The 109419-nt window shown below is 39.3% G+C and overlaps 7 protein-coding genes across 9 annotated transcripts; 6 read left to right on the forward strand and 1 right to left on the reverse strand.

The window, feature by feature from the left end:
• The first annotated feature begins 17847 nt into the window (after nucleotides 1-17847).
• Nucleotides 17848-19420, forward strand: cunh11orf96 (chromosome unknown C11orf96 homolog). The gene has a single exon (XM_038705641.1). It carries the CDS (start codon nucleotides 18241-18243, stop codon nucleotides 18619-18621), a length of 381 nt encoding a protein of 126 aa, XP_038561569.1. The 5' UTR covers nucleotides 17848-18240; the 3' UTR covers nucleotides 18622-19420.
• Nucleotides 19421-25395: 5975 nt separating this feature from the next.
• On the forward strand, nucleotides 25396-41547 carry ticrr (TopBP1-interacting, checkpoint, and replication regulator). Its single transcript, XM_038705642.1, has 21 exons — nucleotides 25396-26469; nucleotides 27425-27662; nucleotides 27836-28068; nucleotides 28853-29087; nucleotides 29521-29659; nucleotides 29812-29939; nucleotides 30174-30377; nucleotides 30526-30671; nucleotides 30952-31052; nucleotides 31332-31425; nucleotides 31530-31612; nucleotides 33209-33439; nucleotides 33599-33686; nucleotides 33957-34029; nucleotides 34424-34555; nucleotides 35466-35556; nucleotides 35688-35746; nucleotides 36074-36351; nucleotides 36827-39017; nucleotides 39242-39370; nucleotides 40844-41547. The coding sequence occupies exons 1-21, from the start codon at nucleotides 25789-25791 to the stop codon at nucleotides 40960-40962; spliced, it is 5673 nt and encodes a 1890-aa protein (XP_038561570.1). The 5' UTR covers nucleotides 25396-25788; the 3' UTR covers nucleotides 40963-41547.
• A 3377-nt stretch (nucleotides 41548-44924) lies between these two features.
• On the forward strand, nucleotides 44925-61426 carry LOC119893713 (creatine kinase U-type, mitochondrial-like). Its single transcript, XM_038706039.1, has 9 exons — nucleotides 44925-45180; nucleotides 48475-48673; nucleotides 49819-49914; nucleotides 50991-51212; nucleotides 52719-52804; nucleotides 56729-56852; nucleotides 57683-57817; nucleotides 58760-58885; nucleotides 60500-61426. Exons 1-9 carry the CDS (start codon nucleotides 45035-45037, stop codon nucleotides 60611-60613), a joined length of 1248 nt encoding a protein of 415 aa, XP_038561967.1. The 5' UTR covers nucleotides 44925-45034; the 3' UTR covers nucleotides 60614-61426.
• A 6497-nt stretch (nucleotides 61427-67923) lies between these two features.
• Nucleotides 67924-77330, forward strand: pdia3 (protein disulfide isomerase family A, member 3). Its single transcript, XM_038706040.1, has 13 exons — nucleotides 67924-68221; nucleotides 69371-69449; nucleotides 69557-69674; nucleotides 69846-69953; nucleotides 70138-70267; nucleotides 70429-70545; nucleotides 71994-72119; nucleotides 72318-72500; nucleotides 74656-74764; nucleotides 75376-75504; nucleotides 75940-76019; nucleotides 76604-76661; nucleotides 76747-77330. The coding sequence occupies exons 1-13, from the start codon at nucleotides 68088-68090 to the stop codon at nucleotides 76867-76869; spliced, it is 1494 nt and encodes a 497-aa protein (XP_038561968.1). The 5' UTR covers nucleotides 67924-68087; the 3' UTR covers nucleotides 76870-77330.
• Nucleotides 77331-78192: 862 nt separating this feature from the next.
• On the forward strand, nucleotides 78193-83353 carry isg20 (interferon stimulated exonuclease gene). Its single transcript, XM_038706042.1, has 4 exons — nucleotides 78193-78292; nucleotides 79411-80091; nucleotides 80574-80774; nucleotides 82337-83353. Exons 2-4 carry the CDS (start codon nucleotides 79441-79443, stop codon nucleotides 82535-82537), a joined length of 1053 nt encoding a protein of 350 aa, XP_038561970.1. The 5' UTR covers nucleotides 78193-78292; nucleotides 79411-79440; the 3' UTR covers nucleotides 82538-83353.
• Nucleotides 83354-83411: 58 nt separating this feature from the next.
• rlbp1b (retinaldehyde binding protein 1b) lies at nucleotides 83412-96014 on the forward strand. 3 transcript variants are annotated; one of them, XM_038706045.1, is made up of 9 exons: nucleotides 83412-84252; nucleotides 88510-88575; nucleotides 89610-89649; nucleotides 91494-91622; nucleotides 92306-92510; nucleotides 92914-93092; nucleotides 93301-93459; nucleotides 93999-94109; nucleotides 94641-96014. In XM_038706045.1, the coding sequence occupies exons 3-9, from the start codon at nucleotides 89638-89640 to the stop codon at nucleotides 94767-94769; spliced, it is 924 nt and encodes a 307-aa protein (XP_038561973.1). In that variant the 5' UTR covers nucleotides 83412-84252; nucleotides 88510-88575; nucleotides 89610-89637; the 3' UTR covers nucleotides 94770-96014. The 3 variants fall into 3 exon arrangements, with proteins under 3 accessions (XP_038561973.1, XP_038561972.1, XP_038561971.1); XM_038706044.1 differs by lacking the exon at nucleotides 83412-84252 and having other exon boundaries at nucleotides 86185-88575; XM_038706043.1 differs by lacking the exon at nucleotides 83412-84252 and having other exon boundaries at nucleotides 86185-89649.
• An 862-nt stretch (nucleotides 96015-96876) lies between these two features.
• On the reverse strand, nucleotides 96877-107977 carry LOC119893871 (monoacylglycerol lipase ABHD2-like). The gene is made up of 11 exons (XM_038706249.1): nucleotides 107822-107977; nucleotides 107330-107411; nucleotides 106232-106462; nucleotides 104465-104640; nucleotides 103946-104113; nucleotides 103282-103465; nucleotides 102943-103035; nucleotides 102500-102601; nucleotides 102325-102394; nucleotides 101036-101120; nucleotides 96877-99059 (listed from the first exon to the last, which is right to left on the reverse strand). Exons 3-11 carry the CDS (start codon nucleotides 106441-106443, stop codon nucleotides 98833-98835), a joined length of 1317 nt encoding a protein of 438 aa, XP_038562177.1. The 5' UTR covers nucleotides 106444-106462; nucleotides 107330-107411; nucleotides 107822-107977; the 3' UTR covers nucleotides 96877-98832.
• Between the last annotated feature and the right edge of the window lie 1442 nt (nucleotides 107978-109419).

Raw genomic sequence — 109419 nt, forward strand, 5'->3', positions numbered from 1 at the left:
ATTATGATATTGCAATTTCTGTATAATTAAGGTCTCAATTCCTCCCAGTTCCATGTTGATTTTGTGTAACACATGGGACAACAGTACTCGCATTATTGACATTCTGGCAGATTACCAGAGCAACTTTTTATGGGAAAACAACTTTCGGTTGTATTCCAACATGACATTGACATCTAAAATATCATGAATTGATGAAGGTCTTAAGGGGGATACATACTACTTTTACTACCCACATGATGGGATATTCTCTTTACTTTGTACACTAGAGAGGTACAGAGGTGTTGTGATTTCTGTGGTTCTGAAATAAACCTGAAAGTTCCCCCGATCTCTCTTTTATTGTGTCCTATGTTCCAAAAACACAGATTTTTGTCAGTTAAACACATTTAACCTTATTTGATGGAATGCAAAATATTGATTTTTAGCAGCACTGTTTAAGGGGTGGCGTTGAACATTTTAAATAGGGGAGGCAAACTAAACAAAATACCATGTTGTGATTGGAAGTTTCTTATGGAAATATACTGCATTCTGTGCATGTGCTGTGCAAAAATAGGGAACATTGAAATGTTCTCTTCAGGATCTCAGAGACAAGAAAGATTATGCAACCTTTGTTGCAATCATACCCATAAGATGTGATAAGGTTGTTTAATGGAAACAGTTCTTAATCATTGCATATTGTGTTTTTTTTTTTATCATGTGCTACAGTGCAGTCAGAAAGTATGAGGACAGTTATGTTGGGTTTTTTTTAAAAATCACTTTGGTTCTATCCAGCACATTGGATTTAAATTGAGTGTAAGGTTAAATTGCTGACTCTTAGCTTTAAGGTTGTTTTATATCCTTCTGTCTATTATCCTTTTTGTGAATAGTCCCTACACACAAGGCGACCAAGGATGAGTTTTTTATGTTATTAAGTGGCCAAATCAGTCACCACCTTAATCCAACTGATTTTATTTGCTAAAGACCAAACTGAAGGCAAAAGAAATCCTAAAATGGATAAAAAGTGTGGATAGCTGCAATGCAGACCTAGCACAGCATCACCAGTAGGATAGAGCCATCATTACAAAAAATATGTCACTGTGCAAATGCTTCCTATCATGCCATCTACAGGATTCATTTTTGTATAGTTTAGTCACAAAGTAACAAAAGTGTTGACACTCATTCACATACACAAATTTAAACTCCACAGCACAAGCATACAGACTCTCTTAAAAGCCAACCCATGATGTCAAAACAGTCATGGGATATTTGTACCATTGGCAGAAATTCAGTAAAGCTATTAAGCAGTGTGAGAAAGTACCCAGCTTTCAGTGACAAGTCCCAGTAGACATGACTGAAATACCCAGGATCAATATAGATAATAATAATTTCACATGTTTTGATTGTTTGCATTGAACAATTTTGTTGCGTAAACGGAGGATCACACATTCAGTCAAGTGTCCAGACACTGGACTCACTCCAAGAGTGATTCCTGTTGATATGTTATATCTTATTTATATTTAGACATTATGTAGCTGGCCATGTAACATCAGCTTGCTACTGCAAGTGCACTCATACCAATAGTTTATTAATAGTTGCATGTGGCGAATGGATTGCTCCAGTCTGAGGGTTCTTCATGGCAAAACGATCTTGAGCCTGACTCACCCGCTGGGAGATATTGAAGCTTCATGTTACAGATAAATATTACTATCCCTCAGAAGATAAGAGCTGGCTGGAACAAGCTGTCCTACAATTCCAATAAAGGTGGAGTACATGGGAGTTTTAACACCCAGCACTGTTGCAAAAAGCTTTCCAAGAGCCAGAAAGAAGTCAAATGGATTAAAGACTGAAGATCGTTCCATGATGATATAATCAGTTTGCCACACACAGAATAGTGTATCACTCCCCTAACAGTCAGCTGAACTGATGAAGCCTCTTGGATCACTACAGTTTAGTGCCCAGAATGAGTTTTATGTACCGTACCTGCCCGATCATAAGATGGTGTTTTTCTGGAAATTACATTGGTGTTAGGGCGTCACAGGAGTCAGTCTAAGATAACAGGAGTCAATCTAACCATTCTGCAAAACTGTGTTTTGCAGAATGGTTCAAACATAACAAAAGCTGTCTCTCTTTATAAAACTACACCATGCACTTGAATGACTCAAAGCGTCTTTTTTTACCGGCCAACATGGAAAGCTGTGACGGTGAATTCAGTCTCCACTTTCAATGATGGGCAACACAGTGGTTGAGAGCTGTATTGTTTTGATCTGCTATCTTAGCTTAGCGATGCTTCAGCAGATGCAGCAGAGACGATGGAGAGTGACAGAGTAGGTGATGTGAATGAGTGGTAGGGAGGACGTACATTTGCCCTAACACTGATTAATACTGTAAACCTGTAGCTGACAAGTACTACTACTGTTCTTTTTTTTTTGGTCTGCAGGGCAGTATCTATAGAAAAAGACAAATTATTACTGTTGCAATGAACACTGTGGACTGGGACCAGGATCAGTTGATAGTATAATAAAGTGACAGCACACACAGTATGATTTACAAATTTAGTGTTATAATACTCTATGAAGGTGTGCTGTTTAAACTTAACACCAGTTGAGACTGACAGGACACTGTAAACTTGCTGTAACCTTTGCTTAACTCAATTTTCCATGTATTTCCATCAGTACTGCAGTCACTGTAACCATGACAACTTCTTTGCCTACCCATCTGACTCTTGCCTTACTTTGGTCTGCTGATGTGCAGTCTTACATGCTAGCAATAATTTACAACAACAATAAGAATCATAAACCTGAAAGCTCTTTTCTTTACTCCTCATACTCCTTCACTATTACTGAGCAAACAGCGTTGGTAACACGTGACAGAAAAATAGACTGCAGGATATATTTCAGTATATACAAGGGGATTTATGGACTCATACTGTGTAATAAGTTCAGCAGACACCCTTTGCGAGTATGTGTGTGTGTGTGTGTGTGTATGTGTGTGTGAAGGGGGTGAGTTAATGAGGAATACCCACAGTGAGTGCAGAAGGTTGTGTAATAGGTCCTAGGCCTTTTGCTGGTGCAGTGCAGGTGAGAAATGCGTTGCATGCTGTGCCCAACTTTTACTGGCTCCTTGATGTTGGGCCTCCAGGGTCCCAGATTGGGACATTTTGTACTGGAAGACAACATCACACTGTTGAACATGAAACAGGTCTGGGCTGAACATCTGATTTAGTTTTTGCCTTATGTTCAAAATATTTGGGCTAGTGTGTTTGTATATTGTAAATGTCATGTACCAAATATTGCACCTGCTTACTTATTACAGTTTAATACATTTAAGCCTTCGGTATATCCTCAATGCACAGTAATGTTTCACAATTTTGCTATTGCACTGTACTGTTTATGGCAAAATGTTTAATGCTGCACTAATTAAAATGTTCAACAAAGCATGAAATATTATGTGTAATATAAGGTGTTATTAAAATGAACCCACGGATAATTATCAACCTTGCAGTGTTGTTTTAACGTCTTCAGGCTCGGGTCTCATCAAGCAGGCAGCTGTTGTTAGTGAAAAATCTCAAATAAACATATAGAGCTGTACGCTGTAGCTTATTCATCTTAATTCCCACTGCACATTCAGAATTAGACATTGTCTTCCTAAATCTGCATCTCTTTTCCCAGCTCTTGTTATTGTTGACATTTTCCACTCTGCCTGGAAAGGAACTCAGAATGAGACATGATAGCTAAGTTACAAGCTGCCCGGCATTCCTGTGTCAGCCACTGTTTGCCTGTTCCAGATCCCGACACCTGTTGCGCAGAGCAGGAGACATTTGGGTTTACGGGAGCAGCATCAGAACTGTGGTTGCTGCTAACCCCTTTTAGCCCTCTCTTTAGCCATTAGAGCCACTGTATGGATCACACACAATTAGGCCTCAGTCCAACAATGTTCACCATTCATGGCGGTTACTGTGGCCACCTGATTTCCTGCCACCAGTCTCTGCAGTCTCACATTAACAGACAGTGAGCCGTAAACTACTGGAACGTGTTTGATTACAGAGCTTTAGATTAGGTTGCATGGCGTTATGAAGTCCTGATCCACAATATATTTATAATTAATCCAGTGGAGAATATATATCCATGTATATTAAGTACAGAGGCAACAGTGTTACATAATGTTAGTATTAAGTAACAAACTGACTTGCATAATGAAACTTTCAGTGCAAGCCTATTTTTGATACGGCACAATGTTGAATATGCTGTAGATTAATCAGTGTCTGAACTTGTTAAACTGGTAAAAGATGTTGAAGCAAGTTACTTGTTTTTTTTTCAACTGGCACTTAAAAGCTCTATATGATCACTTTTTGATAGTATCAAAGTAAATTTTTTACCAGTGAATAAAACATTTAACTTGACTTGTGATTTTAGCCACACTAGCGTCGCTCTAGGGATGTTTGTCCGTCTGCTGGTCCACCACTTCGGTCCAGACTGAAATATTTAAACAAATATTACTTTCCATGAAGTTTTTTACAACTATTCACGATTCCCGGATTGATGACGATCTCCTGAGTTTTCTTTGTTTTTTTATCTCAGTTTTTTTTTTATCTCAGTGCATTAGAAAAAGTAAAAACATACAGTACACAACTTCACATATCATACAGTTAGACTGACTTTTGTGTATTTGTCAACTTTACAACTTTGGGGGAGAAACTCTTGTTAAGGCGTTCTGTCCTGCCTCCTAGTGACCTGTACTTTCTGCCAGAGGGGAGATGCTGAAAACATGGTGAGATGGGTGGAGAGGGTCATCATGATCTTGATTGCTTGTGATATGGTACAGTTTGTGTCTATGGAGTCCAGTGTGGGGAGTTTGCAGCCTAAAATCTTGTTCTGGTGATTATTATTACGGCTGTGTAAAATTATGACTAAATACGTAAACCAAGACGGTGAGCATACTAAATATTACCTGCTTAACATTAGCATGTTGACATTGTTATTGTGAGCATGGTGTATTGTGCATTTAGCTACAGCCTCACTGAGCTGCTTGTGTAGCTGTAGACAATGAAGTACAATGATAAAATCATTGTTACCATTCAGCATGCATTTCTCGATCCCCAGTGATCTTTGATGTCAAAAATGCATCATGTTGGGAGTTGTGAATTTTGACTTGTTGTCCAGGATGCCTGTAACAGTGGACAGTGATGGGAAACTACTGCATTAAAAGAGCAGAAACTACATATATCAAAGGTCACCACACAATTACTGAATTTGCTACACATTGTCATAGTTTGTCTTAGTTTGTTTTGCTGGAAAGATGGGTGATGCTACAAATCACTGTTCAGTAGGAGAAACAACTGGCAGTTACAGGAAAATGTTCATAACTATGCTGTGAGTGCCAGTCTTGACCTCACCATCATGTGTGGGAAAGCTGCAGGTGTGTTGTACTGTAATGTACATATTATCAACAACATTAGCAGAGTGTTCATTTAGGCGGGAGACTCATGTCACTAATGCTGTTTATTGGGAAACCTAAACTGATCTGCCTCTTCCATTTATTGAAGTGATTTAGTGAGATATTTTACTTATACATATCTTCAAATGTACACACCCATCTGTATACTGTATGAATAAAGTTTGGTGTGTGTGTGTGTGTGTGTGTGTGTTTAATATAGTCGTAAGTGCAGGCTGAAGTCATGCCGTGATTTGCTGGGAAGCTGGGAACGAGCTGACCGATTCACTTTACCCTCCCAGCACCACTCCGCTTCCCTCCCCCGGGCTTCATGACTTCAGTTCACTCTTCTTTACTGTGCCTCCTCTCCCTGTTCCTCTCCTTCCCCTTCCTTCACCTATTAGCCTCTTCAACTTCACCTCTCCATCTCTGTTGTCTATCACCTTTGTTCTATGTCTTTTGGAAATATGCATGTTTTAATGGATTGTCGGACAAAATAATATTTGTTTGTATTTACATTATAGCTTTTGTCTACCATGTAAAGATGATGAGCTAAATCAACTATAATCAGAAAATATATATCTTCTGATTGTCTTTTTATCAATATAGTGTCATGAGTTGTAGTTTTTCCCTGTGAGTTTGAGTTTTTGCCATTTATTTCTGGTGTCCTTCTGTTTACCTGTTCTTCTCATTTCCTTGTCCTTAGTGTTTTTGTCTTGTCTGGTGTTCTAGCTCGTAGTCCTGTGTTGATTTGATATTGCTTTGGTTTGGTAGTCTAGTTGTTATATTGTTTCTTAGTCACTGCCTTAACTCTTGTTCCTGCGTTTTAGTTCTTTGTCCTTGTTCCCAGTCCTGTACCTTAGTTCATGTTAAGTGTTCACTCTGGTCTGTTTTGTGTTCAGTAACCTGTGTTCTGTCTGTTCCCCCGGTTGTCACTCTGCCTGCATGTCAGTCTCTCTGTTTCCCTCTGCTCACTGTCTCTCTCTGCCTGCCTCGTTAGTCTCATGTCCTTCACCTGTGTTGCTCCCGCCTGCTCGTTAGTCCCTGTGTGTGTGTATATATGCCTGGTGTTTCTATCTTGTCTTTGTCAGGTCATTGTATGCTGTCTCCTGGAGTTGCTGTGAGGTCGCCTGTGTCTCCCGGTCGCGTTACACTGCTCCCTTTGGATCTCTGTTTGGACTACCTTAGTTTTTGGACTCTGTATTCAGCCACTCACCTGTAAGTGTGCTCGCTTTTGGTTCGCTCATTAAAACCTCTTTGTACTGTACCTCTTCCTGCCTCACTTCCTGCGTTTGGGTCCTCCAACCTGCCTCACCCACACCAAACCGTGACATATAGTGCACAAATATTTGTGTGTGCATGCATTTCCATATGTGATTAGTGTGACAACATTGGGATGACAAGTGGGGGCAGTACAGGGGGGCTGGATGGAGGTAGATGATGTATGGAAACAAAACTAACAAGCTTTACAACAATCTTCAACAGTAAAAGCCATTTCCTCCTTTTGGTTAAAAGCAGCAGCATTCCACGTGTCAATCATTCATATTTTCATTTTAATGCCTTATTCTACTTTTGGGCTAATGGAAAACATGACCTCAGCTGGTCTCAATGCATCTCTCCCACTGTTTTCAATATCCGCCCCCTGCCCTGAGAAGTCACGTCTTTCCTGTGTGAGTTTTAGCAGCTGTCACTGATCTCATGTTAACAGACACATCATTAGTGGCATCTTGAGGACATAAGTGATTGTAACGCACCACCAATGTGGTAACACTTCTCAAATAGATTCAGGAGGAATACATTTTAATTGCGCTATGACTACTATAACTGGGGTGAGCATTACAAGAGACAATCTAGATCCAGAGGGTCACAAACAGCACGGTCTTATCAACAGATCAGGTCTTATGAAGACATGTACACTCATATTCATCCTTTAAGATGTGTTTTTCTTACAGTTATATTGGTATTGCAGAGACATGGACAGGAACTCTAACCCGACTTCCCACCTCCAAACAAGGCAAATAATATTTTGTTGGAATACATTGCAAAGATGGATTTACAGCTACCAGGAATCAAATCCTTTGTCATTGCGGTGGTAGATGGAAATTTTAACTCTTCACCACCCGTGTGCCTCTGACAATGCTGTTTTGACCTGAATCCTGATCTTATGTTATTACCCTCTGTCTTTTTATTGTTATGAAGTAAGATGGATTGTGCAACCTCAAACTGCAACTAATACAGTGCCAGCCAAAAAGCTTTAAGTCATTGACATACATATGTGTAGTAAATAAGATCTGACACATCTAGATTCTTCATGAGTTAAATTTTATGAAGAAAAAGTGATTTGATTTTTTTTTTTTTTTTTTTTTTTATCTGCGAGACTAAAAACGTCATGCTTCTCTGGATGGACATGACCGTGCAGCATAAACAGACACAGTGTTCCTGGATGGGAATACTTCCCAGTCTCCAAGTCTCAGTCTATAAATAACCTTGTTGTGCCGATGGTGTCTTACTGACTCAGTCTCAAGAGAGGGAGGGTAGGGGAACAAGGCCGACCCCTTGAGAATGATGTGTTTATTGATTTACACTAACATTGCTTCCGCTGCTGTCTCATGTATTTTCAAACATAACAAAAGCTGTCTCTTTATAAAACTACACCATCGAGTTTGCTATCGAGTGTCATCAGTATAATATTAACTGCACTGAACATTGCTGCATAAATGTAAACTACTGTAACTATGACTACTGTACTGAAATGTGTGAGTAAGTTTGGTTTTTAGTAAGTTAATGCTAACCAAGTTAGCCGGCTAACGGTAATTAGCCGTTGACAGGCACATTATACTGCTTATACTATAGTGTTAATTTAATAACGTTACCGGTGCCACAATACTTAATTAATTAATGTAAAGCAACACAACTAATGGCGCTGCAACAAATAAAACCTTATTAAGCATAAAATATTGTGTTTTTGTCAATATATTTTACAATATAAAAAAGCATTAGATATAACTTATAATATAACTTAATGCAACAACAGTGAATCAGCCTCAAACATTCAGTCAAATCAACAAAAAAAACTTAAACTATTAGAAACTGCACTGCTGTAACTTATAAAGTTACAAGATCAGGATTGCCTAATACAGTTGGTGAGCACATATTTTGGTTTTGGTCTCTGTACAGGTAAAATGGTATCAAATCTGTCAACCTTACTGTGACAGCTGCGCAAAGACACTGCACCAAGTTGTTGTCCACCAAGAAATTCTTCCAGTACATAACTTCTCCTAATTACTTGTCTTATAGTATTTTAAATGTGCACACTCATAGTACTTTATGAGGTAGAGAAGACATACAGTACCTGAGCTGTTATGTGAGTTCCCAACTTTGCTCCCACTCCTCTCTGCAGTCCCCTGACATTTAGGTTGCTATCGTAACAGTGGCGTCCCACCTCAGCGAGCACGCGGTGATTTGCAGGTGCGGGAATGTGGCCTGTGGCGTTTACATCACCTTTTGAGCACGTGGACCTGGATAATGGATTTTCTTCACCTCTCTCGTTCTTTTTCTTGTTTACTTTGAGTGGAAGAAGAAGCTGAAAGAAATTTTTTTTGGACGTGCTTACTTTTTATGTCAATATATACATACTATATATATGAATTAGTGTAAATGTGTTGCATATATTCTTTTTTAAATATTCAAGCATTCAATTCTTAACAAAATAAACCAAAACAATAAACAGACAAAGCTTCAGACCTTCCCCAGTGTAATCCGCCTGCCCAAAGATAACCAAAAACTCTAAAAACACACCACTCACATTCACACAATGAGTTTTAAACTCATAAAGAAAAGACACTGAAAATAGATCTACATTATTTAGACAGTGGTGATTCCATTTCTACCACCAACATCAGCAACATGTTAATGTAATTCTGATACAGCTGCCAAGGTAGTATAGTAATACATATTAGGAGTATCATTTATTACATTTATATTTTCAAGGGGTACACATCTGTTCATTTTTAAGAATGATCGAGGAAGAGGGGTATCAGACTTTTACATCATTCCTATAAACTCCACATATCCACACAAAACCATTTTCAAAATTCCCAAATAAACAAAGTTCTGCCTCCAGTGGGAGATATTTTCCCAGTAATTTTTGTGAGTGTTTCACAGATATGATGTCAGATGTGCAATGACGAAAAGAGCGTGCAGCTGTTGAAGAAGGCTGTTGTTTATCTGTCTGCACATGGCATTGATAGTAGCTGACACTGTCTTTAAACAAGTCTGACTACAGTTCTCCATGATTTGTGCTGGCCCATATTTGCTCAAGATAATGTTAATTATTGCTTGTTTTTATTGTCTAGAACTAAACATGTGCACCTAATAGAGTTCAACTTTTAAACCCTATTAATTTAAACCATATTGTAAGCCTAAAACATGAAATTGTGTGTATGAGAATCCATTAGTCGGCGTAAGAAGAGCAGTGTGTTGTAGTCTCTGACGGTGTATGCATTTGTGTGCTCTAATTAGTATGTGTTTTAAAAGGGTACTCAGCACAAACAATCTAACTTGTATCAGTGACAAAGTGGCACAGTTTTTGTGGTTCTCATTAGCATACATTTTTCATTGAGCTTCCTATGCTAGCTAAGTTAAACGTATTTGGTTTAGGTCTTGGCAGGTTGCACAGTTGGTTTATCAGAGCAGTGAGACTGAACCAAACAGTAAATGTGCAGTAAAAACAAAACAATAAGCAAAACAAGGCAAAAGATACATTGACAAGCTGCAGAGCTGGGCAATAATTCTCTGTAAGTTCATCACTGCCCAGCACTGCAACTTGTCAGTGTATTTTTTGCCTGTGTATTATTTGTTATAATAACAAATATTTATTATAATAACAAATAATAAACAAGAACAAAGAAATGTACCAAGTTTCCCAGTTAAGCCAAAAATATATTACACTTTGACTGTCAATTTCAAACCAAATTTAATAGGTGTGTGTGTTTAGGGTGAGATGAGGGTGGTGAAAATAATCAGAGTATTGGAGGGGATTATTTCTCAGCTGCCTCTGCCCATGCTCCCTGCTGGAAGTATTGTCCTCGAAATGCCATCAGCTGTTGGATACAGGATACAGGATGGGGTTGAGCAATACAGCACCAAGGACGGTCAGTGGGTTTTTTTTTTTGTTTGTTTTGTTTTTAAAAGCGGTCATAGCTGTAGTATGGTATTATCATGGTTTTAGTTAGCACTAAGAGCTGTATATGTGAAACCTAGTAAATACCTACATTTTATGGTCTAGAAACAAAGAATCCAAGATAAACTAAGAAATTATTCTTCTTTTGAGTACATTAGTTTATTCAGATGATGTTTCTTTCAATTCCCACCAAATCACACCCTCCAACCTCGCATTTGGACATAGGAAGGATGGCAGGTAGTAGTGATGCACTGATCAACTCCAACAAGTGTAAAGTGCCAAATAACGTGATTTCCATCCAATAAGAATTTTAGACTATGAATGAACACTAGAGTTTTGTAGCACTTTTTTCAAAGCCGCCATGTGTAGGATTTATCTTAGCTTTATTTTGATAGGACAACTGAAGAGAAAGAAAGGAAATGTGGGAGAGAGAGAGGGGATGGAATGCGGAGCCGCAAGCTGGAATCGAACCCTGGCTGCTGCCGCAAGGAGCCTATCCTTGTAGCCTATCCGGTGCCCGGATTTAACGTTTCTGACTTTGGCGGCACATAAGGTAACATCAAAAAAGAAACTGTGACAGGCAGCAACACACCTCAGGATTTTAACCAGGATTTCCTAAATTTTGTGCAAACACAAAGCTACGTCAACAGAATAATTTGAAAAATTCTCAATAATTGAATAATAACTGACACATAACTGCTTTACTTTTCAAAACAAGTAAAAAAAAGTGAACAATTGGCTAATGTTCCAATGTGCACTGTGATATTTTTAGGACGGTTGTTTTACTTTCACCTCCATTTTAAATGAAACTTTTTAAACTTGACTGACAGATGCAGTGCAAATGTTTTTCTGGGCATTGTTTTTGCCAAATGCTGTCCTTGTGTACAACACATGCAGCTTTGGCAGGGTCTTTTTTAAGGAAAACAAGGCATCCCCAAGGACACACAAAGCTCTTGGCCTACTAAGTTCCTGCTCAATGAACTTCTCATTCCCTGAAAATGTATCACAAAACACATACGCTTAATGAGATAGGTGATATGAAATTAAAAATCAAGCATGCACATGCATGAACACCCCCATGCCAGCCACGCACACGCGCGCGCACACACACACACACACACACACACGTATACGGTTAAAAAGGAGTCAAAAATATCATAGGATGTCACTTGACTGGCAGCTGCTGGCTTGATCATCGGTGACCTTAGATCTGCTCAAAATAGAGCAAGGGGATATTTACAAGTTCACATCCATAGCTTAAAACCCTGCTGAACGGTTGCGTGCTTGTGAGACAAGAAACAGGACCTCATCTCTGTCCAACCCTCCTGAGGTGTTGTCCAAGGAATGCATGACGAAACGGTTATGCCATAACGTCACTTCTGAAAACTCAGGAAAGCCCATGAGGTCAACCCTTGAAATGCAAGAAAGTTGTCACACAGTGATTTACATGCCACTGTTCGTGATACTACAACTTAAGAATAGTAGCTATGGATGACAGTCCATGAGTTTCTGGTGTTTTCATACATATTGCCTTACCCACTGTGAAGTTGACTGCAACAATGGATTATGATACGATTTGTTGGTGTGTGTCACTGACTTATCTACCACCATGCTTTCATGGAATGTGTATTGTAAGTGCATTTGAAAAGTCCATTTAATGAAGCTGCATATAGTATGCATAATGAGATAAACACAATACTTTTTGCCCTGATATACAGATGATTACATCCACCTCAGTTGTAACTTTTAAGTAATACTGTAAACGCATTCACCAACTTCTAATAAAACATTGTCCATTTTCTACATTGAATTTGTTGTCTGAGCTGGACATTTGCTTTGGCAATGTTTACACTATAGGTCTGTTGTGGGACATGACATTTCTCAGTTCCCAATATTAACTTACAAACACTAAAGTCAAGTCACCAGGCATTCGGAACATAAACAGCCCTTCATTAAATGAAAAAAAAATGCAAGAGGCTGCATTGGTCGGGGCCTGTAACAACATTTTTTTTATCCCCAACCATTTCACTGAACCATGGCTCATACACTGTAAGTAACAAAAGTTATTTTGTCAGACTTGTTTGACAGTGAACTATCCTATCACTCTTTCCTCAGTCTTTGATGTTGCCCGTGACATTACTGTATGTGGCGTCAATAGTTGTTACCTCTGTCCAGAGATTGTTTAAAGAATCTTTGGAGGATGCTTGGTAATCTAGTCCAGATCTGACCAGTCCAAAGTGTAGTGGTTTTTGATCTGATGTGATGTAGATGTATAAAAAGCAGTGAAATCTAACCACATGTGTTTTGTTGTAACAATTGTCTCATGAGTTGCATATTTTGATGGCAGCAGTAAAAATTTCTGCCTCCAGCGTTGAAAACACAAGTGTGTCACAATGGTTCAGGAAGTGTTTATATATCAAAATCCAGATTAGAATTGAGAAAATGTGACTGCACAGATCTATAAAAATTCCCAACTGTGTCACATGTGAAAGAAGAAATCAGCTTTGGGATGCTGTCAGCTGCAGTGTGAATGTAACTGACCCAGCCTATATACACCGACCCTGAGATGCCGCCATCACCAGTGACACTGATAAATTTAGTAATCAGAATCAGCTTTATTGCCAGGTATGTGTACACATACGAGGAATTTGACTCAGGATTGTACATTGCTCATGATGTGCTTACTCATACAAAAATACCATAACACAATAATAAAATAATAACAAAATATAATCACACACAAACTACAGTATAGACTAATATACACACTATGAACAAAACGATATAGACATATTGACAAATAGTGCAGTGATCAGAGTGCAAAGGATGCAAGAGTAAACTATTATTCTCATTATGTACATGTTGAAGGTGGATATGATATACAGGTACACATAAACATACACTCACCTAAAGGATTATTAGGAACACCATACTAATACTGTGTGCGCCTTCAGAACTGCCTTAATTCTACGTGGCATTGATTCAACAAGGTGCTGAAAGCATTCTTTAGAAATGTTGGCCCATATTGATGGATAGCATCTTGCAGTTGATGGAGATTTGTGGGATGCACATCCAGGGCACGAAGCTTCCGTTCCTCCACATCTTAAAAATGCTCTATTGGGTTGAGATCTGGTGACTGTGGGGGCCATTTTAGTACAGTGAACTCATTGTCATGTTCAAGAAACCAATTTGAAATTATTCGAGCTTTGTGACATGGTGCATTATCCTGCTGGAAGTAGCCATCAGAGGATGGGTACATGGTGGCCATAAAGGGATGGACATGGTCAGAAACAATGCTCAGGTAGGCCGTGGCATTTAAACCATGCCCAATTGGCACTAAGGGGCCTAAAGTGTGCCAAGAAAACATCCCCCACACCATTACACCACCACCACCAGCCTGCACAGTGGTAACAAGGCATGATGGATCCATGTTCTCATTCTGTTTACGCCAAATTCTGACTCTACCATCTGAATGTCTCAACAGAAATCGAGACTCATCAGACCAGGCAACATTTTTCCAGTCTTCAACTGTCCAATTTTGGTGAGCTCTTGCAAATTGTAGCCTCTTTTTCCTATTTGTAGTGGAGATGAGTGGTACCCGGTGGGGTCTTCTGCTGTTGTAGCCCATCCGCCTCAAGGTTGTGCGTGTTGTGGCTTCACAAATGCTTTGCCGCATACCTCGGTTGTAACGAGTGGTTATTTCAGTCAAAGTTGCTCTTCTATCAGCTTGAATCAGTCAGCCTATTCTCCTCTGACCTCTAGCATCAACAAGACATTTTAGCCCACAGGACTGCCGCATACTGGATGTTTTTCCCTTTTCACACCATTCTTTGTAAACCCTAGAAATGGTTGTGCGTGAAAATCCCAGTAACTGAGCAGATTGTGAAATACTCAGACCGGCCCGTCTGGCACCAACAACCATGCCACGCTCAAAATTGCTTAAATCACCTTTCTTTCCCATTCTGACATTCAGTTTGGAGTTCAGGAGATTGTCTTGACCAGGACCACACCCCTAAATCCATTGAAGCAACTGCCATGTGATTGGTTGATTAGATAATTGCATTAATGCGAAATTGAACAGGTGTTCCTAATAATCCTTTAGGTGAGTGTACATGCATACATGTACACATGTACACAGTGTGATGGAGCATAGTGGAAAGGATGCTGGAAAAAATAAATAAGACCTATGACCTTATGACCTGAGGTAGGTGTATTGGTATACAGTATATACAACATGAGATAGTATGAACAGCACTGAATGAGAGAATGGTGAATAGATAAATAATAAGTGGTAACCAGTAATAAGTGGAAACCTGTTTGAAGGTGGTGTTGGAGTGTCGGAGAGGTGTGACTCTGGGCTTTTCAAACCTACTGTAGAAACCATTCAGCTTGTCTGCCAGTTGTTGAGTACCAGCAGTGTTGGGGGATGGTCTCTTGTAGTTTGTGAGTGTCCGCAAGCCACTCCACACTGACGCAGGGTCGTTGGCTGCAAAGCTGTTATTTAGCTTTTCAGCATAGCACCTCTTTGCAGCTTTGATCTCTTTAGTCAGCATGTCCCTGGCCTGGACTCTGTCCCCACTTCTGAAGGCCTTCTCTTTGGTCTGACGAAGCTGCCTGAGTTTCGCTGTGAACCAGGGTTTTTGGTTATTGTATGTGCAGAAGGTTTTAGTTGGCACACACATCCTCACAAAAACTGATGTAAGATGTCACAGTGTCAATTACTTCGTCCAGGTCAGTGGCAGCAACCTCAAAAACACTCCAGTCAGTACAGTCAAAGCAGGCCTGTAACTCCAGCTTTGACTCGTTGGTCCATCTTTTCACAGTCTTTACAACAGTGATCAGTGATGAGACAGTGATCAGAGAGTCCCAAGGACTCAACTTTCATGAATATAGCCTTCAAAATGCTACTTTTAAGGTAAAAAAAATAGTAATGTAAATAATCTTAAATATCTGGTTTTACTCTTTTTCAGATAATGGAGGTTTAAATCAGGACCAGACACATTCATTTAGTAACCTCCCTATATTTGCTCTCAACACATTGATGCTGTGTTGAAATAAACTGACAGTGTGCAACAAATATCCATTTTACATTGTACACTGTATTTTATTACAGCTGGGGAAGGCAATTTATTTCATAAGCATTTGTGTTATATTTGTTGAAATTCTCTTTACCTACCTACCTACCTGCACACAAACTGCCTATGCACTCACTGCACATGAAAAATATGTTTTGGGGGAGTTGTGTATGTAGGGCTGATTCTAGGACAGGACTCTCAGCTCACCTGCACGCTGTGTGTGTGTGTCTGTGTGTGTGTGTTTAAACTTGTGACTCAGACAGATGTGCAGTGGCCTCTGAGGGAGCACCATTTTTAGTTCACATTAGTTGCTCTTCATAAAATGGTTTCCTGTGACTAGCTTGATTAGGAATAGATTTAACTATAAAAAACTGGCCCAAATATAGCTTGTGTAACATTTGATTGAATTAATTAAGATGCTATGATTTAACATCAATTTATAATTTTAAAAGTAATTGTGAGTACCACAAACAAATAGGCCATACTGACGATGATTCATCACCTTTACAATCCCGATGGATTTCATTTGAACCAACAAACATTGCCACTCCCTCCACGGCATTGCTCAAGTTATTGTGAAAAACTTGTCACTAATTTATTTTCCTTGTAGTCATTTGGACTTTAGTGTTAGAAAATATAATAACCCAGCCCATCAGAAAAATGCTAGTAAACATAATTTATTAATAGACTTAATTTGGTACACAAACACTGAGATACTTCCACAACATTGCAACCTAGGTAGTGGCTGTCTGTGAATGTGATGGATGCCAAATGTCTCATGGGAATGCTGTGTAACACCAGCTCTGAAGCCTCTTAAAGGCTTTAGATTCGATTATGCTCGAAGAACAATATCCTCTTTTTGTTTTGTGCCATAAAGAAATCTCAATTTTCTGCTACAGCTGACCTAGTAGCTCACATTGGCAAAGGCTGATAAAGTCTTGGTGATAGTCTTTGTGTGCATTATTTATACTAATTAAAGTGACATTGATTAATTGATGTTAACTGATGTCAGCACAACTGCCTTAAAGCCCTTTCACCTTTTGTTGCATGTTCTTTCTGTATATACAGTGTCTGGGTTTCCTCAGGGCGCTCCAGTTTCTTTTGTCCCACAGTCCAAAGCGATCCAGTCCAGGTGGATTTGTCTACTTGTCATTGAACATTCAGCTTATGACTGGTCTATGTGTGCAAATATGCATGTGTGTCTGCCATATCCACATTGTAAGAGATGAGGTGGTTGTACCAACACAACTCCCTGACATTGTTTATCCCTTACGCAGTCATGTTTACATATATACAGCAGTAACACTGTATTAAAAACAGCTTGTTAATTTTGGACTGCAACAGTGACTATGGCCTGCAAATAAAAATAGTGGTTTCTGGCTCCAATATGTCAGTAATGGTGCAAAAATGAAGAAAAGGAAATTAATTGTAAACAGTGGATATATAGTGCTCCACATAACGGTAACTACACCCATGGTTGCATATTGAAATGCTTTACTTTTTAAACTCTTTAATTGATAGAGATTTACCTTCATTTGGCTGGATGCTGTTTCTCACTCAAATCCTCAATCTTCAGGCAATCTGTTCCTTAATCATTGAATCATTTATGTGGTAATACATAAGTCAGACAGTAAAATGGACATGCAATGTGAAAAAAAAACACCACAAAGAACATACATGAGGAGTTAAATCAACACCTCTGTAAATGTCTCATATTATAAGCATGACAAAGATAGCTATTTCTTTCTTTCTAACCCCGGTCTGTCCAAAGGACCCTGTCCTGCATTTTGTAATAAAAATGTTTGTGTTTCTCTGCCTTGACTTTGGTTTGGTCCACTTTTCTCCCTGCTCTAATTCTCTTCTTTGTTGTCTCTGTTCTGCCCAACTTACTCTGAATGTGTCACTCCATTTTACATCTCCATTTCTGTCTCAACTGTCTTTCTGTCTCTAAATCTATCTACCCTCTCTCAAATCCATCAAAGGCCTTACATCCAAGCCCACACAACACACAGATATTCTCTCCTCATATGTTTATTTTGGTGGGGTGACTGACTGACTGACTGCTCTGAAGGCCGGAACCATGACGGAGAGAGATGAAGTGGGAGGGACCTGGCAAACATGGGGAGAGGGGAAAGAGAGAGAGACTGAGTGGGTAGTGAGCTGCTATAAAAGAGAGTGCTGGAGCTGTCTGTGGCATTAGCCTCAGCTGACTGAGATTCTCACAGACAAAACGAGAAACAGCCAGAGAGAAAAGAGACACCAGCAGAGTTGAAACAGAAGCATTAGCAGAGGCTGACCAGAGCAGAGGCTGACCAGAGCAGCTTAAAGGTAGTGGTAATCGTCAATGAGCCTGGATTCGGAGGTTTGACAGGTGTTTGTTTGGCTTGACTTTGGAAGAACTCTTGCTTTGTTGCTCCTGAGACAGACTCCACTTCGAATAGGACAAGGTACCAGAAAGAGCAAGAGAAGACAAGTTTGAGACGAGCAGCTGTGTTCTTCCAGCTGTGTTAACACTTGGTGTTACATTTGATTTAAACTAGATTTAATTTAGTTCCCATTTGGGCTTCTGTTTTACCAATGGCTGCTGTGCGTCAGATGGTTATGGAGGCCTCTGGCTTCCATGTCCTGCCAGCTCACCTTATGGCCTCAGCCATGGAGGAGTTTCCCCAACAGCTGCCTGTCCCCAAGGGCCCAGCAAGAGGCAAGAGCCGCACCCGCCGATCTCGCGAGGCTCGCTTCAAAACACAGCCTGTCACTTTTGCTGAGATCGCAGAGGTAGAAGAAGAGGGTTCCTCACCCCTGGAGGAGGAGAGGGCACGTCGTTCCTTCCTGCAGTCCCTGGAGAATCTGCGGCGGAGCACACAGACCCTCCATTGTCCACCGGCTGCCCATCACAGCTGCACCCCCACACAAACACAGGCCAGCCTGGACTCCAGTGACTCCGACTCAACCCAGTGAGGAGTGGGACATGCCCATCTCCTGGCACCCATGTTCCCCGCTTCGCCTTGACGCCGCTTCGAATGGAGTCCAACTGAACTGAATCAAACTGGCCTGTCTGCCAGCCTGCCTGTGTGTGTAAGCTACTGCTGCCATACAAAAGTCTGCATTTAATATATACTAACATATCAACATACAGTATATAGCTCGGAGATGCACTTGACGCATATCTGCAAAGAAGCCACAGGCTGGTTATACTGCTGTTTAGGTAATGATGAGTATAAAAGTAGCAGATGACACAGTGTTGAACACACCACTCTTCATATTCCTTTTCTACTGTAGATTTCTTTGAGGGAAAAAATGAGTGAGCAAAGAGGGTTGATATTTTTCCATTTTAAAGTTGTATAGGTATTTTTGTTTCAATCTAGATTTTTCTACTTGACCAGTCACCATGAAAATGTTCGTATTGTGACTTACCATGCTGTACATACTTTGACTAAGCAATGTACTGAGCATTGAAAGTGACCTGGCTGTCACTGAAGCAGTAGAGTATCATTACAAAGCTTTGTCAGGAGTTCAAGCTCTTGTTTTCCAGCTTCACGGTGAATTCTTGAGCAAAAAAAGCCTTTTTAAATGTATTTATTTATTCTTTTATTTTGGTCATAACCAAGTGGAGTTGTAGATGTGATATTTTATTCCCCTTTCTGACTTTTAAAGTCAATTTGACTTCAAAAAATCATAACATTTATACTGTATATTTCACTTTATACATATATATTACAATATTTGTTATATGTACTTTAATAAATATTTTCAAGTATTTTGAGTCATTTTCTATTTTAATTTCTTTATAGGAAGCGCTGAAATTTAATTATTTTTTTGACATTAATTGAGCTGGCTACTACAACAATCCAACCTGATTTTTAAGTAAACAATGACAAGAGGTGCAAAGCTCAATAAGTCTCCGCCCCAAGACAATGGATCTGAAAACACATACCCTGAAAGGTTGACGTACGGCAGAGACATCATAGGTCAAGACATAAAATCCTTTCAGAAAGGTTTATGACAAAATCAGGAATACATAAAGGAAGAAGTTACAAGACAGTGGGAAGTGATATTTAGCCTTTCCTGGCTGTCCATCTCCAATGTTATTGTTAAGATAAACTGATGTCTGACCCATATGTAAACATTAAATACTTAAACTGCGCCTACTGCGTGCTTGCTTTGCTGGTGACGCACTTTCAGTTATGTCAGGTTTTCATCAGCAAACTCAGCCACAACAACTACCAGTCTGCAGAGAGAAGTGCCCTCCGGGGTCTCACAGAGAGACGATACAGCCATCCCTGCTGTTCCTAATAACCCTACTTTCCTAATCCACTTGGTGTCAAGTGAAACGTGATGCATGACTTCTATCTGAGTACGAGTCAGCAGCGTGTTGCAGATGGAGACAATGCTGCAGGGGCTTTAATTGAGAACCTGCATGGGTTGCATGTGACTTGACTAAAAATAGACTCTGATTAAGTAAATTTAGTTTAGTTTTTAATAGTTTTTGCACCAGCAATGAAAGTCTATGGCACTGAGGAATACACTATATCAGACTATGTAGGTGATAGTTGTTTGAATCAGTTCATTGTTGGTTTAGGTCTTTTCATGGTATTTGTTGACAATAAGAAAAATACAGAATATTACATCCTTCCTTTCAACTAACATACATATTAATGTGTGCACACACTTCTCATATTTGTATATTTTGTTGGCCTTCTATTAACAACAGCCACTTCCTGCCTCCCAACCAACAGGGGGGATGGACAAAGACTAGATGATAGCACATGAAAGGTCTCCATACCTCTGTGTCATCTCTCCATAACATTTTAAAGTTGTAAATACAGCTCAACAGCTCTATATTCCTAAAAAAGAATCTTGGAAAATAAAGTTTGTCAAATAAAGGTGGTCATGTTTGGTGTTTTAAAACATTTATCTTAACACCTGCACCTCAAAAAAATTTATTGCATTACATTAAAAATGTAACAGAATGAGCAGATTAGGTATGCATGCTAATCGCTTGCTTGTTTGACAGGTGTTGGGGTGGCTAGTCACAGTATGGCGACATAAGTTTAAGTCATGGTGGTGATGGCTCCCATTGGGGCCAGTAGAGCAATATCAATGTAAAATATAACATTAACATATACTACTTCATTTACTTATCAAACAGTGTTAACGTTTAGACCCAGGTCAAAAGCAGGTCCCGTTTCGCTGCAGTCAGTGGAGTGCTTTCATGAAGACTCTCCTTGCTTCAGCCTATAGGTGTGTGTACGCAGTGGGGGCGGGCTGACATGAACACTTCAAGTGTAAAAGCCAGGAGTTACGAGTAAGAAGTTCAGAGTTAATATTTATACAATTACACTTTGATTTAGTGACACTTGGTTTTTACACTCAGTTTTGACACCAACTACTTATCAACTGAGAGTCAAATATAATGGATTTGAATCTAGCCAGGGTATAATTTACTCTGCTGTGACTCAAATTTCACTAACACCAAGAATTTAACTCTTCTCAATTTGCTGTGTAGTTTTTATGTTGCACAGGAGATTAGGGTGTGTGCAAGAGCATCACAAATTAATCTAACATTATTTCTCCCCCACCAAATCTTATTTATGAGGATACTCCCTTCCTAATTAGTTTCTCTGTCTGATTCTAACTGCATAACAGAAACAAATACATGGTATAAAGAGTGATTATACTCCACATTTGCACACAGAATGACTGATTTTTACAATTGTGAAGATTAACTGTAAATTTACCTCAAAATGAAAAGTTGTGAATTTAAAGCCCAGTGCCTAGACACCAAAGGCTTCATCACATTTCTTTTTTTCTTAGAGTACGGAGATTGCACTCCAATTCCTTAAAGGTTAAACCTTCACTCCTGGCAAGATCTGAGGTAGGAACCAGACCTAGCAAAGGCCTAAAAGCAGTCTGTTAAATTTTATAATCAACAGGAAACCAGTATAAAAGTGTTCCAAGAGGGGTCATGCAACTCTGTCACGTGCATAATGTCTTTGTGAACAAGCTGGCAGCAGATAAAATAGCATAAAACGGCAATCATCTGTTAAATAGAACCTGTAGGACATGGAACAAACTGTACAGACACAATATTTGGCCAGCAAACAACCACAAAGCATCAAAATGACTAAGGGTCATCTGAAACTGAAAGTACATAATCTTGTAAAAGTGCCAATGTTTTTTTCCTTATTGTAGGTGCAATGCCAAGATGTTTTAAAGGAATCACAACTGCTCACAAGTGTACTACTGTAATGACAGTGTGTTAGCTAGAGTCTGACTAGCCAGACAGGATTAGACAGAGCCGACTGCAAACAGACACAAATGCACACTCTCAAGTGTATACATTTCTTATCTTCTACACGGGATCAGCAGTAGTTAAAATAAAAAGTAAATAACACAAACCTCAGTATAACCACTCTAGTGCTAGTCAACAGGAAAATAATTTTATATTAAATGATCCAGTGTGATTACAGTAAGAACAGCTCAGCTTCATGAAAACTATAAGTCATCGCTCAGTACTAGAGAATGAGTCAGGCAGTTAAACTGTTTGTGAAAGAGGAACTTACAGCTTTGTAACATAACAACAGACATTATATAAACAATATCATCACTCCCCAAGATGGGTTAACGTCCCACACTTTGTTTAAGCCTAAAACAGTGAGTGTAGTATTGGCTTTTATTATGAATCACAGACCACTAAGATAAACTGGGCTTCAAGATAGAGACAGCTGATGCATTTAAGAAAAAAAACATATAAGCATAAAACAAACACTGTAATTGTTGCTTGCTTTATGTGAAAAGGATATTCTGGTCTCTCAAAAGCAATTTATTTTAACTCTGTTAATGAACTTATTTTATTTTGTAATGCTTCTCTAGTTTGCCCTGACTGTGTATCTGGCACAGGGCTTTTGTATAGTAAAATAAACCTTTTATATGCTTTTTTTTATTACGTGTTCAACATATTTTTTATTTTCTCATCATTCTTAAGTAAGTACACCAGATTTAATTTATTTGGTAAGTACTCTAAGTGCCACATTATTACAAAATGTACCAAAACAAGCCAGTTCTCTTCCTTGTTTACAATACAAACTCAAGCCAGTAGAAGGATTTATTTTTGGGTCAGTAGGATCAGAAAAAGGTTATCAAGATGGCACTGAATGAAGTCTGTACCACTTCAGTGACGTAAAGAAGACTTCATTTACATCTTGGCAAGGCTTTAATGATGCACTCATCCACAGGTCACCATGAATAATATCTGGTACAATATTTGCTTTGGAACAAGTGTCCTCACTGCCGAGTAGAAAGCATCTGCTCAGTGATTCCACCCACAGCCTGTAGAACACTATAGTGAGCAGCCTGTTTTTTCAATTGTTATGTTTGTTGCTGTTTCTGTCTGAGATCTCACATCCACACACTCACCCTAATTGCATTTTAATGAATCTATTGACATTTATAGCAATGGATGTATGATGACCACATGCCTGGTTGGTGTCAATTAAAAGGATAGTTTGGAATATTTGAAGTGGGGCTGTATGAGGTACTTATCCATAGTCACTACCGTCAGACCTGAAGTAGATGCGGTTGGTGCTTCCCCAATTTGGAGAAGCAGAGTTGTACCGGCACAGAAGCAGTGTATACTTCTGTGGAAAGGGTCAGCAGCAAAACTTATTTTAACCACCTAGCAGAAGGCCCACTGAAAAAGTTCAAGTGTACTCTATATTTTGAATATTTTCAGCTCTTTACGTTGCCATCCGACAGCCATTTCCTTTTCCATAGAACTTCTGTATTCCTACGCACAACTTGGTCGTCCGACTTTGCCAAGTTAATCAGGATTCACCCTCTGGGGAGCAAGAAAGTACAACCTTTTTATGCAGTCCATCCAATAGTTGTGGAGACATTTCACTCTGGACCACTGTGCTGTAGTAACTATATGATAACCCTGTGAGTGAGACCATAAAATGTGTTTCACTCCCAAGGGAATATTTACAATGACTGCTTACTCCAGCAATGTTACACATGACATTTGACCCATAACCAGAGATAACCAACAGTGGAGTGCATGAATGTACACTTTTACGTGTGTATCAACATGCACACGGTAGTTGTGCACCCATATGTGTATGCAAGTGTGTATGTTGCAGCGGCATGCTCCCTCAGTTGTCCATGACCTACATCCTGGTCTCATGACTTAGGGGGTGTCTGGTGGAACACAGAAAGTAGAGTATGGAACATTCGGGCTTCTTTCATCTCTCCCCTCTCTCTATTTCAAAGCATTTCCAAGCTCTTCATCTCCCCCTGGTGCTGCAGAAAAGAGGTAATTTCGGATGCAAAACAGAAGGTGACCCACATACCTCCTCCAACAGTGTTCTATTTCCTTAAATCTTTCTTTTTCTGGTTTTCCCTCAAGCCCTAGGGAGAAGCAGAACGATGATACACTTAGCCCAACCACGTACTCTGACTAATTATCTGAGATATACTGGGTCTCTGTCGGTCTGTATACTTAAAGATGATCTTGCCTGATTCGAGGATTTTGGTCATAGCTGTTTCTAGGTTTTAAGGGGAAAAAAACAATAGTAATACATGTTATGTTGTGATTTTTATTAAAAAACTCATAAGATAAATGTTGCTGAATAAAGTTGAAACTTTATTTAATCTTGGAAGGTTTATTATTGATTTTATACAAATGGAAAACCAACTGTAGGCCACACTCATTGCATCCTATTTTGCTTAAAACTTGAGGGAACATGGAATTACTAGTGAGAAGACCCAGACCTCCAGATCAAAGCCAAATACTGCTCTGACTGACAGTTTTTCCACTTTAGGTAGTGAGAGAGAGAATGGTTGAGGATGCCAAGCTCTCATTCTCACTGCTTTATTTGGATAGTAGATAGTCATCAGTGGACAAACACGATAAAAAAAATCTGTCCTTTGCCCATTTTTATTTGGTATCATTCTTTTAAACACGCACACAGCGGGCTGGGTATACAAAGGCTTTAGTTGAAATACCAAATATGTTCAACATTTCAAACATGTCAAATGCCATATGCATAAATGCCAAAGAATAGTGCCCTCACCTCAAGATTAGTTTGACTTGATTTTCCCAGTCCTAAAATATCTGTGGTACAGCAGTGTGCATTGTATCCCCCAGTGTCCAATGTGGAAGTTCAAACTTTTCAAAATAATTTCAAGAAAATATTTAATCAAATCAACCCTTATCTTATTATATTAACATATTTTTATAATGTATCCATGTGGCTTTTTTACTTAAGTTCACTTGTTGTGGCTGGGGCAAATATTTACTTGAACCATTTGAAAGTGAAAATTCATTTACGTACTTATGCAAAAGTTGTAAAGTAAGGATCATGAGTTAAGTTAAACAAAATGACACTGTTGCTAACTCAAAGACTAACAGGTCGACGTATGTCTTTGATTTTCAAGTTGATGTTACCCGATACGTCAAGATATACATAACGCATTACCAACGAGTAGCTTTTAAAAGTTAAATACAAGTGCTACCTGCCAATCAACTGTTCCTGCCTGTTCTTGTGTCACGTGGTACAATTCAGTCCAGTTTGATTAATGGTGCATTAGCCCAATGAAAAGTTAACAAGAGAGTTCTGGCGAATCGCCGGCTAGCTTACGCCTTATTCTTGGCCAATTAGGTTGTTGTTGTTACAGGATGTAACCAATCACAGCGAACGGGTGGGCTCTCGTTGAAGGAGCGCGAACCGTTGAGGACTAACAGCGACGAGAAAATGGCGAATGTGGAAGCGTTTAGGTAACAGTGTTATATGGAAACTTTAAGCAGTCTGAAAGCTTTTATTCCGGAGCAAAGTTATTGTAAACATCAGCGAGCGCTAAACCACTGTCACACTAGCCGAAGCTAATTTGTCATTACGTTAATTTGAGTCTTGGTAGCTACGATAGCTAGCTGGCGGGCTAGCGAGGAAACATGAAGTGTCCTTATGTTGGCAGCTATAAATGGCGTCCCTGCTCCCATAACGTCACACAATGAACAACCCTTAGGAGCAAATTTGTTAAATAGTGACTGACCTGTTTTCATGGCTTATCGTTGAGTTAAGGGCTCCGGAGCCACTCACTGTCTTTGATGATACTGCTGTTGACGGTATGGCTTTACACAACTTGGTTTTTGTTATCGATGTGGATTATGGAGATCACGATTCAGGCGATCAGGTGGGTGCCCGGAATAATCTAACGTTAGTGAAACGAGGAATATTACAAATTCTTCTGCATTTTAGCTGCAAGTATGGATTTGACAAAGTGCGCTGGGGTTATAAATTCTTTCAATCTAAGACTGGTCGTAATGCCAGCCTCATATCAAGGGGATCAGACTTCAAGGAGCTTCGCCACAAACTTTTTGAGGACTTCGAAATGGAGTTTGAAGCCAAGTTTGACGTGAAGGATAAACCGTGCCCTCCTCAGCTGAAGCAGCAATCCAGTCAATCTGCTTCACTTCAAAACGCACTCAAAGAAACCCTGCTGGACTTCCAGTGGGACAGACCAGACATCACCTCTCCCACTAAACTGTCCCTGAGGCCCAGGAAGTCGAGCCGAGCTGGAAAGCCCAGTGTTTCACAGGAGGATGATATTTCAAACAACGGGAGGAATGTGGTGTTTATTGTCTCGAAGTGCCCGCGTACCAGGACACAACTTGTGGACTATCTTTCTTTGGGAAGTCATGACCTGACAACAGATGTGGCAGATCACATTATGTCCAGGGGTCTTCACGACATGCTGGTTCAGCGACAGGTTGTAGTGCACTGGATCGACAGTAGATCACATGTCCAGGTCAGTACAGCACAGTAGTGTAGCAAATTTAGAATATTACCATTAGGCACCAACAAGAGTAATTTTTGAAAAATAAATAATCACAATATTTATACATCTGTAACTTCATAACAAATCATTTGCTTTTAAACATTGCTCATTTTTGTACTATTTGTGTAACCATACTGGTTGTTGTTGTTATGGCATTTGAGAACAAAATCACTAGTATCATGAATAATCATGTTAAGTAGGTTAGTGTCACACAGGTAATTAATGTAGTCATAGAAGTTTATTTAACTGTAAAGCAGCCTCTAGGACCAGGAATGACAACATGTAAGTTACTGTGTGTGACACTTTTTCGCGTATTGAGCTAGAGAAGGGTGACAATATAAAGCGAAAAATTAATAAGAGTGGTGAAAGAAAACGCACACAGGGTAACTGAATTATGTGAGTATGTGCTTTGGCCTTTGCAGTCATCAGATCTTAACCCAGTTGAGCCCCTAGGGTAAATTTTGGAATGATGTGTTGGACAGCACCTTTCACAATTATCATCAAATGCAGAAATATCATATGGAACAATGCCTTTCATCCCTCCAGCAGAGTTCCAGAGACTTGTAGAAACTATGCAGAGATGCATTTATAATTTTCTGACACTTTATTTTGGCATTTCCCTTTCCTTGTTACTCACCACTTGTATGACCCAGTTGTTGTTTTTGCAAATCAACTTTAAATAGGATCTAAAGTTTACTACTTATGTAGCCAAAACAGGACCAGCATTGCAACATTTGTAGATGTTTTTAAACATGCATGGTTAACCCAAACTAACCTTATGTTCTTTACAGTTTAACCAGTCAGTGTGACATTTTCAATGGCTAAAATGGCTAAACATCCACTTCCAGATATTTACCTGCCAAGTGGCTGTTAAAACAAATTCCCCCTTTCACTGATGTAAGCATCTTCTTTTGTCTTATTACAGGTCATGAGGTGTGAGGATCACCTCGGCTTTGATAAGCTGTCCGAGGTCCTAGCTCAGGTTGGTGGCAGAGTGATCCCCGTGGTTGTACTGCTGAACCTCTGCTGCACTCAAAAGACAGACTCAGGCTTCATGGGAGAGGCCTTTCCATTCAGGTCCAGTATTGGATACCTGCTGTCTTCTGAAAGGCTCTATCGCCTTGCTTTTCCTGTCATAGGAGGTGTTCTGCGGTGGGAGCAAGGTTGGTTTACATGATGGAAGGGAACTCCTTTTAGACGGCTAAATCTGAACATGAACCTAACACAACAGTGGGAATTATGTAATGCATAAATAATGAAATTAAGCACATTAAACATAAAGTTGAGAGAGAACTTCCATTATTCATGTGTGTTGTGTTATTCTTCACCCAACCAGGTGATGTGACGCAGAGCTGTGGCATCATGATTGAGCCTGTGTCTCGCAGACAGAGGCTTCTCCCAGAGTCGGTGGAAGTGTGTCTGAAAGGAGTGCTGCAGGGTTGGCATGCCTCTTCACTGACACAGACCTCCACAGAGTCATGGGTGCTTCAGTGCTCCAGCAGCACTGACCAGGAAGCTGCTGCCTTCCAGCATCTCCTGATGGAACTGTCCTCTCATGCTCTGCATATGGTGAGACATCCAAACACAACAGTGCTGTTTTACACAAGGTGCTAATGCGCAGATTGTGCCCAATTCCCATCATATGTCACTTCAGTCTGGTTAGATGCAGGTGTAGTCCGTACTCTTCATTGCCAGTAACAACGCTTTGTCTGCCCATGACATTTAGGCCATAGCACATGTTTGTTGACAGCTGCTGTCAATCAGACAAGACATTGACATGCTCCAATTGGCCAAAAAGACAAAAAAGCATTTCTGATATCTGATCTGGACCCTATTTCTCCCCCTTTTAATAATATAAAACTATAAACAATACATTTTAGACTGCAAAAAAGGGGATGAATTAATGTGATTTAAGTTGTACTCCTTTTGAAAAAATCTACAAAATAACAACATCAGCAGTTGTTTGTGATCTGCTTTCCATTTCCATAAACATTTTGTTTTGGTATGCTACAATGTAGTTTAATAGTATAAAGGTGTTCATGCTAGTCATTCAGAACAAAGGACCAAATGTTGTTGTTTGTTTATTTTTTATGTCAATTGGAAGAATGCAAGGCACTCAAACACAAGTATACAAGACAAGTTGAAGGACAGACAGTACACCAAAAAATTGCATTTCAAAACTTCTTTCCACAATAACTGTTAATGAACTGGATGTTGTTACATACTGTCTGGACATCAGTATATTGGCATGCCAATCACCCCGTGGAATAGAGGGTCAGTTGGAGCCATTAGATCACTGCATCATTTACTGATTCACTTCTCTCATGTCTCCATCTTTTGCTTTTTCCTGCAGCTTTCTGAGGTGAATGACAGTGGCCTGGTGTACACGGCTGTCCTCTCCGCCTTATCACACTCTACAGCTCTGCTCACCATTCTCCAGTCTGGAATAACTCAGCATGACCAGTTTCTGACTATGGAAACCATTGCCCCTGCCACAGCAGAAAGCTCAGCTGAACTGCCAGATGTTGTGAGCAGTGTTCTGGGAGTAGTTTATGACATCATGGAGGAGGATGGTGACAGTGTTGATGGTGAGGACAGAATAGTAACATTCAGGCCTCAAAACATCAAACTCATATCTTGGGGAAAATTTCTGCCTGAATTTATAAGTAATTCTGGCAAACACACATATAAATATAAAAGTATATGTTACAAGGAGGTTTTGGGTTGATTTGTAGCTGGTATATGTACACAGTTCATTGGTTACATTCAGTATACTTGAATAGAATGGTATTCTGTTTAAATATATATATTTTTTGTATGTAATGGTTGATCATTCACTGCCTGTCTTTTGGCGTTTTTATGTTCCTAGTCCATAAAATCTGAAATTGCATATATTAGATGTAGCGAAACTTGAGTGATGTGATGGTAGCAGTATAGTTTTATTTTTACGTTACATGTTGTATTGCTAGCTGTTTGTTTCAGGGTTTATTTATTTATTTATTTATTTTTTTTATTCTTCAGTCCAGTCAAATGATCATCAAGTTCCTGAGTGGGCTCAGCAGGAGGTCAGCCATTGCCTGCTGACAACAGGTGTGTTGGAAAGTTGGTTCCCTCAGTCAGACCAGGCAGGAGTGAGCCCCCATTTAATGGAGTCAATGAGGTAAGATTATGGTTTCAAAATGTATGTAGTGCGTTTGAAGTAAGAATTTAAGATTTAAACACTAAAAATAATCAAAGGCAACCTAAAACAAACTCAATCTTGGCATAGAAAGTGACATGTGGTCCTGATGTTTTGCTTGCTTTGTTGGACAGGTTGCTGCATGCAGTGCCAGAGCAGAGAGAAGAGGAGGAGTTGTCTGCCCTACAGCAGGAACTGATTGGTGGTCTGGCTGAATTGTATGAAACATCCCGGGGCGCAGATGCCAAGAGGGGAAAGAAATGTGAGAAAGCCTCATCTTTATGCATATTCCTGGGTAGTGGTCGAGCGATATGGGTTTTTCAATGGCCCATGCCGATCCTTAGAGAGCAGGGTGGCCGATGGCCAATATACAGGTGCATCTTTACAATATTGTAGAAAAGTTCAGTTTTGCTCAGGTTTATTTTGTTGTCGCAAATTTATCTCTTTAGAAGGGGACATTCAATGTCAAAAAATACTTCCAATCTTTGATCTACAGGTGGCGCCCATCGCACACCAGTGAAACAGAAAATGAAGACCATGAGCCGCTCCCTGCAGATGCTGAATGTGGCCCGGCTGAATGTGAAAGCCCAAAAGAACCAGGTCGAGGCTGAGCAACTGGGGGCCGAGGGCAGGGGCCCAGACAGACCAGGGAAGAGACGGTCAAGTGACAGGAACAAATCTGCTGGAGCAAACACTATCAGTGAGTGTCGCTGTTTAAAACGTTACAACACTCAACAGTCTATCTCTAAAAGAAAGCGAGTAAGCCTATTTCCCACAGTGTCGAACTCTACCTTTTGGTATAATAACAAATCAAGTTAAGTAGTCAAATCATGTTTCTCCTTTCCCAGGTTTCACTAGTGAGGCAGAGCTGCTGTCCCATCTGAAGTCCAGTTATGAGAAGACTGTGGCAGAGAGAGACTCGTCCCTCCTCACTGGTGTCCAGCAGCTCCTGTCTGCTGTGAAAACCTTCCTCGTGGCAGAATCAGACATGGAGGTGAGACACATTGTGGCTAAAATGTATTTCAAGATTGTGACCTGACCCATTTTCATCTTTTCAGCAGACTGGTTATTATTATTTGATCGTGGATGAACTGATAGAAAAAATGAAAATGTTGATATAATTTGCAGAAACGTTTCTTATCAGGATAACAAAAGCATTCAGTACATCACATAAAGAACACTGAAATCCAATTTGACAGATTCATCCATCTTCACCCGCTTATCCGGGGTCGGGTCGCGGGGGACATTCATTTGTATCTACAATTTTTTTGTAGGTAAAGACCTTTCTGTTGGTCCAGCAGCACCTCTTCAAGACAAGTAAATCAATCAGGCAGCTCTATGGCACAGCTGCTGATGTTAATGACAAAGTCAGAGAGTGAGTACTTTCTACCTTTTGTGTGTTGTCTTGTTTTTAGAGTCCCTAAAACTCAGCTAATTGAACAGCTTTTTAAATGCCTGGCTGTGGTTATACTGGCTCTCTGCCAGGTGTGCAAAGTGTACTTGTTTGTGTATGTCTGTTTGTGGCTGGTCATTGCAGATATAAACGTGTGCAAATTTTCCTTGATAAATAAAGGTTAAGGACGTAATTTTATTCTTTCTATTCCAAAGTCATGTCAGTTATATTTCGGTGTCAGTAACACAGGTTATCTCTTAGGTGCCAGCTTCAGGCATTTCTGAGGCTGGAGCTGTGCAGACTTTTCTCTTCGAAGCAGTCTGACTCTCTGGATGTTGATCAGATGGCAGAGGAGGTGAGATGCTCGCTTTTGAGTCCTTGGTACAGTTGAGGGAAAAAGGTAAAAAATTTCAAAGAGCTAGCATAAACAATTAATTTCTAACCTCTCCTGTTCATCAGGTGGCTGAAATGCTCCGGATAATCTCACTTACAAAAGACCCAGTTTGCCTAGCAAGGTTCCTTCAAGATGAGATCCTCCCACGGTAAGTGTGTGGGGCTGCAGTGACGACTTTGCTGCTCTCCCCTTACTGCACTCACTGCGCTTAAACACAGCATGCATCGGACTTCTCTGTCTTTATACTGCAGCGCTGCATCATGATGTAACATTATATATTTATTAATTTAAAACTTTTTCTTATACTGTGATGGTTAAACTTTGCAATCAATCCAGAGCATGTATGCCGAACTGTACGGAGGGAGGTGGGTAGGGATGGGTATCGCTACTCGGTACCTTTTATGGTACCTACCGAAACAGCCTGGTATCGAGTAGAACCGAAACGTCTCCAGTCAAACCAGTACTTCAATCTTCAACACACAAGCAACACACTGAAAGAAAGAGAAGAGCACGTCTTTTTTTTTTTTTTTCCCTTATTTGCCTGCATCATAAACTGTATAAAAAAATAAAAATAAAAAAAAAAGGTGTACACGCGTGGAGTCAAAGCGTGATTTTAACAGCCACTCACCTTCGGCTCCGGTCGCATGTTTGTCACTGTTGCAAGTTTATCACCACAAGCTTAGCTGGGGATTGAAATACAGCGCGGGTGGCTCAGCCTGAGTGGGCGAAGAGAGGGAGGGAAAGAGGTGTGTGAGTAGCCACTTCCTGTGAGCTAACTATTAATAATAACGTCTTTAATTTTTAAATGAAATTAGCATAGGAAAGGTCCCTTTTGATGTGAACTGAAGCGTTAAATTCACTGTGTGTGTGTGTGTGTGTGTGTGTGTGTGTGTGTGTGTATAAATAAATAAAATAAAATTTTTACATACAATGAACTAAGATATTCGGGTTCAGCCCTACCTGTTTCTATGTCTGTCTTCCTGCCCGGTTTGATCTGCTCTGCACAGCTTAACGCAGCTCCCATCAAAAATAGAGTACCTGCATATTCGCCGCATCACAGCTGAAATGTGATACAATAGTCCCCAGTGAAATAAAGCTTTTCAGTGAAATAAGGTTCTACAATATTTATAAAATCGTAGGATCTTGTTTCTGGGGAAAAAACATTGCCAGTGAACATGACCTAATCATTAATCAGGTTTCTCCACTTAACTGGAAAAATAAGTTAGAAGTATATAGACATAATCTCTGTGAGGAAAAGGAGTTTTAGGGCATCCTATATAATAACAAAATACTGATGTGCAATGAAAGAGAAATTGTGACAACCTGTAGTCATCACCAGGGTTCACCATGGTGTAAAACCCCAGAAACGCCCATTTTGATTCGACACACACTGATTAGTTACCAGATGGCGCCACAATTAAACTGACTGCCTGTAAAATGTCGGAAGGAGAACGAGGGAGAGGAGCAGTGAGACAATCATCCGGAGCAACATGCTCAATTGACAGTCAGCAATTGAGCGTAGTTATGTAGTTAATGTTATGGTCATTCAGTGAGAGGGTGTACATTCTTTTAAGATGTACATCCATGTGAAATTTGATTTAAACAACCAGTAACTTATAACTTACTGCCAGGAGAGGCACCCCAAATAAAAAGAATATTTAAACTGTAAACCAAACTGTCATAGATTGTGTAATATTTCATCTATAGTTGTTCGAATCTAACAAGTCTTTCTGTGTCATGGCAGGTTCCTGACCTCCATCCCCAGAGTGCTTGCAGACATCTACCACAGTCTGGGCACCCAACTCCCCGACGCATTGGTGGCTGTTCTACCTGCTGACTTCTTCAGCGACGAGTCAGTTGCCAAGGACAGTGTTTCTCCTTCAGCATCCTCACCTCCCCTCTCCACACACAGCCTGGTTTCGGATGGCAAAGATTGCCTGCAGGACCTGCGAAATCGCTCAGCCAAAAAGAGGAGGTGAGGAGAGGCTGTATGTTTGCTGGATGTCACTTGGAGGAAATCATTTTTACTAATTAGTAGAATTTTTAGTTGTATGATGAAGCCATAACATGATGTAAGGTATGTTTTTATTTGTTTTTGTTTTTTTTCTTCATGTTTTTGTCTATTTTTCTTTAGGACCGGTATGCTGACTCGTCATCGCAGTATGACTGAATCATCACAGAGTCTTCGCCAAATAGAAATGCCCAAAAAGACGAAAAGAGCTGTAAGATGTCCATAGATAATTAATCACTTTTTTTATTATGAAACTCTAATCAACTAATATTTCCATACTGTCTAATTGTTGTTTCAACCTGCTTAGACTCATTCAACAGCATAACGGCTTTTAAATGTGTTACTTTCTCATTTCTCAAATGCTTACTGTGTTGACCTGTGTAAAGACCATCACCTAGCTAAGAGACCTGAAATTTATGTGTATACAGTATGTTTCATGGTTATTTTAGCTGTCTAATCTAGATTCTTTACCTGTCATTAGTCCAAATCAAAGGTCTGTGTTGCTTTGGAGAAACTTGCTGCAGAACCACCACCTCAGAAACAAGAAACACAAGGTCTGTTCTGTTTTACATCTAACTTCATCATTACATCGAGTGCCACTTTCCTGCCCAACCCCAAATCTATGTTTTGAATATAAAATTTAATCTCTGTAAGTTTGAATTATACTGTAAAATGTTTGCTCCTTAATGAAGAACAGTAGACTGTGGACAGCTCAAATTAATTTGGTTCAAATCATGTCAAAACATCCTCAAGCTTACCCATGCCATTTTCACAAAGATGAAGTCAACTACAAACTCTTTACACCCTCCTCGCAAGCTAACAGGGGGAGATTGTTTCATATTCTAAAGATAGATTTTGGAGGCAGTATCACCTTTGCCATTTATCAGTAGGCATTACCATGTTTGCATGAGAGTCCTAAATACAGACCCGTGTTCTGATTGTCCACAGAGGTGACGAAGGTAAGAAGAAATCTGTTCAACCAAGAGATTGTTTCCCCTTCAAAGAAAGCCAAGCTTCCGAGGAGCAAGTCTGTGTCTGCTGTGGAAGGATTAAAACGCAAGCGATGCAGTGAATCTGAAGGTAAACTTATTTTAAATGATGAAATGAAAGCTGACTTTTTATGTGCAGGAGAGGAGAAGCCTTTACCTTCAGTACTCAGCCAAGCAACCTTGATGTTCAGATATTCACTGCTAAAGCTAAAGTTAGAAAGTTGAGTGTATTTTTCAGTGATAGGAGTACGGCTGTACATATCGATTATTTTTCAAGTCGATTAATCTAACGACTAATTTTGTTTATTCTAAAGAAAGAAAAGTTGTTTATCCAAAATAAATATCAAAAACATGTCTAATCAATAAATCTTAAAATGAATCAAATTTCCACGTTACTGATGTGTTGTGATAGTAACAATAACAGACATTAATTAGGCTACTTTACTTAAAACTTTAAATGTTTCTGACATGGATTCATTTCAACATTAAGTAATGCAGTATGATAATAAAATGTATTTCTGCATCAGTGAACACCTGAAAGGACTCAGACTGTACAGACAGTCACAGATCGTCTGTATTGTTAGTTTCAGCTGTTTTCTCGCCCATACGTGGCTTTTAAATAATCAGAAAATATGAAACAGCCGATCGTTACATGACTTGCGGTGTTACGTTGGGGCAGAAATTACTTGAAGGCAATAAACATTTTAACGGACTACGTGTCCTTGTGCTGATTATGTGCCGTGTGTGGCGACAGAAAGTAAACAAATACTCCAAACTTTAGACGGTCGAAGGTGCGGTCTTGTAGCTGGAGCTTGTCCGGGATAATCCCACACCGGATGCAGCGATGCGTCGACGCACCTAATGCATGTAATCCGTATTTACGTAATCGATTACGTCGACGAATTGCCCCAGCCCTAGATAGGAGTTTCTTCCACCATGCATCTATTTCAATAAACTTGATATTTATAGCAATTAGTTATAAGGAGATTCTTTCTTTTCAGAGAAGCACAAACTTCTAACAAAGAAAGTGTGTGAAACGCCCCTCCATAAGCAAGTGTCCAGTCGCCTCCTATACCAGCAGAAAATGGGACGGTATGTTTGTTAACAGTTTGCCTTGTTGACATATATTAAGGATTTTGTTTTTGTTGTATGACTCAGAAATCATTTACAGTTGATAATTATTGTGAACAACCCTTAAGTGTTGTGTTTTTGACCTTTTTCAGGAGGTCTGTCCCATCTGAGGAGTGCATTGTGGAAGAGTCACCAGTAAAACCTGCAGAAGGTATTTTAGTGATATTTTGTTTTTTCACCCACACAAAATTTATAAACAAAATTATATTTATATAAATGTAAGAATTATAATCTGTATTAGTCTTGTTTTAAGTACGCAACAAAAATATGTCTTTTGAAATGAAAAAAGAATAGAGAGGGGCTTATTTTTTTAAAACTGATATTTATTTAATTAGTTTTCAAAGCTATTAAATCCTCATTTGTTTGACATTGTTATGTTGTAATTAGTATTATTGGGCATTTGACAATGAAGGGCAATTTTACACAATTCATGCACCACGCATAACTTAGCCCTTTGTGTGCTTTGGTTTTGTATCAGACTTAAGAAGGAGCCCAAGGATAAAGAAGTTTGCTAGAAGACACTCAAACACCTTCTACTCTAGTTCTCAACCACGCTCCCGTAACCTGGAGAGGGCGCTCTCTGCATCCCAGCTTACACTCAGCGATGGCAAAATCACTGGGCTTAATGTAAAAACAGTTCGGTCTCCCATGCGTCTTCTTTTTGGGGCTGCCGATTCCCCCAGTCGTCCTTCTGACCAGTCTTCTGCAACCAGGGCCACCAGGTCACGGCTGTCCACAGACTCTACTGTCTTTGAGGTAATAACATGGTTCACCAAACACATCTCATGCAGCTGTACTGCCTAAAGAGTTTTGATGTCTGCAAATACATGCTGCTAAAGGTAATTTGTTGTACAAGCAGATTTAAAACAATTAGTGGATGCAATGAAAATATAGCACACTGACAGATTTCTTCAATTTTGTGAGTGTAAAAGTACTAAGCATCTTTTCATTTTATAGTGTGTTTCAGAAATATATTTTCATATAAATGTTGTATAGCACTGCTTGTACAATATATAAAGAAATCCATATAATTACAGTATCTATGCATTCATAATAAAATGCTTTTAGGAGCGGTCCTGCTCACAACATAACTGTTCTGCTTCATTGTCATCACTCCCATGTCATTTTTAGCCACAGTAGGCAGCTGTTTTCAGCAAAAAGTGCTATGCTGTGTTCAATACAAAATCAGTTCTCGCAGGTTTAATGCCTGTTTTGTTTGTGTTTGTTTTAGAGTCCAAATAAAACGCCAACAAAGTCACCTGGCAAACGTGGGAGGGCCAACCATGAGATCAGGACACCCAAGACCCCTCGAACCCCAGCGAGCCCCAAAACCCCACCTCTTTCCAGCAAGCGTGTTTTCTCAGTTGCAGAGAGCCCTGTAGCAGGCAGCTCTTGTGAGCTTGGTATGGCTCTTAGGGGCAGTCCTTTCAGATCTCCAGCAAGAAAGAGTCTTGTAGTAGAGACGCCTACTAAGCGAAGCCCTGTGATGAGCCCACTGAAGGGTATTCTCAGGACTCCAGTCAAAGCCTTGCTTGACTGCCGCGCCTCTTCTGGATTACATTTGCGCAATAGCCCAGTTTCCAGGACTCCCAAGAAGAGCGTCACGTGGTCTCCATCCCCTCGAAAATATAGAGTGGCAGAAAACAGCACTACTTTCAAGGTGCCAGAGTCTCCTCGTATTGCATCCCGGACTTCTCCGAGACTGGTGAAAACGCCCAACACGTTCAGCAGTCCTGTCAAAAGCACAAACACTAAAAGAGACATTTTCAAGACCCTAGAAAAGGCATGTCAAGTGTGCCCAGTAAGGGATTCTGAAAATGCAAATAACATTATTTTGACAAAGGAAAGAAATCTGAGGTCCTCTGAAAAACTTCACAATAGGATGAAAACACCTGGAAAAAGTGACACTGATAGTCAACTGGAAACGCCTCTGCCACAATCCACACTGCCCCTAGACCACTACACCTCACCTAAACTGAACTCTGGAACTCAAACCAGGACCCCCAGTCCTACTTGCCAAATGATTACTCGTTCTGGACGAACTCCAGGCAAAAGTTCAAACATTGCATCCCCATGTAAGCCAGTATTTACACCAGTAAGAGGTACCGCTGTTTCAAACGGATCAGATACTTCAGTAAAGTCTCCAACAAAGTCCCTGACAAGAACGAGGTCTGGTGAAGGTGCTAGAACCAGATCCCAGTCTAGTGAAAATGTTGCCTCCAAACTGAACACAGAATCTGCTGACAACTGTGACCTTGTGGAAAGGAACATGCAGTCAAATACAGGGGTATCGGCTGAACGTGCACAAACATCTGAAACGGACTCTAGTTCACATACAGATTCACAGCAACTTGACACGTCACAATTAAACTCTGAATCCACAGAAGATGATAGTATGGACATTGTAGATGCAGCAGTCGTAAAGACCCAGTTTAGTGGAGGTCTCAAGATGAACATTAGCTTTTCACGGAAGCATTCAAAGTCCAGTGAAGACTTTTTGTCCGTTGCAGTGTCTCCTAAACCATGTGTGCCACCCCAAGGCACACCTGCTAGGAGCTACGGCTTCCGGCAGACCCCGGACCGCCAACAGAGGGAGGCTGCTGCTCGTTTGGGGTACGGAAATGATTCCCCCCGATTCTCAACCCCTAGGGGCCCAGCAAGACCCAGTCGAGAAAAGGGCATGGGTACTCCGAACCCTCTGACCTACCAAGTAGAAATGGAAATGCAAACATCAGGACTTCCCAAGCTCAAAATCAAACGCACAGATTCCATGAATGCGGTTGATTTGACCTCAGGAGCTCAGAGCCCTTTGGTTGTTGTGAAACCTTCTCAGCTGGAAAGCCCCTTGGTTTTGTTCTCTAAGCACCGAGATCCTGGATGTGTCTCACCATCTGTCTGTACTCATGTCACCCCGGCTAAGAGCACACCTAGAAAAGGTGGAAGCGTCCAAACTTACATCTGCCAATCCTACACGCCTACACGCCATCGTACAGGAACAGTGTCTCCGGTGGCAACTGCAGACATCATTCCCCTGACTCCTTCACCTCAAAGTGTAGGTAAGGCGACCCCGGACAACCTCAACAACTGGCCTCGCAGGAAGAGGGCTCAGATCGAAGTGGTTGGAGGCAGGGATCGTGGCCTGAAGGGGGAGCCTTTACTGGTGGAGTTGCTGGAGGAAGCTGAGCTTGGAGTTAGCAGATTGCAGGACGCTGAGGACATTGACGAACCCTCAAACAACAAAGCTGCAATATTAACTTTGACTTCCAAACGGTCACCCTCATATGGAGCAGATGCATCTCCTCTTTCTCCAATGGAAGACTTGTACTGGATAGAGAAGCTGGCTCAGCAGAACGACTGTGCCGATCCCCAGAGAGCAGAAGAAGAAATCATCTGGGCCGCTGCAAACGGAGATGGGGAGTCATGTAAGCCATGGTTGACACACTCTGTAACAGTGCTTTTATTGTTTAAGAAGATTTTTATGCCATAACATAACTGACTGAAATTAAATATTAATTCAAACATTTGAATAATTTAACTTTGTGGCAATTGACTTATCAAATATTGGACTTGTTTTTTTAGAGGTTTGATTGAATGAAGTTACAGAATAAAGCCTTAATTCTGTCACTACTTTTTTGCATTTTGACAGTAGCTACTCCTCCCAGCTCAAAGGTGAGGAAGCCGGTGACGGCGAGTGGGATTCTGGCCCTCACTCACTCTCCATTGTTGTTCAAGGGCAAAACGGGCTCTGCTAGTAAGAGAAAGACACATTTTAAAGGTAAGGATGTACATGTACAGTGTTTATCTTTCCCAGTTAATTAAAGGCACTATTTATGAGCCATGTACTATAAAATGGAGGTTTTGAGCCTCCCAAATTGATTTACGTATCTTTTTATAAATGGGATATTATTAGACAACTGCATTATTTTCTGTTAATGTAATATCTTGGCCAAATATCAGTGATACTACTAAATATTACAGTAAAACAAGTCTACTGTAATGCATACTGCAGTTTAAATCAACCTCTGATTTATACTTTATAAATTAGATGTATATTCACATAAAGTCAGGTGTTTTCTTTGGGTTTCTCAGTAGCCTTTATATTACCAGGGCAGGAAACTGATGGATGGTAAAACCTGATTGGCTGCTTGCCAACCTGGCAGAGTTTATGGCCAAAAGTATGTGAACACAATACTGTCCACATACTAGTACTTTTGGTCTCTGGTCATTGTTTCCAATAAAGGGAAATATTAAAGGGTGTGCTCAATTTTATCTTAAATTAATATACCGTAAAAGTCACTTTACACTATTAGTCACTGGAGTTGTTCCTTATGTCTATACTGCCCACTAAGAAATCCCTTCTTTAAGCAATTTTAAGAAATTGGGGACAATATACATAGTACTTGTTGTGTCAAAAAAATAATAATAATAGAGAATAAGGTGCAGTCACATATAGAACTGCGACAATTGGGCAATCAACAGAAACAGCAGCATTTGGGATAATCAAATCATTTTTTTCCAACTAAATGCTGGTTGCAGCTTCTCAGAATTTGCTGCTTTTCTTTGTGGTATCTGAATATCTTTGGTTTTTGGATGATTGGTGGACTAAAACATGCTATTTTAATACATGTGTAATACATGTTTTCCACAATTTACTGACATTTTATAGACAAAACAATTAATTGAGAAAATAATACAGATTAATTGACAGTGAAAATACTTTTTAATTGCAGAACTATTTTAATTTATTGGTGTATAGCCCCTTGAGATGCAGCATCTCATTTTAAAAAAAACATACCTAGTACAGAGAATACAAATACACAAAACAAATGCTCAAAACAATTGAGTTACTAGGCAGCTTACACCCTCACCCCAGACCAAAGATGCATCATGGTTCAGACATGTTATAGCTAGCACAATAAGTATATCTCATTTACCTCGTTACACAATCAGGACCCATAACACATTTGAGATTCATTGTGAAAAAGTATCACATAAGAAAGACAGAGGTCAAATCCATAGGAGGTAAATCAGTTAGACTAGTCACACATTGGTGTTTGACTGCCCACATACTCTTGAGCATGCTGTGTATTTTCTACTTGTCCAGGTGAGACAATAGGATAGAGTTCTAGCATTCTTTCACTGGCTTAATAGCCAATGTGAACAAACAGCCTGATAAATGCACTTACCTAAACATTCCCCCTGCACTGTAAGTTAACTCACAATCCTCATTCTTTCCTAAACCTTGTAGATGAGGCTGCATCGGGGAGGAGGATAGAAGTTGATGCAGTGGACCTCTCTCCCTTCAGCCAGCCGATCACACGCTCAAACACGGAGAAGACTTATAGCAGGAAGAGACTGCTTCACTGAACCACAAATCCGCCTGCAAAAAGCAAACAGATGGTCCGTTCTGTGCGTTACTGTGAAGTTGCGAGCATTTTTTAGCCATATTTTGTCAGGAGTGCTTTTTATGGCAGATCTGAAAGATGCCTTTCAAGCACCACTTGATGAATGAATGTCCCTTTCAGTCGCCTCCACCAACACTGTTGACCATCACATTTCTGTTGTAACGTGCGGCTTTTGTTTTAATCAGGACATTTTAAGATTAATAGGTAGGTTTAGCATGGAGTTGAAAAGCTATGCAGTTCTACTGTGATGTTTAAAATTGTTTGTATTAATGACTTTATCATTCAAAGTGTGCCATGTTTTCTTCATGGGTTCTTTGAAACGGTGACTTTATATGTCATTGTTTTTAAAAATTGTGATCAGCCATTTTACAATCAAGTCTAAAGCCTACATTTGTTGATATAAATACTATTCATGTTTATTTATTAGTTTGTTTGTTCTTGTCATAACTTGCTTTTACACCGAAAGGAAGGCCTAATGATTGCATCATATTGTAAATAGCTCATGTTTCCAAAGTTTATGTAAATAAATATCAGTTTTCAGAATGAAGTTATTAAAAATGTTTTTTCCGGTACTCGCCCTACTTATGTTTGAATATTTGGCAAAGCAGGGAAAGACAAGAAAATCCATACACTAACGTAATCTAAAACCATTCAACTTTATCAACTGCCAGTGACTGATAGGAAACCTGAAACATTTTTCCTGTAATCACCTACATGTTCGAAGGTCAGTGCTCTAAGAGTATAAAACTTTTCATGTGTTTTCAGTAGATGGGACATTAAAGAGTGTAGGAATATGAAATGACATGTTGTTGGCTGACAATCAGGTTCCCGCATTTTATAATCCTGATCTGTTCAGGAAGTTAATTTTATTTGTTTCATCAGAACTGCTAGTTGATTTGGGCATGAATGTATTGTTCATTATTTGTAATTCTCCTTTGCTATCAGTTGTTTGCCTTAAAGTCAGATAAGGTGATACAATGGTGTGCTGGGTTTGTATGACAGTTTAGTCAGAGGACATGCTCTGCACCGTGTTGCTCCTGAAGTAGGAGTTTTTCAGTTTTGTATGCGCAGTGCTGCTAACTATTCCACCCAGTGGACAACATAGGTATTAAGGACAAGAATGACATTTTGATATGTCACAGTAAAAAATAAAATTAGATAAATACATGATGGCTGAATTAGATTTAGCTGCTTTTGTTTCATGTTCCTAGTATTGTGCATGCTGGCTCACTGCAACATGAATTTTCATACTATGACAAGTCACAATGTCTGTTGTGAAAAGGCCTGTTGACAGCCTTTTAGTTACTGGATTAGTACATATGAAATTGTTTAAGCTGTGTGATGTTGAATGGCGGTTTCAGCAGCTTTCATTTGCTGCCACAAATGATGGATTGTATTGCGGTCTGTACTCTGACATGGCTTCTCCACATCATTAGCATTGTTATACTTTACTTCAGTGGACTTTCAGGCGGATGTACTACATTGTTTTCCTTTATTGAATTAGTTTCTATTTGTGTTGTAAACTAATTCCATGTCCTGGAGAAAAGCAATGCGAACTTTGATCCCAGTACGCACTATTTCCTCTAATCCACAGATTACTTAATGATCCTCCATAAGGAGCTCATGCCTGAATATAAAACAGTATGGCCTCTGTCTAGACTTGTGACTGACTGAAGGGGACACTTGAAAGTGGGCAGATCTGATCACCGACTAAGAAGTTTTTCAGTTTTTTTGTTTTATAAGCATTGACAAAAATATGGCACATTAAATATTAATATTACATTGCAGCTGGGAAGGTGTACAGAGTTATGTACAGGCATCAACACCATCTACCAAATGTTATAGAAAAGTCTGGTTAAGTGAGGTTACAGTCTATAAATTGAAAACTGATCTATGTATGCCAAACTTTAAATTTAATGTTTTCTTGAGCTAGGTATAGCTTAATTCCTCTCAGAAGTTTTTTTTTTTTTTATCATTAAGAATCAGAAAAGTTGAGATCAGTGTGGACTATAAATCCAAATAAATAAATATAGGCTACCAGAGTGATAAATAGAGGGATTAAAATACTGATGGTTGCTAAAGGTTGCTGGAAGTTCATATATGACCTATTTTGTGTTATTAGTGGTAGGCCTGTGCAATTGCGTCATTGGACAAAGGAACCTGAGTGCTAACTTTCCCAAAAGCCTAAAGTAAAGTCAAATCAGCCGTGGAGCATCGCTATGAGGAAGTAGCAGTAGTTTCAATGGTATAAATGACTGGATTGCCCTTGTGATGCGTTTTTACACAGAAAAAGCCCACTTATCCTGTCTGTCTGTGTGAAAAAGGAAAGAACGAGTGACAGCATTGTTGTTTGTTTTGGGGTTTTGTAAGTCAGTGTTGTTGGTCAGCTTTATGTGACATGTTGCAGTGCTGCAGCTCTGCCCGCTGATGTCCTTCAATAGTCACATCACGCACTCCTCCACCGCTGTCAAGGTCGCCACAATAAGGTATGTGAGTTCCGGAGATTTCACAATAAAACCCGTAGTGATCGCCCTCGTTTGGAGTTCAGTGAAAGTGAAAATTGCATAAAAAGGAATAACTTTCAAATGTAATTTTGACCACGAACTCTTTGTATGCGATTAGTTTTTTCTAGGCAGAATATTAAAACAGATTGTAATCTAGTGCTTTCTCACCCCCGCCTGTAAGGAAAATTAGTCTACGTACCACAGTGATTCATCTCACTTAAAGGTGACGGAACTGGGGCGTCCTGATGGCCTCAGATTAATTTCAATGTTCCTGGTTTGAATCAGACCGTTTTTGCATATCTCTTCGTCTCATTCCCCACGTTTCCTGTTCTCTCTACTGTTTACGGTCAAGTAAAACCACTATAACAACTTTGGCTATGTAATGCCTATGCTATGAAGTGGTATATTGTTCTTTCTTTGTTTGGTTTATTCAAATTCCTTTTTGGCCTATGACCCAAATCAGAGTTGTCACCATTATAGGGATATATAAAGATAACAGGCAAGTGAGCCTTACGGATTATGTATTTTTCACTTTTTCACAAGTGGCAATAGCACAATGAAAAAATAGTCCATTACATATACAAATCCTGTATTGAATGTATTCAACATGTAGTAAGTATTATATATAGTTTTGTTAGTATATATAATTATATTATATTAATGTTGGACCAAATTTAATCTACATCAATGTATCATATTTTATAAGATGATCATAGGTTTTGTGAATAAAATATGAATCTGTAAATTGTCTCTCATTGTTTTTGTTGGACTGCTGGATAAATTATATCTTTTGTTATATTGTATATGTTGATAATATTGTGTTATATATTATATTAGACTTTTTACTTATTATACTGTACTGTATCATTCTAGACTATATCCATGCAATACAATATTATATTTGATATTCTATTCCATATTGCTGACTATATACTACACTATATTATGTCATACTAGGTTATATTACTAGATTTTACCTTAAGCTTTTATCTCTCATATCCCATACTATATTATACTGTACTATATTATATTATGTTATATTATGTTCCCTGGACTTTTGCTCTTTCGACTATTACTATTACAATTAGATTTCTATTAGATTTTCTTTATTAATACAGTCTATTTTATTATTTTTTACTTATTGCTTTCCTTGTGCAACAACCAAATTTCCCCGTTGGAGATCAATAAAGGTTCAACTTAAAAACCCTCTGAAATATAATAAAGCAGTAGAAGAACGAAAATAAAGTACAAGTAGGCGCATATCAAACGGATAGCCTATTTATGTAGCCTGTAGTAGTAGATGTACTTTTCACCACTGTTTAAGCAAAGCTTGTGCTTTTATTTTGAAGCTAGACTTAATTGTCCGGTCTCGTGCTGTGTGTATCCGTCCACCTTGACGTCGCTCGTGTAAAATCGTTCACCCAGTTATCATTCCCTCAGTGGCGCTTCACTACCGACTCTCCCACCCACCTGTCCATCCCTACCTGGAAACACTACGTTTTTTTCAAAACACCTCTAAAGAAAACGAAAATGGCAAGCAGCTTCTCGAGAATCCTGTCCTCCAAACGGAGCATCGGGATCCTGTCGGTGGTGGGGGGCTCAGTAACGGCTGGGTTTCTGCTGCACCGGGAGCATGTCAGCGCCGGAGTGCCTGTACGGAGGAGGTACCCCGCCAGGTAACGTCACCCCGCCGGCCTGTGAGCTTCATTATGTTCCTGAGTTAAAACATCCATCTAGGCTGTCACGTCATCGACGCACATCTTATAATTATGTTATTCACTATTCAAAATGTGGGTTTAAATGTTAACCAACCCCGACAGCCTAAATAACCTTGATCTTCATAGGCCTAATTATTAAATTAAATAGGCTACAAATTAAATAGGCTATCATATCACAGCAATTTACAGAGTAGGATTATTAGTATTAGATTAGTTAAAGCACCTTTACTGACACAGGTCTCTTGCTGTAGCCTAAATTGTAGGTTATAGGCTAATAATTTTTGTGTGTGATTTTTGGGCGGGAGCAACCTTGGGAAATATGTTTTTTTTGTTCATCATAGTGACAAAAATTAAGGCACAGGAGGAAACGAAGCATATGCCTACTATACAAACCTTCTCGGGAAAATACATAGGCCTATTTAACCTAACATAGGTCTATCCCGTTATGGAAATTTGTGAAGCATATAGGTTCAATTTCACATACTAGTCAAACTTGAGCCATGTTTGCTCAAATGTACATTTTTCTTGCAGAATGAAGCAGATTTGTGTCTCCTGCGCCTGATCTCAGAGGACAATAAAGAATAAACGGGTGTGAATAAAAGACAAGGCGAGGCTTCGTGGGGGGTTGGGGGGTTGTGCGTACGTGGCCCACGACACGCCGCATCAAAAAGCTGTGCATTTATATCGATTTATTAAACGTTATCTGCCGCTCAGACATAAATCTCAGACCAGAGTGTTTAATGCGGCCATGCACCGGGCACACAGAGCAGAGAGCCTTTAGGTTAGACATAATCGATTACTCGCCAAGTGTTACCATAAAGGCATTTTGGTCAGAGAAACCAAACGTTGGTGATTTTTCTTATTAAGTCTTATTGACACCATTAACATTATCTGATAGGGAAACATCATAATCTGAATCCTGCCAGTGGGATACGCCCAACATTTAATCATTAAAACGAGTATAATGTTTGGCCAAAGATAAAGTAGACCAGCTGTATATGTGGACTTTATGCTGGTGAGGTTTCCCTTATCTAAATCAGGAGTCTCAGACAGAGGGTGTCACATGCTGTACAGATTGTAAAGCCCCTTGAGAGGCAGATTTGTGATATTGGCCTATGTAAATCTAAAGATATGGTCAAGATATGGGGAGAATAGCCCATAATTTTAAATCACAATATCATTACGTTATCCTACATAGGGTTAGAGCATAGGGGAGACCTGGGGCAATTGTAACACACTCAATTATATAAAAAGGAGCAGGATAATTTCTCCACAGCAGACGTTTTCAACAAAATACTGATTTCAAAGAATCAAAGTAACTTTTTGGATGTATGGTATTTTTCTTCTGCTGTATAAAGTTTAGATGACTGCAAATTTAACCTTACATGCATTTTATCACTAAGTTATTGAATAAAAATTAACATAAACAACTTATCCTAATATAGGTGTGGCTAGTGGGCATGTAAGATTTTATTATGGCTGCAACATCAGGGGCAATTGTAACAGTCTGACTTCTTGCATTTAATTCAATATTATAGTCATGTCCTGATTAGTGAAAATATATCAGTTGTATTATTAATTAGTGCACATATGTATGTTTCTTGTGTCAAAAGATGACTAGTCTATCTCAAATAGTCTGTGAGTTATGAAGGTTAATGTAAAATTTGTTACAATTGCCAATGGTCTCAGCAGGTTTCATTTTGATTGATAGTTCTGCAGCAATATTGGTTAAAATAATCTATTTTTCATTTTAGACAAAAAAAGACAAAAATGCACAATGACCCTGAACAAGCAGCATTATTAAATCCTGTGATGAAAACAGACACCAATGCATGTTGCACAATGTTTGAGCACATTCAGTGTGATCTTACTCGTCTGAATCTGACTGGCACACCTTGAAAACATTCTGTTTTCCTAAGCGTTACTTACGTGGCTTAGAAGTTGGGACACCAACCACCAGCTGCTCCCTTTATTGCATTTCTCACCCTCATTTCATATCTCTTCTGGTGCCATGCAAGAAAGTCACATATAATACTAATAATTAAAGAAAAGAAAACATTGTTATAGCAGACAGTGTGCTTACACTGATAATAGTCCAGATAGTCCGGATGAATAGCTCAGTTGGTTGAGCTGCAGTCTCCGAGGCAGTACTTCTTCCTAACCTTTAACATGCACTTCCTGTGCTCTTCTTCTTCTATCCCCTTACAATTCTCTTGTATTGATTGCACTTTTTTGTTAACTCTTACTTCCTGTCCTAGGTATTTACCTCATTGATGCCACATGTGCTATTAGCTCTTACTAAGTATTTATTGCTGCCCTTACTAGTATGTGTGTCAGTTGTAGATCTCGTGCTATATTGATGCTCGTATCTTGTTCCTCAAATGTCAGTCGCTTTGGATAAAAGGGTCTGCCAAATGAGTAAATGTAAATGATAAACATCTTCAGAGATTGTGCCTTTGGTTACTAGATTCAAGAAGCCAAGTCTCTTCCTGCCATTAAGGGAAACAGATAATGTATAGCCTAAACATATAAACCAAGCAAAACAGACTTTTGTCAGGGTCCATCCATGAAAAATATCTTTATGTACACCCATCCTGTCATCAGTAATGCTTTTTTTAAAATTGGGAACAATTATAATTCCACAGTTCTTGTATTATTTTAAATTTAAATGTCTTGGTCTTCCTTATATTTTGGCAGTTGACATGAAACAGGAAGCCATAAGCTACTTAGTCTGTTCTGCTTCTGCAGTTTCAGTCTTTGTCATGCCAAACCCAATTGAATTCCATCTTTGGCCTTAAGAAGGTATTTTGTTGGGATAAAAGCCAGGCTTTCACAGCAGGTTCTTTTCATTTTGTTTTACAATATAAACATTCATCTAAAGGCTTATCAAAACAATGACACTTTTAACATCTCAATGATTTCATTGGAGTTTTCATTTTTCAGCTTAGCCACTTCAATGTATGTCACGTTATTTTTTTCAATGCCTATATGACTCATGGTACCATCCTCATGTCCCCATATGTCCTAAAACATCTATGTCTAAACTAGCAGACGTCTTTCACAGCAAGGTGTCTTATAGCTAGAAGGTCACAAGTTTACTTGTGTACGTGCCATGTGAAAGGGATTTTGTGTGAGTCACTCACTCCGCACCTGCACCAACGGCATAGCTCCATGGTTAACCTGTGATCACACTGCTAATCTCTCTCAAAGATCAATGCAGCAACACCTTATCTTGCATTTGTATTTGTGCAGTGCGGAGTACCCTGACCTGCGCAAACACAACAACTGCATGGCAAGTAACCTGACACCTGCCATCTATGCCAAGCTGTGTGATAAGGCCACTCCCAACGGTTACACGCTGGACCAGGCCATCCAGACAGGCGTGGACAACCCTGGGCACCCCTTCATCAAGACTGTTGGCATGGTGGCAGGAGACGAGGAGTCCTACGAGGTCAGACATCACTGTGCCTTTTCAAACACACACGTGCACGATCCTCACTGTTGGGTGAAATGAAGGTGCTGACACATACTCCGTGTTTATTGTACAATAGTCATGGCTGACCACAGCCTCCCCAGGTCAGCAGTTGAATGTCCTATGATTTTCAAGACAATTTCAACATAGTTATCAGAAATGGTTGGGAAATTTGCCTTTTAGCAACTACACCCATCCTCCCTCCCTTGCTTCAGAGGAAGGAGTATTACAGGACAGGAGAGTGAGAGTTTTAGGCTAGGACACCTCTTTTGGGATGTCTAAGTATCTATCTATAGTGAGGGTCTAACTAGATTTCGGTTTTAATCGTGCACTTCCTTTGGAGACCACAAAAATATCCAGGACTTCTTACAGTAGTCAGTATATTTTTTTTATCTGATCAATGGGAGGTCAGACGCAGGTCAGAGCTCAATAAAGGATAGGTCACTCCTAAACGCATCCAAGTGCATTACAGGACATTTTTAATCAAATAAAAGTTTGTGACCATGTTAAGTGTTTTTTTGACTGCTATCTCATTTATTTTGTTTGAAAAATTCTAGCTAATGTTGCCAAACAATGTAAATGGAAAATGTTATGCAATATATGATTCACCGTTACTCCCTTCTTTATACATGTGTGGGTGTTTTTATAATGTCATATGGGTGTGGTATTACTACAGCTGTAAGTAGGCAGAAGTGGAGGAGGTACTGGCCTATATTCTATTGACTATGATATTCTATATCCATGTAAAGGTCTTTATTCATTGCTTAATAGTTCTATTTATAGTTCTTCTATCTATCCAATCAACCACATGTAGATAAAGAGATGAACAGATTTGATATGTATGTATGTATGTATGTATGAGATGTAGCCTGTTAAAGCTATAACGAAGCAGTGTCATGAGATTTAAGTCATACAGTCTGTTTTTACTGGCACCCTGCTGAAATGCCAGTAAAAACAGACGGCCTCTGCTTGATTAATCGCATATCACCAAAAAACCTGTGCCTTCTGTCAAGCATCTGTTTTGAACTGAGATCGAAGTGTACAAATGAATGCAAACAAAGTGTTATTTTTTTACATTATTATATAATAAATATTATATTTTTATATTCTGGGGTCTGTTTCAGGTATTTGGAGAACTGCTCAACCCTATAATCAAAGAGAGGCACAACGGCTATGACCCTGACACCATGAAACACCCCACAGACCTGGACTCTAGCAAGGTAACACTCTCACTGACAACACAGAGCTGCTTCTTGTCAGATAGATTGTTTCACTCTGCAGGCTGGTGAATTGCTGAAAATTAAGAGCTATTATACTTAGTATACGTAGTGGTCGACCCATATGGGTTTTTCAATGGCAATGACGATGCTGATATTTAGAGAGCAAGGTGTCCAATAGCAGATTTATAACGCAGATCTCAAAACAAAGAAAGTCATTATTCCACGTAGAGTAAAATCTAATATACATTCTTGTAATGTGTTGTTTTAATGGAATTTTTATACATGCATTATTCTCTACAGTATATAGTTTTTAGATTAGATTTGCTGTCATTTAGGATGGGAAAAACGTGTTAGCATTTTGAAAAGACGTGACTGAGAATTTAGGGCTCGGAACTAAATTTTTCACCAGCTTCCCAAAACCCTTAAGGGGGAGCGCTAACATCGTTCCACAGCATCCACACTGACAGGGCTGCACGCAGATGTCAGCCTTATAAGTGCAGGCGTCAGCCAATGCTGATTATCTCTATTTACAATATTGATTCGAGTTGAACAAATACTACCTTTCCTCACTATAACTTGGGAACAGCAAAGCTACAAAATTGGTGGGTGACAATGCAGAAATATGTATACTTTTCTGACATGTATAAATATGGCACACACAGTTTTACGCTATAGCTTGTACTGACACACACAGGAATAACACATCATTACACACACACACTTGCAATAGACAAAGGATGTAATGCTAGCAGGCAAGTTGACTGGCTACCTTGGTAGCTGCATCTATGCAAGCAGGGCCTCAGCCAGGTTTCTAGAAATAATGAGGTCCCAGCCCCATCGGTGGCTTCCTGGGGAATGGAAAAGTGTGCCTGGCATAACAACATCTTCTTCCTCTTTCCTTTATCCCATGTCTTTTTCACCAGGCTTTTTTTCAATGGCTCTCAGCAGGAAACATCTGACATTTAACTCAAGTAAAAGTGAAATCAGAGATATAATTATACATTGAATGTAGAACACTTACTGTGTAATATAATGTGCAAAACATATGTAGAAATATTTCCCTACCTTTGTTTCAGATCCATTCGGGTCAATTTGACGAGCGTTATGTGCTGTCGTCCAGAGTGAGAACAGGCCGCAGTATCCGAGGGCTGAGCCTGCCCCCCGCCTGCACTCGGGCAGAGCGCAGGGAGGTGGAGAGGGTGGTGGTGGACGCCCTCGCCGGTCTGAAGGATGACCTGACTGGGAGGTACTACAGTCTCACCCAAATGACAGAAGCGGAACAGCAACAGCTCATTGATGTGAGTAATGCAGAAATGCTGCATGTTTGCATATGAAGATGTTGTACATTATTGATGGACACTTTGAAGCACTTTTTATTGTTTTTTACATGTCACAAGAAAGTACCGTATTTCCTGCAGTTTAAAAAAAGAAAAGACAGAGGTTCTGTTTATTAAAGCGGCTCACTAAATTCATACAGTGTAAATGATTAAAAAAAAAAGATAAATTCAGGCCAAAGCATCATATCCATAATGGCTATATTGGTATATGGGTATTTAGCCTTGGATGATCAAGAGCTTGGTTTGTGTTTTTGTAGAAACAGAATATTTTCACAAAGGTCGATTGTCTTAAAGGGAAACTGTATTTTTCAAATTAGACCTTATTTTCCCATGTTTTTGTGTCTATGTGACTAATTGGGACAACATTTTTGAAACTGGTACAGTACTGAGCGAGTGCATGAGAAAGGGGAAATTGCGTCCCGTCAAAGTAAGTCCACTAAAGTGCTTGTTTTTGCCACTGTAAGGCTCAGATTGTTATTATAAGTGTTTGACAACATTGTGGAAAGGATCCCTGTAGACACATGCCTTTTTAAAGAGTAAGCCACCAGACTCCATTGATAAAAACAGCAATTTACCTCGCAGAACAAGAGAGTTGCTGGTCTACCCCTGCCTCAGTCTGTTTGTTTGTATTATTGTATCACTTTGTTGATTTTGTTTGTTTGTGTTACTAGTGTTTTAAAGGGTTAAAAACACCAAAGTCAAACAAAATCACAAACTAACCAACTGAGGAAGTGGCAGACCAGAGAGGTAAAAAAAAATTGTCAAGGGAGTCTGGTGGCTTTGATGAGAGTGGTTAAACAAAAAGGATCTTACTCTTTAAAAAGGGCCTATTTATGTAGGGAGCCTTTCAATAATGTTGTCAGACACTTATAATAACTATGAGCATGTCAGTGGCAAAACAAGCTCTTTAGTGGACGTACTTGTGGACGCACTCACTAAATACTGGACCAATTTCAGAACTAAATTTCTAGTAAAATATAAGACCAGATCAGAACTATTTCATGTCACTAAACTCTGTTGTATAACAATTGTATAAATTACACATATCCATCTTATAATCAGTCACTTAAACACAGTCATTGGATCTGCTAGAATACTTTGGTGTCTACACAACAGCAATCTGCAACGTCATAGTAATGCCTAGTGTATGGATCTGATTCCCAATGTGATAGAACATATATTCACTCAAGGTAAAGATGTTTAGCCTACTGTGGATGTGGTTTCAACTTGCTGCAAGGAGCAGAAAACTTCATCATATGTAATCAGAAGTGGGTGTAGGCCGCGACTGCCGTGGCATTTTTTTCCTACCCACAATGAGCAAGATTGACCAGATTATTGAATTCTCACATCTACACCCTTGTTTCTGCCTCACTGTGACAATACTGTCCAATCTAAGTTTCCCCTGCTTCAGTCATAGCCATTGTTCTACTTTGAGTATAAAATGTCTGTTCTCTGTATTAACACTAGGACCACTTCCTGTTTGATAAGCCTGTGTCACCCCTCCTGACCTGTGCAGGCATGGCTCGTGACTGGCCAGATGCCCGTGGGATCTGGTAAGTGATGATACAAGTTGATTATTGACTAAAATTCTTTATTCATGGCACAACACAAGTCAGGGCGAAATACAGCTCTGGAAAAAATTAAGAGTCCATATTTGTCTTAAATCAGTATCTCTACATGTATGGTAGCCATTCATTCCAGTGGCTGTTAAATTCCAACACAGGCACACCTCATTCTACATAATGAGGTACTGATTAAGTGATCACCTGAGCCAAATTCTATTTCACAAGAAAAAGTATAAAAACCACAGCTGTGGTCATCACTATCCTCTTGCAATAGGACGAGCTGGATGGCAAAAACAGTGCTAGTAGTACCTCAAAGATAATCTGAACAAAAAAAGTAACAATTGAACATGCGAAAAGAGTTGAAAGCAGTTCATAAGAAAAAGATCAAGCAACAAACATTGAGGACAACAAAACTACAGACTGGCAGAGGGCGAAAACGATTATCCACTGATTGCCAACTCATTCCAATGTCACTCAAAAACCATAGGATGACATCAAGTGATTTACAAAAAGGATGGCAAACATCAGCTGGGTGAAGTCACGGCAAGGACTGTTCGAAACAGGCTCTTAGGGGCTCGTCTGAAGTCATGCAAAGCTAGAAAAAAGCCCTTCATCAATGAGAAGCAAAGACAAGACAGGCTAAAGTTTGCAAAAGACCTTAAGGATTGGTCCGTAGAGGACTGGAGTAATGTCATCTTCTCTGATGAGTCCAATTTTCAGCTTTGCCCAACACCTGGTCATCTAATGGTTAGACGGAAACCTGGAGAAGCCTACAAGCCACAGTGTCTGCCACCCACTGTTAAATGTGGTGGAGGATTGGTGATGATCGGAGCGTGCTTCAGCAAGGCTGGAATTGGGCAGATTTGTCTTTGTGAAGAACAGATGAATCAAGCATTGTACAAGGTTATCCTGGAAGAAAACCTGATTTCTTTTGCTCTGACAATATTCCCCAACTCTGAGGATTGGTTTTTCCAGCAGGACAATGCTCCTTACCACACAGCCAGGTCAATCAAGGTGTGGATGGACGACCACCAGATCAAGACCCTGTCATGGCCAGCCCAATCTCCAGCCCAAAATCCCATTGAAAACCTTTGGAATTTGATCAAGAGGAGGATGGATGGTCACAAGCCATCCAACAAAGCTGAGCTACTTGAAGTTTTGCGCCAGGAGTGGCATAACGTCACCCAACAGCCATGTAAAACACTGGTGGAGAGCGTGCCAAGATGCATGAAAGCTGTTATTAAAAATCAGGGTTATTCCACCAAATATTAATTTCAAACTTGTTTGTTTGCATTTTTTGAGGTCTGAAAACAATGCATCTTTATTTTCTTCAAATAAATAATCTAAATGACAACATTTTTATTTGGAATTCGGAAGAAATTTCAGAATGTTTGTAGAATAAAACAAAACTGTTTATTTTAATCAAACACATATCTATAAATAGTAAAACCAGAGAAACTGATCATTTTGCAGTGGTCTCTTTTTTTATTCCAGAGCTGTATATTTTGCATTTAGTAGTGCATTTTATTACAAATAAACACAATTGACTTTAAGCATACAGTTTAAAATACAGTGATTTTTATTGTCAATGCATTTCCTGTCTGTTTTTTACGACCTACTAAATTATCTGTACATTTTTAAAGCTGGACCTCTAGTAATTGATGTTGTCAGTACAGTAATTAAATGTCCCAGGATTTACCTTGGACATTTCAGATGTAAAATTTCGAATGGAAACATATCTCCTATCCTGTAAGAAAAAACAGACCAACTGAATCTTGAAGCCTTTGAATTCAAAGATGAACAGCAGTGTCAAACAAAACAAAAATTGGAATTCTTTTTGAACCAGCATTCAACTTAAGGTCAGATCATTCTCTCTGAATCATGACTAGTACCCATCCTACATTTTGTGGATCAATGCCAATGTGTTTTTCCATGTCAAACTTGGGATTGTCATTTGAGGTGGTCAGTCTTCAAGGAGATGTCAAAAAACTAGGAAGGATTCATAATTTTAGTGGTCCACTAAAATGAATAGATGAGCAATTACACAGTGAAATCCTGTAGTGCATTGATGTAAAGTTGAGGACAAACCTGAGACGTTCTTGTAAAGAAATTGTAATGTAGCATCCTCATTTTCTCCAAGGGGCTGTTTGTCGTCTATATAGCTCTTGTGTATTTACAGGAGCAACATGTTCAGTAACCTGAGACAGAGGGTATTTGATGCCAATTTTTGTCTGATTTCTGGGATTGTGATTACGTTTCTTGAATTAACGTGCATTTTATGAGCTTTCCCACTAATGTCTACCCTGGCACTGTTGCACCAGTAATGTCATCTCCTCGTTGCTGAGCAGTGGTGGAAGTGTATTAGCAATGCAGACAATGCACTCTCAGCATTGAGTTTCGGCATGTACCCAGGAATAGCCCAATGCACAGAGTTAGCCAACCAAAATCAATCACCAGCCTCCCTCCTCTTTCCCTCTGTCAGCTGTATTGGCCAGCCTCTCCTTAATAATTCACCTTCACTTTATCTCTCTATCTTCTCCTCTTTCAGGTTCAGCTTTCTCTTTCCCTCTTTGGCTCACTCTGTCCCTCTATTCTCTCATTTTTGTCTCTGCCCATTATGTTCTGCTCTACTTTCTCTCATTTTTGCATAGCCCCCACGTACTCTCTTTTGTTTCTCTCCTCCCTCGTGTTCTTTGTCTCTGTCGTTCAAGTATCCCACACTACTAAATGTCTCCCTCCTAACTCCCCATCTCCCTTCTACAACCTAACTGGCTGTCTAACTAATCCATTACCTGATTAAATCTTGTTAAAGTAGGTCAGTATGGACGGAAAGCCTCTGTAGATGCTGACAGTGGCTGTGTGAATTTAGTAAAAAGCTGACAGTTTTCTCTGACATTGGTGTTAGGAGGGGGTCATTGGGTCATCAGAATCCAATGGATGTTTCCTCTGGGGATTATGACTACTTGCTTTTCAGATTTTTATACTGCATACCATGAATATTTACAGCAGAAATCATGGGGATTTAATTTTTTCATTCGTTTTTGCAGTATCTTGCCATCTGTATCTTGCTTGAGTTCATTTATATGTACTATATATGTAGATCAGGCCTGAAAATGAGATCTTAATCTCAATGGGTCTTACCTGATTAAATAAATGTTATGTGTTGTTTGAATAAATGTTATAAAGTGTGCAACAAGTGATATTTTTTAATTGCTAAGAGGACTATGATTCATACTCTGAAGATCATAAATACCTTTTAATCCATCCAAAAGTTGTTGAGATCTGTAGGACCAATGAACAGACAAACCTACTGACACTCAGTGGTCAATACACCACTTTCTGCACACCTTTTTTATTTTTAGAAATTAAAATGTCAGAGAAAAGAATGCCTTTCTTGTACTTTTCCAGAAATTCAATGAACTGTTCTGTTCTGACAACTGATATTCATGAGTTGTGAGATTTCTATCCAACAGTTTTTACTTTGCATTACATTTCATGAGGTGTCTAGTTTCTTTGAAGTATGTCATAAATCAGTACCGTATTACAAGGCCTTGTAAGCACAATGCAGCCTTGCGGGTCACTTAAAAACACAACCATCAATGACCTGCGGCAGAAACAAGCATTATCCTCAGTGACTGATGGTTGATGGCCTCCTCTTTACTCACCAATATAAGATTCAAATAGTGATTTATATATGACAACCATAGATTCATCTTTGGAATCTGTAAATTCACTGACGTTGTTGATAAGGTGAACAAAACCCAGCTCTGGGTTCAAGTTTACTGGTTACTGCAACAGAATAAATTACTGCACTGTGTCTGTCCACTGCTCCTCGGGGAAATGCAGAGGACAAATTACCTTAATCCTCATTGATCAATACTGCGTAACTCAATATAACTTCTCTGTGTGCAGGCACAATGACGAGAAGACATTCCTTATTTGGATCAATGAGGAGGATCACACCAGGGTCATTTCCATGGAGAAGGGAGGGAACATGAAGAGAGTCTTTGATAGGTTCTGCAGAGGCCTCAAGGAGGTAAGGCTGTGTTTGTATGTGTATGTGGATTGTTGAGATGAGAGAGAGGCTGGGATTGAGAAACAGCAGACTGCAAGTTGAATTGTTTTAAGATGTTTCACTCTGGTATGTATGTTTCCACTGGATCTCAGGATGCCACACATAAACAAGGAGTATACAGAAATCACTGATCAGTTTGATGCACACAGAAGAACATCTATGTGGTTATTTTGCAGCAGTCTGGTGTTAATTGTGCATGATTCAACCAAGTCACTGAATCATAGTGGACCATTGTGAATTCGTCAAGCAGCTGTAACAGACATATCTGTCCTGTGGCCATCAGATGGCTATAGGGATTTAATAAGCTAAGGGGGTGGGCATTAATACAGCATAAAAACATATATTGCTTACAGTACTGGTCTTTGCACTGCCATGAAAATAAAGCCTGCAGACAGACGCACAAAAACACACTGTCCAAACATGGCTATGCAAACATAAATTATTTATTCAAGCAGTCCAAGTTCCCCATTATAGACAGAGCAAAGGACAAGCCTTGCAACATCTGGGACTGCACACTGAGGGTGTAACAAAACTACATCAGCGTCAACTGTGTCGGTCCACTCCCACCGGAGTTCATTTAACAGTCTTACAACTCAACAACTCTTCATTCTTTACTTGTTAGCTTTGAAAAATGAAAAATCAACAACTACTAACAATTCACTGTGTATGAACAGTATGTACACATCCATCAAACGTAACAAAAGTCAGCGAATGTATGAATAAAACACACTCTTTGTGTTGTGAGTCACAACCAGTCACAACTTGTGACTGATTCTCTCTCTCTCTAAAAGGTCGAGCGTCTGATCCAGGAGAAAGGCTGGGAGTTCATGTGGAACGAGAAACTTGGTTACATCCTCACCTGCCCCTCCAACCTGGGCACAGGGCTCAGGGCCGGGGTCCACGTCAAACTTCCCCTGATGAGCAAGGTAACACAAATGCAAAGTAAATGATTTGACATACTTAATAATGGGGCATCATTTCTGTTGCTATTAATAGTTTTCACATGATGTCACATTCAAAGGAAAGCGCTCCCATGGAGGGCAAAAAAGACGTTATTTCCCTCTGCCTGCCAACCAATAAGCAAGTTAAACACTGTTACTTTGAGTTGCTGTAACTGCTGGATGGTTGTTGTGCTTTCGAATGCACTAATCGAGGAGGAGACAAGCCTGGGCTGTGTAAGGTGAGGGATTCCCCACAAAGTAAACGTAAACATATCGCAGTCGAGCGGTTGCAGGAACCTGGCAGTTTTTAACGGTAGAAATGCGGCAGCAGATACTGTAATGTATATGGATTGGATATGCCCAACACTTGCAGTTTGTGTTCATATCTATCTTTTTAGTTAAAAGTGATCCAAATAAAATTTGACGGCTTTTGCAGCGTCTTCATGGGGGAGTCGCGGTGTGAGCCGCTATGTTGGTCTGTTGTTTTGTCCTCCAGGTCACCGCGCATGTCACGTGACTGAAAACTATGAATACTATTTGTCACACAATGAGCTGAAACTATCTAAGTTATTAACTTTTAAGTTATAAAAGTTAAGGCATCAAAAAGCATAACATTTTCTTGTCTTCTCAGTCTGTTCTATTTTGTTTTTGCACCCACATGCGTGTCAACTATAAGACTTGCTATGTGTATGTAAAATTCCAAATAGGCTATTTTTTCATGGCATCTGTTTTACTGAAGTTAAATGATGAACTTCCAAATAACATTTTCAAAACTTTTGTTGATCATGTTCACCTGGAAAAAGATTCTTATTTGTTAAATGTTGGTGGTAAAAGTTAAAAAAAAATTTAAATCATATATATTTTTGCACATTAAGGGATATGGTGCTTTGAAACTGTATAGAATAACTCCTCTCCCCCAACCCCAAGGATCCCCGCTTCAGTAAGATCCTGAGCAACCTGCGTCTGCAGAAGCGAGGGACAGGTGGTGTGGACACCGCTGCTGTAGGTGGTGTGTTTGACATCTCCAACCTGGACCGCCTGGGACAGTCTGAGGTAGGGAAACCTATGTAGAAATGCACAGAGATGGGGGCTGAGTAAAGATTATGGATGTGAGAAATTGCCTACCTGTCATCAACAGAACAAAGCACTCACCTGCCAAACTGCTCCACCGGAGTTGCTTATTAGCTAAACGTACATGCCTGTGGTTGTCTCTCAGGTGTGAATGTGTGAAGACATATCATAGATACAAAAGTGTCAGACCAAAAGCAACAACCCTCTAAAGCTACTTTTCACAATTCTAAAAAGGGAGAGGAGGAAGAAGTGAGGAATAGTCTGGTCCAGTCTTTACATGTAGTTTGTCATGACACAGTACAATGGCGCTGTTCTCTATTGTTGCGTGTGGTGCTGATTACATAAAGAGAGGGAATAAGGTTTTTCATTGTTTCTGGATGGAGTGTACAAGGTGTGCTGTTACATAAGGGACTTTTTGTCATTAGCACAACACATATTGCTCATTGCTTCTGTAAAAAAAAGATTCTAGGAATTTGACATGAGGGGCTTTATGTGTTGGAAGTGGAGCTTTTCAACCGTCTGACTCCAACAGCCACTTATGTTGTAAGTATTTTGAGAGCAGGGCTGTTCAGTGCCGTTTGGTCCTCCATCGACCGATGAGCACTCAGACAAGGAGCACTGTGAGGGTGGAGTCAATAAGTTAATATATGGGGGAATAGGCGAAGTGGAGACAGCTGGAGAAAAGGGCGGCAGCACAGTTATAAGAAGTTATTCCTCTTGTAGCCAATCAGAGCAAATCCAGTATCCTGGATGTGCAAAAAATTTTAACTCAGTTTTCACCTTAAATTAAATTGCTTAGTAAATATGGTTCTCGAAAACGTACTATCTATCTCAAGCCACTTGTTTTTAAGATATACTGTTTTTTTTATTGTTATTCACAAATTCACAAATCATTGTTGCATTATCTGAATAATATGTAAGCTACTTTCTAAATCTGGATATGAAAAAATTGTTAGTTAATGACATAAGATTTTATGTTCTACGTCTAACACAGATGTCGTTGCAAGCGTCTGTTTTGGAGGGGGGCTTTTCTTTTGACTAGTTTGGAGGAGGCATTCCTCAGTGAGCTTACTGACCTCTAGTTAATGCCGTCTCACAGCTCGGTTTAGAGTGCAGTCTGTTTGTGTTTATTGGTAGTAAGGGGTTTGCAAATGTCAGGGCTGCAGACTACTCTGTGTCTGTAGTCACTGTCACCATATTTGGAAAAAGCACTGCTACCTGTACCCTTAATTAGGACTAAAAGATGGTATTGGAAACCATATATAAAATATGAAAGATAACCTCCAGACATGTTGCAATACATACAAATATCTGTCCAAACTAGTTTTAGAACAGAAATATCTGTACATCTTAACCTGAGATTTACCGTAAGGTTGAGCACAGACAAACTTTACTCCTTTACTAGATACATTTTTTTCTCATAGTGTCAAACTCTGCACACACATCATTCTGCACAGTGACGGCCAAACATCCAAGTGAAGTGACAAAAAGGAAAACACATTTTTGAGTGGAAGGGGAACTTTAATGTTCTGCTGATATCTTCTTAGAAAAAAAGATGATAAAAAGCACTAAAATGTTGATGTGTCCCTCCCTCAGGTCCAGCTGGTGCAGACAGTGATTGATGGCATCAACTACCTAGTTGAGTGTGAGAAGAGACTGGAGAAAAAACAGGACATCAAGGTGCCCCCACCCCTTAAGCAGTTCAAGTAGACACTGATCCCTGACCTCACCATACAAACCTCTGGGCACACACACATGCACAAACACTCTGCTCTGTGCCCATAGATATTATAAATATCTATGTCATCGACGCATTTATTACCACTACTTATTTAATCACCCCCTCCCTGCCCTCCCAGTATACCTCTCTATAATATAATCTACATATATTATGCGCAGCTATCTGGCTGGAGTCCCATTGAGCTTAAGTGTGGTTTCAGATGCATTTGAAGGGTTTTTATCTTCAAACTTCAAACCTGGCTCTAAAATGGCAGAGAGATTAATGAAGGATGCACAAACTGTAGGCTGTTGTAACAGAACAAAGATGGACACCAGTCTGCCTTTCTCTGCATGGCCAAACAGTATTTATGGCTCTGCTCCCAAAGCACTCCCCAGCCCACTAAACCTGGCTTTACCCTGCCTCAGTCCCTTCCTGCCGCATGTCCTGTGCTCAGCCTGTCTCTTCCCCTCATTCCTGTGTGTTGATTGGTCATTCCTACTATGCGTTGCTTGTAAAGTCCATCCATTTGTGCTATACTTTCCATTGAAGATTTTGTGTACTCGGTTTCTTTTTACCATTTTGAGTGGATTTGAATGTAGTATAACAGCTTAAAGCTGAAGAGACATATGTTCTCCAGAAGATTTGTATGTTTGATGACACACTGGTGTCAAAATGTAATGTTATTACATACACTGGCCAGGCTGGGTTCTGTACTGTAAGATACTGAAGCAATATCATTCCAGCTCATCACTGAATGTCACATATTAATGTCTTTTATTAAAGAAATCCTCTGTTTAACAGTATCTCTTCCTCCTCTGTCTCTCATTTGTTGACAGAACAAAGATTAATTCTTTGGTATCCAAGAGGATTTTGCCAGAGCATGAAGCCCAAGCTTTATATAACCATGGTAACCAAGCTTGAGGAGCGTGATTGCGATCAGCGTGGTTGCATTGTGTCATGTGACAATGTTCAGTCAGAGGCATAACAAAACTGTATTATGCTTGAATAGTTTTCCAGTAGATTAACAATATAATGCAACACAAGACAGCATTGTGCAGTAAATACATGTTGAACACATGTTGAGCACTACCACAGCAAATAAATGCTAAATGAATTGTGTGCAGCCTCACCTGCACTTGAGAATGAATATGAACCTATAAATGTGTCTTTTATTTGGAGGCAAGTGCAAAGATGCCAGCATTTTCTCTGCAGTGCAGCAAGTATGTATCACGAGCTTTGTCCCGTTGTGCATGAACACATTTTTATTGTCTCCAGTGATGAAACGGGCAACAAATTTTCCAGTGTTTTGGTCTGGATGCTGAGAGGACAACAAGGCGTTCAGTGTTCTGATGAGACGCAGCTGAGACGTCGAGTGTTGGTGTTGCGAGGCGGGAGCAATCTTTTTCTCTCTCCACGAGGATTTGAAGGAAGCTTCTGATGTCCTGAATACACACATACATTCTCCTCCTCCCTCCCTCGCTATCTCCCATAGCACTCAGTGCACGTCACAAGCATAATGCTGCGGACCTCTCCTTTTCGCTCCTCCTTGTTCCAGATATGACTGAGGAGCCAAGCGGGTTGCTGTGGCAACCTATTTAAAAGAGGCAATGGGGGTTCTGATTTCTGAGGGACGGGGCTTTGTGGGTAACAGAAAAGAAATCTACAGTGCAGATGAGTGCTGCAGAGCGCACAGCCACACACACACACACACACAAAACACAGGTTCCTAGACTGTTTAGTGTGATAAAATATTGATTTAATGATGATAAAATGTTTTAGCCTACAGTGTATAGGCGATATATGTTGAGATGCAAATGAGTGTCCTATCGGTGACCTTGAAACAGCACAGATGTTTTACAAGTTAAGTGCAATCCTGTTTTTGTACACTTCACACACTTTCATCACAGCTCCACTGACACTGACAGTCAGCTCGTCTTCTCCCGATTGAAATAAAAATAACTCAAGCGGATCCTCTAACCTCACTTAGTCCCTATTATTATGTTCCTCTAATTCTGCCATTCCCATCTCAGCTGTAAGTTTACAGTAAACGGTGGCTGGTCTGGAAGAAAAGCAGTGCTGCCTTAAAGGATTAGCACAGCTCACCAGTCGTCTGTAGATCTGCAAGTCTGAGCCACAGAGATGAGGGGAAAGAAACTGTTTAGAAAGCAAGGTTTATAATAATCAAGGAATGATTACTTCCCACACTGAAAACCACGTTTTGTAGCCATATAGTGGAGCTTTATTTGGATTGAAAGTCAGGAAAGTCCATCAGTGCATAAATAATCATGTAAACTTTTAATCCAAGCAAGAAAACACTGAAATTGAAGAATGTGGGGGGGTTGTACTGTACTGTACCAAGGGCAGGCAAAACAGGGCAGGCAAAAAATGCATACTGAATGCACTATAAAGACTCCATATCACTATATGGTCAAATATTACTTATCTATATTCTTGATGTACACCACATTTTGCACAACCTGATGAACTGTCTATTTTCCTTTTCTCATCTGCATGAGTGAAGATGATTTATTATATTGTGAAATAACATCAGAAAGATTTTAAATAGTGTCACGTGTTCTGTGTTTTTTCAAAAAAGGTGGGCACAATAGACATTCTGCTGATTTTAGTCCATCTAACTTTCATTACTTTTCATGTCTCTTAGATTTTCAACCTTGTCACTATTCTAACTGTCCTCTTCGAATATTGCAAAGTACTTTGAAGAAATATGGGTACATGTCAGTTCGAATTACTTTGACATTTACACTTTTTTTGGGTTAACTAGTAACTACAACTGCATTCAGGAGAGGAGAAACATGCATTTATTGAAAAGCTGATGAAGGTCTCAACTCAAAAGGAAATATTTTCAGAGACAGTTAAACAGGTTACATAGAGGGATATATGAGCTTTGCAAGTATCAGACTTGACACTCTTGATTTTGGGACACCGAACTGGGTATGAGAGTAGCATGTAAATGTACAGGTTGGGATAGTAACTGAGTATGTCTTATAAAACTGTATTATTACAAACAAACAAAAATAGAAGGTGTCTGAGAACTATAAAGTCTATGACCTTTAAAGTAAAACTTATTTACATTGCATCTACTGAGGTGTTGTATGACTGGTGTGCTTTTATGTAACAGTGATGGAATATACATTTTTAAAATATGGACAGAGGATTGCATACAGTGCGGGACAAGCACTGTGTGCTGTCAGAGAGCTACCTCTGCTGGCTTGGTAATATAACTGCAGCTTTATAAAAATGTTAATGAATATGAAGCCTAAGTGATTATTGCATACATTTAAATTGTTTATGCCCACCAAATGTTTTGCAGCATGATTTTCACACCAATAACAAAATCATTTTAAAAAGTGAAAGTTTGTCCAGCATATAATAGCATTACAAGAAATTAAAGAAACATGGTCCCCTACATAGTTGTCTCATAATCAAATCCAGATTAACCTGTTAGTGGGTCATGGGGCAAAAACTTGCTGTTGGGCCCCTCCCTCCTCCCACTCTCTGTGCCTTAAGTATGTACCGACCCCAGATCTTCTGCGTAACATTTACTTTGTGGTGATTCTGATTAATCACAATTTTATTTAAAACTATGCACCATCTGAGCACAACTATAAACTTGAACAATAATGGACAAAATAGACACTGATTGTGTTTGTTTATCGTCATCTATCCATCTGTTTGTTGCTGTAATGAAGGTAGTATATAAGTTTGCTTACCTGTTGTTTAGTATGTGCTTCACCTTCACAATAATCTCCTGTTACAGTGGCAAAACAGCAACAGAGAAGACAATCATTTTGACACAGAGTGTCTCAGGCGGTCAGTGGATCAAGGAAAATGAACAGATATAGAGCCAACAGAAAACAAGTGTTGAGTAATGAGAATTAATTCCTAAGAAACATGCCTCCAGCACACTAAATTCTGGGGGCTTAGTTTTTCCACAAGCACAAAGACTGTGGAAACCTGCAGATCAGCAAAGTGATCAGTGTGTTTGCCCTTTCCTCTGACATCTGAATCAAGGATATGCTTAGTTTAAGAAGACTCTATATATATATATATATATATATATATATATATATATGAACTTAGGAGCTTGACCTAAAAGTGGTCGCCAGTAGTTCTGCCAATGTGCCAGAAAGAAGATCTGAAAATATAATCAGTGTGAATAAAGTTAAATTTGACCAATGCAGGCTTTGAAGGATGGAGGAACTACCGTACCAGAACTAGTGGGGCAGACTTTTGCTTACTAGAGCAGCAATGAGTTTGAGTTCTGAATGGAACTGAGAAAGATGAATTAGAGATGTTATACCTAATGAAAGTGAGTCTGCTATAAAATATCTTTCATCGGGTACGACCCCTGGTGTTGACTCACTCTCAAATTTTAAACATTCTTTCTGGATGAGTTGTCTCCAAGTTATATGGTGACATGATAGAAGATCAGTGAATGTCACTGATTAAGACTCCTAAACAACGAATGTGAAGTGTCTGCAAAAGTCCATTTATAGCTGGGCATCAGTCAGCTAATGACAGGAGGAGGCAGTTTCAGGTAATGTTTAAGCCAGCTCTCTTCAGCAACCAGAAATTGCAATTTCATTGTGTCGAGAAAGCCATTGACAGGATAGAAGGGCCATATTTATTTCACATTTTATCAAAATTCAGATTTCCTGTCTAGTACTGTACCATAAACCAGTCTCCTCAGAAGCAACAACATTCTTTCTGACCCTTTCCATCTATACTGGGGGACACAGCAGGCGTGCCCAATATCCCCTTTGTTTTAGCCCTTGAGCCATTAGCCTGTGCTATTCATGAAAATCCAGAAATAATGGGTATATCAGTGGGCGGACATAAGTTCAAAATAAATTTCTACGCTGATGATATTCTAGTTACCTATAGAGATATTCAAATCATTTAGATTATTTTCAGGATATAACATAAATTGGTAAAATAAAAGTGAAGCTATTCGGGTAAATTATTTGACTTGTTCTGATCATCTAGGTTCTGTCCATTTCGTCTGGAAACCTGAAGGAATGAATTTATGTTAGTGAATCAGAATCAGAATCAGAATATCATATATACATTATGTATGTATATATGATATCCTGATATAACATATATTCATTTGTCAAATCCAATGGTCCAGGTTTAGTAAGAACCATTAGAGATTATTTGAGACCATTATCGTCATCTTTGTGGGTAAAGGTACATATGATGAAAATTAATGTCCTCCCAAGATTGCCTTACATCATATCCTCCATTCCCCTTCAAATCCATCAATATTGGTTTAAAGAAATAAATAATGACTCAATTCATATGGAAAGGTAAAGTAACTAGAATAAATCACGAGACGTTTTCTATGCTGAGGAGTATGGATGTGCCTGCCTTGTATCTCTATTAGCTTTCATCCAACGGCAGATTCCACATTTTATTGGGTTATGGAGGTACAACTTCCAAAGCTAACTGGGTTTGGCTGAAGGGGCAGATAATCAAAGAGCATAGCAAATCCATTCATCTGCATCATTATGGTATTGTCCCAAACCCAATATAAGTTGGGTACCATGTGTACTTCTCTCCCATAATGTCCACTATGGAAAAATCTGTTCTGTTGATTTACATACCTATGAAAGGACATAATATTTATCAGTTAGGTCAAGTTGAGAAGGACAATAGCATAATTATTCTTTTTAGAAATAATAACAAAATTCAATCTGAATGAATCTTCTTTTCTCTCTTATTTGCAGATAAAATCTATAATTGTAAAAATAACCTCAAAGGGTACCATACGTGCATGAACACCTGGTTAACAGCCTAAAAAAGCTTGCAAATGAGAGGGGAATGGTTTTATGCATAATATACAAGCTTGTTCTCCTTTCCTCCCCCAGTAGTAATATCCAGACACTGAAAACATAGAAGCAATACCTGGGTATCACACTCACTCCCACTTGAGTGGGACAACATTTCGAGTCACTCAGTATCACTGCCCAAATGTGATGATTTGGGGTAATACAAATAGTTCACAGAGCAAAGATTGATCAAACACTCAGGCTTATGCTGGCATGGTTGTGGGAGGTGGACACCGTCATGCCCTCTCAATGGCTCTGTCCAGCTGTTCAGGCTTTCTGGGATGTAGGCAGAGGTACAATTTAAAAGATCTTGAAAATGGATTTAGCTATTGGAGCAAAGTATGTGACGATGTTAGATCATGTGCATGCATGTTTTCCTATGGACATACTATGTGTTAAATAGAAACACATGCATAAAATAAACACAAATTAAACACTAACCCTCCCTCCTTCCACACGTCTGTGCAATAGCTATGTTCTCGTATTGTCACATTGTCTGTCTGTCTGTGTCTGTCATAAAAGAATCTATAATAAAATATGAAAATTATCTAAGACATGCTTGTTCCTTCACTTCTCTCTTGTCATTTAAAAAGTAGGGTGCAAAATTAAAACAAAAAGGGTCAAATTATGTTTAACAGGAAACTTGAGAGTGATTACCATCCTAGTTATAGTTTGTATGTAACTTTTTCTTTTTTTTTTTTGACCTGGAGGGACTTCATATATCAAGATGTAGCCCAGTTATTTATAGTGTTGCTTTATGACTCCTGCATCTTTACTCTCCAGGCATCAAGGACCAACATTGGAAACAGGTCTTAGACTTTATTGTGTCATCGTCGATATAGTTTACAGTTTTACGTTTGTACTTGTTTTGCTGTGCTTTTCTGTATACATGACATGTTACGTGCAATATGGCAATTTGCAATATTGGAAGCTGGGGGAAATGTTCCTGGATGTTTAGATGTTTCAACTAATTTCCCTATAAATTCCCAGTAAAGTAACTCTTATCGTATAACATTGACTGATGTCTGCTAGGCAAAATGCCCAAAACGTCTCTGGGTTTACTGTAGACTAAAGTTACATGACAGAAGTTAGTTGTAACTGTGTTTTTGGTTTCTTATACATGGGCAGTATACTTGTATGTATATGTCCATATTAAATAACATAACTTACTGTAATCGACACATTTAGTGTTGTTTGCAGTTCATTAGAAATCCACTACTTTAAGCAGTGAACTATTGAATAGTGAATAACTTCCGCATGTTAGACAGGAGCTTTGATTTCGTTGAGTTGTGATTGGTTCTGACAGGACGAACTCTCATTTTCCTGCTTCTCATTGGCTGGTCGAAGTAGATTGACGGGTCGGATAGACCAATGAGAGTCTGCCACACTGTGGTAAGGAGCGGTTCCGCTGCCTGCCTGAACATCTTCACCGCCTCCCTCCCATCTCTTTCTCTTTCTCTATCGACCAGTCTGCGTTTGGCCCTGTCCGAGGAGCTTGCAGCCTTGACTTTCAGGTCGCTGAAGAAGGGGGCTGCCACGGACACAATTTGCAACTCAACCTTTTTTTTTTTTGTTTTTAACAAATAGTGTCTTCTAGCTTGTGCGGGGTGCGATGTTGAGGCTGATCTTTTTGGTCGCCCTCGCCGGGTTTACCCGGGCCAGTGATGTGCTCGATTACACGGATGATGACTTCGAAAACAAGATTGGAGACCACGGACTCGCTCTGGTGGAATTTTTCGCCCCTTGGTGAGTCTTTTTACGTTTTAAGAAGCAGAGTATATGAACGATTTAACTGTTTGCAATCGTTAAATAAGCTAATGCTAGCGTTCCTTGCTTCGTGGTGAGCAGTTCAGCTAACGGACGCTCACTTCCAGGACTTAACACTGTGAACGTATCTCTACTGTCTTCTTAAATTATTGCATTCGTTGTATAAATTGCAGACTTCATCTCTGCGTGTAACATTAACAGAGTCTGTAACGTTGCTGTCAAAATCTCTCTGGTTTATTGGCTAGTCACCAACGTTAGCATGTTAGCTAGAAGTGGAAAGGTGTAGGCCAGCTAACGTTATTTTTGGTAGGCATATTATAAGTCGCTTTGACAGTAAATGAAATATTTATGTGTACAAATTATAGAGCGTTAACGTTATGTCTCGTATTTATTACTGCTCTGAATCCTTATCAATGGAAACTACGTGCGAATAAGGAAGTTAGGGGAGTGTCCTTTACCTGTTGTAACGTTCTGATTGGCCAGGGAAGTTTTGGTGTCCTCCTCTGATTGGTCTGCAGAAACTGTGACGTAGAACCAGTGTTCCAAAGTTGAATAAATTTTGAAGTTGATCAGAATAGTATTTATAAAAACTTTTGAAGTTAAACAGTTTATGTAATATTTTGTTCTTTTTTAGAACTGAGACGATTATTTTTCAAGCAAGACTGGACTGGTTCCAGTTTATCGAATGTGGTTTGCTGGTTTTCTTAGTAATTTATGATAATAAACCAAATATCTTTTGGTGTTGGACTCTTGCGTGGACAAGATGAGAAATATTAATATGCCAACCCAGGCTTGGGATAATTGTGATGGACATTTTAAATTTTTGCTGACATTTTATTGAACAAACAATTAATCAAATGATCAACAGAGTAACTGATAATAAATAATAGTTGTACACCTGCTACTGTTTATTAACTAATAAAAGTTAAACGATTTTCAATCTTGTCAATCATTTCCCCCCCTTTAACAGTTAAACCTTTTGTAGTCATCCTTAAACCCTATTGAAATACCTCAGTTATCAAATTGCATACTGTGAAATCACTAGATCTCCCTCAGGATCTCCAAGCTGAGACCTGAATACAGCTGAAGTGTAACTTGTTTGACTGATCCATATCCTCTGTCCATTAGGTGTGGCCATTGTAAACGGCTAGCACCCGAGTACGAGGCAGCCGCCACACGCCTGAAAGGCACTGTCTCTCTGGTCAAGGTATTGCATAATGCAGTTCACTTAACTTTGTGCACTTTAGTGTGGCTTTCTGTACTGTAGTACTCTCTGTATCTCTGCAGAGAGTGAATTATTTTCTTTTTCTGTAGGTTGACTGCACAGCCAACAGCAACACATGCAGCAAATATGGTGTCAGTGGCTACCCAACGCTGAAGATCTTCAGGGACGGAGAGGAATCTGGTCCCTATGACGGCCCCAGAACAGCAGGTATTTGCTTCTGATGTGTATACCAGTGTAAAATGTCTTCAAGGTTCTTACACTTACAAATACTCCCTTATATGTACTTATTTCTGTCACATCATTGTCATCATCTTTGTTTTCTGCCTCTCTCCTCCTCTTTTCTTCTGTGTTCTTTTGCACTCCTCTCGGTCTCTGTAGATGGGATTGTCAGTTTCCTCAAGAAGCAAGCTGGGCCAGCTTCTGTGGAGCTCAAGACGGACGCAGACTTTCAGAAGTTTATTTCAGACCAAGACGCCAGTGTTGTTGGTGAGTTACAGTGATGAATAAGCATTGGATATTAATTTGAGGTACATCTTGATGGGTGTTACAAGCCACTGTCTCGCATAATAAACCATTGTTCAGATATCATCGTAATATTCTGCAGTCAATGTTGGTGTAATTTGGGGACGGTGCATTTTGATCTGAATGTGACTAATTTTTTCCTTCAAAGGGTTCTTTGCTGATGACAAGAGCACAGCACAGACAGAGTACCTGAAGGCCGCCAGTGCCTTGAGGGACAACTACCGCTTTGCCCACACCAACTCTGAGGTTCTCCTCCAGAGCCATGGCATTGACGGAGAGTAAGTAGCTCTTTCTGCCTTTTGGCAGTCTATAGGAGCAGATATTTACTTAATAAGTTAAAGTGACTTGCTTCATTGCATGTTTGATCTCACCATCATCAGCATAGTTGCTGTCGGTGCAGCAAGGCAACAGTGACATTTACTTTTTTTTTGTTTTCCAGAGCTGTTGTCTTGTTCCGTCCACCACGACTCAACAACAAATTTGAAGAAAGCTCCGTCCAGTTCAGCGAGGACAAATACACCAGCAACAAAATCAAGAAGTTCATCCAGGACAACATGTGAGTGTTGATTTTCTTGTTCCAGCATCCTTGTTGTTGTGTTTCAGGCATGAGCACAAGGCTGTTAGACAGAAGAGATGATGGTTTCTATTTATTTGCAAAGCACAAAACGTTTACAGCAGTTGATCATGTTGGCAGTCGTAAAACACATTTACGTATTTTGCATAGTAACAGCACATATTTGCTTACGTGGCTCAGTGCCAACAGGACCTTGTGGAGTAGTTGAGGTGTCCAATCTGCAAACACCGTCAGCTCTCTCTCAACTCCGGGACTATGGCTTAATAAATCAGGAAAATGCATACATTTACTGTAGACTGTAATGGAACAGTGTTTTAACTTTTGATGAACAAATACTGGACTTTATAATCTAGTGTCATGCTATTTTAGAAGTAAATGAGATAACGGAGTGAATCTGTTAGACGAGAAAAATAACATGCATAATATTTGCAGTCTTTGCAGATCATGGTGGCTACACCATTATCTGAGGTGCAGACTGAAACTGTGCCAGTAAAACTGTTGAGAACCAGAGTGATGCCTCTGTGTTTGAGGCACATCAGTTGAAAGAAGATTGTTATCTTCAATCTCATTATAATGAAAAATGATGATTGGAGACACATGGATCCTTGGCCTATTTACCTTTCCCACTAATGCCTGATCCTTTTGGTTCGGCTTATGCCATCTATAAGCTGATGTAGCCAGACTGTTGCATAGGTTTTTGTAGACGTTGTGAGGTTAATGCAAACACAAAGGTCCCTGTAAGTACGAAACCACTAGCATGCTGTTTCCTGTGTTTTTGTTCTGTGTTGTGACTGCGCTAAAAAGCAATGTGGTGATTAAAACATTTCCATATCAGTGCGTTGTAATCATTTTAAGGCGGTGGTGGCATAAGGTGAATCCACAGTATTTTCTGTATATTTTGCACAGAATATGTGATGAGTGCTTTACTTTCACATTTTGTTAATTTTAAGGCAGGTATCTCACACTTAACTAAAACACAAGATTACAGTAGAAGCACACATGGCCTGTACATGTGGTTTACCAGTCTTACCGTTCACTAACAGCCAAGTGACAAAGTTTGCGGATGAGTCGCCTGTATTCTTTGTCCACATTACGCAAAATACTAATTTATTTTTTCTTGTTTTACTTTCACTTTGCCACAGCCTTGTCTGTTGTCTGAAGACTTAACTGCATGACATTGAAGTCTGCAGAACATCAGTATGTTCAGCATATTTAATCTTGTCTGCTTTTCTGGAGACTTTCTGAAAGATGTGAACTATGTGATCAGAATTGTTATCTGTATTTGTTGTAACAAAATAAATGTTTGCACTTTTTATACTGCAGTAAACCACCCATATCACTGATTGTCCTTTACCAACTGAAAAAGTATTGCTCATTGGTTTAAATTTCTTTGTAAACTGATCCATTCTTACCATTTTTCTTCAACTCAGCTATGGAATCTGCCCCCACATGACGGACGACAACAAGGACCAGATCAGGGGGAAAGACCTGCTTGTGGCTTATTATGATGTTGATTATGACAAAAATCCCAAGGGCTCCAACTACTGGAGGAACAGGTAGGTGTATCCAAACTCACCCCCAGGGTTGTTCTTTGCACACCACTGTGCAGCTGATTTGCTCTTATCAGATTTGTCTTATGTTCGTCCATTGTTGGACTTTTCAGTCCCTAAATGCAGCCTTTGATTTGAGATGTGACTTTCGTCGTCATTTTCAAAGCATGACTTTTAACCGCAGACCAAACTAACATTTTACAGGGTGATGAAGGTGGCCAAGGGCTTCCTGGATCAGGGCAAGAAGCTGAACTTTGCCGTGGCCAACAAGAACTCGTTCAGCCACGATTTGTCTGAGTTCGGCCTGGATGGCAGCTCAGGAGAAGTGCCTGTGGTGGCCCTCCGCACCGCCAAGGGAGACAAATACGCCATGACCGAGGAGTTCTCGTAAGTCAAGACAAATGTTAATTTGTAACATCAACATTTACCACACAGCTTAGCCATTAGGAATCATTAAATTGTACACACACTCTCCTTTTGGCTAGCTAATTGACTTAAAAATGTTGAAATAACACCCTGAGGAGGTGCTCTAATGTTTTGGAATGTTTATACTTGGGGCCTGAAGCATGAAACGTTTTCCTTCTTTCCAAGATGAGTCGCATTCTTGACGGCCTAAAGGTGCTCAAGCTCACGAAACTTTGCACAAATCTATATTTCACCTAGATGTGTGAAATTTGTGCGCCGCATGTATCATCCCAAGACACACACAAAGCCTTGTGGAGCCATACACTAACCCCAACAGGAAGTTACTTAAAATGTTTGTAGTGCTGTGAAATTTTGTTAAATGGTGTGTCCATGCTTCGCCATGAAACTGTAACTTCAGTGCACATTCTCCAATCTGCCCCAAACTTTTCTTGTTTAATAAGACTCCCTGCCTGAGGACATCTACATAACAATTGGAAGTCATGGTCATTGGCAAAAGGAAATAAACCCTGTGTGACAATCATTATTTAATTTACATGAAATTTAAACATGTTGTCTACACTTGATGAAGGGAGTTCAACCTATTCAAAGTTAACTCGGGTTATCAAGCAAACTCGGGGTTGACAAACTCTGACTGCTACACTGGTGTTAAACGGTACTACGACGGTTAATAAGATTTTGGTTAGTTGTCTGTGTTAACTTAATTGGAGTTGGGGCGTGTTCGGCTGAGTTTTTTTCTCAACGGCACATTCTCCGTATTTTCCCCAGAAGAATGCACGTTGATAGTGTCAGGATATGAGGGGAGTAAAGACGCGTTAACGGCCAAATCTCATATCGTGGCGGCCGACGTGGCATTGCATTGAGTAAATTTATAATTATCTTCAGTGTTCTTGTTGTAGGCTAATTCTCTATGTATTTTATGGACTCTTATCTGTAATATGATGAAGATTTAAAGGTACAACTGCACATAAGGTCCATTGTAATAAAAAAACAAATTGGAGCCAGGTGAGAGAGGAAAAGAATTTCCAATATTAATATGGGAGATTTAATCAGAAATGTACAAGTTAAAAACTTGAATATTCTGACATTGCATTCATACATTTGAGAGAAACACTCAAAAATTAGTGTTGTTTTATTTTTTTCAAGAAATCACACACACACACCTGTCGCGTATTATGCGTGCAGTGGATAATTATATTGGACTTCAACAACACACAATCACTATACTATTGTGCACTTTAGATACTTTGCCGTGAATTGGGTGTATTCAGAAGACAACACCAGAGTGATTTGGATTTTTTGTGACGTTAATTTGAGGGAATTTCTGATTTTTATTTTTATTTATTTTTTCCCTATAAATTTACATCTTTCATCTCGGATTTTTTATTTTTTTTCTCAGTTTATCAGCCGAGAGCAGAACAGCCGATGGCTGAAAAATAATGCCGATATCGAAACAAAGTCATGGTTATCTTAACATTACTTAGATGGAATTTTTATGAATGAATAAAGTTGAAAAATACATTGGATTATGCTGTAGATTTCAGACTGACTAGTTTAAGGGGGAGTGGGATATAGAAGGGATGTCATTCAACTATATTATTCACTACAGTATGACAATGTATATTTGACGCTAATCAGTAATAGTTTTAGATTAGATCTGCTGTCCTTTTAGGATGGGAGAGGTGTGTTAACATTTAGAAAAGACGAAAGTGACCGAGGAAATTTAGGTAAATGTTTACAGCAGGATGCATGACAGTTACAGTACAGGGTTCGAAATCACCATCTTCAGGCAGAGTGCAGGCATCGGCTAATGCCGTTTTATCTCGTAATGCAGATATCAGCCGACTGATTAATCGTTCTATCATTACAATGTACAATATTCACGTGGTCCCAGACAGATCTGTAAAAGAGATGAATGCTACTAAATGAACAGAAATACAAGTTACTCATTTCCTTTTGCCTGTAAGAGCAAAGTGAAAAGAAATTGTAACGTTAGAGTCTGATAAATGGCTTCTAATCAAAGTCAAAATATAGATGTTGTTGATTCTGCCTGTGTTTTCCCCAAATACTCAGTTTGCCTACTGATTACTTAAACAAGTTATTTTTGTTCTCCTAACAGTCGTGATGGAAAAGCTCTGGAGCGTTTCCTGCAGGACTACTTTGACGGCAAGTTGAAGCGATACCTCAAATCAGAACCCATCCCAGAAAATAACGACGGCCCTGTCAAGGTGAGATAAAAATAACTGAAGTTATATAGGACCTTTTCAAAGACAACGTTACAAAGTGCTTTATAATAAAAACACAAAGTCTGTAATATCCAAAAACACAAGATAAAATAATTGAAATTACAACAGATGCCATCAATTAAGAAAAAGATGAAAGGGAGGTTTAAGAAGAGAGGACATGCAATTCTTAATTTCTACTTAATATGTGCTGTGTAGTGGTGTTTGCAATTGTTTATTTATTCTAAATGTGAACTACTAAGACTTGTTCATTTTTAAGGAATATGAAAATATGCACAAATGCTGATTCTGCAATACAGCCAGACCTTGAATACGCTCTCAGGTGTACCTTATAACACCCTATAAACATCTACTGTAGCTCGTACTACTTGGAGTAAACGACTCTCAAATTAAAGTCTGAATCAGAAAGAGTGTTTTAATAATGCAGGTTACTGATCATAAGCTCGTAAATGAGTTGTGAAAATTAAAACGGGCGGTCAAAGCAATGTATCGCGCTCATGACTTAAAATACCATCTTGAGAAATACCCAAAGTTAGGAAACAGCTACTCATGAATCCGTAATGGGTAAACTTGCAACGTCTGTCATTTGTATTCAGGTTGTAGTGGCTGAGAACTTCGACTCCATCGTCAATGACGACAGCAAAGACGTGCTGATCGAGTTCTACGCTCCGTGGTGTGGACACTGCAAGAACCTGGAGCCCAAATTCAACGAGCTAGGAGAGAAGGTGAGAGAACAGACTCCAAACCTACTGCTACTGCAATATTATCTACCAAATTAAGATGATACTTTTAAATAAAAGCAGCATTTTAATGACCTTAACTCAAGAATAGCTTGAAGCAAAGTGTTTACATATTAAAAGAAATCACATTAAAGAACATGAACAGCTTGACAGAGAAACTTGAGGTGAAACAGTGGAGGGAACCTGGGGTTGTCCATCAATAATTTCTATACTTTTGTATGTAAAATAATATAAACGATAGTTGTTATCCCATAGAAACCACTTTATGCTAGTACTATTTTACTAGCATTAAGTAAAAAAGTTTGATTGGTGCTCTGGCTTGCGTTGTCCGACCCAAAAAAAGGACCAGACAAAACTTAGACTCTCTAGAAGTAGAGTGTGAACCTGCATCCAAACAGTTTCTCTCCTCTGCTCTTAAAGCTTGCTGGTGATCCCAACGTCGTCATCGCCAAGATGGATGCCACAGCCAACGACGTGCCATCTCCATATGAAGTTAGCGGGTGAGTCATGAGGCACTACAATAAATATTCAGGCTTCTCTTAAGCCCGAGAAAGCTTTGAAAGTTTGAATTTTAGGAGCAGTATTTTTTTTATTTATTTTTTTCAGGATGTGTGTTTGTTTTTCATTTTATTTTTTTTATGTCACCAAGAGTCAATGAAATTAAGTTAATTAGAGCTAGACCGATAATCAGTATTGGTATCTGTGTTTGTCGGCCGGTAAGAAATTGCCAGTAATTTGGAAACGGTGACACCATCACATATTTTGTCTACCAGAGAGAACTGACAACTTTTCAATTGCAAAATGTCCAGCTCTTTAAAAGTAACAAATCTAAGGGATCTGTATCAAGATTTTTTTTTTTTTTTGTTATAATTTTCCAAATATTGATATCAGTATCAACCTCAAAAATCCCCTATCAGTCAGGCTGTAAAGTTAATTTTATGTTTTGTGGGTGTGTGGACATTTTTGGCATCTTGATCACTTTTTTACAGATTTTAAATAAAGGGGTCTGAAGAACTACGCTGTCAGTACAGTAGGACATATTAATGATAGAAATTTATATCATCTCAACCTTTTGCTTTTCCAGTTTCCCCACGTTGTACTTTGCACCCGCTGGACGCAAGACGAGCCCAAAGAAATACGAGGTGAGTTTCGGCTCGAGTCATCGTTTAAAACAATTGAATGTTGTATCCACTCTTCTAATTGCCGTCTCACTGCTTCGTGTTTCAGGGAGGTCGCGAGGTGAGCGACTTCATCTCCTACCTGAAGAGAGAGGCCACCAACCCCTTGGTGATGCAGGAGGAGTCCAAGAAGAAGAAGAAGAAGAAGGACGATGACAAGTCAGAGCTATAAAAGCTCACAACAGGAGGAAGAGGATTGGGGAAATCCATGCAAAGAAAGAACTAAAATCATATCCCACTCTCTTAGTGAACTACCGAATGCTCTGATGCCAAGTCCAAAAGATGCGGCGCTCCCCTTTAGGTCCTCGGCTGCTCTGAGGAAACTGTGGAAGGTGGCGAGGTGGTGGCCAGGGCCTGCCTGATGTTTAAAAACAAAAACAAATTTTTAGGGAAGAAGGGACAGCTTTTGAAAATTGAGATTTTTATTTCCCCTGGTCTGTCTACCACACCGCAGGCTGATACACTTTGACACCAGTCTCCAGTCATGTCGCTTTGGTTTTTGTTGTCGTCGTCACAGGGGATAATGGTAATGGTGAATTCCTTTTTTTTGTTTGTTTTTGTAACATGTCTTTGTTTTTGTACATTTGGAAGGATTATGAAATAAAAAGGCCCACAAAACCAAAATTAACTGTATGATCTCGTTCATGAGTGTAAATGTTCTATCATACTGCCCTGGCAGGGAAAACTGTTTTTTTTTTCTTTCACTCTTTTTTTCTTGATTAATCATTTGGTGTATATAATGTAAGAAGGGTAATGAATGTCCTTAAGTTGCAGGAGTTACGTTTTTCAAATATCTTGTTTTGTTCTGTTCAAAACCTGAAGATATTAATCATATAATAACATGAAAAGTAGAAGTCCGCACATTAGAAGCTGGACATATCAGTGATTCTTTAACAAATTAAAGCATTATTCAGTTATTTTAAAAAATTTTTTGGGGGGGGTCAATTTAATCAATAACAATTTTAGCACTTGTCATAAAATGGGCTGTAACGGATGTAAAAATTGTATTTAACTTTATTTGATTTGGTCTGCAGATAATGGCACAAACTGTTTGGGGTTAAGGGTGGGGGAGGGGAATGCTATTACAACATCACTGATTGTCCACAGTGTTAAATTTATTGTCACTTAGGTACAGTAAGGACTATTTCTGCAACATTAATTGCTAAAAAAAAAAAAAAGTATTTATCAGAATGTAACATTAAGTAAATTTAGTCAAACTTGAAGATGAAATGTTTAAATTGGCATTATATGTAATGTCATTTTATTGTATTATGGCTTTTTGGTGAAAAGTGCTGCTGAGTCGCACAGCACAATTATATTGCCAAACCTCAGGGATTTTTTTTTTTTACAGCGTTGTTTAGATCTCTCTAAAAACCGGTTTTACTTGTTCGTGTCCGTTGCCAAAATCTGAAATGGTTGAAATGTACTGATGAAACGTAATGATATTGGAATAGCGCCTCCAACCAGTAGGCGGCGACATTTGGTTGTTTGACCGCTTCCTGTTAAAGAACAAACGAGGAAGAGAGGGCGCCAATCAGAAGGCGAGAAGACAGGACTTGTTCAGGCATGTTCACGCTTTACACGTGTTGGAGAAGGTGATGTAGAAAACATTTTAAACCTTTTTTGTCGTTATGATCTCTTGTGTTTTTACCGTTAACACCATTATATCTTATATTATTCTACCATGATAGTTTTCCGAGGAATGAATGTTTAATGTCTTAGTTTCACGTGGCTCTCTTCGACTAGCTAGCTAAATGTCAGTTGGTGATCCAATACGCAACGCCGAACTCCATAGACATATCTGGAAGTTATAGTTGGCCTTTGCTACCGACTAAGTTAAACACTAACGTTACATAAAGGTTTCCCTTTATGTGAGCCCTTAGGCCAGTGGTCAATGCGGTTTAATTATAATTCACCAATCAAGTATTTGTAAATAAATATAAGCTTTTTATAACGATCACACGCTGTCGACGAGGCAGGCAACCATGTTTGCTTTGAACGAGAATTTCCCAAGAGAAGTCCTAAAATGAGAATTTGGTGGATCGTAACGTTACATACAGCTATACTAACTTAGACTTACAGTATGCTGGATTTACCACTGAAGTCTAACAGTGATTAAATACATTTTCACAGACAGACTTTACGAGCGCAGTTTAAGTGACCTTACAGTACATTAACGTTATATTTGCCTACAATGAAACCTGAAGGTAGTTTGGTGGTACTGTCTACGACTGAACTAGGGAATTATCTTACGCACATCTTATCTTAACAAAGTCCATCTGACATTTCTTAGATTTTACAAGTTAACTTTATTAAATAACTATTAATTAGCTAATTCGACTGTAAAACTCATTAAGCAAACAACATAGTCACAGAGTTGGTGTGTTGCTGTCAATCACCTGCCCCCTTCTTAAGATTCTACCTATTGTCAAGTCGATTTTATTGGCCAAATGTGGTGTAATTGTTATGTCTGTGTGTGTATAGCATCTTACTTACTTTTTTGGTATGTTGCCCTCACATTGCATGTACACACAGTAAGATAAGAACCAAGGTTATGCAACAGGTGCAGTGACAAAAGGCACAATACAACCTTTTTTTCCACAGAGCAAATGTAGATTTACACACACAAAGCAAACAATTCTTGATTAGTAATGATAACCTGCTGAATGTCCGTCCTAATTAAAAACGTGTGTTTTTGTGTTTATTTCATCAGAAATGACTGCAAGGCCAGAATTGTTAGTTGATGATGACACAGCCATCAAAAAGGAATAAAGCCACCTCGTGGGGGCTTCTCAGCAACTACAGATATTGTGCAAAAAAAGCCATAATGCTTCACAGTATGGAGAATGCAAGAACCAGGAAGAAACACCAGCAGAAGATAATCATCGCCAACATGAAGAGGAAAAGAACCGACAGCCACAACAAACCACTGGATATAAATAAACTGGTCAAAAAAACGAATTTGAGCGAAGCAGAACAAGAAAGTCAAAACACTCTGAACTCTCAAAACAAAAACTCTGATGTATCTAAACCTGGACTCTCTGAGTCTAAAGCTTCAGACCACCACAGTTTAGTCACAGCCCTCAGAGACAGCTGGGAGGTAGACAGTGGTTTCTCCTCCGAGGTGAGTCCTCCGGCCAGTGGTCGGAGTTCACCGTGCCTCAGCTCATGCCGGACCACAGTGGTGGCGTTGGACTGTGAGATGGTGGGGACGGGGCCAGGAGGTCGCTGCAGCGAGCTGGCACGCTGCAGCATCCTGGACTATCATGGCAACATACTGTATGATAAATATGTCCAACCCTGTCAGGCCGTCACAGACTACAGGACTCGCTGGAGTGGTATCAGGAGGCATCACCTGCACAACGCCATCTCATTCACTCAGGCCAGGGAAGAGGTGAGCTTTATTTTTGGATCTGAGGTCCACTGATTGATACTTTTACTAAGTGTGCAATGAATAAGTCAGCGTAGCCAATGAGTATAAATGGATAACTTCTAATGTTGGGTGAAGTCAGTTTATTTATTGAATAACTCAACAGATTAATAAAAACAGCATGTAGAATATAGCAAGCAACATAGCAGGTATGTCAAAATGTGAGGTATTGTCAAAGAAAAACTGAAGCTGTAGTGCAGGTTAAACCAGTAGCCATGAAAGTACAAATCCAGCTCCTCCCCAGGAGGTGACAAGGACATATTGGCTGTGTTCAAGAGAACTTATGTGTTGCCTCTACATCTTAAATCATTCATAAGGCTCCGTTGTATACAAGTGGATTGAAATGTCAAGCTAGTCAGACTTCTCCAGTTTAAACCCTGCCCAGCTGACACTCCAAATTATGTACGTTTGTCCTCTTCTGCACTTGCATGGCTTCGTTCCTGTAGATCATCAGTATACTTGAGGGCAAAGTGGTGGTCGGCCACTCCATCTACAACGATTTTGAGGCATTGGACGTTATACATCCAGGTCACATGGTCAGGGACACCTGTACGACACGTCTCCTCAGCCGGTTGGCCGGTTTCCCCCGTGAACGCTGCCCCTCCCTCAAAATCTTGGCCAGTAAGCTGCTGAACAGGAGGATACAGGTGAGGCTTCAATAGTGTCAGGACCATTTTCAGACTTCATACACTGTAAATATGTGACTTTTTTTCCACAAGACATGAAGAAAAAAATTTGTGTATCCCTATATTATGTCAAATATTATATGCTGATAATAATTTCATTGATACTGCTAAAAGGTATCTCAGGTGTGCATTGTATTGCCTACTTGAACTGTTGATTGGTTCTCACATGCTCTCATACAATTCTGTTGTTTTGCTGACGTATTTACCTTATTCTTAACAGTAATGAACCAAAACAGGCTTTGTGCAGTGTGTCAAAGAGCTTTATAAGAGAAATATGTAACAAGTAACACAACATATGTTGTACAAAACAAACAGCAGGGACCCTGGATTTATTCAGTCAACTATTTTCCACTGACTGCAGTCTCAGTAGACCAGAAAAAGCTTTTGTGTCAAGTTATAGACTCATGAACCAGTTGCCCAGCGAGCTATAAGCCCTTATGTCTGCTTTTGTTGAAAGCAGCAAGTTTACACAGCTCCTGCATGGGTAAAGGAAAAGCATTTAGGAAAATAAAGGAATATGTTAACTGAAAATGAAGAGGGCCACATTGGCATGGCTGGAATCATAGTGATAATAATCAATAATAGATATATTGGTGTCAGCACACGTCGGATGATAAGTAATAATGAATCAGAAGACAGAAAAACAAAAGCCATATGTGATGTAATTTAGAAAGCACCACTATGAAGTTTGTCCACCAGAGAGCACTGTCTAGTTTGTTTTTCAACTGTGAAATGCCCTGCTCAGTATTTATCTTGGTCACAGTTCTTAAAAAATAACAAGTCCATATCAAGATTTTTGGTATATCTGTTAATGTTTTTAAAAAAGTATTACCGATTATTGGTCACAGTATTTAAACAAATTTGATTTCCTAATGTATCAGAAATGTCTTCAAAACAAATATTGGCTGATATGTTGTTAGATATGAGTGTTTTGACTCTGATAGTTTGCCGCCTGTTACAGTTGATGATATAGCCTTTCCACAAATACCTGGTTGAGAGCATTGATTACATTATCGATTTAACTTTCATTTTGCAATGTTGGCATTCAAAAATCCATTATTAGTTGGTACACAATTTAAGAAAATTGGAAGACATGGGTCATCAAAAATTCACAATTTTCACCAAACATTCCATGAGTGTCTGATAATTGTTTTCCTTTGATTATAAATATGTGTAACTACATTGTGGTTGGTATACAGGTGCTGGTCAAATAGAAATAGAATATCATCAAAAAGTTGATTTATTTCATTTAATTTTCGTAGATACTGAATTTGGGATTTTCATTAGTTGTCAGTTTTAATCATCACAATTAAATGAAATAAACATTTGAAATATATCAGTCTGTGTGGAATGAATGAATATAATATCCAAGTATCACTTTGAATGGAATTACTGAAATAAATCAACTTTTTGATGATATTCTAATTATATGACCAGCACCTGTATTTAAAGTCTGCTTCCAGTAAGAATGCAGTTTACTTTGTTGTTAACTATGCTCACCGTGTCTGCATTTCCCTGCCCAGGTGGGGAGGAGAGGTCACTGTTCGGTTGAGGACGCTCAGGCTGCCCTTGACCTCTACAAGCTGGTGGAGGGCGAGTGGGAGCAGGAGCTGCACAACAAGCTGAGGGACGACGACGCACCACACGAGCCAAGCTTCGCCTCCTCAAACCACTACATGCAGGATGAGTACTGGCCAGATGATGTCATAGCTGACAGCCAATGAGAGGAGTGAGTATTCATGGCATGTGTCACAATAAGTGACAAATACCTCAGTGACAATATACAGCCATCAGAGCAGGTTCAGATAACTATGAATTATGTGAATGAAAATCTTCTTGAAAGTATATCAAGTCTGGAAAAGTAATTTAAAAATTAAATGCAAAATGGGTCACGGTGACAAGATGATTTTGCATTGTCTCATATGAGGAGAAGATCTGTATCACTTTGGAGAAAATAACTTGATTGCTTGAATGAAAACACTAACTTATTATTTTTAAACATGTTTGGCGTTCCTAACAGCGTATTTGTTGCTGTGATACCAGATATTTGCCTGCACAGAAATAGTTATCGAGTTAGTTGTTGCAGACTTGTTGTTTACAGCATGAGTTTTAGTGCTCTAAAATTTTGGGTTATTAACTTATATGATGGTTCTCGACCAGTATCTGCTCTTACTTGAAAGGTAAAATGTAACTTTTTAATTGGACATTAGGCTGATCTTAGACCACAGATATGGGTATTTTGGGAAACACACTTGAGTTTGTTTCTTTAATATATCTCTGTTCACATGAGAACATGAAAATGCACAAGTGGCTGCTATGAGCGTGCTCAAAAGCGGCATATGTTGCAGCTTTTAAAATGTTTTTCACTGTCTACAGGGCAAAAGACTAAGCAAGTTTAAACTGTTGCAATTACCTCCATGTACCTGTGGCCTTAAGTGTTTTCTATTGTAACAGTTGTGTGTTATATTGCAATGGTTATATCATTACCTCTCATTGTAAGCTGCTCTTAAATGTTCGAATAAAATGGCATCATGTTAAAATGAAATTATCCCTTTGTTTGCTTTCAATGAGTGAAAAGTGAAACATATTAATGTTTCTCCTTTTTTAGTCTCTTTAAAAGTGTTGTGTGCTGGTTTAACTTCAGTTTACCAATGTTCACGAATCGCATTAGTTTGTGGTGTAGTGCTCATATGATGCATCGAACTATACAGGAAATCCTCTGCTTGGCTCTGAGCTTCAATCTTTTGTACAAAAAATGTAAATGTTTAGTTGATTTCCTCACTGGGTGTAAAAAGATAACTACATTTTTTAGACATGACAGGTACATGATTCAGACTGTAGGTTTTGTTTATTTCCCCCTGTATGGATAGCACTGCAATAATTATAAATTGGTCAATGTTTAAAGCAGCTATATTTTTATAATAACGGGCTTAAATGAGTATTTGTAAGTGAAATATGTTGCTTGTAGTGATAATCCAACAGAACATTATCACCCAACTCTTCTGTAACCCCTCAGCTCTACAGAGCTCATTGTTTTGGTTTCCAGCAACTTTTACTGTTTGTCATAACACTCATCATATTTTGAGTTATATTAGTGTTTCTTTCAGCCACAGCAGGCAGACACCGTTATCAAGTAGCTGGTGAATATAGTAGAGCATTTAGCAGCTAAAGAGCCATATTATTCCTCAAGTCTCAATCTTCTTTCCTGGCGTTGTCCCATTTATATGGGGTCCGCCGTTTAGCTCGGTCGTCTCCACTTGGCTCTGTTGTGGATGTCCTACGGGTTGAGGTTCGTGGCGCGCATATCCTCGCTGATGCTGTCCATCCACTGCTTCTTAGGTCTTCCACGCGGTCGGCGGCCTCCTGGGTCTAAGCGGAGGGCTGTTCTTGGGACCTCATGTCTCAATAATGGAATGTAAATATTGGACTCATTCAACAGGTGAACACAAACATGACTCAGAATTAGTTATAATGTTGGTCTGAATCTGGTGGATCTGTAAATAGGCTGTTACTGTTTAACAACTTCGACAAATTGTGTTTGCAGCTTCTGCTGTCCCCAAGAGGACAAAAGAAAGTTGAATGTTTTATTTGAAAAATATTTGAAAAACCAAATTTGCATTTAATGATTAATAAATTTGAAGTTTCTACACAGAAAGCACAAATTGTATCATTATGTGTCTTTTAAATTTGGGAACTACAGATGAGAGACAAATTAAAGGGAAAACCTGAATAAAAGAGTGGAGAAACATCAAATGCTTCTGTTCTCCAGAGCTCATTGAATGGTTTGTATGAAAATAATGTGACTAAAATGCTAAGGCCCTTACAGCCACCACCATGACCAAGCATCAAATTATAGTAAATAATCTATTTAGCGATGTCTATGAGTAATGCTATATCCATTTGTTTAGGTCTGGCTATATTTGTTTGTTTTTCTTTCTATCTGCAGTACTCAGATCTCTGTTGAAAAAGAGATCTAGATCTCTATGAGATGCCCTAATTAAATAAAGGTTGTATTTATACATGAGGGAATATCTTGTGGAGGATGGTGTTCATCCCTCTAATAGAGTTCTACAGACTTGGCAAGGAGCACTGAAGCTGTTCTGGAGGCTCGTGGTGGCCTGAACCCATACTAAGGCACATCATGTTTTTTTCTTGCATTCATCACCCATCTGGATGTATTTATGTGTATTCTTATATATCTTTTTACTTCTGTGGGATTGGATAATTACGTTAAGGGTTGTGCCACTTAATCCAGATCACCATTAACAGCAGCATTGTTAGCAGCAGTAGCATTATTGGATAAAACCCCGGCTCTGTAAGCTTAACAGTTTTAGGGTCATCCAGACCAGCTAGACTCTGTCACAAACTCTGGATCAGGATGTGAAATCATCTAATGGCACCATCTCCAAATAGGTTACAAAATCCACTGCGTTAACAATGGGCTGACCCAAAAAAGCAAAGGGGGACGACATGGAGTCAAACAGGAGCACCTTTTCATGGCTGTTTTTCTTCTCTCCCAGCATTCCCAATTATAAATCCCTGTGACTGAAATTCTTACACCCATGTGAGCCGTTGAGCGGAAATGCTGCACAGCTTTAAGTTCTTGTTTTGCATTAGTTTGCACTTGAGTGTGACACTAGATTATGATGCATTGTAGTATATCATTTCACTTGTATTAACTAAACATGAAACACAGTGAGCTACAGGTACAGCTGTACATTTTGAAATGCTCCATGGCTCTCTTAATGGCTTTGTCCTTGTGTCATAGAGGCTTTCTTTCACACTCAAACCCATGAACACACACACACACACACACACACACACACACACCTAAAGCCTGAACTTGGCCCCATAGCTCAGGCTATATGGAGAGAACAGTGAGCAGCATTGTTGGCCCAATCCATCTAATTTTGTTCCCCAAATCGCGTTATTGAGCAGATCAGGCCTGAATTAGCAGATTACTAGTCGGCTGCCTGCTCCTTCATCATTGCATCAGGAGGAAAACGTGTGTTGGTGACGTTAGCGCTGCAAGGGTCAGAGAGAGGAAAATGGCCAACTTCCAAACATTAACCACACAAAAGAACAACCGGCAAGTAAAGAGGAAAACAGGGCCTCACATCCAGGACAAATGATGTATGTTTACAGAAGTTAGGAGGTAATTGGGTGAAAACCTTTTTATTTTTTTTATCAACTTCTAAAATCAGAGCCATTATGATGGCTTGGGAGTTTGGCATGCTGATCATGGGTTGTGGCATCCCCAGTACAGATCAAGTTGGGGAACTTTGTCACAAATGATTAAAAAACGCAGAATCGCATTAATTTGGGCCTGAAATGTGCTATGCTAATGGAGGGCTAATTCTCTGGTTCTCTTGCATACTAAATAATAACACATTTTTTGTGTTATTGTGTTTTGTGTTAACTGTTTTGGTACATAGAAGGGTTGTTTAAATATACAGTATAGAAACCCAAAGCAAAGGACAATTTTTTAAATATGCAGCCACCACCATAATCAACTTAGACAATGCGGATGGACAAAAATGTGTGTAGGTTTTTCCTGTTCCTCTCTATAAATAATTTTATATAGGATTTAATGACAAGAATATGTTTAGGTGATCAGTGTCACCTGAACACCATGATTGCAGGATGTGTTTGAGGATTACTCAGTAAATTGATGAGTGCAAAGGCGTATTTAAACTAAGAATGGATAGACACTACAGATGAAACAACAGGAAATAAGTGGGTCCTCACCTTGTATACATAGATACCCATAAGTCTAATTTAAGACCCTGCTAAAGTTTCCACTGCTGGATTCTTAAAATGTTGTAGACTTAACCCTGAGGGAGCAGAAGAAACAATTACTATAATTAAAGTATCCTGTTGTATTTACTCTTTGTTAATTTGTTTTCATGCACATCTCTCTTTCGCTCAATTATTTGAGATTAAACTAGAGATTTTTACTCCACCTCGCTTAGTTTCGATTATTCATGAAGCCTGACTACATGTGTGTCTGATTAGATAAAGTGCTCACAGTACTGATCACATTATATAAACCTTTACTTTCGGCTCCTAACGCTCGCAATAGCACATACTTCACACAACCGCACAGCTATCAAGGTGACTGGCATGTTCACGGTGTAATTATGTTCTGTGTGCTGAGATATAATGTGTATGTAAGAACTAATCTGATCACAGCGAACTGTGTATAGTTTAGGTCCATTACTGATATGAATGCGCCCACGTCTAAATCCAAATCCTCGTGGCGAGGGTGGTGGTGGGCTTGTGTGTATGTTTATATTTCTCATAGTTTATGCAAACATGAGAGATGTGTATTAAATTTTAAAGCTTTCCTCCTCAGTTAGAATAATGGATTTCTAATTTTAAAGAGATTTGTGAGACGTCCAACAGAAAACTTTTCTGACACCTTTTTATTTTTTTGTAATAACATATTTTTAGGGAATATTCGGTAAACTGCCAAATTGCTGCTTTTTTGTTGTTTTGTCTCTTTTGCTTTGCTTTTTTCCGACTGTTGTGTTTTTCTTGATTTTAATTATCTTCACCAGTTGCAACTAATGATTACAGTCAATATTCAATTTGATGTCACCAAATTGCTTGTTTTGATTTTTGATTGACCAATAGTTCAAAAAAGGCAGCAAATTGTTTTTGCTTGAAAGACTGCAACAATGAATTGATTTTCAAATAGTTGCTGATTAGTTTTCTGACAATCGATTTATTGACCTGTTGCGGAATGAATTTAAGCCTGTTCATGTTGCAAAACTAGAACAATGGACTCTGCACCAAACCTGATGGCAGCTACAGACAGAAATATGCATAACTAACAGAAATATGCAAGACTTCTCTCACTCTGAACTAAAACGGGCTTGATAGTCAATACATTTAACCATATCAGTTATGGATAGTGGATGTTACATGTAAATATAGTATAAAATGTGTTGTTATGAGGGTACGTTGTTGCCCCTTTTGTTCAGCAGAGGATCTCAAAAACTTTTCCATTGAATCTGGATTAGATTTATTTATAAGATTTTGCTGCTGCTGATCTAAGTGATGCATATTGATTTTAGTCCCATATAGAGACAGATACTATTTATAAACCCCAGCCCTTTGTTTGTAGAGTAAAGAAATCCATTAATTAAAGAAAGTGATTCTTGCCAGAAGGTTATATCTATTGCCAGAGATAATATTGCTGCTGTGTCTGCCAAATGCGTCTGCCAAATGAGTGAAATGAGTAAATGCTGCTGGTCCCGTAAGAAATGTTCCAACATTAGAACCCAACTGAAATCCCATTCAACATCACGCCTCTAAACATCTAAAAAAAACAAACCCATCTGAATACAGGCTCCCCTCTCTTCTCTGCCGAGTGTGATCACGTTGCTGAAATCAAACTGGGAATCAGCAGTCACAATGGTCACTTTTCACTCCATCCAAGTAGTAAATCCCTTCCCTTTAAACCACCTCTTACCTAAAGTGTGTGCTCAAAATTACATCATCCAAAATGTGCACTGGCCCTGCCTTGCATCATGGGAGCGCCTCCACCATTGGCCTAACACCCTCACCATCACTTCCTCCCCTCCTGCCCCTTCTTCTCACCCTTTGCCACTTTATGCTGATTGAATAGAAAAAGCAATCTGTCGGATGTAATCTGGTGTGACGCCACTAATCCCAACGCTACAAATCATAGGTCCCGGCCCTCTTGCTCCCCACAGACCCCTGCGACTCCCTTCCGGCAACTTCACAACTGCCTCAGGTAAGACCCGGCCTCCTCTCACTGATGTGCTACTTCACACTCTTTTCTTTCAAAGATTTTGTACAGCTCTGCAGCTCTTCTGGGTCCCTCTGTAGTTGAACATTGATGTTCTCTTATGAAGTGGCATGAAATACAAAATTTGGATATTTGGCCTTGGACTCCCAAGCAAAATTTTCTTCTTGTATTTTGACATATTTGAATCTAATTAAGTGAAGACTGTTCATATCTTGCTCAGTAGGTGCATCAAAGGGACTAATACCACTGGCAAGGTTCAGAGCTGCTTTCCCACTTTGACCAACAACTCCCAAAATGCAAGTGCTCATAGTGCTGCAGCTTTCTATTGAAGGGAATATATTATGTTACAATACAAAGATATCCGTCAATATGATGCAGTGGTCTTTAGAAATGTGAATTAAATTAGAGCTATTAATTTTGGTCTATAAAATGCTAGTTTATTCTAATAAAAATATTTAAAGCCAAAGGTTTTGTCTTCAAATTGCTTGTTTTATTTGACCTATTACCTAAAAACCAAAGATATAAATTTTACTGTCACATATCTGGACAAATGAGAGGCTGGAGATAGGTTGTGTTTTGTATTTTTACTTGATAATAGATTATCAAAATAGAAACAAAGAAAAATAAGTTTTAAATACTTTAAATGTCCATTTGGGAGATTTAAGGGAACATTCAGGTTCAAGTTGTTGTACACTGATTTTACCAATAATACAAACTGAATTTCTGCACATTCATGATTATACAGAATTAAACAACATGAGTTTTAGCCTTTATAACATATGTGAGCCTGTTGATTATGAAACCAAAAGACTGTCGACTTTAAATCTCCTGACAAATCATCCAGGAATGGGCAAGTGCTAAATATAGCCGGATCAAGGTACCCTGTGATAGCAGAGAGGGTGGGATGAAGGGGGATTATTGTGGAACAGTGTGTACAGTGTGTGAATTGTTTTTTTGTTTTTTTTACTGAGTCTCATGTGAGACCCATGTCAAATTCCCTTTTGTTTTCTTCCACACAGTACAAAGCTGATACAAAGAGCAGAAGACATGGCTGTGGTTGTAAGTTGGCCTACTTGCACTTATACTCACTTAAAACTGTGTTGGTCTGATTTTGCCCAAAGAGAACAATTCAGTGCTGATATTTTAAATGAATTTCTAAGATATAATAGGGGCGATGAAGGGGTAAAGGCCTGTCATTAATACTCACTTCACACACGAGCCTATTGTTACAGATGCTGTCAACAGCTACAGTAGTCTTAGCTGCTTATCTCTGATCCGTGCTTCAAGTCTACTAGTAGTCCTTACCATGTATTTACAGGGTTTACTGGTCTCATGTGAGTGGGATTAATTAAACACTGAGGCCTATTGATTATGCTCCTGCAAAACTGGTGAACAAGCATTTTGTCATACGTGGATTAGACATTAGCACAACCAAGTCTTGTGAGAGAATTACATTGACATAGAAAGGCATTTAGCAGTTATACAAATAGCAAAGCAAATACAAAGACACTCTATAACACAAGATAACGCATTACAAGCTGAGTCAATGGTATGACATCGTATAGGCTATACTTCCTGCCTCCTAAGTGGGCGTGGTCGCCTCTCCCTTCCACCTTATTTGGAAGTGTTGTGAACGCTGTGTGGATGAATGAAAGCGTATTGGGTTGTGCATGCATGATGTTATCGGTAAAAAATATATTTTAATATTACTTAATGACCCATGTGTTGCTGAGACTGGTGTCAAACAAGTTCATTTAAGTTCAGTGTTCATAAGATATGTGGCTTGTGAAAAATGGGTCCAATATTTACTTTGGTGACTATTTGGCAACAGTCGGTCATAATCTGTGCTCACGTTCACTTCTCCCATTGAAGTGAGTAGACTCAGGAGGACCCACTGCTAGTCTCCTAAAGGTTGTTGGGTGCAGGAGTTTTCTGTCAGCCATCAAAACACCTGCTGTGCAATCATTAATTGGCCTGTGTCGCAGCAGACATTTTGACCAGTCATTGCAGGAAAGGCACAGTTGTAACTAATAACATTAACAATGGATCTATTTAATTTAAGTGTGCCACTAAACCACTGCCAGTGAGTGAGCATCCACAATACCAAGGCCCTGGATCTGGCAGAACTAAATGGAATGCATCCATTATTAATGATATCAATAACACCTGTGCTTTTCCTGTTATGATAAATTGTCTGTTGCTGAAAGGTTTAAACCCAATAGAGAGTAGAGACAATTATCTGCAATATGTGATTCAATGCTGCTTTATTCTTCACTTCAATTATCTGTTAGTATAATAAAACCAAAATAGTTTGGGCCCTAACAACCATTTCCCACTACTTACTATGAATTATTTATAGTTGCAATTTGTAGGGCTGGGTATCAAGCATCAGTGCTTTTTGGTATCAACTTATGTTGGAAACAAATGTCAAAGGTCAGATTTGTGGTCTGATCTATTCATTAATCTGATCATTTTGCCAATCTTAGACTTTATCAATGCAAAGTTCTTACATGGTTGCTTGGGTTTGGACAACATTCAACATTAAAGATCTTTGGCCTCTTTTGTTAAATAAAAAAAAAGTTTTTGTACAAAACGTGTTTATAGATTAGAAAGTATTAAGTATCTGTACTGAAAATCAGGTATTGAATAGACTAGAATTAAAAACAATTTTACAAGATACCAAAGCTTTGTAGCTTGAAAGCTCAATTAACATGGTTAACGTTAGCAGACATAGTGGCCCTATGTGATACATCAACTGGTGCACAAATACTGTACTACAGAATACTAGTGTTAGCCACAAGGTAATCAATGTCCTGTCATCCCTTAGATCTATAAGTGAGCAACCAAGCTGTACTGTATGTTTGTGTCTGCTGGTCCTAGTATGACCACCCCTGTCTTTTCAGAGTGGAACTTACCGTATGGTGTCGGAGGAGGAGCAGGCTCTCAGGTCCAAGCTGGAACGTCTTACCGTCAAGGATCACGGGCCAGTGTTTGGACCCTGCGCCAGCCTGCCAGACCACACTAAGCAGAAGGTAGCCAGACATGTTCTTACATTACCAAGTCAGAAAAATCAGGACACAAAACATAGTTATGTTTAAGAGTCAAATCATAATATTACAGTATTTTATTAATGATGTTACTACATGTGACTATAGGATGAATACAGGAATTAAGTTCATTATCTTTTTTTTTCTAAGAGAGGGATGATTTTATCATTCTGTATCAGTAGAGACAGGCAGCGAGTGCCTGGCTATGCTCATACAACCCACCTGTAGTGCTATAGCACAACAAAATAATGCTGCCCAAATGTTCCCCAAAAGAATGCACTAAAACATGGCAAAGACAACAGCAGACTCGGAGGGTAGAAAGGTGCCTAGGCTAGCTGTCTAGCATGCTTTGTTAGCTAACCAAGTTAGATCTCACATCAGCTGCAGCTCCCACCTAGGAAAGCAAGGATAACACACTAAGTTAGCAGGCAAATTTGGTTAGGACGAACTTGAGTTGTTCGCATTGAAAATGCTTACATGAAAGCAAGGTGGGACTGACAGACTGATTGTCAAACAGTAGTCCTATGTGCTTTATAGCAATCCCCATACATTCTTACAATCCATCATTCACTGACAACATTGATAAACATAACTTTTCATTTATTTAAACTGTTTAAAACCAAAGCTATTCAAACTGTAAGGTAACGGTTTGGTCTTGCTCCTTACAGGCCAAGGATGAGCTGAATGAGACAGATGAGAAGCGGGCAGAGGCAGTGAAAGAGCTGCGAGCAATGATTAAGGAGAAGGCGGATGGAGGTGATGAAATAGCTAAGGGGGTGCAGGAAACGTTTGGGGAGAAACCGGACAGTTTGCTGGTCCGCTTCATCCGTGCCAGGAAGTATGACATGCCCAGAGCCTTCGAGCTTATGAAGGGTAACTCCTAATTATATATTCTACATAATAGAAAACAATAATGAACATGCTAATCTGACACATACTGCTCCATAGTTCTTCAACAATAGCTAATTTTGGTTTTCGAGGCATATGTTTTTGCATTGACAAAATATGTCAAAATTTACAACTGATCATTTTCATGCAAAAACTGTGCAGTGATTAGTGTTTCAACCACATATTTGAAATTGTCACTGTGAAAAAAGCCTTTATAACAGTATTTAGATCCTCATGGGACACCTAAACTCTCCACTGAGTTCCATAGTTGCCAGAAGGACCTCTATCATTTTGGCAATGGATGACATGACCAGTAATTACTGATACCAAAAACGGCAAATTTACAGTCTGGTGTGACCCTAAAATCTGTTCTTGTGTTCCCACCAAGGCTACGTGCGTTTCAGGAAGAATTACCCTGAGCTGTTCGAGAATCTGACCCCAGAGGCCGTACGCAGTACCATCGAGGCCGGCTACCCTGGCATCCTGCACAGCAGGGACAAATATGGCCGTGTGGTTCTGCTCTTCAACATTGAGAACTGGGACTATGAGGAGATCACCTTTGATGAGGTAAGTGAGTGGTTCTGGGTGACCACATATCCCACAGTGCACCTAGAAAAGCATATTTCCAAACTCACTTTTCATTTATATGGGTAAAGGAGTTCTGATGTTGTCATAATTATTTTTCACATCACCCCATTTTGCTCAAACATTAACAGAAGAAAAAAAACATGTTATTACAAATAAGCAAGATTCAAATCAATAAATGTGTGTTCAGATCTTGCGTGCCTACTGTGTGATTCTGGAGAAGCTGCTGGAGAACGAGGAGACTCAGATCAATGGGTTCTGCATCATTGAGAACTTCAAGGGCTTCACTATGCAGCAGGCATCAGGAATCAAACCCACTGAGCTCAAGAAGATGGTGGACATGTTGCAGGTGGGAAAATCTAAACCCATGTTTTAGATTGGTCTATTACTACTGGCAGATTAAAGGGTGGGAGAGATGGATATTCTAGATGTGAACACTGTAGATGAAAAGTTGGCATTTAAGTTTTCAGATGTCATAAGTTTTTAAATCATACTTTTTACACATAAACTAGATTGCTAGATACTTGAATTAAGTGGAAAATGTGTTTTTGTTTTGTCATTGTTACATTATTCCTCACAGATGACTGTGTAGATTATTCCTTATGTCTGCTGTGTTGAGATTGGGGAAAAGTGAAAAAAAATGCTCTTCCATCTCCTACCACACAGGTGCCACTAAGGAAAGCATTTAACATTAACTTTTAACTGTACAAGAAAGAGCTATTCAGTGGTTTCAAACTTATTTCACTGCTATTCAGTGGTTTCACTGAATAGCAGTGAAATAAGTTTCACTGATCCTTGATGTAAAAAATATTTTGCAGCTGCAAATTAAAGCAGTAGAGAAATATTCATGAAAATCTCAGTACCAATTTATCTTTTTTTCCCCACTAGGATTCATTCCCTGCCCGTTTCAAAGCTGTGCACTTCATCCACCAGCCCTGGTACTTCACCACCACCTACAATGTGGTCAAACCACTCATGAAGAGCAAGCTGCTAGAGAGAGTGAGTTAGACAAACATGATTCAATAATAACGATGATGGCCAATATACAGTAGGAGATCCAATCATTAGAGGAAATAGTCCTAACTGAGAGAACACCTCCTGCGCTACTAATTTATTGATAAATTGCATATAAAATTACACATATGATTCGAAGTGACATCACATGAAGCTCCCTGGAACTAATTTTTTTTACGATTTCAGGTTGTGAAATAAAATGGTACCAGCAGTGAAAGTATACAATAGTTAGTGTCAATTCTTATTGGTAAAGTTTGCTGTGTGCCTGGGACTGGTTTCCTCTGATTTGCAAACTTGACTGTTGGCTTCTGACTCTAATAATACTCAAATACCCATACAACCCCAAAATGCCACTTGATGCAGTGTTGAAGCAATTGATCTTTATCTGTTTTTCTGACAGTATTTGTTGTTTTTTAAAGACTTCCCACCACATTATTATAGATTAATTAAATTTCCACTTATTTACATGTTGGTTTGTCTCATAAAAGCCTCTAACAACTACTGTCCTTGCTTTAGGTGTTCGTCCACGGAGACGAGCTGGATAACTACTACAAGGAGTTTGATGCTGACATCCTTCCCTCTGAGTTTGATGGAAAAGGTTCTAAGTACGACGGCAAGGCCACAGCTGCCAAGCTGTTTGACTAAACGTCCTCCATCCTTTTGCCAACCAAGCAAAGAGCCATTATATTACAAACCCCACAGGTGGAGGAGACCCATAGCCAAATCTAGCAGTGTGGTTTTAGGAAAAAAGTTATGAATGAAAGTCGAGTGTGTGAGAAGTTCAAGTGATGCTGTTTTGCAGAGGTTCTGACCAAGCAAAGTCCAACAAGAATGAGGGAGTCTAATGATCAGTCAATGAGACCACTCTTTGTTGACACCTTACAATTTTGCATGTTTAGCATTGATGATCTATAGCCATTATAGGACTAGAGGCACTTGCATATTTTCAAGTCTTAGATCATTAATTATGGATGCATACTCCCAGACAAGCACTGACTTCACTTCACACCAGAAGGTCCCTATAGTATGAAAATCAGCCTCCTTAGTCTTAAGACTGGCTTGAAATTAACATTTAGGTGCCTTTATTTTTTTGCCGTATTTTGCTGATTTGACGCTTGGTTGTCGGTGTAGTCAAAGAATCTCCGATATTCAAGATTTCAGTGGTTGCAGGCAAACAGCAATCCTTTCATTACACAAAAATACTAAATTCACTAATATTTTCAATGTCCATAACATCTAAGAGCTTACTGAACGTCACCAAACAAGGAAACATTTTCACAGCAGTACATGCTCACAACAGCTTTACTGGAACTGATCAAAAAATAACGGTGACCAAATGTTGGTTGTGGATTACCTATGTTAAGCAGATTTAAAGGCTTTGCAAGTTGATTTTCATGCCAAACTCAAATGAACTGAAGGCAGTGGCTGTCCGGGAGACATGGCATGGTAGTTAATGGGCAAAAAATGCAAAAGAAACTGTATGATACATTGACCATTCAGATACAGTCGTCTCATGTAATTTCATGAATGAAAAATTGATAAAATATTTATTCTAAATACACAGGCTGACCCATGTAATGCCAAATTAGTGTTTACCGCTTGGCTTTGAACAGGAGATTTTCTCTTGCTCATCTCTGTTAAGTCTTGCTTTGTTTGGACCATAGTTCACCCACACAGCTTCATTTGACACTGGCAGGCCCCAGCTTTCTCAGTCTCCACCCTCTGCCCCCGCCCCTTGATGTACAAGGCTGATATTCCAACAAGTGCCTGTCTCTTGTGTGTTTTTTAGATTGTTATTCAATATGAATATTATGACCTATTACCCATTGTGCTACCTGGTGCACCAATAAGAATGTCAATCAATGTACAATAAACTGTATATAAATATAAGTTGTGGTCTTTACGTCAATTTTCAAATCTAAACAAGACCAAGTTACTAGCTGTGCTAGTAGCTAGTACTTAGCAGCCTCTGTGAGGCTGAACTTAGGCACTGTTGAGCTAAATGCTAACATGCTGATGTTAAGCAAGTATGATGTCTACCATGTTTACCATCTTTGATTAGCGTGTTAACATGCAAGCATTTGCTAATTAGCATGTCATTAGTTTTGCAGGTATTTGGTCAAAAACTAAAGCTACACTGAACAAAACTATAAACGCAACACTTTTGTTTGCCCCCATTCATCATTTCTCTCAAATATTGTTCACATAATATCTGTGTAAGTGAGCACTTCTCATTTTTGAGTGGCCTTTTATTGTGGCCAGCCTAAGGCACACCTGTGCAATACCCATGCTGTCTGATCAGCATCTTGATATGCCACACCTGTGCGGTGGATGGATTTCTCAGCAAAGGAGAAGTGCTCACTAACACAGACTTGTGAACAATATTTGAGAGAAATAGGTCTTTTGTGTACATAGAGAAAGTATTAGATGTTTGAGTTCAGCTCATGATGAATGGGGGTAAAAACAAAAGTGCTGTATTTGTAATTTTGTTCAGTATATTTATAAAATTTTGACCTGATGATGGCACTGGATGACAAGTTAAGGGATAATCAAAGTTATTACAATTTACTGTGAGGGGAACATGAATTACCTCATGAAAAGCCAGGGGAACTCCACAGTCACAAGTATTCATAATCAGGGGATGCTAAAACAAATTTGTGGTGGACCTACAGACTGACAGACAGTGTCATGTCGATAGCATGACTAGAAAAGGAAAACCTAGAATAGGTTATAATAAACAGACAAAACAATATATGCGAAAAATATTTATTAATCAGTTAGTTCAAATATGACTAAAAAGGTCATGGCTGTGCACAGCATCAGAACAAAACACATTACGATTAGATTATGTTACACCCAAATGCTGATACATATTACAGAAACAATAGGAACTGTAAAGACAGTAAAGTGCAGGCAAAATACTCCATATGTCAGGACATATTGCACATACAGACACAGTAGTGGTGCAGGCTGCATTCAGCTTTTTCTAGACAGAGAATTAAACTTTTATTAAATCAAATGGTTGAAATGTTGATTAATACGATAGGCATGAACTTGGGTGGAGTCCACTGCATTTACAGAGTCTGACAAGATGTTACAGGAAACTGTGACTAATATCAAACATTCCCACACAAAGGCACTTCTCAAAATAGAAATAAAAAAGGCCCAGCATAAACCACAGAACAAAAACAAAAATTTCTGGTGGAAATATATACTGTTTGTATCATGAGATGAGACACAACAGAGCTAAGTTTTGTGTGGTAGTTTTCATATGTCACTGTCTTTACTTCTCGGTTCACTGTATTTGTTGTTTGTATTATTTGTTTTATGTGGAAAACTCCACCCATCCAGTACTAGTATGTAGCAATAGGCAGCTTAAAATAAAACCCAAAATCTTGGGTCAGTTTTGAAACCTATGTAATGTCTAATATGAGACCTCCACTGTTTATGAGGCAAAGCCATGTGCCTTTTTTTGGGTCACATGTGGCCAAAATGCAGCAGAATCATTAAAAAGTACAAAGTTGAGCTACTTTTTATTGAAAAGTGAAGGTTGCTTTGGTTCATTTTTGGTAATTGCATAAACTGAGAGTGCACAACAGGATTTCTTGTGAATAATCTTACTGTGTGTGTCCCATTTGCACTCTCCTCCTTTCTTTTAAAAATGATTGTAAACAGAGTTTGACCCAGCTCTGTCCTGAACAACCAGTCATAGTATACTTTTTTCAGTACCTTTTGTCCTGGATTGTACAATTCTAAAAGGACATTTTCTGTGGTAATAACCAGAGTTAACAGCAGCATTTAGGAAATTAAACTACCCGACCATCCTCATGCTATGGTAGTGGAGGCATCACAGTAATAAATGCTGTTACCCGCTGGTTTTAAGGCACTGTGGAGCAACTCATGGAATGGGACAAGCTGACCTGGACCAGTACAACATGTGACGTACAATGTTAACCCTAGTTTGTATAAAGTGCCCATTTTTCCATTTAACAACACAGAAAGGAGTGTTAGAAAAACATCATTAACTCAAAGATAACCATTTCTGTCTGTCTGTGTTTTTATAACTCTTAAACTGCTTTAAAAACCTTCCACCCTGATTCCTTTACTTTAAATATCAGCAGCAATAATGCATGCTGATGGTCCACCACACACAATTTAAACGCAAAGTGAAAAACTGGATCGTCTATGCTCCCAGTAAAAACAAGCAAGATCATATTAAATCATATTAGGAAATTATTATTTTAAGCCTTAACAACAAATGACCACTGTAAACCATAAATCAAGTCGTACAGCTGCTTATCAGAGGTAGCTCAATGATTTGTGAGAAGCCAGCAACCAAATTTCTTGCAGATTCACATTTATATTAAGGCACTTAAATCTGGTTGTGAACTCGTGAAAGATTTTTTTTAAATTAAGCAGCAGCTGCCAAAAACCAGCAGAGGAACACAGAAGAGGATGGAGCAATTAACCATGGGGTCATATTACATTTTACGGTATTGTCTTATGTGAGTTTCAATTTACTTGGTGTACCCGTTTCCATGTTGACTGACTTTTCTAATCCGTTTAGTGACTTCCTACATTTCCCAGAATTACATTCTAAACTGTATGGCCATTACTATTGGATTAGAGCACATACAGAAGGCTAAATATGTGCTTGCGTGTTTTTAAAGTTTTGGTCAAGGTTTTTGTCTCCAGACATCTCTGTTTGTTACCCACTGAGTTTTACCCCTCTGCTCTGCATGCAGGAGTGCGTGTCCTGGTGGGCGCTCCTCTGACAGGCCGGCTGGTTCTTCTCCCAGTGGCAGATAGCATCGGTGTAATTGACTATGAACTTGTCCATCCAGGTAAGGGGCAGAGGGAACAGCACTGCTCCCTCAAAGAAGCCCAGGTGGCCTCCATGTTGAGTCAGGGCAAACATCACATTGGGCATCTTTTCTACAGATAGAAGTGGAAGTAAAGATGATTGACTGTCTTTTTTAAATATTATTCAGCATTCATTATTCATTTACCATTAAAGTATGGCTAACACCACATTTAGATTCTGTGTAAAGTTTCAGTTCACGAACTAGATCTGTCACCCTCTAGACAAACACATCATATTGACCTAAGTGCACAAAACTGAAGAAAAAAAGTCCAGAATCTAAGGCTAGTCCAGTCGCCCTTGACTTAGTCCTCCCAGATATGCTATTACTTCATACAGTTGATATGGCAAACTTGTTAGCATACAGTGCACATGTGAAAGATTACAGAGCAATATTATCATTCATTTGAAGTCGTGTTTCTGGCCACCTGATGAATGTACGTCCAATATTCTCTCTCCTTTCAGCTCCTGTTTTGCTCTCCCCAATCTCCTGTGGGATTATCTGGCTCTTTCACTGCTTAATGCTCTGCTATGTTCACCAGCTAGTCACCAACAGTGTCTGACTGCCGTTTGGTACTGAGCAGGTAGTGTACACAATCGCAAAAACAGATAATGTTGGTTAAAACTTTACAGGAGAAACACTGAGAAGTTGTAACCTTTTGCACTTCATTGTGTCACTTTGTTTGTGTCACTGGTTTTTCTGGTCGAGCATCTTCAACCAGTTGGTAATTAAAGGTGCCGTGATCTTGTAAACCTATTGGTAAGTCAGTGGCCAAGATGCTCAATTTCCACACAGAAATCCTCTTTTCCTTTCTGTTACACTACACCACCTGCACACTCCTTCCTGTTTATATGTGTGTGTGCACCTACAAACAAACCATTAAAGTGTATGTCTGTACACTCCAATTCAACTAGATATTGAGGGTTACTCTATGAGGCCAGTACTGTGTCTCTAATTCTTATCCAAGTGTTGCACACAATATTGAATATTATCACTTCACAATCTAGTGGCTTTCCTTTCTATGTGAGATGTATACATCATATGACACAGTTCAGACTTAATTACAACTGAGTAATGAAGAGAAAAGGTTTTCGGCGTTTTTGTTTCTTTGAAGTAGAAGACAAGTTTAGATTTTCACTTGTCAATGTTTAACTCATTACACACACTGATTTACACACACAGGTGCCAATGCATGTGATCTACCGAGGCAAGGCCAGGCAGCAGGCTGAGCACACACACACACCACTCTATATATATAATCCAACAGCCCAGACAGATCACATGGCCCTGAAAAATTCAACAAGACTGTCTGTGCTGGGCGGTGTTGAGCAGATAGTGTTAACACTTAAAGACTCCGGCTCCAGTATCAAGCCCCAGAGGAAGGACAACAGGTTAATTGGTTCTACACTAGTCTGAGGACATCACTGTGAGGACAATGTTTTACTGTTGTAGTCGTCGTTCTCTAGGAAACACGTAAAGCAAACAAAATATGAGCCGTTACAACAACAATTTAGTTAACCCTCCCCATTTTGCTGCATAATTAGATATGTAGAGGAGGGGATTACCTTTCATACTGACATGTGACTGTGGGAATGATTGTTTTCTCATAAATAGATGTACATTATTGTTTTATTATATGTTTTTTTAATGTGTGACCTATTATCTGATTGTTCCACTAAAACAGTTTTAAAAGTTATTTTACATTCTTTGTCTCTTAATCACGACTTTCTGCCAAACATGTAGGTTTCGCTAAGATGACTTAGCGACAAGGATTAGCCTAATTAATTTTGTAAAAAAAAATTTGTATCAAACAGAGTCAGTTTTCTTTCCACTGCAGCCACTAATACTGAAAAATGTACAGCGTGCAGCTATGGCAGGCCTACTTTTAATCCATTTGGATACAACACCTGAAATATATGTAGATATTGCTGATGTCACTCTACATCATGACCAATGTGATATATTATAGCTAACACCACCATTACATAAAACCCCAAATCCTTCTAATAATCTATCACTGTTGAATGAATTTTGTTTATTAACACAAACCTGCAAGTGTGCGTGGAATAGCCAGTAGTGACTGATGAATTAGTGGGTCGTCTGAGGAGTTTACCAGGAGGAGAGGCACAGTGACCTGGAAATTAAACAAAAGTTTGTTTCTGAATGACTTTGTAAGGCCTGGTTACACACTGAGCAGCAGCAGTAGTAATAGTAGTATTACAAGTAGAAGATTTTTTAATAGTGGGTTAGTCAGTGTAGTACTGTAGCTGTAGAGGAAATATAGTATTGAGTATTGTCTCACTTGTGGTCTGATGAACAGCAAATTCATCAAATTCAGTGCCCCATATTGCTATTTTCCAAGATAAGTTAAATGTTATCAAGCACACTGGCAAGAGGACGATGCAGGTTCACAGCACTTGGTGTAAGAACATTTTTCCGGTGAAACAGAAACAGGTTGTGGTAATGAAAAGGACAAAAAGTTGTGGCTATTTGTCATAAATCGGGAGAAATACAGGAGAATTGTGACCCCAGGAGGAAACAGGGACAGGGCAATGAAAATTATGTGGGTTGGCAAATATGCAGCGGGAAGTAAGAAGAAAGTGGGCTTTTAGAGAAGGGGGCCTTGAAGAGACTCTGGGGGCTGAACGGCTTGCTTCAGACAGAGGATGAACAAATGGGCGGGATAAAGGACCAGTATAAGATAAATAAATAAAGATTTTTTTTAAACTATGAATCATGCAAAGCTACTCTGATTTAGTCCCAGAATAGAAATATACAGCTGGAAAATAGCAGAATATGTCCCCTTTAAGTGTGGAGTTAGAGCTGGCAGGAAATGAGCTTATTCCGGTATCAAGGCTGAAGACTGACTTAAAATGACAATTTGTGGTTTTAGGGGAGTTGTTTGGTTGTCAGGCAACCAGTAGAAACACTGTACAGAAACTTGATTGTCAAAAAGCAGTTACACACCATGTAAGTTCCTCTAAAACCAACTACCTTTTCTTTTAAATAAACAAGAAACAATGAGTTACCAGTGAACATTAGCTACACTAATTGCCTCCCAGTCCTGTCTCCATGCTAAGACATGAGAGTGGTATCCATTTTCTCATCTAACTCCCAGAAAGGAAGCAAATAAGAATGTCAAACTGCTCCTGTAACTTTAACCTGACCTGTTATCTGACCTGGATGTCAAAGCTGTAGTTACAGTACAGTAGCATTAATAAGAGAAACAAGAGTAATACTGGGCTTAGCACCATTGGTCCTGATATTTGTAATAGTAGAAGTTAATCTAATAAAAAGTAGTATCAGCAGAGGTAAATGCAGCAGTAGGACACACTCACGTTGTCGATGTAGTGCACACAACTCTCCTTCTCATAGTACTCCTTCAAGGAACTGTAGCCGTGAAATTTTCTGCAGTACAAATGGTGTGATAACATCAGTGACAGAGATAAGGGCTATAGACTCTGGAGCAGCTATTAGCCGCTGAATCAAAATCTAAATCCACCCGAACTTCACCTCATGATGCTGTCATCAATCTGCATCAGAGATGTGGCTGCACACAGTCTGCTCATGTCTGCTTCACCAATGTTGCTCAAGCTCATGCCAAGCAAAGTGCTCCTGTTGAAACAATACAATAAAAGGTATGTTGACAAATCAGGGCAGGAAGTGAAGTCTTTGTTTGCCTGAAAAACCTTAAAACCCGTCTGACAATGTCAAACATTTTTTCTAATGCAGTCAGTCAAGAAAATATCCTATGGATGTTTATCTTAGCGTTTCCACTAACTTTCTTACTGCAGAAATCCACTGCAACAATTACTGTTGAGAAAAAACTCAATATATCTTATCTTGTTGCTTTCTGACAATCCCACCAGAATAAAGCAATGCTGCAGTTTAATTACGATGAATGACACTGTAATTTTCACTCGAACACATCTGTATCTGTGTGTGTGTTTCTCCACCTGTGTGACAGAATAATCTTTTTCATGTTATCTGCCAACACGAAGTTGTAGAACCTTCGGCACTGATCCCACTGAAGGAATGTTTCCTGGGCCCTACACACACATTGGAAAAAGAAAAAACACCCAGCCACTTTTAAGACACTGTAGCATCAAAACAAAGCTTCAAGGCTTTTTAGGATAAAATATAATATATATTCACTCAGTCAACAAGGGTTTGACAGAAGTTCTGTTTCAGAACTGGGGCTGCAAGTGAAACACCACCACGGTATCCTAATCTATGTATTTTTATTCATATCCAGTTTTGGTTCTGTTCATTTGTAAATCCTTCATTCTACCAACCTGAGGGCGCTGTATCCCTGACAGACGGTGACACAGCAGAGTACTCGGTCCTGGTTGGATTTGTTCTCACCCAGGAACTTACAGACGATGTTTCCCCCCAGACTGAAGCCAACAACCACCAGCATTGTCTCGGGAAAAGCTTGTTTGATGTAGCCCACCATGGCTGCAAACTCCCAGGTACAACCTGAAAAAAGAGAGACACTTTTACAACTGTGTAGTAGTGATAAATACGAAGTATGACATTAGATAAGATGGTTAAATCATTTTATTAAATTGTGTTTTTATGTAAAGGCTCTGATACTGCAGTCCCATTGCAGTGAAGATCTTCTAGACTTCCCCTGTTCATTGTCTCTACACAACTTAGCTTTTCTCAGTGTGTTGCTATGTTGCAACTTTGACTGCACTTCCACAGGACTGAAAACGTACGTCCCATTTTATTTTGCTTTGTTTCGCCTCCCATAGTTTTGGTTTCCCCTATTTCTTGTCTCAGGAATAAGATTTGATTTGCCAAAATGCTCCAACTTCACATTATGACACATTTTCAAAGCTCTTGTTTTTGTGCAATTAGTCAAATGTGCAAAATCAAAAATGCAATGAAGTGAACTTCCCCACTATGGATTAGGCTACAGTGTACGATCATGAATGTGTGTTATTCCCTCGTTACCGTAGGTGAACATGCGCGGTGAGGTGAGCTCTACGTTGGGCAAGGCTCCCAGGTGGTTGAGGACGGCACAGCGGTAACCCTGCTGCTGAGAGTAATCCACAAAGGTCCGAATGTAGTTCTTCTCGCTGTGGTTACCGATCCCAGGGCAGATTACCATGGTAATGTCATCTGACATACACACAAACAGACAGACCACATGCACAAACATACAAAGTGGAGTCATGTGTGGGAGTAAATGTGGATGTCATGAGTGTGTGTGTTTGTGTTGATTTAATTGGCTGAAATGCATGCCATTTTTGCTCCAGGGAGTTCATTAGTGATCTTCAAGCATACTGTAGCATGAGCTGCTTGTACTCACAATCCAAACAAGCACATAAAACTCAGGAGAGACAGGCAAAAACATCTCAACAAAACAATAACTATTGAAGCCTTCATCAAAAATAAACTTTAAAAGTATGACAGACAGTAGTAAATCCAAAGCTAACTGCTTTACCAGATATACTAGTATATGCTTCTCACCTCCTGTGCTGTGATCACCACGTGCTTCAAACAGGTCAAAGGTCGATGTGGCCCCATCCTGCATTGTGAGGAACTTGCGGACTCCGCATGGCGTTGGAGTGTTGACACGTCCCATCTTGCCATACAGGGCCGTCTGGAGATGACCACTCTTACCCCACAGCAAGGGAGGAATGTATCTGAAAAGAAGGATCCATGTTAGATAACACAGCCGTAACATCTAGCCTGAAGATGTTTCAGGACAGTCTTAGCAAAGATTATGACACTACAGACAAGCACACACACCACTCCAACCATAGGAGGTGGCAGACAAATCTCCAGGCACCGCCAGTCATTTAACTGACCACCCCAGCCAGCTTTGTTGTATTTGAACTCTGAGCTAGAGAAGAGTTAGAGTTATTCCCATGTACTTGTTAATGTAGTATCACTTTGTGGGTCTCAAGCCACCAAGATTCAGCATAACTTTAAAATGAAGTACTGTGTTAAGCGATCGAGTTCACAGGTTGTACTCTATGAGCAAGGCAATGTTCAGCTCATCCGTGTACATATAAAAGGTTTGTTTGGTATAAAGAGAAATAACTGGGCATTAACTTTAGCTTTAGCATTAAAGGGGGACTCCATCAATTTAACACATCAAAGTCTGTTTGTATTAAGCCTTTTGTGGCTCCAGAGGGAGCCAATCAAAATCTGATAAACTGCCTCAAGTGATGTCACTTGAGTCAGCGTTGTTGGGACACTGGGACAATTTTGAAAATGAAAAAGATCTGTAGGTGTGGAGTTAGAAAGAAGTGAGCTCACCAGACCTCTGTAGCTTGCTTATCATCTCTGCTTGAGTCTAGCGGCTCAAGGCTACATTAGCCGCTACTAGCATAACACACCAAAATCCCCAACCTTAACTGTCAGCGGTCAAGTTGGGTTGTGGGTAATGTAGGCGACAGATTTTGATGAGGATAAAGAATGCGTAGAATTAAAAAGAGGATATCTCTCTCAGAGGTCCTGCTGCATTAATTTTGATTGGAGTACAACAATGTTATAGGAGCGCAAAGCTACATTGGTGGAATACATGACTACTTTTCTATGAACCTGAAGCTTTTAGAAAGTTGCAGTCAAGTCACTGGTGGAATAGAAAGATACATTTTACTCACTGATTGGATCCCTCTGACAGTCACCAAAAAACTGTCCTATCCATTCTTCAGATATAAGGCAGCTCATATAGTCAGCACACCAACTGAGTTCCTCAACTTCTAACCTCTCTGCATACATAATTTTCTGTTTCTGTTAAATTCTGTATTCACTTTTTTTCTCCACTTGTTTTAACTTTGAAAATGAAATTAAATCCTTGTTGAGTAACAAGCCCTCAGTGTTTAAATTTGAATTCCAGTCCATCTCTCTGAGGTCACATCAAAGTCACCAAGATCATGTCTGAGTCATTAAAGTCCACATTCTCAGTTACTCAGATGTCAGATGTTCTGTTACTTCTTTTAACAAAAGTCTTTTTTTTAAAAAGCCATGTAATTGAATCTCACTGTATGTGGTCTTCTTCAATCTCAATCTCAATCCCACGCACTGTGAGTTATCCCCTTTCTGTCAGTGGTTGTAAGATAGACGTGTATTTGTAGGATTATATTGTTAGCTAACCAGATGATCAGGTAGAAATTCAGAAAATACCAAGAAGATGTGACAGCTGTATCAGTGATCAAGATCCAAATCACCAATGCAGAAGTCATCCAAAGTCTTTAAAAGTGCGACTAGCTAATAATAAACACTCACTCTTTGGTCAGCATCGGACAGGATTTGAGCAGGTAGCGGCTGAGCGGTGTATCCTGGTAGATGATCTCTGGTGCTGCCGTGGGACTCTTCAGATTCAGACAGCGGACAATGACATAGAGGACAGTTGCCACTGCTGCCAGCTTCATGCCATCAAACATGGCGGGCAGCTCCGTGCCGAAGGTGTGCATGTCACTGTCCTCGAGGGGGGTCATTGTGGACACAGGAGAGGACCTATACACAACATGTTAGGAAGACATTTAACTTATTTAGAGCTTCCAGCTGGTTGGATGTTATTTAGACAGTATTTTGAATTAATATTAGAATTATCAAAGTTACTAAGACTGGAAAATAAATCAGACTAATAAAAACAGACTTAGACCAATAGTGTATTTCTCTTTCCCCTTGATTATTATAAAATATTAGATAAATATCATATATCAACCAGCCAGACCTGTTATCTACTGCTGCCATTTTGTAGATTATTACTACCTGACAAAATCCAAATAAAACAATTCTTTTATTTTTCTAAATTTTTATTCATTTATGACAGAGTCAACTACTGTAACTACATGGGCAAAACAGAGGAAGCAACATTCTCCACTCATTGCCCTTCCCTTAAATCTCTTAAAGTTCTTTAGGGCGTTACCAGCCGCTACCAACCAGGAGCAAAGGTCTTCTGAATTCACAAATAGGTAGGATGAGAAATCACACCTTATCTTAAACACACTGATGTTTAGGGCTCCGCCTTCACCTGCATTTGTGCTGTAGTTCCTCTCTTGAGCTGCTAGCCCTGAAAATATGACTCTAGTCTGATGTCAGTGAGAAGTTTTACTTTCTCATGTTAGTTTGAAGACTGTCAGAGTCTCTGATCCTGCAAACTGTCCTTCTGCAGCAGACCTGCAATGTCTGGCAAAAATGCATATTTATATTGGCTCTTGGCACTAAAAGTCAGGTACTGGATGCTTCACTTCAAAAGTACTGATATTAACCATTGGCCAACTCTATCCAACATTTATCAATTCCTTATAGACACTTGTCAGAGATGCCCTATATTATAATATATACTATATGCCTTATATTTGAACAGTTCTAACCCACCTTGTTGTCTGACTTTGGAGAAAATACAGTGGTTGTGGTCCCTCCTTTTCTGAACCCAACGTCTGATGGCGCTCGCTCAGTGCTGGAAACACACACAGTTAAGCCAACTTGTACCAACTTACTGGATTCATTGTCTCAACAAAAACATAAATAAACAAAACACTACATCAACAAAAACCTGAAAAACCACTGTGTCATTTGCCATTATACTACAATGCATTCATAATGCATGAAGGACAAAACCGGAACAACAAAAACTAGAACAGGTTAGAATAAAATATAAAAACCAGCAAGCTGTGTTTCCGGTTAACTTAAATAAGAGCAAGTCACAAGTGGCCCTGGTCTCAGTTTCTTGCTCTTTTGTTTAGTCACTCAGGTAAAAGAATTCCTTAAAGGGAGTAGAGGTGAAGCTAAAGGCTTAAACAAACACTACGCGAACATTAACTGAAGTACATCATTAAAAAAGTAAAGAGAGAACATTTCCGGTCTTACCATCGTGCTTTTTTGGAGTCTGTGCTGGTTCTGGTCAGATCCACCCGGAGTTGAGCTCCGTCTCAGTCTGGACGCCGTCTGTTTACAACCGAGGAGCTGACTGACCAGCAGGGAATGCGGGGGTGCATTCAAGTCCTCTTAAAAGCTCCGATATTTGGACATACAAGTTGTAAAATCGCTAACAATAATAAAAACAGCTGATTCTTTACATGACTTTAGCGCTTACATGTTAGTCATATGCACACGTAAGTTATCATAGCTTCTGTATAAATTAAACCCCTTGTTTTGAGCCATACACTTTTTTTTAATTTAGTCGCAGTCTCCGAATAGCCGATGTGTGTAAAATCCCATAGACCGGGAAGCCAGCATAACAAACAGCGGTGTAGCTTACTTCCTACTTCAGGGAAACAAACAGTCGCCAAATTTACATTAACGGTAATGCAGTGGTCAGATCCACGACAGCCTTCTGCAAGACAACTGTAGGCCATAACACACACAGACGTCACACAGAATAGGCCAACATTTAAGAGAAAATATTGGCATAAACTCCCACAATACTCTAATAGCCGAGATTTAGGATACTATAGCTGATTGTATTCACATTAACTTACTATCAGTTCTGCCACAAACAGTTTATTGTACATATAAATATGATAGTTGGACCGTTGGCTATACCACAAGTGATTAGAAATACAGGTAGGTGCTTTAATAGGAAGTAGCAGTGCAACAGCAATAGATTTATTTATTTATTTATTTTGCATGTTTAAAGAGGTTTTTAATTCTTGTAAACAGATATTAGTGATTAGTCAGTTCACTGTCCCTTGATCAGTCGACAGCCTCTGTCATCATTAACCACTGGGGGGCGCCATCCACTAAAATAGGCCCACAGTAAGTGGTAGCTACTTAGTTGTAATTCATAGTGACCTAATCATGCTTTTAATATATTCTTTAATGATAATTGTGTAGTATTGTTTAAAAACGGATTATAAATGTATTATAATATTATAAATATAATATATTTATTAAAATATAAGTCTTGTTTGTTTATGTCACAGTTTGCTCCTCAGTCCCTCTCTTCAGCCACACTCTCTCGTCTCCAGACTTCTGCATTGCTTTCTGTCAATGTCTTTTGCCTCTGCTCACTTCTCTCCAGACCTGCCGTCCTCAAGCAGTCCACCAGATGCCCTCAGGGCTTCTGTTGGACTGCACCTGAAAGCCCCACCCTGAAAGCCCCACCCATCTACACACATGTTTCCACTTGTCTCATCAGCCCTGCAGATACTTAACCAGCTCATTCCCACATACCCTGCCAGTTTATCCTTGTTTCCTTGTTACTTTTTGCTTTTGTATTCTAGCTTTTATTATCTGGACCTGTATCTGCTTACCTGTAACTTCTTGTAACTTTGCTTCAGTCATCCTGCCTCCTCTCTTTGCATTTGGGTCTTTTCCTTGTTGCCCAGTTTTAACAGTTTATGACATAGTTACAATGGATTCATGTGAGAATATGGAATTATAAAGAAACATTTTTACAGATCAGGAACATACAAACACATCACATTGTTTTATAGCAATTTACCACATTTGCCAAACCACTAACC

Source organism: Micropterus salmoides, unplaced genomic scaffold, assembly GCF_014851395.1.
Source record: "Micropterus salmoides isolate LMB-PRFRI ecotype aquatic unplaced genomic scaffold, ASM1485139v1 Ms_hic_scaffold_8, whole genome shotgun sequence".
NCBI classification, from domain to species: Eukaryota; Metazoa; Chordata; class Actinopteri; order Centrarchiformes; family Centrarchidae; genus Micropterus; species Micropterus salmoides.

Excerpts from the sequence above, each read along its gene's own strand:
- cunh11orf96 (XM_038705641.1), top strand. The coding sequence starts at position 18,241 with ATGGCTGCTGTGCGTCAGATGGTTATGGAGGCCTCTGGCTTCCATGTC.
- ticrr (XM_038705642.1), top strand. The coding sequence starts at position 25,789 with ATGGCTTTACACAACTTGGTTTTTGTTATCGATGTGGATTATGGAGAT. Across the intron at positions 30,672-30,951 it reads TGGCAGAATCAGACATGGAG|GTAAAGACCTTTCTGTTGGT; the intron begins GTGAGACACATT and ends ATTTTTTTGTAG. Across the intron at positions 34,556-35,465 it reads GCGATGCAGTGAATCTGAAG|AGAAGCACAAACTTCTAACA; the intron begins GTAAACTTATTT and ends CTTTCTTTTCAG.
- LOC119893713 (XM_038706039.1), top strand. The coding sequence starts at position 45,035 with ATGGCAAGCAGCTTCTCGAGAATCCTGTCCTCCAAACGGAGCATCGGG. Across the intron at positions 49,915-50,990 it reads CAGACCTGGACTCTAGCAAG|ATCCATTCGGGTCAATTTGA; the intron begins GTAACACTCTCA and ends CCTTTGTTTCAG. Across the intron at positions 56,853-57,682 it reads TCTGCAGAGGCCTCAAGGAG|GTCGAGCGTCTGATCCAGGA; the intron begins GTAAGGCTGTGT and ends TCTCTCTAAAAG.
- pdia3 (XM_038706040.1), top strand. The coding sequence starts at position 68,088 with ATGTTGAGGCTGATCTTTTTGGTCGCCCTCGCCGGGTTTACCCGGGCC. Across the intron at positions 72,120-72,317 it reads TCCAACTACTGGAGGAACAG|GGTGATGAAGGTGGCCAAGG; the intron begins GTAGGTGTATCC and ends AACATTTTACAG. Across the intron at positions 76,662-76,746 it reads CGAGCCCAAAGAAATACGAG|GGAGGTCGCGAGGTGAGCGA; the intron begins GTGAGTTTCGGC and ends TTCGTGTTTCAG.
- isg20 (XM_038706042.1), top strand. The coding sequence starts at position 79,441 with ATGATGACACAGCCATCAAAAAGGAATAAAGCCACCTCGTGGGGGCTT. Across the intron at positions 80,092-80,573 it reads TCACTCAGGCCAGGGAAGAG|ATCATCAGTATACTTGAGGG; the intron begins GTGAGCTTTATT and ends TCGTTCCTGTAG. Across the intron at positions 80,775-82,336 it reads TGCTGAACAGGAGGATACAG|GTGGGGAGGAGAGGTCACTG; the intron begins GTGAGGCTTCAA and ends TTCCCTGCCCAG.
- rlbp1b (XM_038706045.1), top strand. Across the intron at positions 92,511-92,913 it reads AGCCTTCGAGCTTATGAAGG|GCTACGTGCGTTTCAGGAAG; the intron begins GTAACTCCTAAT and ends GTTCCCACCAAG. Across the intron at positions 93,093-93,300 it reads AGGAGATCACCTTTGATGAG|ATCTTGCGTGCCTACTGTGT; the intron begins GTAAGTGAGTGG and ends ATGTGTGTTCAG.
- LOC119893871 (XM_038706249.1), bottom strand. The coding sequence starts at position 106,443 with ATGACCCCCCTCGAGGACAGTGACATGCACACCTTCGGCACGGAGCTG. Across the intron at positions 101,121-102,324 it reads GTGTGCACTACATCGACAAC|GTCACTGTGCCTCTCCTCCT; the intron begins GTGAGTGTGTCC and ends TTTAATTTCCAG. Across the intron at positions 99,060-101,035 it reads TATTCCACGCACACTTGCAG|AAAAGATGCCCAATGTGATG; the intron begins GTTTGTGTTAAT and ends TTCTATCTGTAG.